General features: G+C 42.4%; 9 protein-coding genes across 9 annotated transcripts; 8 read left to right on the top strand and 1 right to left on the bottom strand.

Annotated features, from left to right (window-relative positions):
- Positions 1–1,596: 1,596 nt before the first annotated feature.
- rspo2 (R-spondin 2) lies at positions 1,597–61,085 on the top strand. The gene is made up of 6 exons (XM_053433459.1): positions 1,597–1,759; positions 2,026–2,353; positions 25,473–25,661; positions 34,019–34,162; positions 34,456–34,644; positions 59,604–61,085. Exons 2-6 carry the CDS (start codon positions 2,254–2,256, stop codon positions 59,717–59,719), a joined length of 738 nt encoding a protein of 245 aa, XP_053289434.1. The 5' UTR covers positions 1,597–1,759; positions 2,026–2,253; the 3' UTR covers positions 59,720–61,085.
- A 13,942-nt stretch (positions 61,086–75,027) lies between these two features.
- On the top strand, positions 75,028–75,864 carry LOC128448945 (hepcidin). Its single transcript, XM_053431831.1, has 3 exons — positions 75,028–75,215; positions 75,303–75,380; positions 75,559–75,864. Exons 1-3 carry the CDS (start codon positions 75,132–75,134, stop codon positions 75,649–75,651), a joined length of 255 nt encoding a protein of 84 aa, XP_053287806.1. The 5' UTR covers positions 75,028–75,131; the 3' UTR covers positions 75,652–75,864.
- A 2,027-nt stretch (positions 75,865–77,891) lies between these two features.
- On the top strand, positions 77,892–78,724 carry LOC128448948 (hepcidin-like). The gene is made up of 3 exons (XM_053431835.1): positions 77,892–78,076; positions 78,164–78,241; positions 78,420–78,724. The coding sequence occupies exons 1-3, from the start codon at positions 77,993–77,995 to the stop codon at positions 78,510–78,512; spliced, it is 255 nt and encodes an 84-aa protein (XP_053287810.1). The 5' UTR covers positions 77,892–77,992; the 3' UTR covers positions 78,513–78,724.
- A 1,998-nt stretch (positions 78,725–80,722) lies between these two features.
- On the top strand, positions 80,723–81,555 carry LOC128448947 (hepcidin-like). The gene is made up of 3 exons (XM_053431834.1): positions 80,723–80,907; positions 80,995–81,072; positions 81,251–81,555. Exons 1-3 carry the CDS (start codon positions 80,824–80,826, stop codon positions 81,341–81,343), a joined length of 255 nt encoding a protein of 84 aa, XP_053287809.1. The 5' UTR covers positions 80,723–80,823; the 3' UTR covers positions 81,344–81,555.
- A 1,998-nt stretch (positions 81,556–83,553) lies between these two features.
- Positions 83,554–84,386, top strand: LOC128448946 (hepcidin). Its single transcript, XM_053431833.1, has 3 exons — positions 83,554–83,738; positions 83,826–83,903; positions 84,082–84,386. Exons 1-3 carry the CDS (start codon positions 83,655–83,657, stop codon positions 84,172–84,174), a joined length of 255 nt encoding a protein of 84 aa, XP_053287808.1. The 5' UTR covers positions 83,554–83,654; the 3' UTR covers positions 84,175–84,386.
- Positions 84,387–86,390: 2,004 nt separating this feature from the next.
- Positions 86,391–87,219, top strand: LOC128448951 (hepcidin). Its single transcript, XM_053431838.1, has 3 exons — positions 86,391–86,571; positions 86,659–86,736; positions 86,915–87,219. Exons 1-3 carry the CDS (start codon positions 86,488–86,490, stop codon positions 87,005–87,007), a joined length of 255 nt encoding a protein of 84 aa, XP_053287813.1. The 5' UTR covers positions 86,391–86,487; the 3' UTR covers positions 87,008–87,219.
- Positions 87,220–103,281: 16,062 nt separating this feature from the next.
- LOC128448950 (hepcidin) lies at positions 103,282–104,115 on the top strand. The gene is made up of 3 exons (XM_053431837.1): positions 103,282–103,467; positions 103,555–103,632; positions 103,810–104,115. The coding sequence occupies exons 1-3, from the start codon at positions 103,384–103,386 to the stop codon at positions 103,900–103,902; spliced, it is 255 nt and encodes an 84-aa protein (XP_053287812.1). The 5' UTR covers positions 103,282–103,383; the 3' UTR covers positions 103,903–104,115.
- A 3,752-nt stretch (positions 104,116–107,867) lies between these two features.
- Positions 107,868–108,618, bottom strand: LOC128448944 (hepcidin). The gene is made up of 3 exons (XM_053431830.1): positions 108,451–108,618; positions 108,282–108,359; positions 107,868–108,111 (listed from the first exon to the last, which is right to left on the bottom strand). The coding sequence occupies exons 1-3, from the start codon at positions 108,535–108,537 to the stop codon at positions 108,004–108,006; spliced, it is 273 nt and encodes a 90-aa protein (XP_053287805.1). The 5' UTR covers positions 108,538–108,618; the 3' UTR covers positions 107,868–108,003.
- A 4,555-nt stretch (positions 108,619–113,173) lies between these two features.
- On the top strand, positions 113,174–114,011 carry LOC128448949 (hepcidin-like). The gene is made up of 3 exons (XM_053431836.1): positions 113,174–113,353; positions 113,441–113,518; positions 113,696–114,011. The coding sequence occupies exons 1-3, from the start codon at positions 113,270–113,272 to the stop codon at positions 113,786–113,788; spliced, it is 255 nt and encodes an 84-aa protein (XP_053287811.1). The 5' UTR covers positions 113,174–113,269; the 3' UTR covers positions 113,789–114,011.
- The last annotated feature ends 7,885 nt before the right edge of the window (positions 114,012–121,896 follow it).

The following is a 121,896-nucleotide window of genomic DNA, read 5'->3' as shown; positions in this document are numbered from 1 at the left end:
TCTGAGTGAACTGAGGGCAGCCAGGCTAAAGGTAAAAATAGTTGGATTTTATTTTACAAAGGAAACAGTTAAACTCTTAGAATAATGCACATTATACATATATTTTTCTTTGCTTTGCTTTTATAAAGGGCTGTATTTGTCCAGACCTCTCACTGCTGTGTAATTTTACTAACATGCACTAAAGAGCTCTCACATGCAAATAATTTGCTGAAATAAATAAAAGATTAAGTGCCACACCTAGTGGCTGAAGGGGGTAGAGCATTCCCAACGTGTCTCGGATCTCGGTGTGGAGCAGCGGCTGAAGGTGATACAATGATGTGACCTCCTGTATTGTGGATTTACCTGCACATGAAATCATAGAACTTATTTGTCTGGAACCAGCTGTCACCAACATCCCTGACACTTCTCATTCCTTCTGATTTTTAAAAGAATTATTATCTGGGTGATCGTTCTCTGCGCTGCTCTGCGGAGTTGATGCGCCGCCAGCGTCTGAATGTCACAGAAGAAGTGGATGGCTGCCAGCCTGGGCCTCATTTGTTTGCCCAGCGAGTTAGTGCCAGTTTGTGACCGAAAGAAGGATCTCCTGCCTGGGCATGACCGCCTCCCACACGTCCCCCGCTGGTGAGGTCGCATGGGTCAGTGTGAAAGACCCGGTGCCAGGAGGAGAAGAACGAAAAAGAAACTGAAATAATTAACGGGTATTATTGATTTCAAAGCGGGGGGGGGGGGGGGTCAAAGAGGCGTGACGGGATGGTTGACTTGCGGGCCCTGCACCTCATCACGCACATTATGCAGGTAATTGCTTTTTTGGCGAACCTCTAATTATTCAATAGGGCTATAGTCAGTGGAATATAACCGAGCCTTAGATAGAGACTAGATGGACTGTGCAGCAATCTGCTCAGTTGGCTTCTGGTTTATAATGGAGGGAGGTCTCTGAACTTTGATTTGAAACTCCTAATACATCACAGCATCCATTAGAAAGACGCAGAGTAGGCTCATTACGCAAAGGAGGGTCCTTTTGGACCTGCATTGTAATATTAAAGGAATCTTCCGGATGTTGTAGTAACACAGAGAAGCTGCAATCACTTAGGAAACATCAACTTTACTTTCCTCGAAGAGTTCCCCCCCCCCCCCCCCCCCCCCAGCTTTTCCCGCTCACTAGGACCCAGAGGCAACCTCGCACCGGTGTGGGTGAGTCCACGGGGGTGGGTGAGAGAGAGAGAGAGGGAGAGACTAATACGCGAAATGTCATCTTCAACATCTTAAATAAGGAGGAAAAACACCAAACCGGAGATGTCCACACGAGACGGCGGCGCGGCGCTATATGAGGAAAAGGGCAGCAAGCATCAGGACCAGTCGGGAGTCGGTCGCCGCGCAACCTCAGCAGCGCGCAGCACGCAGGCTCGCACACTCAGCGCCGGCGCCTTTCCGCTTTAAAAAGAAAAGCAATCACATGTGAGTTTTTGTTTCCGCCGTTTCACGCGCTACACGGGACGAACCCTGAGTGAGGAGACGCAGGTATACACGGAATCTAAAGCGGGTTTTTTTTTTGCAGAGAGGAGGAAAGGAAATCCCCCCCCCCCCCCCCCCTCCGCAACAGCTACCACCTTTTTTTGCCTCCTCCTCGACCTCTTGAGCTCTCGTGGGGGACACAAGTTTCTCACACAAAAAGGGATGCTGCATGTTCCCGAGCCACACTTGCACTCAGAGGGGACCTAAAGTGGACCGGAGCGGGATTACACACTTCAACTGATGCAAGGTAGATAGGCTGCTCCAGCAACACGTTATCTCTTACGGAGCGTTTTTTTTGGCGACAATTACGCACGGCTCTTTTCTTTTGGAGGGGGGCGTTTGAGCAGTGCGCATTCCTTTTGCGTGTGTGATTGTTCCGACACATTAACACACAAGATCCCTTTTCTTCTTCCTCCTCTAACCCCGCCGTCACCTTTACGCATTAGTGTTTCGGAAGGTGTTGATTTCGTTCCGCTGTTATCCCAGTAACCTCCTTTGTCATTCTCCCCGCAGCGCAGCAACACAGACACTTTTGAGTGACTGGAGGAATCAGCCGCGCTCCGTAAAATGGTCCCAATCGGCGACGTGATACCATGTCGCATCTCGTCTGATGTTTGACACACTTGTGGAGAGAACTTAAGAGACTGGGGGAGGACGTTGTCAAAAGTCACAGAGAATCCATCCCGAGCCTCGCGGGCACCTTTTTTTTGCTGGAGTCCGGACAAACCGATCGCCGTCCAGATGCAGTTTCGACTCTTCTCCTTTGCCCTGATCGTATTGAACTGTATGGAGTACAGCAACTGTCAGGCGCCGTCGCAACGCTGGAGGAGAAACAAAAGAGGTAACGCATGTCTCACAGCAGCATCCCGGCAGGGACTTTAACACATGGGTACAGAGTTTGTTTGGGTCACTGGAGGCAACGGCACAGTCCTAAACAATGTTGCCCGTCTCCGTGTGTGTGTATGTATACATCCTCCGTATTCTCACAGCGTAGAGCGCACTTAAAAAGTCAGCGCAAATTGCATCACAAATTGATAATTGTCAATGTTCGGTTTTGGAATCGCACAGGTGAGAGCACGCCGACACCGCCTGCTATTTGGAATAATTCCAGAAAAGTTTACGCTGAAATCAAATTTGTAATCTAAGCTGCAATTTCATCCTCCAACATCTGGTGTAATTTATTAACCTCTGGAAGGAATATTTTCCACAATGTGTAACGAGTTCGAAGCCGGTAGCTAATGCGTAAAATGTGCGTAAAAGGTCGGCCAAGCGCTTCGCTACTTCCAAAATTAATATTCAAAGAGTGGATTGTCTGATCTAATGTAAAACACGCTGTCGGACGCGCTGCTAACGCCACTTTCCGATGCAAGAAAGGCGCGCACACTGTTATTTACACGTGAAACTGCTATAAAAAAACTGTCTATAGAGAGCTGCGGCTTATAGAGGGCAGGGGGTGGTATTGTAGGAGGTTTTTAATGAATAGACACGGAATCCCATGCCCCCTGACTTATATGAATTGCACATCTCCACTTCAGCCCCTTAAGCTGGTTTTAATTGATCTCATAACCACTTTGAACAGTTGGTAGGAAACCCGCATAACAATCGCTCAGCGGAGGCGCAAGGGCTTGGGGAGGAGATCAGCCCCTTTGTAAATACTACCCCATACTCTGAATGAATGAGGAGACAGTGGGATTAGGAAAAGTGGCCCCCGCCGAGCCCTCCTCGGACCTGTGGCATAACACATTCGCTATACGTTCCTCGGGGTGACATGCAGAGGAGAAAGAGCATGGAGCGGACCTTTACGCAGCGCCAACGCTCCGGACAGTGGGAAGTACAGAGTACGAACTCATTTCAAGTCAGGGGAGAGACGAGGGGGGTCTTGTACATTTTAAGGCAATCACAGATTTAATCATATGCGCTGCGTGCCAAGGGGGGGACCTCCACACTCTGCAAGCCCTCCACTGCCCATCTGCAAATAATCAGGCGATCACTGCGGGGCACTGGCACACACACGTTTCTCAGCTCCTCCGTGTGTTTCTCTCCTCGTGCGCCGTCCGATCTGAAGACTGTGTGTGTGTGTGTGTGTGTGTGTGTGTGTGTGTGTGTGTGTGTGTGTGTGTGTGTGTGTGTGTGGGAGATGGAATGCAGTTCTCTGGGTATGATCAATCTTTTATTGGAGGGATATTTTTGGATGGTCAAGCAGCCAATCACTGTCAAGTGAGGGGAGGAGAGGAGGAGGAGGAGGAGGGGGAACCAGTGGGGCTGAGATCAAAAGGTTAACTTACACATTTGACCTCAAGATCAGCTTTAGGCTGAGCACTATAAACTACACATTGTGACCGCCAGAGCTCTCAGAGCGGATGTTACACTTGTCAACCTAATCCAATGCAAATATCTACAAGTTTTTGCTTTACAGTAATGCTGAAAGTGTAAGAGTCTGTGTGAGTGTGTGCGTGTGTGTGTTTTAGTGTGTTTGGGGGGGAACTGCACTTTGGGCCAAAAGTGCCATTCTAGCAAGCAGTGGCAGCCGGCCAAGTTTTCGGTATTTGCTTCCTTCCTTTATTTATCACGGTTATATTGAAAGAAGCATGTGTAAGAGATCATTGTCCAATAGGTCCAGCAATGCTTGGATATTTTTTTAGCCCTCAAGGTTCCTTTGACAGCTTTATATACAGCCTGTCTGGCATGCACGGGGAGCTATCCGAACCGTTCAGGAGTGTTGAGACCCAGACACCTTCGAAACTCAATTTGGCCACACTCTGCTCCCCAGGCGTCACTATTTTATGCTTAACCAAATGTGTTTTTTTACATGCACGAAAAAAAAAGTTTTGCTGTTGATATACTGTGCGTACGCAGCCACATGACAGAGTGAGGTGCGAGGGATGAAGCTGCCATTATAATTAAGTGGATGTCGAGGAGAGAAACAGCCATTGCGTATGACGGGAGCTCACTGAAATGCACGAGCACAGTCGAGATTGGGATCTTTGTGTGGTTTCTGGGCTGATCTTGTCTTGCTCACACACTGCCTGGCATGACCCGGCCTCCTGTTTGGCTGCGGTAATTGTACATACGTATTTTATTCATGTGAAACAGATGAGAAAACATATTAAATTTACACCTCCTTACCCCCTATCCTGCCCACTAGGAACAGGGAAACGATGCCAATGAGCCCTGCTATGATATCATAGCTAGACACAAGGGTATTACATTTCATTTTTATTCTCTGGCTAATGATGCCACCTGCTGACTACATAAAATCAGGCTGGTGTAGCAGCGCTGCCTGAAGGAGCAGAGACACACAGCGGGGCCCTATAAGACGTTTAAACAGCTAATGAATAGGTAGTAGCCGTCGAGACTGGTGAAAAGTTGCCATGTGATACTGTTAACCCTTCCACATCTACCCAGAAATCCCACAATTTGAAACAGCCCGCAGAATGCCTTACATCATATACAACTGTGTAATGTGTTACTCAGCTCTGTTCTCAGGACAAATGTGATTCGTTGAAAGTGGTGCGGGGGGGCCGGATGCAGGGAGTGAGGTCAGAAATGCATGATATTTCGTTCCGCTGGTGACGGTGACGTTTAATGCCATACATAGAAAGTATAGTCATCATTTGTGCCCGAGTGTGCCCGTCTTACAGCAAAGAATCATGCGGCATGTTTGTGAATTGACTCTGTGGTTTCAGTTTGTTGGGAATATGACAGTATGCAGTTTTTGGCTGCATCAATTTGAATAAATGATAGCATCTTTGGACACAGATAGGTGACTTTAAACACAGCGACCTCTCTTCCTAAGTCCTGTAACTCAGGCCTCTGTGCTGAGAGCTCCTACAAAGTCCCAGGTTTGTGGGTGTAAGTGTAAATGTTGGAACCCAGCACTTCAGTGCAATATAATATGTTGATTAAGTGCCTGACGGGGAGGAGAGGGAGCGCTCCGAGAGGCTGCTTTTCAAACCGGCCCTGCCACTCTTGCCTTTGGAAAAATTGAAGAAAGCTCTTAAGATGGCATGACTGCTAACAAGGTTCTCTCATTACTCTAATCCAGGCGATTTTACCCCCTGCACCCCTGACCTTTTCTTATTCCACTAAACTCAAAACAGTTTATTTTATGTAATGCTCCAGAATCTTAACCTTACAGAAATGAAGTCCTCTCCTCCTCTCATGTCCTCTCCTCCTCTCGTGTCCTCTCCTCTTCTCATGTCCTCTCCTCCTCTCTTGTCTTCTCCTCCTCTCATGTCCTCTCCTCCTCTCATGTCCTCTCCTCCTCTCATGTACTCTCCTCCTCTCATGTCTTCTCCTCCTCTTTTGTCCTCTCCTCCTCTCATGATCTCTCCTCCTCTCATGTCCTCTCCTCCTCTCGTGTCCTCTCCTCCCCTCGTGTCCTCTCCTCCTCACTTGTCTCCCTCCTCTCATGTCCTCTCATCCTCTCATGTCCTCTCCTCTCATTTCCTCTCCTCCTCTCTTGTCCTCTTCTCCTCTCATGTCCTCTCCTCCTCTCATGTACTCTCCTCCTCTCATGTCTTCTCCTCCTCTTTTGTCCTCTCCTCCTCTCATGATCTCTCCTCCTCTCATGTCCTCTCCTCCTCTCGTGTCCTCTCCTCCCCTCGTGTCCTCTCCTCCTCACTTGTCTCCCTCCTCTCATGTCCTCTCATCCTCTCATGTCCTCTCCTCTCATTTCCTCTCCTCCTCTCTTGTCCTCTCCTCCTCTCATGTCCTCTCCTCCTCTCATGTCCTCTCCTCCTCTCGTGTCCTCTCCTCCTCTCGTGTCCTCTCTTCCTCTCATGTCCTCTCCTCCTCTCATGTCCTCTCCTCCTCTCCGCAACGTCGGAGGTATGGTGCTAGTTGGTTGAGGAGGGGTGGGGGCTTTTTCCCGGGATGAGGACGGCATATTTAAGCAGATCAGCTGGAAACGGCTGAATGTGAACAGCATCACCTGAGAGGGATTACAGCGAGCCGAGTCTTGACCTGAGCCCATAGCTCTGGCGTCAAGGAACAGAGCTTTGTCTTTTCTCTCCCAGGCCCCATCAGCCAAGCCTCGATAAGCGTAAATCTGTGTGTGCGTGTCTGTGTGTCTGTGTGTGTATGTGTGTGAGTGTGAGAGAGAGAGAGAGAGAGAGAGAGAGAGAGAGAGAGAGAGAGAGAGAGAGAGAGAGAGAGAGAGAGAGAGAGAGAAGAGGAGTAAAGCGAGCTACAACAACACCCTACAGGTGCATGTTTCCGATGCTCTAATCAAGACATCATGTCAAGAACAACGCAAACACCCCCTCCACCGTCACCCATCCCAGCTCCTCAGCCAATCACATCCAGAGTCCGTCCCCGGGATTATCATGGTCATTACGCACAATGATTCACTTATGTGCTGTATTGATAAATCACATTAGTCTGACCCAGCCTTCAAACTCCGTCGAAAGACTAGCTCCTTGTTTGACCTACTAACCCATGCATGTCGCTCCTGGCCCGTAGCGCAGCTCCTGCCCCGAGTCACAGCGGTATCAGATGAAGCCGGTGAAAGGCTCCTCAGTGCGCTCATGCCATGCTACACTGCCGAAACCCCAGCAGAGGAAAAAACATGCAGTGGCATGAACTTTCTAATGTGGAGAAAGACACAGGGAGAGATTCTTTCGAGGAACCACGTGACAGTGGGGGGCGAAGATCCGTTTCACTTTTTCTTTGTTTTCCCTTCACTTATAAAAAGAATCAGTCTTTTAATGATCTTAAAAGTAATAAATTAAACTTTTTAGAATTTCAGTTGATGAATGATCCTTTATCTCACTTTTCTGCAGTCGGTTTGTGAATGGAGAGAGGCAGGGAGGTGGGAGACGGGATTCAGACTCATCTGTCAACTCTTTGGGAGTTTCACATGGATGAGAAAGCTTGGTCTGTAACACTTCTGCACACCTCCATCCATCACATCACGGGGGGAAAAATCCATTCACTGTGCACGGATCCGCTCTCTCCTTTTCCTCTTTCTTTCAAGCACAAATGCACAAGGGGATCTTCTCTTCCACCCTCAATCACTGTCATCAGAGGATCCCAAATGCCGGCGAAGCCAAACGCCAAACACATGTTTCTATTTCGGGCTACATTTTTCACCACCCTATAAATGCTCATTTTTTTTTTCTTTCGGAAATGTGAAATAAAAAAAACGTATTTTTATAAAATCTTGAAACATGCTCCGTATTTGCAAATTCCTTGTGGTGATTGGAAATTCACCAGAAGCAGACAAAAACGACAGTGTCCCTGCGGCCGGGGCTGATTCTGTAACCCTCACCTATGCCTGTTTCCCTCAGTTGCACACTCCCCTGCAGCAATTACACCTTAATACGTTTCCTTATAAAGCTACTAAATATGACCAGCCAATTTGGTCCAATGCTCTCAACTTTATTGGGCCGTAAAAAGTCTAATGAGGGAATCATTTCTAAGTGCCACACATAAAACAACAACACAAAAGGAGCTTTTTTTGAAAAAAATGACTCATGCAAGGGCTTCATAGGTAGGAGAGCTGCCCAGAGCCGGAGATGGAGCCCCTCAGGCGTGTACACGGAAACGCACTTCCAGACGTACCTCTCACATTACTAATACACACCTCTCAAAGAATCCAGTGAAGAGCTGTTCAGAGGAAATGACACAAAAGGCATTCATTGTGTTTTTTTTGTGATCGCGGGGATTGTTAAAAATGACCAATTTCCCTTTTGTTGTTTGAAAATAAAACAGCGAAAATCTACCTTCACCTAATAATAGGCTCAGTTACACAAGGTGAATCTTAAACAACTGTTTGCTACCTTTCATTGGCTTTGCTGCACATAGTTAAATGAGTAGATTGATTCCACTCTCACAACTTCCTGCAGCCGTAAGTTTAGCTTGGCACAAAGACTGGAAACAGCTAAATTGGCTCTGTCTGAAGGTAAAAACAAGTCACATACCTGCACCTCTAAAGCTCACTAATTTACACATTGTATCTACTTTGTTTAATCTGTACAAAACAACCCAGTGTAAACATGAGAATTTATTGTTTTACTGTTCCTTGGCTCGGAGCACTTGACAGGCAACCAGCAGAGGCAAAGCAAAGTTTCTTCTGCCGGCCAAGAAATAACTCATAACCCTCCATAACTCAGCGAATTGTTGTTTTTACTCCTCGGTATTTGTACGGATCATACGAGGAATAATGTGTTAATTCATGAGCTTTAGAGGTGCTGAAAGGCAGATTTTGTTTCCTACACACAGAAAGAGACTAGCTCCCTCTCTTGTTTCCATCCTTTCTGCTAAACTAAGCTGATTGGCTACTGGCTCCAGCTACGCATTTACTGCACAGATGTGAGAGTCTTATCGTCTCAAAGCATTAACAGAATTTCCCAAAATGTCAAACAACTTCATGGCGTGCAACTTGTTAACTTTGGAAAAGCCGATCTGACATGGTGTGAATTTGAATTCCCACCTTCCCCAAATGTGTTTGAGAGCGTGAAGGATTTAGTGGATCCAAGAGCCCTTGGAAGGAAATCTAAATGTCTAATGTTTCTAGAAAAGGCGACGCTCTGTATCTGCTCTTGTTTGCCTTGTCCGTGTGTTTCTCCCTGTGCGTGCCGACCAGTACCTACTTTGCATCGATCTGCAAGGCCTGGAAATCTGAAACCCAAGGAGGCCTCCTGAGAAAATACACCGACGTGTGCAGAAACAAACACACAGACACACACACACATGCTGACGCTAGATTGGTGCTTAAGGTTACTTGCATCAGTGCCTGTTTGATCGGCTGCTGATCGACTAAGGCAGGGAGCAGCGGGGCTCGGACCCGCTCACCCCAGCGCCCACCCTGTAACATTGGAAACATGGACCCCCCTCTCACTGCTTTATGGGACCTCTAACTACGCTTACACGCCACATCAAAATCTAGCTCAGCATGCAACGCCTTCGGTATGGAGAGGAAGTGAGCTGGTCAGATGCAATAAAGCGTCTTGCTGTGGAGCTCTCCTGTAATTTGGCCGCCCGAGGAGGGACCCGGAGATGGAAAGTTTAAGGTGCTGCAGCCCCTATCGTCTCATGATCTGTGTCCATCTGTGGAACTACAGCGGATAGTCCTGAGTAACTGAATACATCCAAAAAACAAGGAGCACCTGAGTCGATAGCTAATTTGATCATGATGTTTTAAGAAAAGTAAACCCGGCACAGATTAAACAACGTGCAAATATGTGGCAGGATGTTTTGGCCCCGCCCTTGATGTATCCGAGCCAGGGACTGTATGCTGCCAGTGTTATGGCTTTGTTATGGTTTTGGCTGAGGTTGGGATTACTCTGGGTAATTGGGCACCCTCAGACTAAACGAAGACCTGCCTGTAGAATTGGGCTTGGACTAGTCAGGACAAGAGCTTTGAATGCTGCAGCGGGTCATGCTTACACGAGATCTCTTTTGTCGTATTGGGCATGGAGCAGTGCTGAGGCCTGGCTTGTGCTTCTATCTCCAGTAGCTCTCAGGCCTTGCGGTGTGCCGAAGGGAAAGGCCTCATGGCTGCCTGCGGAGTGCAGAAGCCCCCGGTGTGTTTTTAATCAGGAGCAAGGCTGGGAGTCATTACTGGGCCTGGATGCTGAGGTCATTGTCTCCCTGACACCCGCTGTGGAGAGAGAGAGGAAGACACACATTGAGGGGTGGGGGTGGTGACATAGCGTGCATGTCAGATGTAAAGAGGTCTCAGAGGGTCATCCCCTGTAGATTTATGTGGACAGAAAAGAAGGAGCAAAGAGGAGGACCGTGATGAGAGGAAGGGATCCACAGGGTAGAGGAGCAACGGGCATCAGATTGTTATCAGATCATGACATGATAAAGTGTTTGATCAGTCCCATGACGGGAGCGACAGTGCGTGACACTTTCGCTCGGGGCAGGATGTTGTACTTATCCCGCCAGAGTTTTTCAAATTCACACCGTAATGATTATCACTCATTTTGATGAGCTTCTAAGACACACCTAGATTTTTTTTAAATTGCCCTGATTCCTACATCCTTTCGTCTTTCTTTACTGTTTCTGCCGTGACTCCCCTATAGATTCATCTTAGCGTAGAAAATGAGTTGACCTCTGGTCGGCTTCAAATTCCCTCTGAGTCTCCCAGGTAACACTGCTTTAGGGTATTCATGTAATAATAAATCTGCATTATTACCTCCACCCAGGAGGTTATGTTTTTGTTCTGTGTGTCTGTCTGTCTGTTAGTGAGCAGGATTGCGCAAAGCTACTTGAAGGATTATTTCAAAACTTGGGGGACGGATGGGATACGGGTCAGAAAGCAACTTCTAGAATTTTGTTGTGGATCCGAATAAAAGGGCGGAATTTTGTTTCACTTTCTCTGCAGTATTTTTCTCATCGAGTTCAGTCAATTAGTGGCGGTAGCGGAGGTTATCATCCACACGAACGCCGCTGTCCAGTGGAATCAAATCCTAGTGACAGTTCTCACGTAAGAGAGAGAACTGCATTGCGTACGTATTGTGAATAGCTGAAACTGAAACTACAAGTGCTGACCGTCTGCATTGACAGCAACAACTTTATGTGTGATAGCACAAGCCAGCACACGGAAAATAGTGCAATTATTGAATTATTATTTGCTATTGAGCAAAAAAACAGGTTAGAGATCTCTTACGGCATTATGTGTAAAAAATGTTGGCAGGACAAATTAGATCCGGCGAGCCGTCACTGCGTTGTCATAGCGACATGGGGCATTTGCCCTCCTAGCTATGGAGATTTTTTTGTCTGTGTGGGGTCACCCTAAAAAGCTGTAAAGACGACATACTGACACTTTGCTAGCAACCAGTTGCTTATTTACGCACCCAGCATGTACAGAGCAACGCTAGCCTTCATGGGGAGTCAACAAACGTAAGTTCATTATTTATTCTCTTTTAAGCTTTAGTGTTGTCTCCATCTACTCCTGAGGGAAACATGTGGCCCTTTAGCTGCTAATGCTCGATGATGTTTACTTTCTTTTCTCTTTCTTTACAATGGCAGTAAAGATCCCGGCCAAAACAGTGAGCCAAAAGACTGTGAGCCAAAAGACTGTGAAATGCTCCGTAGAGCTGAGAGGTGATTCTCTCTTGGCTCATTTAATATGTGTGACAACTCTCATAGCACATGCTGTACTCAATTGATCCATTATAAATACAAAAGTATTGATCTCTGCTGCTCCACGGTGAGGATTGATGCTGTTCGTCGCTGCAAATTCACCCAAAGAAGCTGGGATTCTCTTTCACAGTGCGAGTGTAGCCAGACTGAATGGCGGCCCTGCTGACGCCTCTCACAATCAGCCTTTTGTGGGTGGATCCAACATCTTGTCAATCCAATTACAGCTTACAGTTTGCTTCCATGGCTGTTGTAGTTGGGTTTCATAAGTGAACTACCCTGCAGACATTGTGACAAATTAAAGGAAAGTCCTGAATAAATGAGTCGGGGAAAAACAAACGCAGAAGCAGTGGGGTTCACTGAACAGTGACTCAAGACAATTCATGTTCCTTTAATGCGTCACCCACTCGTGTAGGTTGGCAAAGGGTCTATGTCAAGTTTTATTCCAGCAGTAAAAGTTTAGGTCCTGTGATAGACTCATGCTAACCTGTCCAGAGTGGACACATTGGCTGGGATTGGCTCAAGCCAGCCCCGCGACTCTCAAAGGACACACGGTGCAGCTAATGAACGGATAGATATTTTAAGGCTGCAATTTAAAAGCATTTACAAGAAATACTTTGAAATAATCGCTGGTGTAATTGGTCACCGTGAAACCGTTTTCACTCCTCCCGGGTCACAGTTCACTGAGTTGAACCTTTGCCACCTGTCAGTCCTGCACATTGGCTTATGCTTCTCATCACTTGCCACCGAATGCATATGAGCCGTAATTTGCTCCCCGAAGCCAAGACGTTTCTCCACGGCTGAGTCCGACCTCCACTAAACTGGGCCCAGCCCTGTTCAGTGGAAATATAAAGCATGAGTGACCCAGCTGTCGTGTGGTTGTGGTCTTTTGTTGTTGTTGTTTGCCTCGTTGTTGTCTGTGTTGTCTTAAGCCCACGTATGATTTTTGTGCCTTGCTGTATGCCACACAAGTTCAGGACACAGAAACAAACACACAGACAGAGAGAGAGAGAGAGAGACAGTAATGTCTAATTGCGGCCAAAATTTATAAAGATGTGCTATGATTTTAACGCAGCACATTTTTTTACGCTGAGCTTTGTCAACGAGCACATCAATTGTGGTGACTGCTTTTGACTTTTCTTTGCCCATTAGGGTTTCTCACTCATCTTGTTTTCGGACCCACACAATGAAACACGCCTGTGGTAGAGACAAATGCTAGACAGAAAAGTATAAAGCTTAAAAAGAAAAAAGGAGTCTATTAACATTTCTCGGATTCCTTCGCTCGGTCTTCCCCTCATGTTATGCACTTGTGTTACATCTTGGCTCACTTCTCCTTAAACTGGATATTATTTTATTTGGACTTGGGCCAGAGCTCAGGAGCAGCGGCCTTAGCTGTGTAAACAGCTGTCACCAGCAGGAGTCATAACTAATAGGTATCCCTAGAGAGGGGTCACATGTAGTTTACATGTTTACCAGCTAATGGCTTTAGAGATGGTACTGCCCAGGCGCAGTAATGGACAGTAGTGGAGTGTCATAGACAATGCAGGGCTGGTTATCGTCATCATCAACGACCATGAACACATATGCATATTCATTGCTAAACAGTTTATATACTATATATAGAGCTTATATAGTGTTAAATTATATTTATTGAAAACAAAAGAATAAAGAAGTCCTTTGGCTCATCCTGCTTTTTGGAACATTGTTGTAACAGCAGCCAATACATGACAACCCAATGTGCTGCTCGTTTTTAGCAGTAAACACTGCGGCATGTAGACACAAGACAGGTACAGCTCCATACATCTGCCTCCAGGAAATAATATACTAAGCGGCCTGGGTGCCACCCAGAGATTTTGGATGCATGTCTCTGCTTCTCCATCCAAAAGGTATTTTTTTCACAACATCCAACACCTTTTTGAGACTCGAGCTCACCTACATACCAAAGCTCGTGTTTTTTATTTGTGGCACCAGATTACATTTCAGCGCCCAAGAGCGTCATGTAGCGCTTTAACAGAGAGGAAATTAATTTTACGCCCCGGTTATAGATGTTCGTTTTACCTCATGTGCTCCGTCCTGGCCCGTGGAATACACTCATCCCGCCTGCTTTATGAAAACATTTATTCCAGGTTCCTCTCAAAGGGCACTGTAGAAAAGAGACGTGTACTCCTGAGGGCTGAGCGTGGCCTTTCGGAGCCAACACAAGCTGGTGTCTGTTAAGAGGCTTGGGTGGTGCCAGCCATTCAGGTGCAGTTCAAGCGGTGGTATGAGAACACAAGAACAGACGGGACCCAGACACCTGCTAGAAGTGGAGGTGGACGCTCTCACCTGGAGACACACACCACTCAAAATAAACTGTATATCATAGGGCTGTAATAACTCCTCAGATGAACTTCTCTTTAAAGTTAGTTTTGTGTGTGTGCCGGCACTAGCCTTCACGTTACTGATCAAGTAAGACATGATCACATGTAACAGCTGGGACAACATGTTGGCTGTGTGCAGCTTCAGTAGGAAAATCTCTGTATTTTTCTAACATCTAACCTTCTTATTGCCGCAGTGATCAAATATTAGTGTTTCTGTTTATCTATAATGAAGCAGACTTCAGTTAGGTGAGAAAACAAGTAAGCTTGTGTCCTTTTTCCATGAAAAAATGTGATGTAGATATTGGATCCAGCCTTTTTTTTTGGGGGGGGGGGGGGGGGCTTTGATGTTTAGGAGTGTTTTCTGTGGCACGCACCATGTGTGAAAGTGAGACCAGGTCTTTGCCATCTGTCCCCTGTGGTGCACTCCACTTTTGACCCTGGCGATCACCTCAGATCTCCCTGCAGGCCTCTGCGGGCGAGCAGGAGTGTGACGTTGTATCTTGTTAAAAGGTTAATGAGGCGAAACTTTGTGGCATGTCATGCCTGCTTGAGATCGGTATGAAGATATCCCCAAAATATAGCCCATAATAATATAAAACCTAACGGGTAAAGTCACCTTGCTTTTGATACTTTCAGTTCACTTTTGTACATGTAGTAGGAATAATTTAACAATCTCAACAAAAGCAGCAAAAACAACAATCCATCAAAGCCCTGACTCGAAGGCCAATTAACTTTTTCTCCAACATTTACCATATGTCATGGTCATCAGCAGGAGCACGGTAGCAACGTTTTCAGTTACTTGTAGTAACTGTAGCAAACCCCATCTGCTGATCACCATTAGATATTGTAAATGTTGAGGGAAAGCTAATTAAAAGGACCTAATGATAATATTGTGAATTGTATTATTTCAGATTTGATGGACCATTCATTCTCTATGCCTTCAATACCACTGTGTAACTGTTTTAATGCATATCCTCACTTCCAGTGATTTAATGGTCGATCCATTTTTTTTCTAAATTTAATTAAGGGAATGATTTGGCTATGTCTTCTAGCACTCTCACTGACAGGAAGTAATAAAACACTATTATTTGTGGGAATGTTTCACATTTTTTTCTTTTAGTTTTCAATCTGTTCCTTGACACCTCAGCAAAAGAATGAAGTATCTCCCCATCTGGATTCGTATAGACTGTACGTTGAGCTTCCTGGCAAGTATGAAAAATCCCCGTCCAACTCTTTTGTTTTTCCGACGTGTGAGCTGGAGATCGGGATGAATTTAGTCAGGGTGATGACAAATGGGGGAAGGCAGACGGGAACACAGGTTAGGGTGGGAGAGATGGAGAAATTCAGCTCAGGGTGCAAATAGGCCATGCCTGCCCGCGGACTGCACTGATCCTCGCCTGCCATGTCCTCGTCACATGGCCAAGTCCGTCTCAGCAGCATGTGCTTTTGTGTGTGTGGGTGTGTGTGTGAATGAGGGAATTACTAGACTTCCAGCACATTGAGCTGCAGGTGTGAAAATTAGGTGTGAGGTTTATGTGTGATAAATTACCAACATGTGGGCTAATCTGAGCCACTCCACCTTTTTTCTCCACCCACCCATTTCCCCTCTTTTCCTTCCTCTTCTTTCTATGCTGAGGGGAAAACACATTTCTCCCACAGTTTGAGGGGGGAGTATAAATACTGAAAATTCAAAGTTCCCACCCTTTCCCCATTCTCTCGGGGCTCGTTTCTTATTTTGCACCACTTTAACTTCATCTTTAGGCTGTAATGTGATTGGTTACTGCCATAAGCCTGTCGGATATAACAGGCTGGTACTTTTGAGACATACAAGATGGAAATAACGGTCACAGTAGAGCAGACAGATAAACTTCAGAAAATAAGATATTTATCTGTAAAGTAAAATCTTTCATTTGCATTTCAATGACCACCGTATACATTGCAACCATGGGTTTTTCTACATCTTTTAATTTGTTGGCTTCATGTAAACTGATGTGAGTGATCTCTGTATTTTGATGCCTGGACAGTACAAAAAAGGATGAAATGCTGTCTGCCAGCTCCCCATAAAGACCCACTGCAACCAAATGTTAAACTGCTTGTCGTATATGAAAATAATCTTCTTTCTCTTTCTCGGCAGTTGCATATAATTCCATGAAATTGTTCCATGTTGGAGATTTCTCCCAAGAAAAAATGTAAAAAACTAATTTCCTGAAAAACCCACTGTATTTTGCAAACACCTCCTGGACAGTTGAACTAATAATTTCCAAATGTGGCGTGCATCATGCCCGGACTGTCATGACTTAAAGCCATAAAACGATTTATTACACTCCAAATAGTTTTGCAGCTAAAGGTCAGTGTGTTTTTGGCACAATTTTAGAGAGAGAGCCATAACTCATCCAGTTGGATCTTCAGAAATCGCATGAATGTCATCATTTCGTCGTCTCATTATTGACTAAATCTGCAAAGTGCTTCGTTGGCCCACATTTTCCTGGTTGCTTAGAACCTGCATGTTTCCATTTGCGGCTGTATTTTAATGCTAAAATACACATCCTTAGATCAAAATGAGCTTTGATCATGTGTTCGTGGAAGGTATGGTATGAGTTCCTGAGAAACGTTAAAGATAAGTGGAATTTTACGGGGGACTGTTTCGCAAGAACATTGACATAATTCTTTGATCGATGTGAATAAAGATGGGTGCGGGGAGAAGAAGAAGAAAAGCTGGCAAGAAACATGAAACACATGCTCGTCTTCTGTTGCCGACGCAGAGAGAAGTCCATCCTCACGGGTCGTTGTTTAGCTCCCATCGTGCTTCCATTCCTGAGGGTATTAAATAAAGCGCCTTTTGCACCTGCGCTCACCAACCGTGGCGTTTACAGGAAAGTGAGCATCACTGAGAGAATCAGAGACAGATGCTGAGTGGTGATGACCTGTGCCACTCAGCTGGAGGTGCCAGGTTGAATTCTCTTTAAGAGACGACGGGAAGAGAGAGAACATTTATTGGTTTTAGCCTTGACATGTGTGCGGAGAACCCCGCTCGGTTTGGGATATTCCAGTCATTATATTCTCATGAAGTGCTGCTATTTGCACTATATGTTGGTGTGAGCACTTCACAGCTGGGCCGTAAACACATCAAAACAACACCAAAAATAACAGCCTCCCTCAGCTATTTTTAGCCAGATTTTTTCCCTCCACTGGAACAAACGCTGAACTGATGGCATTGTCTCAGTGCGCCGTTTAATTAATGTTGACACTGACTGCGAACAGATATTCCGTTGTTTTCAATGTCAGGCTGGACTGTAAAATATTTTACGGGGCCACAAAGCTGCAGTGAAGAGGCGATGCTGTTACTTGGCCACCACATCAAGTTCATCCTCTTCGTTCTTTCCCCTCGGGGTGACCGTTGAGCTTTCCGTGGTGGTCAGATGTCTGTTATGGTCAACAGTCAAAGGGTCCGTCCTGGTGGAGAGTGTGAAAAGACGAGCAGAGCAGACCGTGAGATTTGGTTAGGTCACCTTTTTTATTTCTAATTTTCCTCAAACAGGAATTATGAGGTCTCTCTCACATCATGGGATCCAGATGTGGGATATAACCCAGGACATGGGATTTAAGTCATAATCCATCATAAAGATATTAATAAGGGAGCGGACCGATCCAGGCCCTTCATATAGACTTGATATAAAGTGCAGGGGTGAGAGCCACGATGAGCTCAGCTGGACAGATTGGGGTAAAGTTGCAGAGAGTGGTTCCAGGTTGTCAGCATCTCTATCTGACTGACCACATGTTCACAGAACATGAGGACAGAGCGGAGTCGATCAGTTCCCCCTCCACAGGTCACGTTCTGTGGCCGGCGGACACATGACGCACTCTCAATCTTTTAATTTATCTGCCAGAGAGGAAAATGTCCAAAACTATTCCTTTAATTCTCTTTCGCTCTCTTTCATGTGGTCATGCAACGAGTCAGAGTCAGTTTTCTCACCTGCATGCGACTGTGGCTCAACCTGTTGACTCAAAGCAGAGTAAATTACCCTGTGCTTGTATTTTATTGTGCACTAAAAAAGTGCAGCTTTAAATTGGCCGACCAGTTTCCAGTGGCCTGTTTGAACCGAGGCTGCCTGTTTTACCCATTCAGCGCTGCATAAAGCACCACCCTTTCAAGTGAGGGTTCAAATCCTCCTCGCTGCGCCGCCTCGCCCGGTGGATCTGTGTCGCGGGAGAACGCTCCTCTGGCCTCGATCTAATATGTTTGATGGCGAATGTGTTTGCTCAGCCTCATGCTGCAAAATCATTATATGAAGCAGGACTGTCCTGGATTATAAACATGTGCTTACAGTATGATCTGTTAAAGTAAACTGGGTGGGGGGGTGAAAAAATGTAGATCCTAAAACCTGACCATTTCCAGCTGCAAAGGAGTCGGAGGCAAGTCCAACATATTTTCTGCTAAATTGGCCCGATGCACCCACACCCCTACCCCAACGCTTACCCCTTCAGTTGTTTTTTTACTCCCACCACTTTGGAGCTAAGTGCGACTTCCACTTCCATGGCGAATACAGTCACCGACGCGAAAAGCAGCCGGTTTGATGTCATTTTCCACGTACAAGATCTTTAACGAGCTCAAACAATGTTGAGACGTTACAACAGCTGGTGAGCTGCGGGTGTGAGCGTTGACACGGTTGGCTCCGCTGCTTTGTTTTATAGCTACACAGTGTAATCCTTGAAGCCTGGGGTATAGAACAAAGAATCAAAAAGCTGCGGCTGCTGCTGCTACTTCTTATAAGGCTACATCAACTCGACCATGTTTTCATTCAATTTTTCAATTTTCTAAATAATATAATCTATGTCCTTATGATCAATTTTAACCCCGGTCCATGCTAACAGGCCTCAAAACGCATTTCACGTGACCACTCGCGATGGAAGGACTTGGTTGTTAAAATTGCCGAATTTAGGGCAGCAACACTTGTAATTGATTATCTATCTTGTGTTTTACACTGGTAGCTGAGGCTAATGCCCATTGTTTTCTTCTGAAAGAGAGTCATGTGATAGGAGCCCGATCAGTGAAGGCTATGTTCTGACTGAAACGATCCAATCAGCAAGCGGTTGTGAGTGTCTATGTCTCCATTTCTAATTGTTCGGCTTTTGCGCATCCAGTCTAAACTGCGGCTCCAGAATTTAAACTAAAACGGGGCCTGCAGTTTTTACAAAAGTGTTGAGGACTTGTATCTGCAGCCTCAGTCCCCCACCAGTCGGCCACCAGCTCCAACGCCTGTCCCTTATCTGCCCTTTCCCTCTCCCAAGCTTTCTCTTTTTCTATAAAAGTGGAGCAGCAGAAAGCTTATACCATCATTTAGGGAGAACAAGGGAGGTGGACAATAAACAATAATTGTCTCAGTGCCACGAGGAAAGCGTATAATTCTGTTGGTGACTGTGATGCTTTCCACATGAGAGCACAAATCTTCCTGACCTGCTGCTGCCATGTAACCCCAAAACCTGAGGTTTGCCACTGCTGCCTCTCCTCCATATGACTTTTATAGTAGGTATAGATGTAGAGAGTAAAGTGAATTACTTTGTTTTCCTCATGTTACTTGACGATACCAAACTTTGTCATGTGCGCTGTACTGTAACAATGGACAGTGTAGCTGTTGGTTGGTTGCATTCAGTCGTTTTTATTAGATTTACATACCAGGGGTGCTGAGAGACTGTGGAAAAAGAAACACTTGTTTTTTAATGGAAGACCTTGTCTGCCATTTGCTGCGTTTGTAATTCGCAGCAGCTTTATGATTGCTTCCTCACGTCTGCTGCATTTCCAGGTCATCTCAGTAGATTATCGAGACGCATGCTTCGTCCTTTTAGTGTCTTGTGCCATCATTTTCAATTTGAGATCATATACGACTATGACAAACTTGGCTCTGATCCAGACAACCATCTCACAAGCCTCTGTTTTAAATTGTTGCTGCCAATATCATCAACTAATAATGTGAATTAATTTCACTTAACATAAAACATTTACCTCAGGATGACCCGCCGCTTTTTCTTGAGGTTTCTCCTCTGGAGGAAGAATCATTTGACCATGTCATTAGCAGTGGTGTCGGGTTAGAGAGGTAATAGCTGGATTTTTCTTTTAAGAAAACTTTTTCTGTGTTCACTGAATATTCAAGTCTGATGGATGTGAGCTGCTGAGAGGTGAGAAAGAAGAATGCAACGATTAGAAAAGCTACAGACAACAAAAAATTGAGATGAAAATTGAACTAAAATCTCATTTCGTTATTCAAGGTAATGCAAACTTATTGAAAATGTCAAACAAATTGTATTATCAACTTCTGATATGATGACTATGACTGAATCTGTTTATCAGGGGCGGCTGTGGCTGAGGGGTAAACAGTCGTCCTCCAACCTGTAGGTCGTCAGTTCAATCCCCAGTCTTCCCCATCTGCATGCAGAAGTATCCTTGGGCAAGATGCTCAACCATGAATTGCCCCTCATAGAACAACAAAGTGCTGCTAATAGATGCACTGTATGAATGTGTGTGTGAATGGGTTAATGTTAAACTGTACTGTAAAGAGCTTTGAGTGGTCATCAAGACTAGAAAAGCGCTATATAAATACAAAACCATTCATCATGTTTTTTGTACTAGATTCTACTTTTTTTCAGAAGTACATTCGATAGTCAAACTTAAAGACTTGAAAATAGCTGCAAAGTATCTTTCAGCTTTCAGGAGGACTATAAAAATGTTTTTATTGATGTCAGCCTGCAAAGGCTCCACATCATTGAAACCCTTCTCAAGAATGTTCTCTTGTTTTCAATTTTAAGTTCGGGCCTCTAAAAGAAACAAAACAATTATGTCCAATTTGCCTTGTTAGGGTTTCGGGTTGCAGAAGGTTTGAACAGGTCAATGTGAATGATTTCATGGGTAACGGTAGGTGAACAGAGAGCAGGAAGTTATTTGGCCATGGGTGGAACCCTCTGTTTATGTGGAGGCTTTTGGCAGCCCGAGCGCCGTCTGTCACGCTTGCTTTATACTCGTAAAAACCTACCTGAGACAGAGTTTGGGGTTTCTGCTGGATCTCGTGCCGCCCTAATTGGTCCTGAGCTGCGATCAGAGCGTACCCTCCTGCGAGCCCACAGCAGTATTCAGTGAAAAGCGCTGTGCTCCTAACATGTTATTGCTCTTCATGTTGTAGGTCAGACTGTTTTACAAGAAGAAGAAAATTCACGTGAATAGTCCAGATACTTATTGGTAGTGAATATCTGCAAGGCCCCTTTAACATTTAATATTTATATTCTTGGCTTGAATTTTGTAATATAACAAATTACTGGTCTTGGATTGGGTTAAAATGTATTTCACCTTTCAGAACTGGATTCAAAGGAATACTTTGACATACGAGAACACCACTAATTAATTCTCTTGTAAATATGGAGCTGGAGACAGCTGGAGGTTTTAATAACTGACTTGGCTTTTAGCTTTGTATTCATGCAGATACATATCAAAGGTCTGAATCTTCTCGTCTTTAAAAAAAACACACAAGAGTTAAATTTCCCCCTATAGATTCCTTGAAATTGTCTATTTGTTATACAATAATCCTCGGCTTCAGTCTGGGTGTCACAATATATTGTTGATGAGTGAGTGAGGGAGGGGATGAGTGAGGCATCATTCATGTGGTTCCTGCACAAGAGCTGCAGCTTCACACACTAGACAACACACTGAGGAACTAATGAAGCCTCAGTCTGCATGTCGAGGTTTCCTCATTGATGTCCACATGGACTCTGGCGTTTCTAAATGCAACACTTGAGGATCAGAGAGCTGGATGTCACAAGTTGGAACTGCGGATTTGTTTTGTTTCAAGAAATATGTATTCTGTGGTTGAAACCTTGAGCCTCATTGGTCCATCGTGCACTGGGAGGGGCACTGCGAACTGACATGTGCGCTCTCCTCCTGTCCATGTATGTCAACATGTATGGCGAACCGGGCATCCGAAATCCCACAGCGTTCTTTCTGTGTGGCTTTTGCACACATCTAGGTCAGTTTGGGGTTCAGCGTGATTGACAGAGGAGACCCCAGAAGAAGGAGCCGAGGCTTTGTACGATTTTGGGGGGGGGCATTTGACAAAACACAGTTGGCATTTGGACAGGAGAGGGATACACTATGCAAAACAAAAAAGCACATCAAGAACTGAGAACACAGCCCTCAGCACACAAAAATTACAGTGTTCCTGCCAAATTAGGCTAAACTGCAGTGATCTATTGAGAATTCATAATGAGCACTATAGCCAATCCCCTTTGATTCTCCACCCTTTCATGCCACCTAAAAACATGAGTGCTACATGCATTGGTAAACTGCTTTCAATTGTCATGCCAATGAAGCACGCTGAGATCAAAGTTTTCACACAAAAGCCTTTTAAAATTACCTTTAAGTTTCCGTGCTGTAAGGAGCCACGCTTACATTTCTTCATCAGACTAGAGAGTGTTTTCTTTGAGAATGGCTGAAGCCTCCTGGCAGTCGACAGACATCATGTCGGTAGTGTAGGACGTGAGTTGGACAGCGCTGCTCCAGACACTGTGAATTGCGGCCCCCTTCCTGACATACCTGTGGCCTGCGCCTCCAAAGCTTTCCAAGGCACACACACATAGACGCTTATCTCCCAAGATCAGGACCAAAAGGAGTTACTCTCCACCATATACCTTCATGTGCCTTCGAACCAGTTTTAGGCCGATTCCAAGCTGTTGGGATCTGCTGCGTTCAAGTGGTTTGTGCGTTACAAGATTAGCAACCAGCAAAACAAATGTCTAACAACAAAGAGCAACCATAATCTTCAAGCCAGACCCAGGAAGAGGCTTTTTTACTGACTGTAATTTGTCTGCTGATTGACCGGCCAGTGATCTAAGATGACCGCAATCCCCGATTTTATTTTTCTATTATTGTTTGGATAGTATTGTTTGCCCACTCTTAATGGTTATGATGAGCTGGAGCTTCCCAGTCTGACAGCTCCCCATTTTGGCCAAGTGAGCTTTCCCTTTACTTTTCGGTGTTGTGTTCAGGTTTGGCGAGGGCAGGGGGAGCAAATATGACCAAGTTAATGTGGATGTCAGTTTGCTGTAAACACATCCAGACTGTGTATTCGACAGAAACATATGGTTAAGTATTGAGGTTTGGTCTAATGTTGCAGCTGAGTTTTAGTGAATGGAAGGACTGACAGAATGAAACTTGAGATATGTTTGAGAAATCCTGTTTGTGGTGTTACCTGACGGGAAAGAGAAACACTTAGATACAGCTGTAATAACTTTTTTCTTTTAAATGAAAGTGACATTCACTGTGCTTTTAGTATGTTATAATGCAAGTTTGAACACTTGGTATGGTATATTACATATTAAAATGAAAATATATTAAGACGTAGATGCCTGCACAACATTTTTAAAGGCACATTTAAAAAAGAAATCTAGTCAAAAACCCAGCTGTACATTATATTACATATTCTACACTATACTTCACCTGTGTCCACCATGTGGCTCTTAAGATGCTGTAATGGGTTGAGAGATGTACGACCTACATCAGCACCAATGAATTAAGAAATAATACGTTCGACACTAGATTGACAGTTGAACATAGGAGGACACAATTTTCCGTCCGAGAAGTGGACGAGCCATAGCGAGTCATACTTTGTGGTTTTCATTTCTCAAGCTCACGAGTGTCATTCTGAACGAGTGTCGACCAGAGGTGAACAATCGCCAGTGTGTGTGTTTGTGTGATGAATAGGTTTGGAGTGCACATCCCGGCAATGCTGTGATCAATGGGGTGTCGCTGTAAACCTCATCCCTAAAGACCATCAGAGACACGTTCTGATTAGCACTTAATCTTACTTCCATCCACCCCAGCTTTAGGAGCATGAGCGTAGTTTGGCAGAGCCAGTGTACCTCGCCGAACACCGTCCAAGACAGCCCCTGAAATCTGCTGACTGATTTCCACATGATTACAAACTGATGCTTGCACTGGGCCCACTTAGCGCTTTCTTTCGTCTGCGTGAATCTGTTCAGAGAAATCTAATATGAGGATCCACAGCCAGCAAAACCGGCATGCTCTGCTCTGTCTCTCAGGGTTTGTCCAGTTTGCTGCACAGTGTTTTATGTAGCATTGTGGTAGGTCCCTCCGTTTGAACGGTGCTGTTACCCAGTCCCTGCTTGTGATATTTAAGACTTGGCTTAGATTAATCGAAGGGTCTCTCGTTTGGGGAGATTGGATTCGCCCAAGGACATTTTCCTTTAAGCAGGACGCTAAGGAGTTTACATTTGAAGTGACTTATTGTGGAATGGACTGTCTTTTTACTGGCTCCTTTGTCTTCCACAGGCAATCCGAGCCGAGGCCATAGCCACTGAGGTTTTGGGGGCTTTCATCGACTGTCTCAACACAGTGGTTCAGGAGGCCAGCTCCGACCAGAATTAATGCAATATTCACATTTATAGCCAATCAGCGCTCGAATGTCGAGAGGGGAACTAGAGTTTGCGTGAACAACACATTTTGGAGACTGACATATTTACTATGAATAAGAGAATATCCTGCTGATATATCTATTATGGTTGTTTCGGGTTTTATCCTTGTACTCGGGTTGTTTTGTACTGGTCAGCCCTCCCACAGTTAAGACTGTTGTCTCAAGTTCATCCTGTTCTTGTCACTGGGTGAAGCGAGGGTCAAGACAGAAGAGTGATGACACACCACTGTTAAAGAGTTCTGCTCTTCTGTTGCTGCTGCAGAATAAACAGTGCTCTGAACCACCATGCAAGAGGCATTTTTCCATTGCGGCCATTGGGAAAGCTTACAGTAGCAGCGACCCACATTTACGGTCACTGTGGCATAATACTAACCATTACACAACTGGGTTTGCATCACCCCAGTATTATGTATTTAAATTAAATTAACATAAATTTGCTAAGAAAATAATCTTGCCTGAGAAAGTATTTTTTGTGAGAGGGCTTCAGAGAGGGTGGCACGTTGGTTTGGTAGTTAGCACTGTCCCGTCAGCAAGAATGTTCTTAGTTTCAAATCCTAGTTTCGGCAGGGGTCTTTTTTTGTTTGTGTGTTTTCCCCACGTCTGTGTGGATTCCTTGGGTAGTCCGGCTTCCTCCAACTGTACAAAGACGTAGAGATTTGGGTTAGGTTAATTGGAGAAGCCGGATTGATCGTAGGTGTGAATATGACTTAAAAAAGTTGTTATACTGTATATCGGCCCAGCAATAGCTAGCAATAGCTGGCAATAGCACTAGTGACCGGTCCAGGGTGTATCCGACCCTTTCACACAATGTCAGTTGGGATTGTCCCTCTTCCCTAGACCCTCAAAGGTATAAATACTAAATGGATCGATGGATGAGGTTGATTTCAGATTTTTTTTTAAATGCTGGATGTCACCCCAAATTAATGTCAGAAATGTCCGTTGCTGCTTGGTTATTTTGGTTGATTCATAAAGACTAATCATTGTCAGTTTAACTCCATATCATTAATCACTGTTTTCTCCTCTGTTTGTCCTGCAGCTAGCTATGGAGCGTACCCCATCTGTAAGGGCTGCTCGGTGTGCTCCAGGGACAACGGCTGTGTAAACTGCCAGCCCAAACTCTTCCTGTTTCTGCGGAGAGAGAGGATGAGGCAGTACGGGGAGTGTCTTCACGACTGTCCAGCGGGATACTACGGCATGCGCAGCCCCGAACTCAACATGTGCTCCAGTAAGCCCTCTCAAGTCTACTCCACCCAGCCTTTTTTTCTCACTCCTCCTCTACCCCTCAATCTCCCTGACCTCTCTCCCTACCCCTTCTTCCCAAGACACACATACACACTCCCTCAACCTGCTCTTTCCCACGACGCATGATTTATGGTCAATTATCCAGAGGAGACACACATATCTCACAATTTGAACGGCTCATCAGTTCATACAGGTGGATGTAAGTGCTGAAGCTTCGTCTTAGCAGGGCCTCCCTCTGGATTTTCTCTTTCTCTTTAAAACTCATTTAGCATGACCTAACATCCTATAGCCACAAAGATGTTTTAAGTCATGAAATCCAGGTGCAAATGTAACTAAGAGACTTTCAAGATTTGGCCAAACTGACTCCGATGACTAAGGCTCGTACCATCACGTTTAGATCAACATGTACAACAAAACAGGCCTTTTGGCAATGACATTCAATATCACTTCAACTACAGAGATGATTATATATTAGCATTAGGGCATGAAGTTAACTTCTTTTGTTGACGGTCTGCAGGGGCTTTCGAATTGAGACTTTCACCAGACAGTGTAATTTATTGGCAGTCAAAGCATTTTTTTGGCCTGGAACAGACATCCAGTTACAAGTGTGTCCAGATCCTCCAACAACTCTACATTGATTGAAGTAAGATAAGGGAAAACAAAGCATTAATCCTGAAGATTAATAGTTCATTTATGAGGAAGGAAATGTGATGAAATTCTACTGTTATTTATTATTTTAGTGATGGAACTATTTGAATTGTTTTATTAATAGTCATCCTGTTTTGCTCTTTTGTACTGCAGTAAAAGTAGTAGGCTACAAGTTATTTTTTTCACTATGCCGTTTTGTGCAAAACGTTGTTTTGGTTTCATAACTTGAAACAGACCATTTCTTCAGTCTGAATTATGTTTTACCATTAAAAAAACAACTGCTCCAAACAGTAACATTTAGAAGTTGACACGTTCACATGATTCTTGTTAAAGAATAACTCTAAAATCCAATTAATGAAGTGTTTCCCTCGCCTCCCTATGTAGCACACTGTGTTATTCTAACATTGAATATGCTCTGATGCAGAGCTAGAGAGTTATAGGTTTACACAGTCTGGGGTGTTGGCTGAGGGTTTGAAAACAGAAAGGAACCTGAACCTATTTAGTTACTTGAGCCAAACTCCAGACAAATGCACTAGAATCACACAAATGAAGACTGAGAAGAAAAAAAGGTGTAAATGCAAATTAATGATTCCATTTCAATATTAAAAGAGCATGTTGACGCAGCACCAGCCAATACAGATAATTAGCCAAACTGAATTTTCACTTCAGTCTATGGTAGTAATGTATTAATTAAAGGTGCAATATTGTGAAAATAGATTTCAGTAGTTTTCACTGTTTATTAAAATATATATATATATATTAAAAAGTTACTTCGCTTGCCATTCCAAAAGCTCATCCGCAACAGGTTGGCCATTCATCTTTACTAGCCAAGAATTTTCAGTTTTCACGTGGAAGGTAGATTAATAGCAGCGCTGTCCAGGATAGGTCACCATTAAATACGTGCGGTGAAGTGAATAATGTGTGACAAGTGAAGTAATGAGCTCCCCCTCCAAAATAATAATTCCAAAGTCCCAGATATTACGATCCACATTTTGAGTATTACCAATGCCTTCTGCCAATCTGATCCTAGGCCGCCTTATGAGCTCTTTGTTGCTTAGCCATTCACAGTACCTGATGAATAGTGAAGTTACTTCACCAGGTAGCAACATCTGACCATATGTGACTGAATCTAGCAAGGTTTGGATGAACAGGAGGAAAAGGGATTTTATATCTTGTTTGCTACTTGCAACTGAAGGTAGAGATCTCCCAACAGAATCAGTACCGAACATCAGAATTCCATTTCACTCAAGATATCCTGTGAAGGGATTTAGTTCTCTGCTGCAGTATCTCTGTGTCATTCAGGCTAATGAGATCACAGAGGTTTTGCAGAAAATGCTCATCTCCTGCAGTTTAAACCAGTAAAAGTGTCTGTTAGAAAACTGCTGGTATTGATTGGAAACTGCCAAACAAAACACTTAATCACCGCATGCTCATGTACTCCCGCATATGCATCTTCATCAGATATCCCTACATTAGAGGGGAAACTTCTAAAGACTCCACAGTCATTTCACCCTATTTTCATAACTCAGAGAAAATTAGAAGAGAAAGACATCTTGTTCTGTTGTAGAAAGACTTATTTTTTTCTTTTTACTTTAACCCTGCTATCCTTACCGCTTTATCTCCATTCTAAGGGAATTTTGACTTAAACTGATCCTGATGTGTGGCAAGTTAATCTGAATCCTTCTCCTAAACTGCTCGTAGAGCAACATCTTGTATTGTCACGTAGCATCAGATCTCAGGGCGAGAGTTACTTTGATGTGATCGCTCCTTCAGTCATGGCTCTCTAATCCAGTTTTCCTATTTGACCCTCATGTTCAGCTGCGCTCTGCACATAATTTGTACTAAACAGTTTGTGTCCAACCTCCATAGATGCCTGTTTTCTTGGGTTGGAAGCTAATTGTCTGGTCAGTGAATATTTGTAAGTTGACACAGTCCAGCTGGTACGCAAGGGCTCAAAGGCACAGTGGACGGATAACAGTGAGGGGTTCTCAGCCTACGTGGTCAGATGTGCCGTGTGCTCCTGGTTCCCAAAGAGGCCTGGAAAGTGGCATTACACCTCTGTTATCATGAGCTTTTTAAACACAGGCTCTGAAATCACTTAGGCAGCAGCTGCTTATTATTATACCAGGGTTTGACTGTGTGATCTTATCTCATTCAAGACATTTTTTGTGGACTGCCTGGGTAAAGGAAAACATGGGCTAGACAAGCAAAAGGCTTATACCCTCAGCCACTCGCTGGCTGAAACCTCACTTTCAGATTTTTCTGAAGGGAAACTGAGGAGTCAAAGGCATGTAACCAAGCAAGATATAGGGTGTAAAGACAATTACACCTTTTACCCTGTGAGCTGACAATGTGATGAATTTTGACACAAGGAAAGTCACAAATGTACGAGAATGAGACTTTGAATAAATGTATTTAAATAATATATACTTATTCAATATTTTTTTGTGAAATAGGCTTATATATATATATATATTACATTTTCATATTTATATATTTCTTTTCTGCATTGGTGAGCTGTAGCCTGTCCCAGCATGCACTCGGTGAAAACTCATCACTCAATCCTGCAGCCAAAACATCAGCAATGTGATACATTTAGTATAACCATTTCCTTACTTTTTTGCCATCATAGGTCAACCTCCTGATCATAAATCATACACTACTATACTAATTCACCAAAATAATTTTTCGCCATAACTTCTTAATTTCTCAGGAGTACTTAAGGAACTGTGCCTCACATGATGGAGGTTAAATGTGAGGCTCTCTTTTCTGGGGAAGGGGTTCCCTTATGCTGCAGCGGATGTAACACCATCATTAGAGCCAAAAACTATGGGAGCTATACTTTCCCTAACATAACTAGAAACACCTTTACAGCTACACTTCAGCTGGATTTAAATGAGGCCCGGGATACGGCAGCCACCGTGTTAACTACCATAACTGTTATGTTGCTAGTTCGTTCGCGATGCCATTTTTGTTCTGTTCCTCGGGCTGTGCTTTGCAAAGACTCCTTTCAGCAGCCGATGGATGGGTTGATAAGATTCATAAACAATATGCTGCAACTCCATGATATCCACAGACTTTCTTATCAGCCACCCAGAACAGGCCCCTCTCCAGTGTCTGTAGGTGTCAACCCACTGCTCAGCGGGGAAGATTTGTAGCAGCCGTCGTACAGTGTATTGCGTTATGTACAGCCAAATCTGCGTGAATGCGGCGCGGTCATGCTCTTGCCTCAGTCACATTTCATAACACCTCGGTTTTAACATACATTACTGAGCCAAAGCATATTCTGTCATTTTGTATCAGTGGCTGAAAGAATTACATGCTGAAAGGCGACTATCAGAGCTGTCTTTTATAAGAGAGAAAGTGTTGAGAAGGTCAGCGGTGGGGGTGTACTAAGGACCCCCAACTGTTACACATACATCCACATACTTAAGCCACCAACCCAGTTGCCATATCCCACCGCAGTGCATAGAAACCCCAGATACTTGTTGTCAACCAGCGACCAGTCTAATCACGGCCTGAGATTGCCAATATCCTGGATGCGTGGTTTAGATATCTCAGCTCAACCAGTGCCAGCGTAATGTGCCACCAGAGACTCTTCTGTCTGAGGTAATCTTAAGAATAAAAACATTATTGTGACCAAATCCCATTGTTGTGTTTAAAACCGGTTTGTCACATCAAATTAAGTTTGGAAGTGGAAGCTGATTAGATGTGTCTTTTCCAAGATTGTTTTAGTTTTAAAGCACACTATGGAAATATGTTGAGTTGGAGGGGGATAAGAGCCGAGCATCATGGGCCTCAGCCCAATGGGTACCAAGCCCGTGTGAAATAACTCAGGAGTTCTGCAACCTTTAGTTGGCAGCATTGGCAGCTCTCTCTCCCTCTCTGCCCCTCCACGTCTCTCAGTCAAGCTCTCCCTTTCTCGCTTTAATTCTGAGCTTGTGGATATTTCCATTGCACAGTCTAACCAACAAAAAGACCAGTTGCTTTTGGCCTTTGAGTTTTACCAGGGGACTTTTAATCATCACAGCTTTAGTAACCGCACTTTCAGATTTGCCAGACAATACAATGGGCCCACCAAACCAAGCCCTGCTCCCACGACAATAGAGCCAGACACAGTTGAATCGCTTATTTTCCTCCTCAAAACAGTGCATAATTATGCATACTGTAGTGTGACTGGAAGAGCTGTCTGTGCTTGACTGTCTGAAGCTCAATCTATCTGTGTGTATTCGGGAGCTCGCTGGACGGATACAAGAGCAGATTCTGGTGTATCATGGACTGTATTCCTTGGAGTGAAGAAGCTGTGAGGACCGCTGACACATCTGTCATCCCTGATCTCTCTGTGGAAGATGCTGATTGACAGGAACACCAACAAAGCTCCACCTAGCTTTATACCCGTGGGCGGACGAGCACCCATGTGGAAAAAAAACCTGCCTGGAGAGAGTTGGGAAGAACATGGCAGCTCTGGCCTTTGCAACAAGCTCCTGCCATCCGTAGCTCCACACGACATGGCTGGGTGGCAGCGAGCAAGCCAAAGCTTCCATGTCAGCCAAACCCGAGCCTAGAGAGTAGGTCAGAGCTCTTCGATTCAGCTTGGAGGCGAAGAATGGAAAAAGAGGGCTTGTTTTCCCCCTCACACTGCCAGGCCTTTTACAACACGGACACTGCGGCTGTACAACATCAAGTCTGTTTAGTTTGCTCAAGGAGATCCCCTCTGTATATTGATGAGTCGTCTGACACAGATCAGCTCCAGCTAAACTCACGTAAAAAGGCCATGTCTGGAACGTGAGACCTTCATAAAATGTCGAAGTCACTTACACATGGTGATGAGGATGAGATTACACATGGTGCGGTACGGCTATGGAGGAACAGCAGTTGACACGAGCTAAGATAAAATCGGCGACCTCTCTGTCAAGACCACACCTGTGGGATCTGCTTCTGCCAAGCATGAGTCTATAGATCGCAAGTGACACTCCGTGACTCATTGGTTAACTTTTTTTGACAAATTACATACATTTCAAGTGTGAAATCAAACCAAAAGGGTCAGGGCGATGTGGCGAATGGTGGAGTAATGATGAGCTCTCTGATGTTCCCTTTGACAGCTGAAACACAAGGCTTCTCCTGGTGTGTTCATGTTATAACTCACGGCCAGAACCAGGCCGGGAGATAATGACGATAATGCGTTTAAGTCCCAGGAACACCGGGCCTTCAGTGGGATCTGATGACCTCATTATTTCTCATTAGACTCCCTGAGGCACCTAGATGAAGACTTTAAAGGTGGTCCAGAGGTTAATCCTGCAGGGAGAACGAACCCGCTCCCCTGTATCTGTTTCTGTGGCTGTCGGACGAGCTGCCTGACTGTCCATTTGGCTTGCAGACCCTCCAACTTTCTGTGTGGGAGCTTCTCCTGTGTCACAGATAGCCCCCATTGCCCCAGATAGCCTTTTGCCTGATAACCGAACAGAGGGATGAATGTCTGTCATAGTGATCCCTTCCTACCCACCTCGTTCTCTGATGACCTCTGACCCTTAAGCTTTGCCTCCCCGCATTCTAAATCCCATGGTGCCGCATGGATGTGTCATCCACCTCATCCATCTCACATAGTGACGTTATTACTTATCTTCTATTTAGAAAACCGCATATCCGCGCTTTCACACTAAATCTAAAACTGCAACCAAGACTGATGTTTGAAATAAAAAATGCCTGTCATGTGCTACTGCTGCTGCAATGATACAGTATTTCACACATCTGGGTTGCTTGTATTTACTGTCAATAACTGAGGATTGCACAACAACCTCAGTGCTTGAGAGTACTGCCAGATGTTCTTTTCCCCCCCTCTTACCGCTTTTATTTTTTTATGTTTTGGGAGCTGAAAGTCTCTCAGGTGATGACAGGCTTGGGAAATGTGAAGGGTAAAAGACAGCTTTGTGCTTTCCAATTAGCTTTGTGATTTATTAGCCTGCTCCTTGTATTGGGATTGTCTGGTATCAAACCCAAGCCTAACAGATTCAGTTTCACCCAGAATGAAGAGTATGAGAGACATACAACTCTCAGAACACCAAAATGTATTTATACCTCCCTCAGACTCACGCATTCCATAGAAAAATCTCTACAGCACTTCAGAGATCTGAGACATATGTTGAGATGCAATATACAATGGAGCAATGGAGCAAGAGAAATACTGAGATGAGCTAAAAACGACCAGATGATTGAGTCAATAACACAAACATGACACAAGAAAACAGTGAACTACTGCAGTGATTAGTGAGTTATCGTCAGAATTATATTTTCACGATGTGGAACCCAGCTTCATTGCAGATTTGATTTATCTCCAGCCGTATCTGATTGGTATGTGTGTGCTTGTGCATATGTGTGTGTGTGTCCATGGTTTGTTTAGACTGGTCTGGAAAGCGTGAGACCAGAGTGAGTGGGCAGAGGCCATACTTTAGGGTTCAAAGTAAAGCGGGGAGGGACCCCTCGTTTTGGAGGAATGTCGAGGAGGAGGCCTGATGGTTAGCTGGAGATGGTGTAATTAAGGGGTGTGATTGTGAGAACCTTCCCTTCCTCGGGCCTTGCAAGGGTCACAGATAAAAGAGCAACCCTCAGCCTCTGTCGCTCTCACATGTAGAAAATCTCTGTATACAGGTTAATGCGTGTAGAAGCACAAGCACATTAATTCCCAGTTGCGTAAACGCAATCAGAGGAGCAGCTTACACTCTACCTGATAGTGGCTGCGGGTTATAGGTTGTTGCTCCCGAATACTGGGAGCCAATTTGGCCGACAGGGCCACATAGAGCTTCTGAGGAGCGTTATAAATTAGACTGCACTGGGAGGCTCCTTCTAATCATGTGGGCCTGTGCGCGCCCTGTTGGTGTGGCTGTTGTAATTTTGCGCTATTTGACGTGCTATTTGCAGAGTAAGAGTTTGATGACACATTGCCTTTCTTTGCTAACGCGGCACTGTGCGTCATGTGTGTCATCTGCAGCGGCAGGGTGTGGCGTGGGAGGATAAGTGTGCTGTTGTGTTTGCTGACTGAGTGCATCAACATTTGTTTGGCAAGGCGCCGCAAAATGTTGTCGCCCCCCCGACGCCTCCCCCCTTAAACCCACCTTCCCCCTTTTATATCTTAGCCAAAACCGAAAGCATCCACACAGCTGGCCAGCTTTGTGATCATCAGCCATCATTCACACGCAAATGAAATCCTGACTACCAATATCCTCAGTAATGGAAACAGACACAGATTGGACCAAGTGATAAAATAGTGTATTGCCCTATTCAGCTTTAATGAGATGTATTCTTCCTTTTGCAGCCCGCCATTAGTTTAAAACATGTGAGCGAGTGTGTTTGTATCCAGCCTGTTGAAAGTCGCTGCAACCCGTTAAAAGAGGTCAGTGTGATACAATTTCTCGGCGTCTCTTTTGTTGTGTTGTCACACACTAGAGTTGCTCGGTCTGGACAGGAACAGGAAGATGGAAAAAAAGTCTGTCAGGCAAAACAAGTTTTCTGAAATATACTCTAGCCCTGGGGAGAAATGATTCACAGGGCATCGCTGGCTTTTTTTGCAGGAGAGGCAGTATAATCCTTTCAAGAACCCCATTCCCCAAACCCCTTAGCACTTGATCAACTCCAGATGAGAGGTTTGATCAGACCCTGACGAATCTCCTCTTTCTCCTATTCTTCTTCCTCCTCTAGGGTGCAGGATAGAGAACTGCGAGTCCTGCTTCAGTAAAGACTTCTGCACCAAGTGCAAGTTGGGTTTTTACCTACACAAAGGGCGCTGCTTTGACAAGTGCCCGGAGGGCTTTGCTCCACTGGAGGAAACGATGGAGTGTGGAGGTACGTGAAACAACACAGATATGTACAAACATGAAAAGATCCAGTGTCAAGAGAGGACACTCTTAGCACCTTTCCTTACCTGTAAATAGTATTTTATAACTTCTCAGCTGGCCTGCTTATTTCGGACCTGTAAACAAGCAGCTCAGCTGGGACCACACACAAAGATGTTACAGTGGGTCCCAATGAAATGTCTTCAACCCTGTACTTAAGCTTGACCTAGGATCTTTGAGTGGACTACAAATGATGCTCTGCTTTGGTTCACTGTACATCACTGCTCTTGTGTGTCTCTGCAGAGGGCTGTGAGGTGGGCCAGTGGAGTGAATGGGGAGCATGCACCAGGAGAAACAAAACCTGTGGCTATAAGTGGGGTCTGGAGACCCGGACGCGGCACATTGTAAAGAAACCACCGAAGGACACGATACCTTGTCCCACCATCGCCGAGTCCAGGATGTGCAAAATGGCCATGAGGCACTGCAGGAGAGGTGAGAATTTTTTCAGTCAGTTCCAACTCCATTCATGTCCACTTTCAAGTGTTTCACTAGTGTGGTGTATATTAAAGAAAACAGCCCAGTCTTCCCATAGGAGAACTCCTTCCCCTTCGCTCAGTTCCACCTGTCTCATATAACCCCTGTGCCTTGCACTCAGGCTTGTTTTTTCACCGTCTGTGTTTTTGAGGTTCACAGTGACGAGTCCGTGCGTGAAATATCTGTATTTTTCCATGGTGGCTCTGTTCGAGCCAGCTCTTTTCTGAGGTATATTTTTCCCCCCTCTCGCCCATCTCCCTCACTCTCCTCAGTGGAATTCTTAAAAGTAAGAGCTGCAGGTTTCCTCAATGGCCGTCTCTGTTTCCTCCCATCAGCTTGAGAGATATTTGCGGTGCACGCAGCGTGTATGTCGGGCCATTAAGTCAAATGTGGAATTTCTCTGTCTGTGAATACAGCTAAGGGAAATATTTTTTTATTCAAGAAGTAAACCATTTCTCTCAGACGGCCCAAACACAGCATTTGAGGTGATGGCTTCAGTTAGAAAGGCTTTTAAAATAAATGTCTTTTCCCTAAATGTACTTTTACGTCCCTCATAAACTCTGGATTAGGATAGGCCAAGTGTAAATATTTAATTCACCAAATAAGGAAGCAATTACAGTGGCAGATATCATTCAGGCTGTCAAAAAAGAGAAAAACATTGTTTAACAGAAAGAGGAAAATATTCTAACCTCGCAGATTTCTCTCCATTTTTGGCGGAGTGTTGAATTGGAGGATCATCTTGTGAAGTGGTGAAAGAGTAAATAAACTTGAAATAAACCCTGATAGTTTCTCATATTTCAGCACTTCCAATGCAGGCCCTGCACTCTGAGTTGGAAACTGTGATTCCATGGCACATTTAGTTGCTAAATCCCCTGTAGGGGAAATTCTCCCCCAACCCCTGCGCACCCCTTCATGACTTTACCGTGCCTACTTGACCTTTTCCAAGAAACTTTATGACCTGCTTTAATTAAAAATTGGCATTGTTGCGCATGGTTACTGGCTTCAATTATCTGAAGCATGAAGTCACTGATGTGAAGTCGTTGTGAGGCCTTAATTGTTCGCATAGCAGAGCCAAGTTTCTTCAGGCCTTTAGAAACCGACAGTAGGCTCCCCATGTCCATCGTACTTGCAGCTACTGTTCCCTGGTGCTGCGGTCATTGTAAACCACTCAGTACAGTTCCTTATTCAGTAACTGTTACGTCTCTGTGGAAGATCAGGCCTCAGTTGTGTTGTTAAAAGCTGTGTGTAAATGTGTCACCCTGTCTTCATGTCAGGGCTCTCTGGGCTCGTGAAGGGATGTGGTGGCCTGTTTAATAAAGTTACATTTCAGACTAAGGCATGTGTAGTTAATGACCCCAAAAAACACACTCACTCTCTCAAACACCACCTGCTCGACATCTAGTGAAAAATACCTACTTGGCAAAAAGCCAGTGAAATGCAACACTCTTCAGTTCAAATAAATATAATGTAAAAATGTAAGCTGCAGTCGAGGGACTTAAAAAAACACCCAGCAGATCCACTGCCTGACTGACTGACATTGTAAAATAATCAACCGGCAAGACTGATAATAAAGCATGGTCTAATGGGAGGAGAGGCCAGTCTCTCAAATGCAGGTGATCAGGAAGCGGTGAAGAAGATCAGTGGGTTCATGGATGGGCTGCATATATGGCTTAGGTCTTTATGAAATAACTCGCGAGGTGACCTTTGAAATCTCAATGACTGTGAACTATCGGCCCTGAGGGCAATGCAGCATGGTCAATTTCATCTTTAGATAGAATTTAGAAAGCTGTAACCTCAATGCATGGATTTTGCAATCAGATAGAAATGTAAATAGAGTATAATGTAAATAGAGTATAAGAAGTGCTTATTGTGATGACTTGGAACTTAAGATAGTCCAGGAATCCACTTTTTTATCATTTTTATCGGACACCAGACACCAATGTTTAGGACAGGCAGAGGATTATATAACTGCAGACCATAAAGATGCTGTGGATTAAATGGAGTCAGGAAAGAAGAGAAAGCAGCATGTAGGTGGACGCTATTTATGGCAATGCTTATCTAATCTCCCTGTCTTGCATTTCTACATATCTACGAATTTAAATTACATTGGATGTCATTGAAAGATCCCCGTCTTCCGGCTTAGTCGAGGCGCACAAGGACAACATAAATGATATTCTGCTTTTCCCTTCTTTGCCTGCAAAGATCTAATCCCTCTGTAAAACCTGTAGAGAAAGTAAAGCCCAGATGATGTATGTTGAGAGGCGAGGGAGACATGATGAGTCGTGTAAACTGTGTCTGATGTGTTGCTGATCAGTGTAAACACTGTAAGTGATTCGCACCTCTGGGACTCATTTGCTTTTCTCTGCCAGTGTTAGCTAGAACAGCAGAATACTGGTATCATGCCAGCACATGGATAGACTAGAATGGCTCTAAGTAGAGTGCATACCTCCCCCAAGGGCCAACAGTCACCTTAAGTTCAATCGAGCCACACCAAATTGCACATACTTAGAGTTATTAGTACTGGAAATATGATTTTCTTTTAAAATCAAGATACATGCATGATATGGATCCTGGTAAATCTGCAAAGAGTTAAAAAAAAATCATTGTTAAAGCAAATGATAAAAAAAGACTGTATCCGCCTCATTGTTGGGTTCTGTGCCAAAACTTAATGGATTCCTTCTTCCCCAAATTTCATGGAAATTTGTTCGGGTGTTTTTGTGTAATCTTGCTGTAAAACAAGCCAACCAACATGGTCATGGCAAAATCTGAACCCCCTTGGCAGAGGTAATGAAATGTGTGGTAATAGACTGTCAAACCTTGTCCAACTGCCAACTTGCTTTTAAGCAACTTGTTGAAGTTTGGCAAATAATAACGACTTACAATTGGTGCATTCAATATCTATGAGGTGCCATTTAGGGTTCAGCATCTTGCCCAAGGACACTTCAGCATGGACTGGGATTCGAGCTGCTGACCTTGGTAAGAAGACAACTGCTCTACCCCCCTCAACCATAGCCGCCCAAAAAGTGTAATACTCCATTGAAAACTTTCCTACAGACGATCTGGTCTTGTTTTGTGGTGGTTTCGCTAGCATGTGCGTCAGGCATTTTCATTTTACCCGGGAGACGATAAAATACTCCTCTATCATCCTGTTCCCTGGAGTGATGCTCTGAACAGGCCATAAACAATAAAGAGACTTTATTAATAGCTGCTCCGGCCCTATCAGCATCAGCAGACTGGGTTCCCCCTCTCTCTATCTTGTAAGCTGATGGGAGGAGAGGAGAGGAAAGGTGAGAAGAGTGATGACACTGCAGTGCTCAGCAGCTCCATATTGATGCCATTAAGTAATTCCCTACAGAGATTTCCCAGCAACCCCTGTCATCAGATTCACTGGTGTACAAACTGATTTCCCCCCATGCCCTTCATTGCATATCAATCCATCTGCGTACTTTGCCCTTTTTTCCCCTCTTTTGCCCACCCACTCTACTATAATCCTCCATCTACAGCTGCTTCTGTCATGTCAGTGACAGGAGATGTTGTGTAAACAACTTAAAATGTTAAAGCCCGCGAAACTCTTGCTCTCAATGTAATCCCCGATTTGGGATTTAAGAGGGAGTAAAGTCCAACACAAGTGCACCATTGCAACCTTGGCTAATTTCCGACAGTTTTACAAATCGGCTTTCAGATTCACTGACGGCACAAAAGTCTCTGTAGTGGTAGCAGACAGGAGGGACACTCTGTTCAGCCCTGTTTGCTTGATTTGTAGGTAGAAGTAGTCTTTAGAGGGGCGTTTGCTGCTGCAGAGGTGGCCAGGCCCCAAGTTAACCCAACCAAGAACAGAAGTTTTACAATTTGAAGTTATGAGTTATAAAAACTTTATAGCTTAGCAAATTTTGAAACTGATAACAGAAAACATATTTAAAACCCGGTTTTCCAGAATAATGCAGCTCAATTTACAATTAAAATTCTTCAACGAGCCCATGAAGATTTACACTTACCCCGCTGACCACATGGAAAGAAAAAAGTCAGAAAAGAGGCCGAGGGAGGAAGAATGGGAGAGAAGGAACACACAGTGCTTATCTTTGGCCATCATAATATGTATCTGTACTTGGACAGGCATTTGTGGAAGTATTGATCTCTGGTGTGTGAAACCAAAGAAACCATTTCTGCTGTTGGGCTCAGCTGAGGCTAAGCCCCTTCGTCCCATCAGTCATCTCAGTGTTTGACTCCAGCCACCGCTAATACTGACTGTCATAGCTTCTGTGCAATTTTATGTTTATATTGTAACCATGATAACTACCTCTTCTAGTCACCACGCTCAGTCCATTCCCACTGCCATCATTTGAAACCTTGGATAAACACGTTTTGTTACATTCTGTGGCAGGGGCGAGGAAGGGGATAAATCCACTTAATTCTTCCTCCACAGTGTGAAATCTTAAAGGCCAGGAGAGCTCTTTGTGTCTGTTTAAGGCCACTGGAGAAGACAGTGAGGCAGACAGTTGTTTAATTTAGCCCCAAAACACCTACAGTCTGCTGCTGGGGACCAAAGTGAACCCAGATCCACCCCAGACTGACCAGACCTCAGATTTTGTTGACTGATGAGAAGCCAGTCTGGTTCTGCGGTGAATCCACACTGCTGTGGACCTCCTGGTCCTCACCGTCTGCGAACCATCTGCTGCAAAGTATCTGCTCCTGTAAAACGATGCACAGAGCAATAGTGATTGCCTAAAAGCCGCTCTGGAGGAAGCGCAGCCACCTCGTCTGTAACGCATACAACTCTACCCACCAAACAACTCAGATTTCTGGCAGTCTTTATATACGAGTGAGCAGTTAAGGCTCATGCATGCGTATGAGCGTGTGACACACAATTTTGGTGTTTACACTCACTGGGCCAAGAGGTTTGAGCTCTGGCAAAAGATGCCGTTCACTTCTTTTCATTTGAGTTACGCACTCAGCATGATCACATCTGAGTCTGGCCTGTGTTTGGCTTGGAAACCCATCATCCAAACACATTTCTGGATGTGTTTTTGTCAGATGTAGCCTTATAGCATCAGGCCGACTTTTTTCTAGAACAGACACATGCTTTCAACTTGAGGTTAATTGATGGAGCATGCGCTTCTTGTCTCAAAAGAAGGGCTCATGGTGCAGTTTGTCAAAGCCAAACAACAGTCGAGCACCGCTCGAGCCACCATTCTGTACTCTGCCCAAAGCATTTCAAATCAGAGGTTTGCACTTCTGCTCCTTCATGTACTTATCTCACTATTCCAATTAATGTTAGCTGGGTATGCTCTGCGGTAAGTCACTACATTTGAATGGGAGTGTTGGTACACAGATAACAAGTCCCGCTCCAATTTCTGACACAGTGGAATGACGGTGGTGATTAAAGGCGATCTCTGGCCTGGGTAATATCACGGACAATCCGGATCAGGTCTTCCCGCCAGCGGGAGCTGACTGCGGAGCATTTTCCCAGGACAGAAAGAGAGCACTAATTGGCAGCCGCCCTGTCATAGTGATTATGTGTGCCTCACACCGCTGCCTGTTGTGACTGGGGGAGTCATGGCTTAATCTTCATTTAATAAGGCTGCTCCATAGGGGCTGACACAGTAGCTGGTGGGAAGGCCTAAGAGGTTCGCTGAGTGCCACCTTTGAACAGCGTCAATGGCCCGGGCTGAGGTCTGACTTGAGCAACCGATAACCGATCATTTCCCCATGCTGTACAAACGGCTACGAAACTGTGAAGTTGAGATGATGGAGAGTGTTTTGGAAGCCTTGCACTGTGCTGCATTGAAAAATAGTTTGGGTGAAGAGGAAAGACATATCAACCTGTCATTGACTTGGCCAAGTCCTGCTTCCTGATGCCAATGGCAGTTATGGTCACCGCTGCGGTCACAGTCACAAATTAACACAAGTTCTGTTTCAGCTTTACCATATTCGCAAATCTCCATCTCCAGCCATATATTATTATTTTTCCCCTCCATCTGTCTCCACACTTAAGTTTTATATCTCCTCCTAACCAGATGAAAATTGATTATCTAGACTCATGTCTGGACAGGCGATCAACACTTGCTTTATATTGATCGTCCCAAACCAAACTTTAGTGTTTCATTTTCTGCCTCTCGTGCACTGTAGTAGTGTTAAATCTTTGGAAGAGAAAGTCATTACCAGTAGTCTCTGAGAGTTCACTGTGCTGGGTACATTCCTTATTGGGGGTGGGGGGTGACTCTGGAAGCCGGGAGGAGGAGGAGGAGGAGGAGGAGGAGGAGGAGGAAGAAGATGAGAGGGGGGGGGCTCTGATTAACTTCCCACTAAGTGCCCCTGCTCTCTGACCAAAATAAATATGGATGCTGTCATTTTGTCAGCAACTGCCTTCAGAGAGCAATATTTGAAACACCCCATGATCCTGCTGGCTTTTATATGGAGAATCCATCGTCATACCACAGCCATGAGCCATAAACATGTGGAGGCCTTTCAAAGACCAGGGGGTGGAGGGAGGGAGGGAGGGAGGTGGAGGAGGAGGGGTCAGCGGCACTCACTGGGGTTTCATACTCCACATTATTGTCATCTGGTCTTTTCCAAGCAGGAAGAAAGAGTTGGGGTGTGAGTGAAGTTTTTTTTTCTTCACACACTTTGGACCAGTTGAGTTGTGGTTTTGCTGAACTGCCTTGTGTAGATTTGTGTACGCACATTAGATGCAGCCGTGCTCTCATTTGTTTGACTCACTTTGCTGTGAAGTGTGCATTGGTTCAACCTTTGGCTTTTGAAAACCGGAATGTCCTCGAACATATTGCTTAGTTTGACTTTGTCAAAGAGAAGAAGACTGTGTTGGTAGCAAGGCTTCGTCTGTCATTATCTGGCAGAGGAAATGAGGCATATGGGCTGACATCAAGAGACCCCCTTAAAAAACAGACGCACACAAACAAACAAAGTGGCAGCAAACTGGTGTGGGGAGAGGAAGAAGGCAGAGGACGAGGAGGGGGAGATACTGTACTGAAGAGGAATGGTTTCATGTTCTCATGCCCCCATAAACGGGAGCTATTCCCCCCGCTGTGCAGTATATGGGCTGATACTGCCAATGACACGGTCAGGGCCGTTACGCACACTGTCGCTGAATGTTCCCTCGATGGGCCGTTTGTGCTGTTCCACCCTGTTTTCTTTTTACAAGAGTCAAGACACGGTCTGTGTCTTTACAGGGATGGATGCCAACAGCTTGTGATGAGATCTTTGAAGTACGGTTCAACTCGTATATAGGGCTCCTGTAAAATATCTTATGACCACCAGGCAGAGATTTCCACTTGTTATACGACGTAGGTTTTCCCCCGGACCACAGTTGGTGATTATCGCCTTCTTTATATTAGATGGACGAACGGAGAAATCAATATAGTTTGGTGCTAAAGGGTTTTACAGGACAGGTTCAGGAGTGGTCCTCTGTAAAAACTGTAATGAAACCTGGTCCACCTGCATTAAAACATTTCATGAGAATGGATTAGGATCGCGCCATGATGATCTTAACGTAATTTGCGATGCTATTCCACATTCTGTAGATGGGCTAGGGCATTCTAGGAAACCTTTATCTGAGTTTTTTGAAGCAGGATCAAATATCAAATGCAGGTGCAGAGTATCATCTGTTTTCTCCTTCAGTGCTTTTCACAGTCCTCATTTTAGTCTGACCTCTAGTTTGAAGTGTCAGGGTTTCTCACCTCATATTTAGATAACTCGAGCTGTTCAGAGCAGAATCAGTCTGCACCTCCTCTCTCTGTATGCCAGACCTCCAGGCCGCCCCTGCTGCCAGCTCTCCTGTGGGCCGCAAACACTTTCATCAGTGAGCAGACGAGGATGCACACACACACATTTATGCAGCAAGGGTGTCAGAAACCTAACAGACACAGACAAACAGTAAAACAGACCTCACAGGCAGAGCAAGTCAGGTAACATCTACTCTTTTCCTCGTCCCTGTTTCTGTTCTCCTTCTGCCGTCTTGCCCTTGAATGACACTCTGTCGCATATGGATCACATATCACAGTGCGTGGCTGTTTGAGGAACAATGTGCACGCCACAGAGGAGGGATGTGTTGGCGCGTGGCACACATTGTTCGAAGCAGTGCTCCCTGCACCGGAGTCCTCCCACTCCAGTGGTCTGGGTGGAGGAGAAAAGAAGGAAGGCGAAGAGTCGATCAGGGAAGCCTGAAAACATCTGGTGCACAGTTGCACTGGTTCATCTACCAGAAGCTGAGCTGAGCTCCTCTCCTCTCCTCTCCTCTTCTTCCCTGGCGGGCGTCTTTATGGAGACATCACAGCTTTTAATTACAGCTGGTGATTTAGAGAGAGGCTGTGGCTTCTGACCCACTCACGTGTGGACCAAGTGTAGGCTACAGACATGCAGACACAACAAGACAGCAAGTATAGGCCTGCTGGCCCTTGGCTGTGTGTAAATCTGAGAGAGAGAGAGAGAGAGAGAGAGAGAGAGAGAGAGAGAGAGAGAGAGAGAGAGAGAGAGAGAGAGAGAGATTGAGTGTGTATTGTTTGTGTGTGTGAACTTACAGTGACAAACACAGGAGTAGGGTGCAGACAAAGAACAGAGCCATTAGTGCTAAGTAGAGGCCAGGGCCAACTTACCAAGGCTGTGGAGCACTAGGTCTATACTCTCATCAACATGAAATAGCAACAACACCAAGGTGATGTCACAGGTTAGCCTTTTCCCCCCAAAGGAGCAAATGCATCATCACACTTTTGTGTTTTCTCACTGTATCAAAAAGAGAAAACACTGGTCTGGAGCCAGTGAAGCCAATATGAATACATTCAGAATTACACATTTAAACCTGCTTTAATTGATTTAGTTGCCACTTGGGGGCAGTACACCAACCTGGAAACTGCTATAATATCTACTAGAATGTGACTCTGCAGAGTACGCACAAGGTCCAACAGTCCTCTTATGAACCACATTCATTATCACTAGATCTAGATTTTTAATTATGATCTGTACAAAATTGCACGGACTCATAAATATCAGTCCCCTAATGCCTAATTTATTACATCTGTATTAATGGATATGTGTGGATATAACTCTTTGGGTGCCCTGATCCTCTGTACAGCCAGGTGACACATTCACAGAAAAACAATAAGAGATAATAAGAAAATAGAGAAATAAAAGAAGCTAAGTAGCAAAACCCCAGACATCCTGTGGGGAAAAATTCCGTTCTCTTCTTTTCAGATTCCCTCTTGTTGAATTCAAGTGGAATTCTTTCTATGAACATTATAATACTGTAATTATAAGCAGTCGTTGTTAGAACAGGAATGACTACTGAGCCTTGGTATGTAACCAGGTTTGCAGCCAAATAGGCTGAGAATACCTAGTGTGTTGAATTTGTAATGTAGGCAGTGAAATATGTCGTATAATGTTGCTAATTTATACCTGACATCATGCTTTATTAATTTGTAGTAGTTTTAGGTATGTAGGTGTTCATGTAGTGGTATCGGCATTTGACTCCTTTATATACTTTTCAAAATGTGTTTGAAGATTTTGAGTCCTCCGTCATGCCAGACAAACACCTTATTGCCTTTTCAGAGCACATAACATGAATGCTCTAAGGACAATCTTACGATGTGATTGAGTGGTTGGTGTCATGAAACCCAACAGGTACCATATCGATCCCTTCAGTATATGTGCTGCTATCTGCTGGGTGGAGAGGTTCAGGACCGTGATCCTGACAGGCCTTGAGACAGTTCTTTTGGATTAGTGGGAGCTTAACTCTCCCTTTGATTTAATTCCTTTCTCCTTCCCCGACTGCATCTCTGACAGATGCTGCTGCCGTCTGGAGTACACAGACCTCTCCTCTGCGAGGTGAGACCCTGAAATGACTGTTGAAATTGCACTGTAATCATACGCTGCTTAAAACAAGAGGGAAATGTCTGCCATATGCCTTAAAGCCCTCTGTTTGTGTTTGAGCGAGGGGAAGGGGTATTATTGACCAGAGCGGGAGAGTTTTGCCTGCATAGAGGACCTGAGTAGCGGTGACTCTTATTGCCCGTGTCTGTGATCAGATCTGTCAGAGCCACTCAGCTGTCTGTCTGCCTGGTGTTTGACAAGTGTTTGATGCAGCACAGGCCTTAGAGAGGATCAAGCCCTTCCTGAATTGGCTTTACCTCTCTCCCTGTGCAACAGGATCTCTGCAAACACTTCAAACACTCCCTCTCCCCCAGCCACCACCACCCCTTTCTTCCTATGAACTATTTTTATCAAAAAATATGTTCAGTCTGTTGGCTCATCAGAGGAGTCGGAACAACAGTGTCCTCTGAGAGTTAGTCCAACAATCAAAGAAAACAAAAAGTGCCGGCCAGACTTGATTCCCTCATCACTGGCCATTGCACGGGGATTGCAGCATGATCCTGATGGCCCCTGTCTCTGTTTTGGTGTCTAAGCCCGTCTGATTTAGCTTGGCTCCCCGCTCGTTAGGGTCTGGTCCTGTTTTGGGACAGTTGTGCTCCGTGTCCAAACATGTGAGGGATTTCCTCCTGGAGTCTCCCACTAGAGAGAAGGGGGGATGAAAGGACTTGGGCAGAAATGAGATATAAAGAGGGACTCATGCTGGACAATTTCCTCCTATATCCTCCCCCCTGTTCCCTGAGAGACCCACAGAGACCAGGAGGATGCAGACCACATGGAATTACAGAATGAAGCGGATGTGTATACGTGTATGAGCAGATCTTGCTGTACACATGCACAGTGGAGATTTGCTCACAGTATGGATCACACATTGTCAAGCGTGTTGACTAATTTGTAGGTACATATTTTGTGGTCTTGGAAAACCGCATTCTTGATTCAATTTTTACAGAGAACAGTCAATTGGATCAGTTTTTATCAGGGAAGCTGGCTAACAGAGCTAAGGTGACATCAGGAATTATAAATCAGAATGATCCCCAATTTGTACAGAAGACCTGAAATGAAGAAATGGTTGTTCTTGTTTGGTTTCTTTTAATTATAAGGACGAAAGGAGAACTATAACATTGTACTTGTATTTCAATCTAACGTCACCATTCACCTGCCTCGCCTGTGGCTTCTACTGCTATTTAGCATCCGAGGCTGGTTCTTCACAGGCCACATCAGCACTAGGCCACAACGTTTGACTTTTTAAAGGCATTGCCACTGTCTCGTTTACAGCGCATAAGAGAGAAGTTTCAGTTTTAGTTTGAAAGCTGCGGGACTGCGTTGTAGTATGGACGGGCAGAAACATTGACGTTGGGAAACAATGACACAGTTACCCGTGTTCGCTTCCTGATTGATTGTGATCAGCCACGACTCAACCACCAGTGGTGAACTAAAAATGTTGTAGCACTTACTCACTTTGTCGTCGGTCCAAGAAAAAGAAACAACTTATCTTATATTTCTCAGTTGTTGTCTCTCTCTAACAACCTACTGCTGAGAAGACAATCTGTGTCCTTTTTTACACTGGCACGCAATTTCACAGTGTACGTGAATGGTTACTTGTTATGAGTTTTCAGGCATGTAAGAATGAACGTTTTAAAATTAAAACATATTAGTATGGATGTAGCCACAGTTGAGATATACTGTACTATACAGTTGACGTAGATGAAGTGATGAGTGCTTTTGGTCTTGGAAGCAAATAACCTTGTTCCCTGTAAGTAAGCTATTGAGTGTATCTTATTTTAGTTATGAACTGCCTGGCTGACAGTGTTCTAGTAGTTAACTGTCAGTTGACAAAGTTGATTGAAACCCTCCTCCACCTCATAACCCCACAGGGATGCAGAAAGCCTCTTACTGGTAGTGTACCTTATTGCGTCGCCCCTCATGTTTTTATATTGTTGTTTGTAAAGTGCACCAACCACACCAAGGCAATTTCCTGTATGTGAAAATATACAAGGCAATAAAAAGAATTCTGATTCTGATTCTGATTCTGATGGCTGTGTTAACAACCATTTTATTCCTCTCCATAAAGTGGAGCTATAGGCTATAATGCAGAGGGATCGTTCATGAAGATTTAAAAGGCTCATGGGTTGGGGCTCAGCCAGGGCCAGGGCCTTTTGTTCGGGGTTGACCCCTTTTTTTTACCGGAGTGCTCAGACTCAACAGATCCTGGAAATTTAGATCCCCTTTCTGGGATAAAAAATAAGTGTTCTGAATATTTGTTTAATCGTGCAAAGAGATCAGGTCTATGGCAGGATGTGTGTTTCCTGCCTGGATCCACCGTCAGTATGAGGGTGATTTTAGAAGATTCACACTTTAATCCTGGTGGGGTGAGCGAGAAAGCCTTGTGACGTCCTCTGGAGTGAGTGTTTATCAGTCGACGGTGGACAAGCCTGATTTGCCGGGAAATAGAAAAGGTAGAGTGTCTTAACACTAAACTGAACTGTCAAGCTTTTATTAGCCTGTATGTCTTAATGGTATTGCTAAGATAATGAACTGTATTGAGCTGTGGCGGCAAGTAATACTGCAGGTAATCAGTGTAAAGACATGAAAATGTAGATGACTGTTGGGACAGAAGAGAGCGGGAGCAGCTTGTTATCGACTATTTAATAGAACAAATAAATCCCCGATTGATCCTGTGTCAGTTGAAAATGATTAATTTCATCAGCCCAAAGCAATACACTTATCGGAAACTAAGATGGATGACTATCATAACTCTGCGAGACACTTCCTGCTGGAATTATAAGATGGATCAAAGCCTTTATAGAGATCTCATCTTGATAAAGAAGCTATGGAAATCAAAAGCGGAGTGCGAGGAGCTTTTTCTATCCTTGAGTAACGACAAACAGAGTTCACATCTGTAATAACTTCCCAGCCAGAATGATGAATCTGCTACTGTGTATCCCAGCAGGATTGCTGATCTGCGGATCTGCGGATACATTTGAAACCACTCCCTCATATGCTGCAGTTATCCCCAGCTTGCTCTGCGTCGGCCCCGGGCATGCAACACATATAAAAACTCAGACCCACACCAGTAGTTAGCCTTCGGTAACATCAGTTCGGGGCCTCCCTTTGATAAGTGCTGAGCTTTATATTTTTCTCATCAGAAATGAAACACAACATTAAGCCATTCATTAAGGTCAACTAAAGCTAATTATCCCTCATTTACCCAAGTGCCCGTGGGGCAGGAGAGCCCCATATACTTAGGCCCAGATGTGTCGATGAGCCAGTCAGGGGAGATAGCAGACCACAGAGGGGGGCTGCTCACTTCTCTCAGAGTCCTGCGGTTTCAAGGCGCATCAGCCGGTCGTGATGCCTGTTCCCTGCCTGGCTGCTGACGTTACCGTCATGACACCATGCAAAGCCACTGCCATATAGCGAGCGTCCATTTAGTGGTGAAAAATGTTGATAATTATCAGTTATACGCCTTGATTCAGAACTGAAAAATGAAGAGTGACTATCATACCCCATGAGCTGGCACATTGAGTGACTCTTGCAGAGGCTGAGTCACATGAACAGCAGGCTGCCACGCCAGTGACCTCTCATTGCTCCAGGGGGCGACAGTGTGCTTACTAAACTTCAAGCCTCCATGTTTTGGCAGCTTCCACTGGAAGTGGGGAAACCGTAACAGTTGGCAGGATGTCACAGCCCAGAAACCATATCACGTCATGTGATTTAACTTCTCAGACCTAATTTCTTCTTCCCAGTGTCTGGTACCTCCACCAGACGTTTAGAAATAATGGCTGAACCACTTCACCGCGAGGATGATGAAATCTAGCCCTTGTTGCTGAGACCAGTTGTCTGGGGATGAGGCATATGCTCACTGCAGCTTGGGAGAGGCATTCATAGTTTGAGGTGACGTTTGTGTGAAGCTCTTTCAGTAGGTGGTGAATATGGTCTGATGAGAGAATATGGGGTGATGAGATGCTTTTAAAAAAGCTTTTGTTCAACTGGAGAAATGAAAAATGTCGGCACATGAAATACATGAAACAAACACATTCTGTATTATTTTGAAGTTCTACATATTTGGTTGTATTGTGTTTTCTATTATATATTATTAATAATACAATTTATGGTTAAACTGTCAAATATCAAGCCTTAATTGAATTTCTTTGTCATAAGGCTCAATAACCACATCTTAATAATCATTGCCATTCTGTTAAATATAAGTATCAGCAATATATTGGTAAAGGTCATTCTTTACTCCCTCATGTCAGCATCCGCCCCAAAAATCTATCGAGCTCTATAGATCAATATTCTTAATTTTCTTCCTGGATTTCCTGACTGGACTGGAGCCGCTAATAACTGAAAAACTGAAGGCTGGTGGTTAGTTAAGCCACAATTTTCCTGTTTACTGTTTTGAAGGTTATTAAATAGCAGAGATGTGATGTCGTTCTGGAATCTGTTTCATAGTTGATAGAAATGAACTTTTGACTTCATTCATTTAAATCTTTACATTTGTTGCTTAGCAATTTAACTTCCCTGTCTTGTATATCGTAAGTAACGAGAAACCGATTCAATTTCTTGATGAATTTGCTCAACATCACACAAATGATTATAGAGTTTTAATGAATAGCTTCAGAGCAACACTGAAAATCAGAGCAACACTGAAAATCTCGCAATTCAGGGGATTACAATGCAGTGCTGACATGCGATGCAGCATCAATGTGGATGTTGGAAAGCAGGGAAATCATACCAGCAGTTTCCATACTGCAACACTTGGGATGAGAAACTGTGTTAGTGTTTAAGTTCATGTACAGTAGAGGAAACGGCTCTGGAAAGCCAGAATTTATTTTTGAGTTTTTTGGAAGTTGGCACTAATTTCACATCTGTCATGAAAGGTTTCCACTTGATAACCTACCTTGGAGCGCTCAAGCCATAGGTGGGAACCCAAATGGCACAAGGGAACAGTTATCATATTGTGTAATGCAGCAGAGCATGACTTTGGGCTCTGAGCTCAAACATTAATGGAGAGCAACTTTAATGTGCTTGGTCATCATCTGTTCTGTTACCTTCCAGGACAGGCTGCAGCTGCTTCTAGCTGGTGTGATCGACCTTCTCCAGAGGGGAAAAAGCGTGCTGTCTGCACTGACCATCCAGCGTATTAATCACCGTGCCAGTCATGCATGTTCGGCTGGGACTTCTGTGCTTAGAGACCCTAATCTCCGAGTCGGATTTTCGCTTTAACTTATTGTCAGTGAAACGAAGCTTCAGAGAGCGGAGCGGTGAGCTAACCTGCTTTTTTAATCTTCCGCGCGCGGATCCTCCGCTGGGTCATAGATGAGAAAATAACGACCGACCTAATCCCAACATTAGCTTTTTAAATCGGAATGTGTATGTTTCAAATCATTCTCGCCTAGCAGTGCAGTGATAGTAAGCAGAGCAAGGGGGAAAGGGAATGACAGGATGAACGAGTGAATGAAAGAGTGTGATCTAGAGTAACCTTGTTAGGGCTAAGTGATGCTGTGCAGAGAGCCTCTTGTCAGTTGGTTGGCAAGATGAGCTTTGTGTAAATGATTGTCCTCTCTGTCAAAAGGCTGAATTCTTTTTTCCTACATCTGACGTCTGCGTCTCTGCCGCAGTAATATTATAGCTTATTCACTCCGTCCAGATCTGTTTCTGCCTTTTTTTACACTTAAGCATTATTTTCATCTGTATCATGTTCTCCTCCTCCTCGAATGTCGAATCAGCCTTCTGCAGCGTTTCCCCGCAGCCGGACAACAGCACAAAGCACCATGAAACATTTTTGGGCCTACCCACGCCCCCAAGCCTTCATGAGCTTTGGGTCAGCCGAGGTCGTGCAACTGTGTCCCACCTATAAATTAAGTGAAAACTAAGTTCAGGCAGCGGCATAGATCAGTGTCAGAGTCCGTAACCTTTTCCCAGACAGAGGAGTTGTCGGTGTGTGTGAGCAACGAGAGCGCTGGCTGGCTACAGATCCTTTCCCCTTCACAGCATTATAAATGTATGTGTGAGGAGGCCCTTAATGGCTGCTAATCCAATTTCTGCCACTGAAATCAAATCTCACTGGCGCCAGTAGTTCTCTCCTTCCCTCACAAATAATGGCCTCCGCTTTGGCTTGTTTATGAAAAAGACAAGCCGGCAAAAAATTCCCCCCGGCTTTACCTTCCCTAAATCCACCCAAATCTTCTTCAAAATTGTTTGGATTATTATTTTTTTGCCTGCCCTCCACCAAACTCTCTGTGTCCGACGAGGAGTTATTAATTGACTGTCTGCGTGGAGCCGAGGGACAGGGTAACAGGAGAGCGGGTACAGTTTTCAGCAGTATAGGATCCCATTTACCGTATGTCTTAATGCCTCCTTGAGGTCACCGATTGATTTTTCACAAACCGCAAGCGATGGAGATAAGATTAGGCCTTCAGTTCCTGCAATGGCGAAGGGGCCGTTAGTGGATGAAATCACTTGGCCTGTGCTGACCATCGCTGCACTGCTCGTTTCCAGCAGGTCATGGCCTCTTTGATTATAGGGTAACGTATAGATAACCCAGCCTCAGGGCAAGCAAAGTACTAATGTCTCTTTACTTTATAGGAGAAATCTCTGACTAAAAGGCTTGATTTCAGAGGAATACGAAACTGTTTCATGTTGCAGACCTTCCCTGGTGTAAATGTATACATATTCTTGAGTTTGGTCGCCCATTCCAAAACAAAGATATTAGCTCTGACACCGATGATGGGAGCTTTGGCTTTGGCCTCCTTCTCCCTGGATATGGATTTGAGTGATTATCTTTCAGTGCATCAGTTGGACAAGTGGTCATATTGCCGTTCCGCAAGGAGATATTATTCTGGAGTGCAAGCCTAATAATATGATACGTATAATAGCGCTTAACTCTGAGTTGGATCTGCACCATGCAGTCGGCTCTATTATTGCTGAGAGCCTCAAATAGCATCGCAGGGACATGGAGGGTAAAGGGAGAGCGGGGATGATGGGGAAGAAAAAGAAAAAGCGCTAGATCCTGACTGGCTTTGCGAGGTTATTGAGGAACGTCCACCACAGTGCGTGCGTAGGAGTTTTAAATTATTTATTTTTTTCTCACTGGTTTGGCAGTTAAAACAATGGGAAACGACACTTAGTATTTCTCAAGCTCCCATAGGTGACATAGAGGATGAAAATTACTGACGCACAGGCATAAAAGCCTTGTATATCATTCACACATGCATGTGCACACACACACACACACACACACAAATACGTGCTGGCATAGATAAAAGAATTTCGCAAAGGTCATTTTTGACAGCGGTAAACAACTACCCCACCGCAGCCTCTGCTTCTGATTCACAAAAACAAAACATTTTGATTTGCTCTTGAGATTTCTGTTTGTTTGTTAGATTTACTTTTAATTTCCAACTCAAACACAAATGTCAAGCTGGCAGAGAGAAGGATCGTATCTATGAAGGGAAACTAAACATTGGTGAAATTATGGTTTGCTGCTGTGATAGTAAATGCCGCCAGAACGGAAAGAGAAGTATAAAGAAGGTTGATAATTTCCTGATTAAAGCCATATTCTTTTTGGATTCGATCCATACTGTGCCAGTTACGAGGCTAAACAAAGACAGAGAATGATTTGAAACCTCCTGTGCCTTCCAAGACAAAATTATCTTTACATGCTCTAAGATTTATGAATTTGTACTTGGTTTTGTAACCAATTGAGATGACTTAATCATTTCTTTCCAGGCAAATTAAACTGTTTCCTCTGTGAACTCTGGTAATCAGTTTAAGTGATTACATTGGTTGTAAATATGAGATGATGAAAGCTCAGTGTTCAAAGTGAACAGGGGCCTGAGGAAAGGCAAAATGGGAGTTCTTGGGTAGATATGATGGACCATCTCACCAGGACTGGATCAGATACTGGGGGAAGGGGCTTATGTGGGGATTGGTTGCCCTCTAGCTGTCAGCTCTGAGATTGGGTTATGAAATATGGTCTGAAAACGCTGAGGAGGTGAGTTTATGACGTGTCATTAGTTTCTTTGGGGAGTTTCAGACACATAATTCTGTTCGAGTATTGAAAAGTCTGATAAGTGTCGAGTTTTTACAGGGAAACTGGTGGCTCATACAAATCTGATCTTAGCAGACAAAATAAATCTTCCAGGGCGTGTCGGAGCCTATGATGGGTTTGGGTTAGGGGGTTTTCTGCCGAGCAGAGCTGCAGTATGGAGAGAAGCTGTCAGTAACCCCAGTTATTGTACAATATCCAGAATCTGGTCAGGATATAATTTCAAAGGGATGAATGGAAAACATCAGGGTTCAACTTCTGGGACGTTTGGTTCCTGCAGACTTCCATAACGCTGTTTTGTGTATTCCATGTGTGACATGATAATTTGATTTTTATACTCTCGACAGCTGTCATCGGCTTACAGAATAAGACACAGCAAGCAACACAACAAAAAAAAGGCTTGGAAACACAGTTTTCAGGCTGGATGGCAAACTGCTTAACAGACACAGAGATTATGCTGCTATAAAATCCTCATTTGTTTGTCTTTTTAGGTATAATATAGATAAATACAAATTTAAGATTCTGCCCTCAGCTTTTGATCTTTATTAAAATTGTTTGCACTGTGCTATAGGTGCCTCTCTATCTGTGACTATTAATGTATGTATTGTAATTCATATAATTTGAAATAAAGATAGTATTACCACTAAAACACATAAATCCCACTAAATTCAAAAGCTGAGACAGCAACAATTCAAATTTACCTTTGGCTTGAGTTTAACCGCTTAGTAGCCTTCCAGGTTAGTTATAAATAATGTTTTATAATGTTAATAATGTTAATTAATTAACATTTATATTTTTCATATATTGATGGCAGCCATGGGAAAAATTTATAATTAAGCTCAGTATTTTATTTCAAAGAAAATGTATGATTTAGGTGTTATATAGTTAAAACATAGTTAACACGAGTAAGATTCACATCTTGACTTAATTTTAAGCAAAAGTTTTAATAGCAGTAGTTACTACAGTTTGCTTTTCTAGAGCAGACATGACCAGCAAGGCCTTTTCCTGCTACTGCTTTTACTCCCTCCCTTCACACAATGTGATAGTTTGTTACTGTTTGTGTGTGTCTGTGTTTGTGTGACTGTGTGGCTGTGTTAGTTAGTTAGTTAGTGCCTGTAGCACCCCTGCTGGGGTATAGGCCGTCGACAAGGGACCTCCAGAGTTCACGGTCGCTGGCGTTCTTTTTTATCTGCGACCAGGTGCCTCCCAGTCTCTTTGTGTCTGCCTGAAGGTCCCGGCGCCAGGTGTTTTTAGGACGTCCTCTGCTTCTCTTTCCTTGAGGGTTCCAGGTCAGAGCCTGTCTGGTGGTGTTTGACTCTGGTTTGCGTAATGTGTGCCCGATCCATCTCCATCTTCTTCGTCCAATTTCGTCTGCTGCTGGGGGTTGTTTTGTTCTTGTCCACAGATCGTTGTTGCTGACCTTGTTTGGCCAGTAGATTTTCAGGATTCTTCTGAGACATTTGTTTATGAAGGTTTGCACTTTATTTATTGTGATCTTATTGATTCTCCATGTCTCTGCCCCATAGAGCAGGACGGATTTTACGTTGGAGTTAAAGATTCTGATTTTAGTCGTTTCCCGTATCTCTCTAGAGTTCCAGATGTTCTTGAGAAGTAGAAATGATGTCCTTGCCTTACCTATCCTAGCTTTTACATCTGCATCTGTACCACCCTGACTGCTGATGATACTCCCCAAGTAGGTGAAGGACTCTACCTCTTCTAACATGGTGTCACCAAGGGTGATCGGTTCCGTACTAGTTGTATTTATCCTTATGTTTTTAGTTTTTCCCTCATGGATGTTAAGTCCTACTTGTGAGGAAGTCTCTACGAGTGTATTGATCTTGTCTTGCATCTGGTGGTAGCTATGTGACAGTAGTGCCAGGTCATCTGCGAAATCTAAGTCATCCAGTTGGGTCCATAATGTCCATCGGATTCCGTTCTTCCTTTGTTCTGTTGTTGTTCTCATGATCCAGTCAATGGCTAGTAAAAACAGGAATGGGGATAGAAGACAACCCTGTCTGACCCCAGTCTTGATCTGGAACTGTTCCGTGAGCTGTCCATCATGTATCACTCTACAGGTCATTCCAGAATAGCTGTTTTCAATGATGTTCACTAGCTTAGTGGGCACTCCATGGTGTCTCAATAACTTCCATGCGGTCTCTCTATGTACACTGTCGAATGCCTTCTCGTAGTCGACAAAGTTGACATAGAGTGGGGAGTTCCACTCTAGTGACTGCTCTATGATAATGCGAAGAGTGGCAATCTGGTCGACACAGGACCTATTCTTTCTAAATCCTGCTTGCTCGTCTCTCAGTTGGTGGTCAACTGCATCCTTCATTCTGTCCAGGATGACTCTATTTAGCACTTTGCCTGGCACAGAGAGTAGGGTGATCCCTCTATAGTTGTTGCAGTTTCCCAGGTCTCCTTTCTTTGGGAGCTTGTTAATAAGGCCCTCTTTCCAGTCAGATGGTATCTCTTCTTCTTCCCAGATCCTTTTGAAGAGTGGATGCAGCAGGCTCACCGTGATACCAACGTCTGCCTTTAGGGCTTCTGCCGGGATGTTATCTGGCCCAGTTGCTTTCCCACTCTTCAGCTGCTGTATCGCTTTCCTGATCTCCTCTCTGCTGGGTATGTCACAGCTGATGGGGAGGTCGGTCTGTGCTGGTGGGATATCTGGTGGGTTTACTGGTGGGGGTCTATTTAGCAGTTCCTCAAAGTGTTCTGCCCATCTGTGTAGTTGTCCGTCCTTTGTTTTAATGCTGTTTCCCTCTTTATCCCTGACCGGTCTTTGTGGCCTGCTGTATTTGCCCGACAGCTTTCTGGTGGTGTCATACAACTGTTTCATGTTTCCATTTCTTGCTGCTTCCTCTGCTTCTTCGGCTAGGTTGTCGATGTATTTCCGCTTGTCCGCCTTAATGCTCCTCTTAACCATTCTATTGATATTAGTATACTCTTCTTGTGCCTTTGCCTTGGATGCTCTTGTACGACTGTTTGTCACTAGTGCTTTCTTCTCTTTTCTTGTTTGGATTCTTTTTTGGGTTTCTGTAGATATCCACTCCTTTTGCTGGAATTTCCTGTAGCCAACCACTTCTTGGCATGTGGATATTAGTGCGTCTTTAATATGTTGCCACTGACTGTCGATGCTGTTTTCGTCTTCAAGTAGGTCCTGGAGAACGTCAAATTTGTTTGATAGTTTCAGTCTGAATTCCCCTTGTTTTTCTGCGTCCCTCAATAGGCTCACGTTGTATTTCTGTCTGTTAGCTGTTGTCTCCGTCTTGTTCTTCTTGAGCTTGAGTTTCAGTCTAGCAGTTAACAAATGATGGTCAGATGCTACATCTGCCCCCCTTTTAACTCTCACATCCTGTAGTGATCTTCTGAACTTCTTGCTTATGCAGATGTGATCTATTTGGTTCTCTGTTGTGTGGTCTGGTGATACCCATGTTGCTTTGTGTATCCTCTTATGTGGGAAGATGCTGCCTCCGATAACAAGCTTGTTCAGTGCGCAGATATCCATGAACTTCTCTCCGTTTTCGCTTGCTTCTCCAAGTCCATGTGTTCCCATCACCTCCTCATATCCGATGTTTACTTTTCCTACCTTTGCATTAAAGTCACCCATGAGGACGGTGGTATCTTTCTCTGGATATTTGTCCAGGATGTTCTGAAGCCTGTCGTAGAACTCCTCTTTTTCTTCTTCTTCACTGGGGTTCGTTGGTGCGTAGCATTGGATGACATTCATCTTTATCTTCTCCTTTGTTGTTCTGAACGATGCTGTGATGATCCTTGGTCCATGGGCCTCCCATTCTATCAGTGCTCTCTGTGCGGCTCTTGATAGCATGAGGGCTACCCCTTCTGTGTGTGGGGCATGGTCATCTTCATGGCCCGAGTAAATCAGCAGCTCTCCACTCATTAATCTTTTCTGGCCTGATTGTATCCATCTTGCCTCACTGATGCCCATTAGTACAAGATTATAGTTTTTCATCTCTTGTGCTATTTGAAAGGTTTTCCCTGTTTGGTACATTGTTCTTACATTCCATGTTCCAATGGTAATGTTTTTCCTGGTTGAGAGAAGGATGGTCGGTCCTGTGGCTTCCAGGGGCTCCTGGCTTTCACCACACAACGTCATTTGTCTTCTAGCTGAAGAGCTACTCTCTCCCAGGGCCGTGTCCTCTCGTAGTTCTCTTGTCGACGTTTCTGTAACTGCAAGTGTTTTGTGGCTGTGTGGCTGGATTAAAGATCTCCTGTCCAGTCCTGCACAAGCCAGGAAAACCACTTTTTAACTTTACTCTCAGATATTTATTTGTGTTTTAAGCAATTGCTGTAAATGCAGGCTTTTTCAGTTTAAATGCAGCCTTGCGTCCAAGGAATGGCCCACGAGGGCTTTGCCGTTACAGAGGGAGTTTAATGCTGCACAATGTACTTTATTGCCGTCAAATGTAATTCGTCTTGAGTTGATTGCACTGAAAGACGTATTTATCAGGCACCTAGCAACACTGTTTTGAATGAAAATGACCTCTTTAAAGAGCAATTAGGAAAATGGACCTATAGGCCAAAAGCCTTTCAGCTCCAGATTTACTTTAGCAAACATTATCATACCATAAATCACGCACAAAATCTAAAGTGGCATCAGCAAAGCAAGTGCACAAAGTCCTCTGGTAATATTCTTCAATTGAAGGGCATAAGATTTTGATGGAAGAGATGTGGAAGTTGTCTTCAAAGGGCACATTTGAACCCGGAGCTGTGTGCGAGAAACTTTATTACCATGGCTCAGATTGGCAATGTGACTCAAGAATAACAAGATTAAATTAATTGCAGGAAATAGCTCTGCAATGGTTTGATGTTTGCATGCATCTGGATTATTCATTGGGAGACCCTATTAGCAGAGCAATATCTTGCTTTCTCATGCGTGTCGGCTTAAACGAGTGAATATTTTCAAATCTACCTCACAGTGCAGCCCTGCGAGTGGGAAATGGGTATTTTCTATGGGGTGCTTAAAAGGCCACCGGGATGCCAGCACATATGAGAAGGCAATTAGAGATAATGTCACATTTCACACACTGTTACCCTGTTTTTTCGTGAGAGAAAAAGCTTGAACAAGTGTTGTAATAAGACCCAGAATGTGGCAGCGATAGCCCGCGCTCGAGATTTGTTTTTCTGTAGTGTTTCCTGTGCTTCCCCCCTCAGCGAACCATAGCGCGGTTTGTTTCTTTGTGTTCTAGATCAGGATCCAGATAGCGTCTCATCATCCAAGCCTTACTCCACTTTTCCCCCCATTAGATTTTCTTTTCCCTTAAATTCCCTCACACTCACTCCCCCTTCGCGCACACACATCTCGCACACACACCTCGTTATCTTATTTGTGGCATTGGCAGCCAGATTGTTGCTCTGCGGTTCGGTAGCCAGAGTTTTCTCTGTCACAAAGAGCCGTGGGTGCAGAGCCTCCACCGCACAAGCTTCCATGAGAGCAGGAAGTCAGTTCCCAGCATTCCTTGCCCATCCCAGTGAAACCTGGGATGGATTAACCTTGGGCTGGGGGACCTTTCCAACTTGGAAAGAGAGTTATGCAACTTCCCATACTTATCTCCCGTCTCTATTGCAGTGACGGTGAAAAGTGTTGGTCTGAGCAGACATTTGTTTAAAGCTGAGGTTCAGTCCTGAGTGCTGGAGCAAACCTGATATGTAATGCTCTCTCATAGTATATATAATGTGCACTTCTTTATGAAATGCAGCCCTTTTTAATAGTAAATGTTGCATAAGACATAACTATAACGCCTTTTAAGGAACCCTTATGAGCCATCACTTCAGACTCAGATAATTATTTAGAGAAACCATTGTTTTTCAATGGGAACCTTTTTATTTCAAGATTTAACTCTCGGATTTTGTGAAGACATACTCAAGTCTCAAATCCAGCACAAAATGAGCAGGTTGAGCTTGCTAAAGCCCATCCCACAGTGGGTTGCATGTCTATACTTTGACTGTGCATACGTCTGTTCTACAGTAAAAACCATCAAGCGAAACTCACAGGTCATTAATCTGAGGCTTTAAAACCAATCCTCGTTCTGCTCACATCAATATGTTGCATCATCTCAGTGGTTGTTTTTCAAGTCCTATTCAGAGCTGACGATCAAGTATGAAATCTAAAACTGTCCCGATTAATACGGCCGCACTTTGCCTGCTGCAGCCAAAGATTATTTGCCAATAGTCTCTTTACGGTGCGGCTGGCTCAGTGAGGTTATGAGATGACACAGTTTTTTCTGTGGAAGACAGACCTGCATGGGTCTAACCACAAACAAAATACCTGATGAATTCTGTCATACTGAAGGAGTTTTTCTCATCTGTATAGTATCAACATATTGAACACTTTTTTGAGGAAGACGATTTACTGGTATACAAGCTTGGTGCATTGAAAGCAGGGCTGAATTTACCTATTATGGGTTTTGGCAGCAAAGTCACCAACCCCACCAACCACCACACACGTTTTTCCCCTAGCCCATTTTACCCCAGACTCTGGAATTTGAGCCCCAGACTCTGGAATAATCTGGAACAATACCTTGCCGGATGTTTGCTGTCAACTGGTTGGTTCGCAATAATTAGATCAAACAGGAATTGGAGTAAGAAAGTGCATCATTATTATATAATATAAGAATAAGGTCATTAAAACAAGATCCATGAATTGGTTCTATGTCGTTATAAAACTGTGAAAATGTCGTGCAATGTTAAAGCTTGTGAAAAAAGACCGACCCATGATCTGTATCGTCGTCCTTCCATACGCATATCGTCCTTAGAGAAGGGGATTCATTATGTTACCACAAAGACACACTGACCACCTTCAGCACCAGAACCATCCAGGAATCTACCCTTGGCCATTTAATTTACTATGAGGTCATTGAAAAAGGCGTAATGCTTGTTGACTTGGAGAACAATGTATATGATATGAGTGTGGATGGTACTGAACAAAAAGATAACCATTTCTATCTTTTTCTCTCTTCTTTCCCAGGGGGCTCAGGGAAGCACCGACCAAAAGAACCAAAGAAGAAGAACAAGCAGAGGCTGCGGTTTCGGGCCCAGAACCAGCACAGTGACCACTTGGCCTCTGTGCGGCCCAGCCAGTGAGGGACTGAAAACTGCCCATTGAACAAAGAACCAACGCGAAGCTGCTAGCCGCTGCTGCACCCATATTCTAAACCGACGACTATCACGACTCCCGCCACCTCTACACCTGCCTCACATCCCCTCCCCAACGCCCCTGATGACCCCCACCCCACCAGGACATAGCCATGACTCACAACTACTATTTGTAACGTACGATGTCAGTATCAACATATCCAAATACTTGCTTCATGTCTCTGCCTCCTGCTGCTTCTCCCCCTCCTGCAGTGACCAGCCCGGTGACTCTGTTGCCCCCCAGCCCCGCCCTCTTGTCTTGCCTTGTGGACCTATTGCAGTTGACATTAACTAATTTCCCCATCAATAACACGTCATGTCATTGACCATCCGGCGTGATGGAAGACCGGCAACCAGAGACCGTGGAGACGGGAGCGCTAGAGGGAGGTGGATAGGAGCGGTAGTGAGGGAGTTTTGCTGAGCTGAACTACTCCTGGGATGAAATGGTGGGGGGGAGTTATTGAACCAAGGAGGATGAAAGAAAAGATGGAGAATTGAGAGGCAGAAGAGATTTGGCTGAAGCAGTTGACGCTGATGAACTGAAAGAGACTTTTTTTGTTTCTATATTTATGTCAAAGCTACCCTCACCTTCCCTCTAAATGGAGACAGAGTGTTCCCATGTGCGGCCTTTATGTTATGTACATTTTTGAGAGTAATATTAAAGAAATTACCATGCATAGTTGCAAAGTATTTTATTCTCAGCACAAACTGTTTACGTTCAGACCGCTTTATGCTCTAACTGTATAGTGTGGATAATAAAAGAAATTTAGTTGTTCGACTAGCATGGCGACAGACTCGTGTACATAATTTATCTAATTATGAAAGCTTATTACTGTATTTTCAGTATTGACTCGTTCACCGTTCTCAATGTTTTAGAGATAAAAGGGTTGTAATACCAAGCTACAGATTAAAATGATTAAAAACGAATAATAAACATAGCCGCAAACATAGCTATTTCATTTATATGGTATATATTTGATTTATTTATTAATTCTATTTTGTACTTTTTTTGTTCAGTGAGATTTCTTTTGCCTCATACTGTTACTCTTATATGCGGAAATATTCTTTGAGTTCCTTATAGCAGTGCATATCTTTAACAAGTGGAAAAGGTTTCTGTCTGATGTCACGCAAAGTGTTGTATAACATTCATTTGACCTCATCTACTGATTTCAGTGTTTTAAAGAAGAAAAAACGACAAATGAAACTATGCTTTGACATATTCTAGGTTTTAATAATTAGGATCCAGCAAATGTATGGTCATAGGACTGCATATGTGTACGTTGTGTTTTATTAAAATACACTTAATGTGACTGTACGATGAAGCTTTCATTCTTGTCTCTGGTTATAATATATGTGGCTAAACTCCAATAATGCGCGTTTTTGTCTCACTTCAGTGTACAATTATACAAGTTTGAAAATAACATTTGTAAAATCCATCATGACGCACTGCCTGATACAAGCTCTGCCTCCAGCCAAAGGATTGGATACGGTCGATTGGCCACTAACAGCATGACGGCACTGTTAAGGGGTTTGTAATTCACTATGACACAGCCTTACGGATGCGGAAAAAAAAACATGCGTGTCGTCGGTGACTTCATTCATTTCCACCATCAGCGTGTAATCCCTCAACAATGTGTATTTAGTGGTGACACTTGTCTTTCATCAGGCACACTCATTCAATCTACTCTTTATGTGATGCATGTCGCACTTTTATGAACCTCAAAAAACATTAAAAAAATACATGTTTTAATGCAAGTCACAGCTAATTTAGCCCAAGATCCATACTGTATAATCATTGTCCCAAAGGAGAAAAAAAGCCAAATCTGCCAGACAGCTTACGGATGGGCAGCAACAGATGAATCACATTGTGTCATATATATCATCCGGGGAGACGCAGGCCATAGTCTTCCTGCTATGGTTAACTCCCTTGAAATCTGTCATGGGAATTTACTCGGTTCGCTTGATCACTTCAGTGAGAGGGCTCTCCTTCTCTTCAGCATCCAGTCCCCACTTCTCCAAACTTTTTAGGGAGGTTGAGGTAAGAGTCTTTTAGACTCTTTTGTGCACTATTACCTTCAGCTTTGAGATCCAGAATGTCCTCTCACATCAGTGACCCTGCCAACAACGCCAAATTGTCATGGGAATTTCTCAATAATCAAGCACAAGTCATTACAATGTTTTTCTTGAAGTTTATTCTACATCTGCAGATGGGCATCAATGTACAAGACCATGGAATGGATCTCATACAATGAGCAATGACATACAGGAAAAAGCAACACTTTATACATCTCCAAGCCCCTCCTAGAGAGGAGATAAATGTTATCGATCAACCTCTTTCATGTTAAGCAACAGGTGACCATTATCCTGTCACCTGATCTTTCCCAGACCTTTGGAATGTAGCATCTGTTTCTCAAAATCCCTTGAGTAGTTTACAAACACAAATCCTCTGTTCTGTTAAGTCTTTGTTTGGTGACCTCGTCAGTGAGGATGTCACATAAGTCATGAGTGCAACCCTGACTTCTCAGGCAACATTTGTTATCTTTCGAAAACATCAATATCAATCATTGCCCTAATGAGTAAAATTTCTATCACAAAATCACACATGATATTTCCACAGGGAGGCTTTCCATGTTAAAGTATCCTACTCTTCGTGCGCTCCATTTCTACCTTGAGGCCAGATTTAAAGGCCTGAACATCTTTTACAGGTGCTCAATGTGGTTAAACATATTTTACACTGGAGGCCATTCATTTTCACAATTTAGCACTTCCGCTGAGTTTTTTTTTTACGGACAACTCAAAAAATACCTAACTGGGTAGATAATTAATGAGAAAACAGCTACACAGCTAATGTTAACATTCATTATTGAAGTACACTATCCTTTACAATTGTTAATTGTACGTCTCTATGCATTCTTGTAATAGTGGCTACAATTATTGACCAAAATTTGTTAGCTTAAGCGTGGCTTATTCTGCTTCATATAAACGTATTCTGCAACGTATACACTTATTCTACTATATATAAAATTATTCTGCTACATATAAACATATTCTGTTATATAAACTTATCCTGATACATGTTAACTTTTTCTGTTACATTTAAACTTATTCTGCGACATATTAAATTGTTCTGCTACTTATTAATTTATTCTACTCCACATTAACTTATTCTGCGACATATAAGCAGTTTGTGCTACATATAAACACATTTTGCTACTTTTAAACTTATTGTGCTACATATGAAATATTCTGGGATATGTAATCACATTCTGGTGGAAGTGAATACATTTTGTGATATGGAAACATATTTTGGTGGAAAAAACATTCATCTGTGATGAATAAATATATTCTGCTAAAGAACGACATATCCTCCTACAAAACATCTTATCAACTTAACAACATTTTCTGGGATATATAAACATACTAGACAATATTTATATTGTTTTATTCATAATTTTATTCATAAACATAATGTGATACATACAAACACATTTTAAATATGTAAAACATATTATGATAATGTTAATAAATCCTGCTTGATCAAAATATTATACTTGTTGCTACTATTTTAATCTGATTTATTTACTACCTTTAAAGTTAGGATAGAATATTAAAAACCAAAGGTTTATCTTACTAAATAATATCAAATACGACTTTAAAAACATCATCTTGGTTACTCTTGTCTGTTTCATATGTCATCATTTTGGGTCATGATAGATTTTTGTCGCCTAACATTTTTTTTTTGTCCTTACCTGTAACGAAGTCATGAACCCTGAGATGTGACTTATTTAGAGAGAACCAACCCCTTAGTTCGTAATTGGTAAACTAAACTTCTAACTATATACACTGCATACAACAGTACATACAAGGCTAACTCTATAGAACACTATATGACATGTGTGAACCATGCAGTTACAACAGCATTATACCGTTGTAATGCAGTTACCAATTAATGATATGGGCCAAGAACTTTTACTTCTGACATTTCAAGGACATTTTACTAATAATACTTTTGTGCATTTTACTCTTACACTATACTTAAATGCGTATTTGAAAGCTGGACTTTTACATGTAATTGAGTTCTACCACTGTAGAATTGCACGTTATTTTCAAATAATCCCATAGCAGATCCACGTAGCCAGTCAGGTCCGCCAGTGAATGAAGCAGAGCCAAAGTGAATGTTGCAGGCAATGAAACAAGGCATAGATGTAGCAAGTTGTTTTTAAAAACATCTGCTGCTGGTTACAATTTAATGAACGATTCACAGATGTCATCCCCTGGGCCAGACTATCACTGCTCCAGACTGGGGGATTAAACCTTAAGGCTTAGGGAGAGGAACTGCACTGAAGTGGATTCATTAAGCACAAAGACCACCACTAAAGCGCCACATTGCAGCGTCTACCATGGAAAAAGAAGGGGACACAAAAAGGACTGCAGTGCAACATTTTGGATGGATAGGTTTGTTTATTTGCCCTCACCTTTCCCCTTTGACATCAATCCACTCGTTTCTTTTTCTACTGTTGTGAGAAACAGGACACTGGTGGTACTCTTAGTGTTGTTAAGAGGGTTAGATGTCATCTACACATCAGAAGGAACGGCCTCCCTGTGTAAACCACTATTGTGTGTGTGTGTGTGTTTGTGTGTGTGTGTGTTTGTGTAAGCATTTATGCGTGCGTGCGTTCGGGAGTGTGTGCGTGCGTGCGTGTGTTTGTGCTGAATGTGGTTTGGTGGCTAAGACTGAAGCTCCCTTTTAATCTGACAGAGAGCATTTTCATTAGTTCTGTTGGGTCCTATTATTAAAGCCTGCCTCAAAGGCACAACAAGTGAAACCACTAACAGGAAACGACCCAGTGGGCTCCGAACTGGATGGATCAGTGATAGCAATCTGTGCCTCTAAAGCAGCATGTGTAAGTGCATCTATTGTACACACTTTATGTGCCTCACATGACAGTAAGAGGATAAGAGGAGGGGCTTAGGGACCTCTGCTCCACATTCTCCTACTGTGGCCTATACAGTGAATGTGCAGTCGTGGCACATGTGACACATTCGTTCCAACGCGGAGGGCAGCAATGGAAGTAATGACATTGGTGGGGCAAATAAGATTGCCTGGGTATAATAAATGTTGTAATAATTTGCTGTTTTCTAATAACTGTATAATGAGCCGTCGCTTGCCCTTTGAGTTGAGGGAATTCTGGAATCGTTAATCTTCAGATGGGTTAGCCATGGTGTTTGGCATGGGCCGAACCTGCAATGAGCAGGAACACGGTGGTGTCAAAAGGACAAGCAGATCTTAATGTTTTGAACACGTTTACCATATGTTAGCCATCATGATGTGTACGAGCCCGCTAAATGGTGGCATTAACGGGTGACTTTTATTGCCCAACTCGCTCCTAATTGCGACAATGCAATCCAAAGTCAACTCTCCACGCCGATTTTGGTGTCATTTGGAGTTGCTGGGAAACAACTTAATCCCCAAAATAAATATGTTCTTCAATAAAAGCTAACTGCCTGTGACAGTTATTTGCTTTGCTGCAGAAACATTTGCGCTGCAGTGCTGGGAGTGCAGGAAGCTGCGCTGTGGATGCTGATCACAGCCGTGGAAGCCGCTCCACATCTGCCTCACCTCTCCGGCAGGAAGGGGGAAAAGATTCATGGTCTTAATGTTCACTTTGTGCATTAATATCACCATGCTGTGTTTGACTTTATTTCACGCTAGGACGACAAATGGGAAAATATTTATGAGTCATTCACTGTGGTAGTGTTTCTGCGGTTAGGCCTTATAACAGCAGGTGCAGTAGGGGACATTTTTTTTATCACCATTTATAACATGGAACAGACAGGCGTTTCTATACAGACACAGTGTGGTGTTTCCTATGGGTGCTGTAAGTATTTTTTTTCTGCTTATTTAACCCCCATGCTTTTTATTCTACGCTGACATCCAAACACAACACAAAGCTATTGTCCCTGTTCTCTTGAGGGTGATATACGCTGAGCGGCCCTGTCCCTCCACTCAGGATGTGACATGCACAAACTTTATGACCTGAACTGAATCATACTGCGCACCTTAAACACATTACAGACTGGGCAAATGTTTTCTCTCACTGGCGCTCTGAGAGCCATGGGCACAACCATTATATTGGGCTCAAGAGCCAGCTGGTGAGGACAAATCCACAAGGATTCATTTTTTCCCCCCTCTGGACTCTGGCAGCCTGACTCCATTCATTCAGTTTTTATATGTGCCTAGTAGCCGTGTTACTACCGGTTTCAAGGGAGAATTAATCAAAAACAGGTCTTATTAAAGTATATTAAGACCAGTTGAATTGGACATAATATGCTCAGTAAGGGCCCACAAGGGCTGTATCTGAGCCATGGCTGACACTTGTGGCTTTTAGGAGAGGGGATATGTTATTCTGTAGTGGCAGAGTGCGGCATCCGGCGGGAAAGAGAGGGGGCGTGGGTGGAGCGGAGTGGGGGATTATTCACTTGAGCCAAGAGTTGCATTGTGGGTAAGAAGATTTTAAGTAGGTATGAGTACAGCAGGGGGTAAAGGAGGGTCTCATTGTCCTGGAATGTTTATCTTCCCCCCCGGCCTTCATTCAGGAGCGGATTATGCAGTGCCATGCTTCCGAAGCAACCTTTGCCTCCAAGTGGAGGGTCCGGGGAGGAAATATTCATTCATACAACATACACGTGTACAAACAGGCATTATCCTACTAACAAGAAGCCGTGCTGATTGCTCCCCAAAGGCGTGTCGAGTAAGTGGAAGTGGAGCCGTGCAGCAGTAGCGTGTCTCGCTTGCTGGGCTGGAGCCAGTGATGCTCCCAGTGAGTGTGAGGCAGTCATCATCCCTCAGCAGAGCAGATTTTATTGGGCAGTGTGTGGGTTGTAGAAACGTGTTTAATCAACTCAGCTGTAGTGGAGGTCTTGACCTCATGACAGTGGTTCCCAGTCTTGATTATGTGTGTGTGTGTGTGTGTGTGTGTGTGTGTGTGTGTGTGTGTGTGTGTGTGTGTGTGTGTGAATGGCTCCCAGCCTTTGCTGTGGAGTGTGACCTGCGGTGGAGCCTCTGGTTCACACTCCGTGCGCTGCAGCTGCTGGTTTAAGTGATTAACTGTAGAAAGTGATGACTAATCTGTCGGTTACGCGTCTGAAACAATTGTAGTCAAATGAGATATTACAGCCAATATAGTTTGTAATGTGGCCCTCTGGATCTAATCAAAAGGAACATTAAAAGAGAGTCGATGCAAAGTACTACTCCATAGTGCTGGATGTCCATTTAAAACAAGTATTAATGGCGCGAAACATGAAAATGCATATTTGCCAGTGAAAAATTCACAACAAATGGCTATACAGGCAGTGATGCACACCATAAATAGAGTGTTTGAAAGGAAATCTCTGCAGCCCCTGCATTCTACATTACCCCTTACCTCTATGCTGAAAAAAACACTCCTATACAACAATGTATTTGGTCGATCGACCTATGTCATATTTTCTCTCCTTTGTTCTATACAGATGGTGAATCTGTATAGACGTACTCGTTGTAAAAACAACAGTTTGATGAATTGAACAAATTGATAAAATAAAGTTGATGTGAATAAATCACACAATTTGTCACCCCTACTGGCTAAAGGCCTCTAATCACATATCTCATTACTATGGCTTTGATAAGCAGCACCATAAGAGGATCATGATGACTTTGTTTATTGACTTGCATTGTTTTGTTTTGTTTTAAGTAGAAAATTAAAGAACAAATCCATCATAGCAGCGTTGCTCTGGGTTTCAAAATGTCAGTCTGCTAGTGTGTTACTCAGCCATCGCTTCAGTCCCAACTGATCTGTGGATCATTTTTCGTTAAATTCTGTGCAGACATTCTGGTGTCCAGAGGATGAAGAGTGGAGACAGCATACTGTGTTTGAGACCTTACCTAAATTCTCCTAACACCCCATGACGCTGATGTTTTTAGTTCAAAGTCTCAACAACTATCAACTGGTTTTCCATAATATCTGGCAGATGCATTCGTTTCCCCCTGAAGAAGAATTGAAATAACCTCAGTCTCCTTACTTTTCCTTTAATGCCATCATCAAGCTTTATTTTAACTTTAAGACTGGCGCTTGACTGAACAACTAATGACTTTTCCTCTCTGCTTCAGCTTTACTATGTTTTTAGTTCTAATAGCCTCTATCTAAGTGTTATCCAGTCAAAAATGTCTACTTTTACATTGGGAAAAACCCCCCAGTAACATCCCATTGATTTCTCAGATTACCACCCGAACCCTCAAGATTGTGCAACAATAATGGTAGCTTGAAGATTTATAGAGCTTGAGCACAAGAGTTCACCAATGAACAGGCCCCTAATGGCTGCCGGCCTGGCTGCCTGCATTGTGTTTTGTGTGTGGGTATGAGTCAGATAAAATAAACCACATGGCACGTGTGTGTGTGTGAGGAAGCTGAACAGAGCCCTCTGCTCTCATTTACTATCTCCTTGTGTGGTTTGGCAGCAGCTCTGTTGGTATGGGGGAGTAGAGCGGGCATCCGTCTGGGCGCGAGGCAGGCCTGGCACCATGCTCAGCCCCCTGCAAGGCTGCATGAGGGTGGGATCAGCGCCGAAGTCCGCCAGGCTCCAGACTGGCAGTCTGTGCATGTGTGAGTGCGAGAAAATGTGCGTTTTTTCGGGGTGTACGCACACTTCTGCGTGTGTGTGGGTAATTAAATCCTAATCACACAGGCTTAATACACACGTTGGCCATTGTTCTGCTTGTCACTTGCGTGTGTTGACCTCTCATGTTGTTTCATAACTCTATCACAGATACCATCTGAGACTGAGTGTCCCCTAATCATTTCTTCACTGAATTAACACCAGCCCGCTTATTTGACCTTTGTGCTCATTATACTTGTGCAGTGCGATCCAGCCATGCTGAAAGTAACACAATAGGCTGCCATGGCCGGATGCCATACCTCCCTGTACAGCACCGGAACGAACGAGAGAAGCACAGCAGAGCTGAGTTGGGCGTGGTTAGCATGAAGACCACCCTTGGAAAATAACATTTCAAGTGTTGTTTGATAGAGGCCAGTGGAGGATGTAACTTCCTCAACGCTCAGTATGTGGGCCTGCGTATTATTATGTGTTATTGGCTGTATATCAGTAATAACTTGAATGGCCTGAGCGCATACACACAGGTCTATTTTTGCAAACTAGACAAGTCAATTCTGGACCTGTTAACATATGCCCCACGACCTGACCTGTTACTTGTAATTAAACATACTCAGTCACTCACATCAAATGGGTTATAAGCTCCTTGTCCTCACGTTCTGGTGGTTGAGTTGTGTCCTTGGGAAAGTTTCTGTCCATTTTTGCAGCGTCTGTGCTCCTGCAGCGTCCGATGTGTTTCCTCAGTGAGGACAGGAAGAGCTGGAAGCTAGTGAAAGCTATTGTAGCACTTTTTACAAGCAGCAAAGCCACTGAGAAAAAATTCAAGACTGGCTATTTTTGTCCTTATATTTTATTTGAGTGGGAAATGAATTGATCAAAGATAGTCTCATAGGCTCTCACAGTAAAATAAATTGTTGCAGCTGACTGGGTAAGCTGATTGAGAATGAGATGTAATACTAATTTCTAATTTTGCACCATGTTGGGTTCATTTTTATGTGTGATTACCCATTAATTTATAAAAGTATTTCTTACCTATGACACAACTTTTTCTTAAATGTTGATACTCGACCTGGTGCAGGAATCTACCCAACAGTCTTCTTAATTCACTTTCACCAAATTTCACACACTTATAGATCAGTTCCCTGAACATTTTTTTTTTCTGAAATACTGACTGGAAAATCAGTGACAAAAAATAAATAAATCAACATAAAAATTTAATGTGACAATACAGTTCAGCATCAAATATGTTTCATTTAATGTGTTGATGATCCATTCACATAATAACAATGACAATCCAGTGACAGCTTAATTTGATTTTAGGACAACTTGCACAACAGATTACATCTCAGTTCTTGGTGTAGGATTTATCACTTGCAGCACATAGCTGCCGTAGCAATACTCATATCTGATTGCATCGCACACAAATTTGTGTAATGCTTTTGCACAACGTCACATGGCATCTGCATGAAAGACAAGAGATATGATGAAGGTCAATCGCTCTGTTTGTCTTTTCTATCATTCAGAACACGCTCACATATGAGTTCCTGTTAAATCATCCAGGTTTCTGCCGATGCCTCCTCCTATGCTGCACATGGATCGTAATGGATTGTAGGCTCCTCCAGCTTTTCCATGTGTTAATTATTTGTGCAAATCTATGCACAACACCTCTGAATCTTATGTATATCTATATATATCTACATGGCTTTGAGGGAAATGCAATTATTTAAAGTAAGGCTCTTACTCCAGTTGATGGGAAGACAAAAATTGCTTGGATGCAAATAAAGGAGAGCACGCCCACTGCAACTTTAACACTGAATATCTTGATTTTTAGACCTGACCGTTGCAGTCTTTGTGTATCCTGTCAGATCCCTCTCCTGTCTGAGGGATGAATATCATAAACTGATATTTATGCTCACTGCTGTTGCCTCATCACGGGCAGCAGGAACAGACTTGCATGGCTTCCTGGCTGCTGCTATGAGGTGATTGTAGGGAATTCCTGAGGACTGGAAATGCACTGTTCTACATTTTGGATTATTGGACACAGGGATTTATTTAATGATTTTCTACAGATAAAAAGTTGCCTGTATGCGACACCATTTTCAGTTGTAAAGTTTTCACAATGCAGTTTCAAAGGGAAATGTACACTGCATTCAGCAATCCTCTTGAAATGATTTTGGGATATCAAATGTGCAATTTGAATGACTTTAGTCCAATTGGGTTTATAGTGGCTGACCGGTAGTTTTACCTCAATATAAATGTGTTTAACTTTGTTAAAATGTGTTTAGCCTTAATAAAGTGTGTTTGACTCCATTATAAATAATAATTGGTCTATAAAGCACTTTTTCTAGTGTAAAAAGTTAGAAAAACTGTACTGTAAAAAACACTTTACAGTACAGTTTTGCGATTCATTCGTTCACAAACATTCATACTGTGTATGTGAAGCACTTTATCAGACATCATTCCCAAACTGCAATCAGGGGTTGGGATTCAGTATCTTGCCCAAGGACACTTTAACATGCCGAATGGGCAAACCCAGTATATCTCCTACAGCCTAGCCACCCTATAACAGTGTTTAACTCCTTACTGAAGTGATTAGTTCATATAATAATTGCCTTTAATGTGGCATTTTAAAGAGTAGTAGAAGTTTACATCTATCATACAACATATACAGTACTGTATTTAGACTTAATGTGTATGCATTTAATGAAGCACCTGAGTAACTGAACAATCACAACATACAAAATGAAAACACAGCTAAGTATGTAAAATCTATATTTTAATATAACACTAAACACATTGTTTGGCCTTTAAAACTTGATTTCTGAAGATTTCTTTGAGAGAATGTTTTTTAATTTTGGCTGTGAATAAAACATCATGAAAGTGTTTCATTAGAAAAGCCTGAAGTTAACTCCATTACACCTGCCACTAAAAAATAAGGTCAAAGTTCAAGTTCACTGTGATCTGACAAAACATGTGCTTCAAATCATGAACGTGATATCTTAGAAAACGCGTTGAGGAAATGTGTTCAAATTTGGAGCAAACCATTACTTTGCCTCAAAGTTGATGTGCTATGATTTTTGTGGTCAAAGGTCAAAGTCAATATGAGAGCAGACAACACATTGTTGACTACACCGCAAGAATTTACAAGCTATTGATGACAATCATCACTGATCACTATAGAAGCTTTGTTTCCACTTTCTTTAACATTGTGAGTCTTTCCTCGCCCACACATTTACTCCATTAAGTTATTTAAATAAATGCCTATGCTCCTATGAAGTATACTTGAACATCAACAGGTTTTTGTGTTCCTGCTCTACTCTTTACCTTTCGTCTCTCCAACATTTTTCTTCCTGTCAACAAAGCTAGGGAAATGCATGATGGTATATGTTGCTCTGTTGGTGACCATTGGTTGTCCATATAGTGGACTATATTGAGATTGTGCTGCAAATGCCCAGTGGTTTTGGTCTTGTCATCTTCTATTGGAAACACCCCTTGGCCCGGTGTTCCCAGTATATAACGCTGCGTTGCATTGCAAGTCGGAAGTCGATAATTCTGGTCTTCAAGCTTGAGCAACAGAGTTTAAACCACTGCCATCGTGTTGGAGGTCAAGATGCTGATTTTCCTATTCGGTATATGGGCAACAAAAACTCCTTTCTCGAATAACTGTGAGAAATGGGCATATGCTGCAGCGTTTGCAGGGGTCTATGCAGTGCTGCTGCTAGCCATTTTGGTGCCCTAAGCATAACTCCTTTATGATGCCCCCCCCCCCGAGAAAAAAACGTTTGTTTCTGCCAGTTTAACATTTCATTAAAACGAAAAAGGAAAATCTATTTCGTAAACACAGTACACAGAACAGCCAAAACATACATACACACAAGTATTGGGATGTGCAAAATCTTCGTAGAAATTAAATAGTCATCCATAAATACAAACTTAAAAGCAGTAGTATACAAGTTAGCAAACTTCTTCAATAAAGCAAAGATTTAGAAGCAGGCAATTCACACCATCGTTACTTTTTTTGAGCAATTAAATATATTTCTTGTTCTGCCTGTTTTGTGATATACATTCCTAAAAGGTGACTAGTATTTATATACTGAAATAATATCGGCATTATAATTGTAAGCTATTTTATTTAATGACGTTATTGTTGAGGGTTGATTTGTATTTCCTGTTCTAGGCAGGTTGTTGGTAGTGACTCTTATTTTGAAAGTGGGTTTTAAAGAAAGTGGGTTCTGTGATGAGTGAAGTTGTAAAATGAACGGAGAATAAACGGGTGTGCTGTCCCGAGCGCATGACCTGCTCTCGTGTCCTTTGTCGGCTGAGCCCGGACCTATGATACAACCAAACGCTCGGCTACATAATTATTATAACCATGATGATTTTTCAGTTGCCTATTTCTTGATGCCCCCTCAGGACTTGGTGCCCTACGCACAGCGCGTAGTGCGCGTTATGGGAGCGGCGGCACTGGGTCTATGGAGTTAACGATGTTGTTACATTTTATATTCAAAAGTTGAAAAGTTAACTTCCTTGTGATGTCATAATACTCTGCAACACTGATTATATTTTGGTCATTATTCACACATAAACACTGCAGCAGGTTATTCTCTGCTCAGACTTGCTCACAATAACACAGATGTGGGGCAGGAGGCCTCAACAGCATCATCCCCTATCACCAAAAGCTGCACTCATATATACACTGGGGCTTAGAAATTAATATCATGAGAGTTGTAAAACATATCCAAAACACAGTAAATCAAAGGAGCATTGGCATTTATTGACAATACACCTTAACAGAGAAAATCTGTGGGCGATACAGTCACATCTCTGAACACTCTTAACTGCACCATGAACAAATGAGTAACACCATAAAACTATCACATGCTCTACCAGAAATATGTTTATAGTTCAATGAACTTTAAGACAAAAGGTAAAACATTGAATATTTGATGGTTGTTGGAGCAGGAATCCTCAGAATCTGCAGCACAGTCCACAGACACCAGGTCTGCAGCAGCCGCAGCAGAACTCGCACTGAGAGCTGCGCTTCTGTCTGTTGTATGGCATCTGTGTGAGAGACATGAGACATGAGGAGACGTAAATCAAAGATTATAAAAAAAAAAAAATTGTCTAATTTAACCAAACATTTCGCGACCCCCCTGCAGTACCTCCGCGGACCCCCTAGGGCTCGCGGACCCCCTGTTGAAGACCTCTGCACCAGGCTATATTTAAGTAGCAATGTCTTTATTGTTGATATACCTTAGGAAAGAAACTATTTAGAATATACATTCACATCTCAGAGAACTACAGTGTGACCAAATCAGTAATACCTATTGAAGGTGGATGGTTAATTTCCTTGTGACATCATACCTTATATAATATAAATATATACTTGTAGTTACTATAAACTGATACTCAGCTTTAAAATCACTATTACATTCACTTAAATTTAAAATCATATATATGTCCATACTGCTTGTGTGGTGTCAGCCACGTGTCTGCATGCCCCGACATTCATATTCGACTTGAAACAAGGTCATTTACACCATGTTTTTAGCCAAAGAGCAGATGTTAGCACATTCGGCCATTCCATGGATGCACCTCGTAGGAAGATATCAGCGGATATTTAGGCTTAGAACTTGAAACATTTATGTTGGGGGTTGCGGACACTTGGAAGACACCACAGGAGCAGTATGGAGGCATTGCTTTATTACGTCTGAAGAAGAACTCTCCGTAGACTTCAATTGTATCGGATTCTGCTGCAACAAAGAATACCACTGAGACTCCAGAAGTGTTTTATGGATTCAAACACTTTAACCACCACCCAACTACATTTTCACAATTTGTTATGGAATAATTCTTGGATCTTGATTGAAAAAAACACGTATTTATGGTACTGATATCTTTGAGTGGGCAGTTTGGTGCAGTTCCGACTAAAGACCTAGATCTAGTGGATTTAAATGGGGTTTCAGACGGGTTTTTTTTCATTCATTCATCTTTTACAAAACCTGTAACAACCAGTATACAGCTGACATAATTTGAGTACAGTAGAGAATCTATAGTTTACATGAATCTTCAACAGTTTTAGAACTATGTCCAAACTAACATGATGAGGTGCAGCATCTGAGGGGAGTCTGATGTTTGTGCTCTACTCTGTTCCATTTGTCTGGAGTTTCCCAGCTGCAGGATTTCACAATGTGGATGCAGGGAATTGTGTCTGTTGCAGTACGTTGAGCTCTCAGGCAGACCTGGCTTTATGAAATATTTGTCAGAATTATCAAATATAAATTCTTTAGGTTTGGCAAAAACTATGTTTAGTAAAGAATTAACATTTAATATGTATCTTCAATAGTTTTAAGAATATGTCCAAACAAACACGACGGATTTGGTGAACAATGGAAGGGGTCTGTTAAACCCAGGGAAAGAGAAAAAAGTCCATGTTTTATTTAGCAACTCTACATAAATAGGGCAAAAAGAGACTTTTGCATTAGTCCGGAGTTTCCCAAATGCAGGATTTCACAGTGTGGATGCAGGGAATTGTGTCTGTTCCTCAAAGCAGGCAGAGTAATTACTGTCAGTGATGAAGAAACAGTGTCCTAAGTCAGTATAAATACCAGCACAGTGCACATTCAACCATCAGACCAGTGAACTGACAGGAGCTGACAGGAGTCACCAGCAGAGTCAAAGAACTAAACAACTTTACTCAGTCAAACTCTCAAAGATGAAGACATTCAGTGTTGCAGTCACAGTGGCCGTCGTGCTCGTCTTTATTTGTATCCAGCAGAGCTCTGCCACCTTTCCTGAGGTAAGCAACTGACTTCAGATCGTTTCATTTGCTTGTTATCCATGAATCTCTCATCAACATACTGAGACTTGATTCCTTCTTTATCAGGTACAAGAGCTGGAGGAGCCAGTGAGCAATGACAATGCAGCTGCTGAGCATCAGGAGACATCAGTGGACTCATGGATGGTAGGTTCAGTTCACTCATTGGATCAAACCAATTGATATCAGATCTTTCAGATGGAAGTGAATGTGTTTTAGTCACAAAAGTGCTCTGAAGCTCAGTTTACACAATCAGAGAAAACAAACACAGTAAGTTATGATGATGCTGATGAACGTCTCCTCATGTCTCATGTCTCTCACACAGATGCCATACAACAGACAGAAGCGCAGCTTTAAGTGTAAGTTCTGCTGCGGCTGCTGCAGACCTGGTGTCTGTGGACTGTGCTGCAAGTTCTGAGGATTCCTGCTCCAACAACCATCAACTATTCATTGTTTTACCTTTTGTCTTAGAGTTCATTGAACTATAAACATATTTCTGATAGAGCATGTGATAGTTTAATGGTGTTACTCATTCGTTCATGGTGTTGTTAAGTTTTCAGAGACGTGATTGTATCAACCACGTATTTTCTCTGTTAAGGTGTATTTTCAATAAATGCCAATGCTCTTTTGATTTACTTTGTTTTGAATATGTTTTTACATGTTGCAACTCTCAAAATATAATTTTCCACGTCCAACTGTAGGTATGAATCGATCCATAGGTAGTTCATCAAAGCATTAAACTGGCATGATTTTCAGTCCAGGAAATTGTTCATTTTTTTACCACTTCTAATATAGTTGTATAGTAGTAGTATATATATTTATATATATATACACCGTATATAGCATTGCTTTATATATTTATATACTGTATATATATACCAGGTGGAGGTGATCTCTTAGCCACCTCCATGACCACAGAAATCATCCAGCCACCTTTAAAAGTTATTACTGATTTGGTCACACTGCAGTTCTCTTAGATTTGACTGTATATTCTACATATTTTCTCTCCGAAGGTATATTATCAATAAAGACATTGCTGCTTGAATATAGCCTAATGTGTTTTTATGATGTATCATGTTAATACGGTGGCCCTGAGGGCTCAACGGAATGCAACTCACGAAAACACATGCAAGTAGACAAAACACAAGCAAATAAGGAGACATCTTCATCAATTTTACAACCCAACACAACACATTACGCACAACACAACAAATTAGAGAAACACGCTGAAATGAAAGAAAAAGCCAATTGAAGTGTTTGCGGGTGGACAGCTAAAAGTGTGTGTATTTCGTTGTATTTCATATTTTTTAATTAGCAGTCTATTAGTAAGCAAAACATCAACGCTTGGTTAACATTAGACATCTGCAGTAATATCTGAATCATGCGATCACAATGTTAAAATAAACCATTGACCAACTCCAAACTGCGGCAACAACAACAAGACGTGTCCAACACTTCCGTTGTCGTTTTCTGTAATTGCAGCGTGTTTCTATAACGTGTTGGCGTAAAGTGTTGTGTTGTGTTGTCAAATTGATGAAGATGCTTTCTTACTTTGCTGGTGTTTTGTCTACATGCATGTGTTTTCTTAAGTTGCAGTAGGTTGAGCTCTCAGGCCGGCTGTATGTTAGGCTTTGTGAAATCTTTGACATAATTTTCAAATATAAATCCTTTAGATGTGGCCAAAACTATGTTTATTAAAGAATCAACAGTTAATACGTATCTTCAATAGTTTTAGAAATATGACCAAACAAACATGACGGATCTGGTGAACAATGTAAGGGGTCTATGAAACCCAGGGAAAGAGAAAAAAGTCCATGTGTTATTTGTAATTGTACATAAACGGAGCAAAAATATGTGGCTGACAAAAATATTATTTTGCTCCTTTGTATATATATATATATATACTGTGTTATGAATATGTTTTTACACGTTGCAACTCTCAAAATATAATTTTCCATGCCCCAGTGTAGATATGAGTGGATCTACAGGTAGTTCATGAAAACATTGGACTGGCATGATTTTATGTCCAGGGAATGATTTATTTATTATCACTTCTAATATATAAATATATAAAGCAGTGCCATACGGTCCAGGTGGAGGTGATCTCTTAGCCACCTTCATGACCACATAATGAACCATCCACCTTTAAAATGTATTACTGATTTGGTCACACTGTAGTTCTCTGAGATGTGACTGTATATTTGACATATTTTCTCTCCTAAGGTATATTATCAATAAAAACATTGCTGCTTGAATATAGACTTGTGTGTTTTTATGATGTATCCTGTTATACTGTTTGAATTCTTTGACATCATTTTCAAATATAATTTCTTTAGGTGTGGCCAAAACTATGTTTAGTAAAGAATCAACATTTATTATGTTTTTAATAGTTTTAGAGCTATTTCCAAACAAACACGATGGATCTGGTGAACAATGTAAGGGGTCTATTAAACCCAGGGAAAGAGACAAAAGTCCATGTTTTATTTAGCAACTCTACATAAATGGGGCAAAAAGAGACTTTTGCATTAGTCCGGAGTTTCCCAAATGCAGGATTTCTCAGGGTGGATGCAGGGAATTGTGTCTGTTCCTGAAAGCAGGCAGAGTAATTAATGTCAGTGATGAAGAAACAGTGTCCTAAGTCAGTATAAATACCAGCACAGTGCACATTCAACCATCAGACCAGTGAATTGACAGGAGCTGACAGGAGTCACCAGCAGAGTCAAAGAACTAAACAACTTTACTCAGTCAAACTCTCAAAGATGAAGACATTCAGTGTTGCAGTCACAGTGGCCGTCGTGCTCGTCTTTATTTGTATCCAGCAGAGCTCTGCCACCTTTCCTGAGGTAAGCACCTGACTTCAGATCGTTTCATTTGCTTGTTATCCATGAATCTCTCATCAACATACTGAGACTTGATTCCTTCTTTATCAGGTACAAGAGCTGGAGGAGCCAGTGAGCAATGACAATGCAGCTGCTGAGCATCAGGAGACATCAGTGGACTCATGGATGGTAGGTTCAGTTCACTCAATGGATCAACCCAATTCACATCAGATCTTCCAGATGGAAGTGAATGTGTTTTAGTCACAAAAGTGCCCTGAAGCTCAGTTTACAAAAGCAGAGAAAACAAACACAGTAACTTATGATGATGCGGATGAACGTCTCCTCATGTCTCATGTCTCTCACACAGATGCCATACAACAGACAGAAGCGCAGCTTTAAGTGTAAGTTCTGCTGCGGCTGCTGCAGACCTGGTGTCTGTGGATTCTGCTGCAAGTTCTGAGGATTCCTGCTCCAACAACCATCAAATATTCATTGTTTTCCCCAAATCTTAAAGTTCATTGAACTATATACATATTTCTGGTAGAGCATTTGATACTTAAATGGTGTTACTCATTCGTTCATGGTGCAGTTAAGTGTTCAGAGACGTGATTGTATCGCCCACATATTTTCTCTGTTAAGGTGTATTGTCAATAAATATCAATGCTCCTTTGATTTACTGTGTTTGAATATGTTTTTACATGTTGCAACTCTCAAAATCATTCTCTATGCCCCAGTGTAGATATGAGTGGATCTTTAGGTAGTTCATGAAAGCATTAGACTGGCATGATACTTGGTCAAGGAAATTATTCCTTTATTACCACTACTAATATAGTAGTATAGTAGTAGTGTATATATATATATATATATATATATAAATATATAAAGCAAGGCCATATGGTCCAGGTGAAGGTTCTCTTAGCCACCTCCATGACCACAGAAATCAACCATCCACCTTTAAAATGTATTACTGATTTGGTCACACTGCAGTTCTCTGAGATGTGACTGTATATTCTACATATTTTCTCTCCGAAGGTATATTATCAATAAAGACATTGCTGCTTGAATATAGCCTAATGTGTTTTTATGATGTATCATGTTAATACGGTGGTCCTGAGGGCTCAACGGAATGCAACTCACGAAAACACATGCAAGTAGACAAAACACAAGCAAATAAGGAGACATCTTCATCAATTTTACAACCCAACACAACACATTACGCACAACACAACAAATTAGAGAAACACGCTGAAATGAAAGAAAAAGCCAATTGAAGTGTTTGCGGGTGGACAGCTAAAAGTGTGTGTATTTCGTTGTATTTCATATTTTTTAATTAGCAGTCTATTAGTAAGCAAAACATCAACGCTTGGTTAACATTAGACATCTGCAGTAATATCTGAATCATGCGATCACAATGTTAAAATAAACCATTGACCAACTCCAAACTGCGGCAACAACAACAAGACGTGTCCAACACTTCCGTTGTCGTTTTCTGTAATTGCAGCGTGTTTCTATAACGTGTTGGCGTAAAGTGTTGTGTTGTCAAATTGATGAAGATGCTTTCTTACTTTGCTGGTGTTTTGTCTACATGCATGTGTTTTCTTAAGTTGCAGTAGGTTGAGCTCTCAGGCCGGCCGTATGTTAGGCTTTGTGAAATCTTTGACATAATTTTCAAATATAAATCCTTTAGGTGTGGCCAAAACTATGTTTAGTAAAGAATCAACAGTTAATACGTATCTTCAATAGTTTTAGAAATATGACCAAACAAACATGACGGATCTGGTGAACAATGTAAGGGGTCTATGAAACCCAGGGAAAGAGAAAAAAGTCCATGTGTTATTTGTAATTGTACATAAACGGAGCAAAAATATGTGGCTGACAAAAATATTATTTTGCTCCTTTGTATATATATATATATACTGTGTTATGAATATGTTTTTACACGTTGCAACTCTCAAAATATAATTTTCCATGCCCCAGTGTAGATATGAGTGGATCTACAGGTAGTTCATGAAAACATTGGACTGGCATGATTTTATGTCCAGGGAATGATTTATTTATTATCACTTCTAATGTATAAATATATAAAGCAGTGCCATACGGTCCAGGTGGAGGTGATCTCTTAGCCACCTTCATGACCACATAATGAACCATCCACCTTTAAAATGTATTACTGATTTGGTCACACTGTAGTTCTCTGAGATGTGACTGTATATTTGACATATTTTCTCTCCTAAGGTATATTATCAATAAAAACATTGCTGCTTGAATATAGACTTGTGTGTTTTTATGATGTATCCTGTTATACTGTTTGAATTCTTTGACATCATTTTCAAATATAATTTCTTTAGGTGTGGCCAAAACTATGTTTAGTAAAGAATCAACATTTATTATGTTTTTAATAGTTTTAGAGCTATTTCCAAACAAACACGATGGATCTGGTGAACAATGTAAGGGGTCTATTAAACCCAGGGAAAGAGACAAAAGTCCATGTTTTATTTAGCAACTCTACATAAATGGGGCAAAAAGAGACTTTTGCATTAGTCCGGAGTTTCCCAAATGCAGGATTTCTCAGGGTGGATGCAGGGAATTGTGTCTGTTCCTGAAAGCAGGCAGAGTAATTAATGTCAGTGATGAAGAAACAGTGTCCTAAGTCAGTATAAATACCAGCACAGTGCACATTCAACCATCAGACCAGTGAATTGACAGGAGCTGACAGGAGTCACCAGCAGAGTCAAAGAACTAAACAACTTTACTCAGTCAAACTCTCAAAGATGAAGACATTCAGTGTTGCAGTCACAGTGGCCGTCGTGCTCGTCTTTATTTGTATCCAGCAGAGCTCTGCCACCTTTCCTGAGGTAAGCACCTGACTTCAGATCGTTTCATTTGCTTGTTATCCATGAATCTCTCATCAACATACTGAGACTTGATTCCTTCTTTATCAGGTACAAGAGCTGGAGGAGCCAGTGAGCAATGACAATGCAGCTGCTGAGCATCAGGAGACATCAGTGGACTCATGGATGGTAGGTTCAGTTCACTCAATGGATCAACCCAATTCACATCAGATCTTCCAGATGGAAGTGAATGTGTTTTAGTCACAAAAGTGCCCTGAAGCTCAGTTTACAAAAGCAGAGAAAACAAACACAGTAACTTATGATGATGCGGATGAACGTCTCCTCATGTCTCATGTCTCTCACACAGATGCCATACAACAGACAGAAGCGCAGCTTTAAGTGTAAGTTCTGCTGCGGCTGCTGCAGACCTGGTGTCTGTGGATTGTGCTGCAAGTTCTGAGGATTCCTGCTCCAACAACCATCAAATATTCATTGTTTTCCCCAAATCTTAAAGTTCATTGAACTATATACATATTTCTGGTAGAGCATTTGATACTTAAATGGTGTTACTCATTCGTTCATGGTGCAGTTAAGTGTTCAGAGACGTGATTGTATCGCCCACATATTTTCTCTGTTAAGGTGTATTGTCAATAAATATCAATGCTCCTTTGATTTACTGTGTTTGAATATGTTTTTACATGTTGCAACTCTCAAAATCATTCTCTATGCCCCAGTGTAGATATGAGTGGATCTTTAGGTAGTTCATGAAAGCATTAGACTGGCATGATACTTGGTCAAGGAAATTATTCCTTTATTACCACTACTAATATAGTAGTATAGTAGTAGTGTATATATATATATATATATATATATAAATATATAAAGCAAGGCCATATGGTCCAGGTGAAGGTTCTCTTAGCCACCTCCATGACCACAGAAATCAACCATCCACCTTTAAAATGTATTACTGATTTGGTCACACTGCAGTTCTCTGAGATGTGACTGTATATTCTACATATTTTCTCTCCGAAGGTATATTATCAATAAAGACATTGCTGCTTGAATATAGCCTAATGTGTTTTTATGATGTATCATGTTAATACGGTGGTCCTGAGGGCTCAACGGAATGCAACTCACGAAAACACATGCAAGTAGACAAAACACAAGCAAATAAGGAGACATCTTCATCAATTTTACAACCCAACACAACACATTACGCACAACACAACAAATTAGAGAAACACGCTGAAATGAAAGAAAAAGCCAATTGAAGTGTTTGCGGGTGGACAGCTAAAAGTGTGTGTATTTCGTTGTATTTCATATTTTTTAATTAGCAGTCTATTAGTAAGCAAAACATCAACGCTTGGTTAACATTAGACATCTGCAGTAATATCTGAATCATGCGATCACAATGTTAAAATAAACCATTGACCAACTCCAAACTGCGGCAACAACAACAAGACGTGTCCAACACTTCCGTTGTCGTTTTCTGTAATTGCAGCGTGTTTCTATAACGTGTTGGCGTAAAGTGTTGTGTTGTCAAATTGATGAAGATGCTTTCTTACTTTGCTGGTGTTTTGTCTACATGCATGTGTTTTCTTAAGTTGCAGTAGGTTGAGCTCTCAGGCCGGCCGTATGTTAGGCTTTGTGAAATCTTTGACATAATTTTCAAATATAAATCCTTTAGGTGTGGCCAAAACTATGTTTAGTAAAGAATCAACAGTTAATACGTATCTTCAATAGTTTTAGAAATATGACCAAACAAACATGACGGATCTGGTGAACAATGTAAGGGGTCTATGAAACCCAGGGAAAGAGAAAAAAGTCCATGTGTTATTTGTAATTGTACATAAACGGAGCAAAAATATGTGGCTGACAAAAATATTATTTTGCTCCTTTGTATATATATATATATACTGTGTTATGAATATGTTTTTACACGTTGCAACTCTCAAAATATAATTTTCCATGCCCCAGTGTAGATATGAGTGGATCTACAGGTAGTTCATGAAAACATTGGACTGGCATGATTTTATGTCCAGGGAATGATTTATTTATTATCACTTCTAATGTATAAATATATAAAGCAGTGCCATACGGTCCAGGTGGAGGTGATCTCTTAGCCACCTTCATGACCACATAATGAACCATCCACCTTTAAAATGTATTACTGATTTGGTCACACTGTAGTTCTCTGAGATGTGACTGTATATTTGACATATTTTCTCTCCTAAGGTATATTATCAATAAAAACATTGCTGCTTGAATATAGACTTGTGTGTTTTTATGATGTATCCTGTTATACTGTTTGAATTCTTTGACATCATTTTCAAATATAATTTCTTTAGGTGTGGCCAAAACTATGTTTAGTAAAGAATCAACATTTATTATGTTTTTAATAGTTTTAGAGCTATTTCCAAACAAACACGATGGATCTGGTGAACAATGTAAGGGGTCTATTAAACCCAGGGAAAGAGACAAAAGTCCATGTTTTATTTAGCAACTCTACATAAATGGGGCAAAAAGAGACTTTTGCATTAGTCCGGAGTTTCCCAAATGCAGGATTTCACAGTGTGGATGCAGGGAATTGTGTCTGTTCCTGAAAGCAGGCAGAGTAATTACTGTCAGTGATGAAGAAACAGTGTCCTAAGTCAGTATAAATACCAGCACAGTGCACATTCAACCATCAGACCAGTGAATTGACAGGAGCTGACAGGAGTCACCAGCAGAGTCAAAGAACTAAACAACTTTACTCAGTCAAACTCTCAAAGATGAAGACATTCAGTGTTGCAGTCACAGTGGCCGTCGTGCTCGTCTTTATTTGTATCCAGCAGAGCTCTGCCACCTTTCCTGAGGTAAGCACCTGACTTCAGATCGTTTCATTTGCTTGTTATCCATGAATCTCTCATCAACATACTGAGACTTGATTCCTTCTTTATCAGGTACAAGAGCTGGAGGAGCCAGTGAGCAATGACAATGCAGCTGCTGAGCATCAGGAGACATCAGTGGACTCATGGATGGTAGGTTCAGTTCACTCAATGGATCAACCCAATTCACATCAGATCTTCCAGATGGAAGTGAATGTGTTTTAGTCACAAAAGTGCCCTGAAGCTCAGTTTACAAAAGCAGAGAAAACAAACACAGTAAGTTATGATGATGCGGATGAACGTCTCCTCATGTCTCATGTCTCTCACACAGATGCCATACAACAGACAGAAGCGCAGCTTTAAGTGTAAGTTCTGCTGCGGCTGCTGCAGACCTGGTGTCTGTGGATTGTGCTGCAAGTTCTGAGGATTCCTGCTCCAACAACCATCAAATATTCATTGTTTTCCCCAAATCTTAAAGTTCATTGAACTATATACATATTTCTGGTAGAGCATTTGATACTTAAATGGTGTTACTCATTCGTTCATGGTGCAGTTAAGTGTTCAGAGACGTGATTGTATCGCCCACATATTTTCTCTGTTAAGGTGTATTGTCAATAAATATCAATGCTCCTTTGATTTACTGTGTTTGAATATGTTTTTACATGTTGCAACTCTCAAAATCATTCTCTATGCCCCAGTGTAGATATGAGTGGATCTTTAGGTAGTTCATGAAAGCATTAGACTGGCATGATACTTGGTCAAGGAAATTATTCCTTTATTACCACTACTAATATAGTAGTATAGTAGTAGTGTATATATATATATATATATATATATATAAATATATAAAGCAAGGCCATATGGTCCAGGTGAAGGTTCTCTTAGCCACCTCCATGACCACAGAAATCAACCATCCACCTTTAAAATGTATTACTGATTTGGTCACACTGCAGTTCTCTGAGATGTGACTGTATATTCTACATATTTTCTCTCCGAAGGTATATTATCAATAAAGACATTGCTGCTTGAATATAGCCTAATGTGTTTTTATGATGTATCATGTTAATACGGTGGTCCTGAGGGCTCAACGGAATGCAACTCACGAAAACACATGCAAGTAGACAAAACACAAGCAAATAAGGAGACATCTTCATCAATTTTACAACCCAACACAACACATTACGCACAACACAACAAATTAGAGAAACACGCTGAAATGAAAGAAAAAGCCAATTGAAGTGTTTGCGGGTGGACAGCTAAAAGTGTGTGTATTTCGTTGTATTTCATATTTTTTAATTAGCAGTCTATTAGTAAGCAAAACATCAACGCTTGGTTAACATTAGACATCTGCAGTAATATCTGAATCATGCGATCACAATGTTAAAATAAACCATTGACCAACTCCAAACTGCGGCAACAACAACAAGACGTGTCCAACACTTCCGTTGTCGTTTTCTGTAATTGCAGCGTGTTTCTATAACGTGTTGGCGTAAAGTGTTGTGTTGTCAAATTGATGAAGATGCTTTCTTACTTTGCTGGTGTTTTGTCTACATGCATGTGTTTTCTTAAGTTGCAGTAGGTTGAGCTCTCAGGCCGGCCGTATGTTAGGCTTTGTGAAATCTTTGACATAATTTTCAAATATAAATCCTTTAGGTGTGGCCAAAACTATGTTTAGTAAAGAATCAACAGTTAATACGTATCTTCAATAGTTTTAGAAATATGACCAAACAAACATGACGGATCTGGTGAACAATGTAAGGGGTCTATGAAACCCAGGGAAAGAGAAAAAAGTCCATGTGTTATTTGTAATTGTACATAAACGGAGCAAAAATATGTGGCTGACAAAAATATTATTTTGCTCCTTTGTATATATATATATATACTGTGTTATGAATATGTTTTTACACGTTGCAACTCTCAAAATATAATTTTCCATGCCCCAGTGTAGATATGAGTGGATCTACAGGTAGTTCATGAAAACATTGGACTGGCATGATTTTATGTCCAGGGAATGATTTATTTATTATCACTTCTAATGTATAAATATATAAAGCAGTGCCATACGGTCCAGGTGGAGGTGATCTCTTAGCCACCTTCATGACCACATAATGAACCATCCACCTTTAAAATGTATTACTGATTTGGTCACACTGTAGTTCTCTGAGATGTGACTGTATATTTGACATATTTTCTCTCCTAAGGTATATTATCAATAAAAACATTGCTGCTTGAATATAGACTTGTGTGTTTTTATGATGTATCCTGTTATACTGTTTGAATTCTTTGACATCATTTTCAAATATAATTTCTTTAGGTGTGGCCAAAACTATGTTTAGTAAAGAATCAACATTTATTATGTTTTTAATAGTTTTAGAGCTATTTCCAAACAAACACGATGGATCTGGTGAACAATGTAAGGGGTCTATTAAACCCAGGGAAAGAGAAAAAAGTCCATGTTTTATTTAGCAACTCTACATAAATGGGGCAAAAAGAGACTTTTGCATTAGTCCGGAGTTTCCCAAATGCAGGATTTCACAGTGTGGATGCAGGGAATTGTGTCTGTTCCTGAAAGCAGGCAGAGTAATTACTGTCAGTGATGAAGAAACAGTGTCCTAAGTCAGTATAAATACCAGCACAGTGCACATTCAACCATCAGACCAGTGAACTGACAGGAGCTGACAGGAGTCACCATCAGAGTCAAAGAACTAAACAACTTTACTCAGTCAAACTCTCAAAGATGAAGACATTCAGTGTTGCAGTCACAGTGGCCGTCGTGCTCGTCTTTATTTGTATCCAGCAGAGCTCTGCCACCTTTCCTGAGGTAAGCACCTGACTTCAGATCGTTTCATTTGCTTGTTATCCATGAATCTCTCATCAATATACTGAGACTTGATTCCTTCTTCATCAGGTACAAGAGCTGGAGGAGCCAGTGAGCAATGACAATGCAGCTGCTGAGCATCAGGAGACATCAGTGGACTCATGGATGGTAGGTTCAGTTCACTCAATGGATCAAACCAATTCACATCAGATCTTCCAGATGGAAGTGAATGTGTTTTAGTCACAAAGGTGCCCTGAAGCTCAGTTTACAAAAGCAGAGAAAACAAAGACAGTAAGTTATGATGATGCGGATGAACGTCTCCTCATGTCTCATGTCTCTCACACAGATGCCATACAACAGACAGAAGCGCAGCTTTAAGTGTAAGTTCTGCTGCGGCTGCTGCAGAGCTGGTGTCTGTGGATTGTGCTGCAAGTTCTGAGGATTCCTGCTCCAACAACCATCAACTATTCATTGTTTTCCCCAAATCTTAAAGTTCATTGAACTATATACATATTTCTGGTAGAGCATTTGATACTTAAATGGTGTTACTCATTCGTTCATGGTGCAGTTAAGTGTTCAGAGACGTGATTGTATCGCCCACATATTTTCTCTGTTAAGGTGTATTGTCAATAAATATCAATGCTCCTTTGATTTACTGTGTTTGAATATGTTTTTACATGTTGCAACTCTCAAAATCATTCTCTATGCCCCAGTGTAGATATGAGTGGATCTTTAGGTAGTTCATGAAAGCATTAGACTGGCATGATACTTGGTCAAGGAAATTATTCCTTTATTACCACTACTAATATAGTAGTATAGTAGTAGTGTATATATATATATATATATATATATATATATATATATAAATATATAAAGCAAAGCCATATGGTCCAGGTGAAGGTTCTCTTAGCCACCTCCATGACCACAGAAATCAACCATCCACCTTTAAAATGTATTACTGATTTGGTCACACTGCAGTTCTCTGAGATGTGACTGTATATTCTACATATTTTCTCTCCGAAGGTATATTATCAATAAAGACATTGCTGCTTGAATATAGCCTAATGTGTTTTTATGATGTATCATGTTAATACGGTGGCCCTGAGGGCTCAACGGAATGCAACTCACGAAAACACATGCAAGTAGACAAAACACAAGCAAATAAGGAGACATCTTCATCAATTTTACAACCCAACACAACACATTACGCACAACACAACAAATTAGAGAAACACGCTGAAATGAAAGAAAAAGCCAATTGAAGTGTTTGCGGGTGGACAGCTAAAAGTGTGTGTATTTCGTTGTATTTCATATTTTTTAATTAGCAGTGTTGTGCAATAGTAGGGGGACTCGACGTTGGCTAATTATCAATAATCATGGAATATGATTATTGAAACAATAAAGATTATTTATTAAACAAAATAATTAGATTATTAATTGAAGATTATCAGTAATCAAATAACAATAAAACCATTAATGAGTAAATAAGGAAGTTCAACAATTAAGAATTATTAAATCACTAATTTGAGAATGATAAAGTTTATTGATTAAGAATAATTAAATAATTAATGTAAACTTTAAGAATAATCAATCAATGAATAACAACTACAAATGAAAAACAAGTAATTATCAATTTAGAAAGTACAAGCTATCAATTAATAATGATAAGGTTATCAACCAAGAATAATGAAATAATTAGTCACAACAATAAAATCGTCAATTTAAGAATGCTACTATCTATATTAATACTCGAGAAGGGGCACCACCCTGGTTACAGGGGCCAACGAGTCAGTCTATAAGTATCAGTCTCATCTGATAAAGTTAAATTAATAATCTCAATAGTTAATATTAGGGATTATATAATAAACGATGAAGGGTTTGAGTTCAAGCACTGGCTATCGTTATCCAACTGTGTTCACATAAACATGTACCAATAATCACAAGATTCAAATACTTTAAGTATAAAAGGGGTTTATTAAAAAGATATAAAAGTCAAAGTTGTTCCAAATGATTCTTCATTTAACACAATCCGCTATCTCCAATACAGTCGCAGCACATTTAGCACAATTGATCACACTGCAATCCTTCTGATAGGGCTGTGTGTGTGTTCGTGTGTGTGTGTGTGTGTGAGTGGGGGGAAGTGTGTGTGTGTGTGAGAGAGAGAGAGGGAAAGGGGGGTCGATGACTCACGAAGTTTAAGAGGGCCGGCTTAACCCTGGGGGTTTGACTACAAAATTGGTGATGTAATATACACCAGGACTACAACTCAAAATGGCGGAGTCGCCTAAGGAATTTAGAGTCCGAATGGAGGGCGGGCCTCGATGTGTATTGCAATCAATGGTCGAAGGACCACGTAACTTAGAGTCAAGATGGTCAAAGATGGCCGACTTAAACACACGTGGGACAAAGGTCGAGGGAGGACAAAGGGGTTCTTTGTCTTAGCTTAGCTTAGCTTTAGCGCCGAATGGCGTCGAGGTGCGTTCAGGCCCTCCTTGATATCAGAATGACTATATGTAATGCGACTATGTGTGTGTGCGTGGGCGAGGATGTGTATGTCGGCGGATGTGAGAGAATACAATAGAGAGAAAGAGAGAAACATATAGTAACACAGATCGGAGATGATCTTAAAAACGCCGTCAGAGGCGATCACACAGTGAGGCCGGCAATCCAGCTACGTAAGAGGTGTCTTTTAACAGATGCACGTCTTCTGTGAGATCGGCCTGACGGAAACACGAATCAAACAGGAAGCGCCGGATCGTCACCGCGCGCTTTTCACAATAAGATCGACACGGCGGTCTTTCTATAAAAGTACAATCATATACAAAACACGCTAATTATTAAACTAGACTCTGCCCAGACATATGTCTCTTACTTCGTGTTGCTTCGCGGGGTTTCGTGCACGACCGGAGTAGCGCGAATCCCGGAAGGAGGAAGTGGATGATGTCCTGGCCTCGGGCCGCTTATCGCGGAGCCGCTGGGGGCGACGGCGAGATTGCGCTGGGCCGAATCGGAGAGGATTCTTCTCGTTCTCCTTGGCAAGGTCTTTGCCCGTCTCGGAGAGAATGCTTCTCGTTCTCCTTGGCAAGGTCTTTGCCCGTCTGCAGGAAGGAACAACCGTCGCCGGATTGTCCGTGGATGGCGGGGAAAGTGTCTCTGTTCTCGGCCAGCGAGTGAGGGAGAGCTTCTGCCGCGCGCTATTCAGATTAAAAGCTTTAAGTAAAAATAGGATAAAATAAGCTTACGATGTACTAAAAAAGGATAAGTTAAGCTTAAACTGGATTAGAAAAAGTAGCTTTAAACTAAAAGTGAAACTACGAAAAGATAAGTTTAAAATAAACTTATGAAAAATCAAACAGCTGTTAAGTTTGTTTCCTTTGTGTCCTGTGAATCACTGAGAACTAAACTGGAGATGCTAGCTCTAATGTGAGTGGAACTGGAAAGAAATATTTTCGGTGTGTTTGCCCTTAAATAGCACCTTAGAGGTAACTCCCGCCTTCTAGCAGGGTTAAGGGTCTTAGGCCAATAGGAGGGTCAGAGTTCAAAATCTGAGGCGCGGCTAGAGACACAGCAGGGGTCATTGACAGTTTCAACTGTAGCCTGCTCCCCCCCGTACTTTAGGCTGGGGTGGAATGTTCCACCAGTCCTCATTTTATGGTTCTCTGTGGCTGTAGGTCCCAACATCCCCCCTTTGGTCTGGAGAGTGGGACGTTAGTCGCGGTTTTCAGAGCAAACAAGGGTCAACAGTCCAATTATAATCCATGGGATAATCCTTGAGTGAAGTGGGAAAAGTGAAAGTCAGTTCATTTTACATGAGGTGTGTGTCCTCGGCAGAGAGAGAGCATATATGTCTGGGCAGACGGAGGCATGATCTTGACAGAGTGAGACATTTATGTCTGGGCAGACAGAGGCAAAATCTAGGCAGAGAGACTATCTACTATTCCTAAAACACAGCACACGATTTCAGTTTCACACCCTCTTCTCGGCAGTAATTGTAACATACCTATGAATTGATACGAAAGGTGAAATGAAAAGAAAGGAAAGGAAAAGGCGCAAGAGAGACAGACAGAAATTTCTTAAATTAGTGGGATGTCTTGGGTAGCCCGGGGAGCTATCTTAGCCTTTCTTTTGGGAATGAAAAGGAGTGAGTCCAATTTCGCTTGGAGTTTCTGAATGTATCTGTGCAGAAAGAAATTTGAAACAAATAAACCCTAGTTAATACTGAAAATGGAATGAAGATTTATATTAATGCATGCTGGTGGGTTGAATTTTACGCATGCGACTATTGATGCTGTGAGTGGTTCAGTGGTTTTCATCTAGGAGTTGGGCTGCCTCCCCCCTTTCTGACGTGGGGTAGGCCTCTGCTTCTGAGATTGGGGAAGGATGGTATGGCTTAATCTGGTTTGAATGGACCCATTTGTACGTGGGGGGTCTTCTCTGTTTCGGGATCCTGATTCGGTATGCTACCGGTGAGAGTTTCCCCACGATCTCAAAGGGACCTATCCAGCTGGGGAGGAATTTCTTGGAGACCCCCACTGGTCTTATGAACTTGAAATAGAAAACCTTGTCACCCACTTCGTATTCATGGTGGGAGGTTTTCTTGTCATAGTAGGCTTTTGAAGCTTTCACACTGGCCTCCAGAGTTTCTTGTGCCAGTGCAAAGGTCGTCTTCAGATGGTCACGTAGCTCTGCCACGTACTGATGTGCAGTGTATGCGGTCACAACGCTGAGGTCTTCCGCATGGTACAACAGATGCAGGGGGAGAGTCATTTGTCTTCCTGTCATCATCTCAAAGGGGGTGACACCTGTGGAGCGGTGCGGGGTGGACCTGATTGCCATCAGCACCAGGGGAAGTTTTACGTCCCAGTCCTTTCCATTGCTTCCTACGTACTTCTTCAGCATGTGGATAATGGTCCGGTTGGCACGTTCTACTTGGCCTGACGATTGGGGGTGATGGGAGATGTGGAATCTGACTTCAACTCCAAGTATGTCGCAGAGGGAGGTCATGACGTGAGATGTGAAATGGGTTCCCCGGTCCGAATCAATTGAAAGTGGTAGGCCCCAGCGACTGAACACATGATTTAGCAGTAGGACTGCTGTGATGACGGCTGTGTCATTGGACGCTGGGAGGCATTCCACCCATTTGGTGAAGGCACAAGTAACGGTGAGCAGGTACTTGTTGCCTCGTGATGACTTTGGGACCGGTCCAATCCAATCGATCTGAAGGTGGGACCATGGAAATGAGACCCCCCTTCCTTGAAGTGGGGCGCGACTCAGTGGTGATGACGGTTGGAACTGGCAACAGGTAAGGCACCCTCGGACGTATGATTGGGTGTCATGGGCCATTGATGGCCAGTACCCGACTTGCTGCAGGGTGCTTAGAGTAGCCTTGTAACCTCTATGGCCACCGACAAGGGAATCGTGAGCGTGGGACAACATTACCCCCCGGTGGTTGGTCGGAACGACCCACCGGTTTGGTCCTTGGCCATTACGGGTGTAGATGAGCAGATCCTTTTCCATCTTCAGGTGGGGTAGTGCCGTTTGATATGCCCGTACCTCCTTGGGTTGGTCAGTGAATGGTTGGGAGTCTTGCGGGGGAGGTGTCGCGACTATCTGGCGGATGGCACTGATGACGGGATCCTGTTCCTGCATTGCAACCAAGTCTGTATCTTCAGGTTTACGACCCAGATGCAGGATCTGGTCGCAGGCTTGGGGGTTCTCTTGTCGCTCCCTTGCCTGTCGTCGGGTGATCGCGTTCACTACGCAGTTTTGGGGACTTTGAAGTCCATCGCCCTGTAGTTCCCAGTGCACGCCTTCGTCTGCTCCTAGCTTGGCTAGTCGGTCTGCTTTGTCGTTGCCGTCTTTGTCTGGTCCAGCTAGTTGGGAGTGACCTTTGACTTTCTTCCAGTAAACTATCAGTCCTTGGTCTGTTACCAACTGATCACAGGTCAGGAAGAGTTCTGAGTGCTTGACTTCCTTGTTCCTGGCATTTTTCATTCCTTTTTCCTTCCATAAGGGAAAATGGGAGATGAAACTGTGACGGGCATAGTTTGAATCTGAACAGATCACCAACTGCGTTATAGCCAGCTTGACTGCTTGTTGAAGGACGATGAGTATAGCAGCGATCTCTGCGTACTGGCTGGTCTTGGGCCCTAGCTTGTAGTGAGTTGGTTCGCTGCTGCTGTAGTTGGCCCAGGCAATGCCAGCTCCTGCCCGGAGCTGGCTCTCGTGGTGGAACGAGCAGCCATCAACATAGACCTTGGGAAGATCTTCGCAGACGTTTTCTTCATAATAACGGTGGTTGTAAGGCAGTGATGGAGTGGTTGTTGGGAGAGAGATGGGGTCTGATTGTTCATTTTCATCACAATGGTGGCACTCCGCCAAGCCTTTACCCAGGGCCATCTTGTTGTTTTGGGCGTATTTCACTTCGATGTCGTAGCCTTGCAGTGCCATCATCCATGTGGCTATGCGGCTGTTTGTGACCCGTCCTTCTCTCAGTCTTTGGCTGTTCAGGAAGGCTACGGGTTGGTGGCACGTCTCTATGATGACCTTCTGTCCTCCGATGTAGCTGCGGAAGTGTTCTACAGCCCAGACTGTGGACAGGAGTGCTTTCTCACAGTCTGAAAATTTGATTTCCACACCGCTAAGGGGTCGACTGGCGTAGGCCACAACACGCTTGTCGGTGTCGTACTTCTGTGCCAGGGCCGCACTGAGACAGTGGGAGGAGAAGCTCGCCTCGAGGTGGAACTCTTTGTCTTTGTCTGGGTAGGCCAGACAGGGTGCCGAACAGAGTTTTTCTTTCATCTGACGGAAAGATTGTTCTTGGGATTCTTCCCACTCGAAGGGCTTGTCTTTGCGCAGGAGTTCGGTGAGAGGTCTGGCTATCTCTGCGCAGTCTTCAATGTACTGGCGGGAGTAGTTACAGACCCCGAGGAAACTTCTGAGTTCTGTTAGGCGACTGGGGGCCTTGATGTCTTTGATGGCTTGTATCCGCCCTGCTTGGGGTTCGATGCCATCAGCGCCGACTATCAGGCCAACATATTTCACCTGGGTGCGACACCACTGGCCTTTGGTGAGAGCCAGCTTGGCTCCTGCATTGGACAGTTGCTTGAGGACATGTCGGATCTCAGTTATGTGTTCCTCAAAGGTTTGGCTCCTCATGAGGATGTCATCCACATAAATGAGATTTCCACGTGTTGCGGCGTCACTCATGGCTTTGTGGAGAAAGATGTTGAACTCGGATGGAGAGTTTGAATATCCGAAAGGACACCGGTTCCAGGTGTACTGGCTACCTCCGAAAGAGAAAGCTAGTTTATACTGGTCGGCTTGGTCTACCTTCATAGTCCAGAATCCATTTGCCACGTCTACGGTGGAGAAGAACGTGGCTCCTTTTACTTTGGCTAGCTCTTGATCAAGGTGAATCATGGGCCAGCGGGACAGGGGGACTTGTTTGTTCAGAGGACGGTAATCGATGGTGAGACGCCATTTTCCGGTTGGTTTTAGCACTGGCCAAATGGGTGAATTGTAAGTTGAATTACATTCCCTGATTATACGTTTCTCTAACAGGGTGTCGAGGATGTCTTGAATGGACTCGTAGGCTGCCAATGGGATTTTGTACTGACGTACGAAGGTCGGAGGTGCGTTTGGATCCGTGGGGATACGCACCATGTGGAGGTCAGTGACTCCACAATCGGTAGAGTCTTTGGAGAAAATTGACTGGAAGTCAAGGAACAGATCCCGGAGCACTTTCCTCTGTGCGTCTGTTGTCAGGGCATCTGCTTTCTCTAGTTGTTGTCTGATCTCAGCCTCGAACCCGGGATATAGTTCTGCAGCCTGTGCATCCCCTGGGCTGTCCTGCCCTGGTTGAGTTGCTAGAGCATACACCATCATGTCCCCTTCTGTCGTCAGGGAGGCTCCACAAATGGCTTCATCTTGCAGTGACTCATGACGCATAACCGTGATCATGTTGGTTGGGAATGTGTGAAGGACTTGATCCACGGCGTCGTCTTTGGCTAGAGAAGGGGGAAGTTCCCCAATGACCGGTATCGTCAGCTCGAAATCGTGGAATGAGCTGTCAATCAACATTCCTATCACTTGGTGTGCTTTTAATTGAACGGGGCAGTGCGTGAGGTTTTTCACAAGCACATACGTCGTTCGGTGGTTCACTTCCAGCAGTGGCGTGCCACAGACTGCCAGGTTGAGTTCCTGGAAGGAGGGCAGCGGTTGGAAGAAGGCCTGCGGACCCGGTAACCTTTGTCCCTTGAGGATTTCAAGTCGGATCGGGGCCCCGGCGGTTCGTGGAGGAATGACCATGTCAACCTCACTGGCGACCTGGCAGGCTTGGGGAATCGTTTGTCCAGAGAGCATCTGGACTGGGTCGTTGGACAGGCAGTAGCTCTCGGCGTTGACTTGTGACCACAAAACTTGGTTTATGGTGTCCACTTGTGTTCCAAGTCTGATGAGGAGATCTGCTCCTACCAAGAATGAGAAGGGAAGTTGGGCTACTACGCTCACGAAGTGCCAGATCTGTCGTTTTCCGATTCGCACGGAGATAGCGCACACTCCAGTCGCTTTGATAGGGGTCTGTGGTATCTCTGCTGAGAGAAGTCGGTGGCAGCGTCGCACAAAAAGAGGTGGGGGTTCCAGTCTGCACAGATCAGTGTACGTTTCCATACTGATTGCGGATTTCTCGGACCAGAGTGCTACTAGGGTTTTGGAGGTCAGGATGCCGTTTAGGAAAACGTCTTCTTTGATGCGGGGAACGTATAATGACGGGTTCTCATTGTTTAAGGAACATAGGAATGAATCATGGGTTCTGAAAGTGTTTCCTGAATCATGTGGTGGCCCGGGCCCACTTGCCGTGGTCCTGATGTGATTCGGGCTGGAGTCCGTTTCTGGAAGGGGCAGGTACATCGGGAAGATTCTGCTGGGTGTCTGGATGGCAGTGATTTGAATGGGAGGACTGGCGTTAGGCTCGAGAGGTTTTGGGTTATCGACTTGAGCCCAAATGCGTCCCTGATGACAGTCGATGAGCGGGGCCAATCGATCCAGCAGGTCCTGACCGATGAGCAGTGGTTCTGTGTCGATGGAACAGATGTAGATGGGATGTGCCAGACTCATCTCTTGGAAGGTGATATCGATCCAGGCATGTTTTGTGATGGGTGACTGGTCCTGAGTGTAGCTGGTGATATTAATGTTGCAGGTTTCAATTTGCAGGGGTTTTCCAAGGGATAACATGGTTGTTTCGACTTGGGAGAAAGTGTTAGCACACATCAGGCTGATTTCCGAGCCTGAATCAAGTAGGGCCAGGGAGCTGAAGCAGCCTCCTATTACCACTGAGGTATATATGCGCTGTGCGTTGCCTTTCCGGACAAGGTCGCCCAAGAAAGTTAAGAAGGGAGCAGTGTCTGTAGTGAAAATTTCAGGGTGTGGTCTAGTGGTGCTTGAGTTTCCCCAACCGACAAAGTACACTCTGGAGGTGGGGATGGCGGACACCTGTTCTAGTCACATTGATGGGGGACCACAGTCTGGATTCTTTGGGGGGCCAGGCGGTGCAGTGGGGATCTTAGAGGCATCTTGTTTCCCTACTGCCTCTGACACCCATCGGCGTATCAGATCTTCCATTTGTGGATGCATCTGTTGATGCCTTTGTGGAGGGAGCTCCTGTTGATTCCAGCGTTCCTGTTGATTCATGGGTCCCTGTTGATTCATGGGTCCCTGTCTCCTCCCATGTTCTTGTTTCTTCCAATTATCCTGCGGATTCCATGGGTCCTGTTTCTTCCAATTATCCTGCGGATTCCATGGGTCCTGTTTCTTCCCATGTTCTTGTGACCTCCCTTGTTTGGGATATTTGTTGTCATACTTCTCGTGGCGTCCTCGCTCAGCCCAATCCCTGCCTCTCTGTTGAGAGGTTGTTAGGTGCTGTGACCTCTGGTTGCGGAGCTGGGTTGACCCCTCCCTTTCTTGGTTCCTTCTAGGATCCTGTTGGACGGGTCGACGTTCACGATCCTCTCTCCTGTGGTGTGTTTTGGCCAGAGGTATCTCGTTACCCTCCAGCGCCAGATCCATGTGGGGTTGAGCTTGGATCCCCAGAACCCTGACGTCCTGTTCTTGTCCTTTGTTTTGGCTTGTGCGCGTCTCCCAGGCTAGTTGAGAGTACCTTCTCATCTCTTGCATCGAGTGGTCACCAGCTCTGCAGTGCATGGTAACATCATATCGCACACTATCGTGGAGATTGTGCAGGAACAAGGATTTGAAAGCTGTGTCGTTTTCCAGCCCGGGGGCGTTACGCCCTTGGAAGTACGCCGTTCTCAGACGTCTGTAATATTCCCTCGGAGATTCATTCTTCCTCTGCAGGACAGCAAAGGCACCGAGGGTTGCGGAGGCCTGGTCGGTGAAGAGTGAGTACTCTTCGCGCAGGGCCTGACATAGGTCGAAATAATTGTCTCTGACCTTATGTGACAGAGTTTCCATGAAGGCGTGGACGTTTCTGGCTGTCGTCTTCCAGACTAGCTTCAGCTTTTCTCTGGATGAGGGGTTGGTTATGTCCAAGAGGCAGCGTTCTACCTCACGAAGATAATCGTCCACGTTGGACCCTCGGACGTCGGGATCGAACCGATCGATGTCTTTAGACAGGGACTCGATCTGTCGGGTGCGAATTCCCTGTACCACTGGTGCTTCATGGTGCTCAGAGTCATCTGAATCCGGTTCTTCCTGGTGCTGGTCATAGAAACCATCTTCTTGGCGTGCCTTCGGATTGGTGGACCAGTTCGGATGTGACCCAGAACCAGATCGTTCAGCCGCCTGCATGGTAGGTGGAGGATGGTTGTTGGCCGGGTTCCTCCCTGATTGTGAATATCCTTCAGCCATCCAGGGCGGCGTTCTTCCGTCGTCCTGATATGGAGCAGGTAAGTTTCGTACAGGGGGAGCCCTTTCTAAGGTGAGTTGATTTCCAACGTCAGCTGGACGGGCGTTCGGTGTTGCCTGATGGTCAAGAGTCACTGTGCTCCTAGGGGTTTCTGCTGGCTCCGTCCTCGCGTTGGCCGGGGTGGATCTCTGATCAACGTTATTGATAAGCCAGGGTGAATCAGTTTCGGCCACCTGACGTTGGCGTGGCCGTGCTTGCAGTTGCTCTTCTGGTGTCTCTACTTCACTGGCTTCTCCGGATAAGGTGTCAATTCTTGACCTTGTTTCCATTCCAGAGGGCCACAGACCGTTTCCTATATATCTTGCCTCTCTTTCACTCTGACGTTTGACCTGCTCGCGCAGGTTTTCGCACTCCTGCAGTGTCTGGTCCCATTCTTCACGGGACCTATCAACTTCCTGTTGTAAAGAGGAATTCCTCCCTTGCAAATGGGACTTTTCATTAAGCTCTGCCTGATGTACTGCTTCCATGGCACTGATCTCGTCAGAGTGTTGTTTGGCTTTCATCTGGGATCGGCGGTCGTACAGGATGGCCAGTTGGCCCAGAAGTTTGGTTACTGAGCGTTGGGGGCCAAAAGGGTCTTCCATGTACGTGACTATTTCCTTTATCTTGTCATCGCAGGCACTGACATCGTAACCACTGAACTCACTCACCTCATCAGCCGACAGCTTCACCAGATCTGCGACCAAATGTGGCATGTCGTCTGGCCTTGGAGAGGCCTGCGCCCCACTTTGGTCAGAGTTACTCATTGTCTAAGTATTATAAGACAATCAGTGGATTACTTAAACTCGCTGGGATACCAGCGGGTAACAATCTTAAATTGCACTATACGATCAGAAACACGGGTGAGCTCTACCCTGTGTCTATCACGTAACTTTAGGCAGGATAGCTCGGCGGCTCAATCCTCTAGACCTAGTAAGCAACAATTAATCTCAAAATCAAAACTAACATGCAGAAAATCTCCAATCAAAGTTACTAACAACTGAAAATGCGGTCAGCAACCAACCACGGTTACGCAAAGCCCTAATATACCTGCTTGGCAAAGGTTTAAGGGAATCAAAAATAAAATTTTGAAAAGAAAAATAAATCTCTCGACTATTTTTTCTTAACAATCAATTATGATCAATTTTGAAATTTCGGAAAAAGAAGAAAAATAAAAATTATTAATTTTGGAAGAAGAAAAAAATTAATAAAATTTAAATTTAATAAAAAAAAATTAAGTTTATCGAAAAATAAATCTATCGAAAATTAAATTTATTGAAAAATTTAACTATTGAAAAATTAATTTATTGAAAAATTAATTTATTGAAAAATTAACTTATTGAAAAAAAAATCAGTTTATCGAAAAATTAAATTTATTGAAAAAAAATTATTTATTGAAAAATCAATTTATCGAAAAAAATTAAATTCATTGAAAAGTTAATTTATTGGAAAATCAATTTATCGAAAAATTAAACTTATTGAAAAGTTAATTTATTGAAAAATCTATTTATTGAAACAAATTAATCTCTTGAAAATCAACTTATTGAAAAATCAATTTATTGAAAACTAAGTTGGATTATTGTACATAGATATTATGACACAGTTGGAATAAGATAGCCTCACGCAGGGGCACCATTTATGTTGTGCAATAGTAGGGGGACTCGACGTTGGCTAATTATCAATAATCATGGAATATGATTATTGAAACAATAAAGATTATTTATTAAACAAAATAATTAGATTATTAATTGAAGATGATCAGTAATCAAATAACAATAAAACCATTAATGAGTAAATAAGGAAGTTCAACAATTAAGAATTATTAAATCACTAATTTGAGAATGATAAAGTTTATTGATTAAGAATAATTAAATAATTAATGTAAACTTTAAGAATAATCAATCAATGAATAACAACTACTAATGAAAAACAAGTAATTATCAATTTAGAAAGTACAAGCTATCAATTAATAATGATAAGGTTATCAACCAAGAATAATGAAATAATTAGTCACAACAATAAAATCGTCAATTTAAGAATGCTACTATCTATATTAATACTCGAGAAGGGGCACCACCCTGGTTACAGGGGCCAACGAGTCAGTCTATAAGTATCAGTCTCATCTGATAAAGTTAAATTAATAATCTCAATAGTTAATATTAGGGATTATATAATAAACGATGAAGGGTTTGAGTTCAAGCACTGGCTATCGTTATCCAACTGTGTTCACATAAACATGTACCAATAATCACAAGATTCAAATACTTTAAGTATAAAAGGGGTTTATTAAAAAGATATAAAAGTCAAAGTTGTTCCAAATGATTCTTCATTTAACACAATCCGCTATCTCCAATACAGTCGCAGCACATTTAGCACAATTGATCACACTGCAATCCTTCTGATAGGGCTGTGTGTGTGTTCGTGTGTGTGTGTGTGTGTGAGTGGGGGGAAGTGTGTGTGTGTGTGAGAGAGAGAGAGGGAAAGGGGGGTCGATGACTCACGAAGTTTAAGAGGGCCGGCTTAACCCTGGGGGTTTGACTACAAAATTGGTGATGTAATATACACCAGGACTACAACTCAAAATGGCGGAGTCGCCTAAGGAATTTAGAGTCCGAATGGAGGGCGGGCCTCGATGTGTATTGCAATCAATGGTCGAAGGACCACGTAACTTAGAGTCAAGATGGTCAAAGATGGCCGACTTAAACACACGTGGGACAAAGGTCGAGGGAGGACAAAGGGGTTCTTTGTCTTAGCTTAGCTTAGCTTTAGCGCCGAATGGCGTCGAGGTGCGTTCAGGCCCTCCTTGATATCAGAATGACTATATGTAATGCGACTATGTGTGTGTGCGTGGGCGAGGATGTGTATGTCGGCGGATGTGAGAGAATACAATAGAGAGAAAGAGAGAAACATATAGTAACACAGATCGGAGATGATCTTAAAAACGCCGTCAGAGGCGATCACACAGTGAGGCCGGCAATCCAGCTACGTAAGAGGTGTCTTTTAACAGATGCACGTCTTCTGTGAGATCGGCCTGACGGAAACACGAATCAAACAGGAAGCGCCGGATCGTCACCGCGCGCTTTTCACAATAAGATCGACACGGCGGTCTTTCTATAAAAGTACAATCATATACAAAACACGCTAATTATTAAACTAGACTCTGCCCAGACATATGTCTCTTACTTCGTGTTGCTTCGCGGGGTTTCGTGCACGACCGGAGTAGCGCGAATCCCGGAAGGAGGAAGTGGATGATGTCCTGGCCTCGGGCCGCTGATCGCGGAGCCGCTGGGGGCGACGGCGAGATTGCGCTGGGCCGAATCGGAGAGGATTCTTCTCGTTCTCCTTGGCAAGGTCTTTGCCCGTCTCGGAGAGAATGCTTCTCGTTCTCCTTGGCAAGGTCTTTGCCCGTCTGCAGGAAGGAACAACCGTCGCCGGATTGTCCGTGGATGGCGGGGAAAGTGTCTCTGTTCTCGGCCAGCGAGTGAGGGAGAGCTTCTGCCGCGCGCTATTCAGATTAAAAGCTTTAAGTAAAAATAGGATAAAATAAGCTTACGATGTACTAAAAAAGGATAAGTTAAGCTTAAACTGGATTAGAAAAAGTAGCTTTAAACTAAAAGTGAAACTACGAAAAGATAAGTTTAAAATAAACTTATGAAAAATCAAACAGCTGTTAAGTTTGTTTCCTTTGTGTCCTGTGAATCACTGAGAACTAAACTGGAGATGCTAGCTCTAATGTGAGTGGAACTGGAAAGAAATATTTTCGGTGTGTTTGCCCTTAAATAGCACCTTAGAGGTAACTCCCGCCTTCTAGCAGGGTTAAGGGTCTTAGGCCAATAGGAGGGTCAGAGTTCAAAATCTGAGGCGCGGCTAGAGACACAGCAGGGGTCATTGACAGTTTCAACTGTAGCCTGCTCCCCCCCGTACTTTAGGCTGGGGTGGAATGTTCCACCAGTCCTCATTTTATGGTTCTCTGTGGCTGTAGGTCCCAACAGCAGTCTATTAGTAAGCAAAACATCAACGCTTGGTTAACATTAGACATCTGCAGTAATATCTGAATCATGCGATCACAATGTTAAAATAAACCATTGACCAACTCCAAACTGCGGCAACAACAACAAGACGTGTCCAACACTTCCGTTGTCGTTTTCTGTAATTGCAGCGTGTTTCTATAACGTGTTGGCGTAAAGTGTTGTGTTGTCAAATTGATGAAGATGCTTTTGTTGCGGGTGGAAATCAAAGGAGAGGAGTCGTCGTTCTCAAGTTGAAGTTAAGCAAGTTTATTCAGAGGTCACAGGTCAGGAAAACGCGGTGTCCAGCAATTGAACATGCATGGGTCTCTAGTTCTACGCAGGAGGCTGCACAGGAAGAAAGACGCTTAAACAGAGTGCGCACATAGATTATATCCTCTTGGAATATCGCATGATGACGATGTCGTACGTGCACACCAGAGGTGATAATGTTGCTGTATCAGTGCAGCTGCGTTAGTGTGCTGTCTGGGGGAGAGATTGTGGCCCAAGGTCTACTCACTGTCTCTGTGCGAACTGAATCAGGGAGCTGGGATGTGTGATATAAAGTGTTGACTATGAGTATGGTTTAAGGAATATATGTGGTATATCAATATGAGTATGTATTATGTGTTTGGTGTATGTCAATATGTGTATGTGTTATGTGTTTGGTGTTTGGTGTATGTCAATACTTTCTTACTTTGCTGGTGTTTTGTCTACATGCATGTGTTTTCTTAAGTTGCAGTAGGTTGAGCTCTCAGGCCGGCCGTATGTTAGGCTTTGTGAAATCTTTGACATAATTTTCAAATATAAATCCTTTAGGTGTGGCCAAAACTATGTTTAGTAAAGAATCAACAGTTAATACGTATCTTCAATAGTTTTAGAAATATGACCAAACAAACATAACGGATCTGGTGAACAATGTAAGGGGTCTATGAAACCCAGGGAAAGAGAAAAAAGTCCATGTGTTATTTGTAATTGTACATAAACGGAGCAAAAATATGTGGCTGACAAAAATATTATTTTGCTCCTTTGTATATATATATATATATACTGTGTTATGAATATGTTTTTACACGTTGCAACTCTCAAAATATAATTTTCCATGCCCCAGTGTAGATATGAGTGGATCTACAGGTAGTTCATGAAAACATTGGACTGGCATGATTTTATGTCCAGGGAATGATTTATTTATTATCACTTCTAATATATAAATATATAAAGCAGTGCCATACGGTCCAGGTGGAGGTGATCTCTTAGCCACCTTCATGACCACATAATGAACCATCCACCTTTAAAATGTATTACTGATTTGGTCACACTGTAGTTCTCTGAGATGTGACTGTATATTTGACATATTTTCTCTCCTAAGGTATATTATCAATAAAAACATTGCTGCTTGAATATAGACTTGTGTGTTTTTATGATGTATCCTGTTATACTGTTTGAATTCTTTGATATCATTTTCAAATATAATTTCTTTAGGTGTGGCCAAAACTATGTTTAGTAAAGAATCAACATTTATTATGTTTTTAATAGTTTTAGAGCTATTTCCAAACAAACACGATGGATCTGGTGAACAATGTAAGGGGTCTATTAAACCCAGGGAAAGAGACAAAAGTCCATGTTTTATTTAGCAACTCTACATAAATGGGGCAAAAAGAGACTTTTGCATTAGTCTGGAGTTTCCCAAATCCAGGATTTCACAGTGTGGATGCAGGGAATTGTGTCTGTTCCTGAAAGCAGGCAGAGTAATTACTGTCAGTGATGAAGAAACAGTGTCCTAAGTCAGTATAAATACCAGCACAGTGCACATTCAACCATCAGACCAGTGAACTGACAGGAGCTGACAGGAGTCACCAGCAGAGTCAAAGAACTAAACAACTTTACTCAGTCAAACTCTCAAAGATGAAGACATTCAGTGTTGCAGTCACAGTGGCCGTCGTGCTCGTCTTTATTTGTATCCAGCAGAGCTCTGCCACCTTTCCTGAGGTAAGCACCTGACTTCAGATCGTTTCATTTGCTTGTTATCCATGAATCTCTCATCAATATACTGAGACTTGATTCCTTCTTTATCAGGTACAAGAGCTGGAGGAGCCAGTGAGCACTGACAATGCAGCTGCTGAGCATCAGGAGACATCAGTGGACTCATGGATGGTAGGTTCAGTTCACTCAATGGATCAAACCAATCACATCAGATCTTCTAGATGGAAGTGAATGTGTTTTAGTCACAAAAGTGCTCTGAAGCTCAGTTTACAAAAGCAGAGAAAACAAAGACAGTAAGTTATGATGATGCGGATGATAGTCTCCTCATGTCTCATGTCTCTCACACAGATGCCATACAACAGACAGAAGCGCAGCTTTAAGTGTAAGTTCTGCTGCGGCTGCTGCAGACCTCGTGTCTGTGGACTGTGCTGCAGATTCTGAGGATTCCTGCTCCAACAACCATCAACTATTCAATGTTTTACCTTTTGTCTTAAAGTTCATTGAACTATAAACATATTTCTGGTAGTGCATGTGATAGTTTAATGGTGTTACTCATTAGTTCATGGTGTTATTGAGTTTTCAGAGACGTGATTGTATGAGCCACATATTTTCTCTGTTAAGGTGTATTTTCAATAAATGCCAATGCTCCTTTGATTTACTGTGTTTTGAATATTTCTGGATTCACTCCAGAAATGTAAAATTGCTTGACCTGTTAGTATTAGACTACACATCAGTAATGGTGGACATGAACCAATAAAATGTAAACATTAAAAGGTTAACTGAAGGCTAAAGATGTTATTATTATTATTATTATTATTATTATTAACTGCTCAATCACACATTACTTCTTAAGTCTTAAAAAGGTAGGCTCATTCGCCGTATGATAGCTCAATAGTTCATGATAATCAGCAAACCGTCATGGTCATGGCTGTAACTCATAGCTGTGTCATCCTTCTACTCGTCAGCCCTGCAGTAGATTTACCTTGCTTCTTGCATTATTTGCCAGATTGCTGCTTCAGCCACTGCTACAACTTTTTTCCACTCAATCAGTATTGTCGTGTGACTCATAAGAAATTAAAATTGGAAATGTCTAAATGTGGCCTTTATATCTTGGTAATTTGGATTTTTGAAAATGTAAAGACAGATGTAGTCCATACAAATGGTTAGTTAAAGCCAGCTCCTACTGCACCAGCTTCTTCCCCTCTCTGACATTTGTGTTCAATAGATTTGGGTATTTCTAATCTTGCCACATAACTGATTGTGTGGACCTAGATGAAATTCACAAAAGGCAATTGATGTTTTCTGAATGTTCAATTGGGTCGTTCCAAGTATCAAATCAATCATTAACTACACCTTTAAGCCTGAAACATGCTTCTGCGTTTTCATGGGCCCGTAAGCGCAAGAGCCCTTCCGGGTCCCTTACGTGCTTATGTATCCCTTCTTACGTGCTGACGGGCGTCGCCCCACTTTTCAAAAATTTACTGCAAAGCTCCGCAAGCTCACTCAGCCCGCAAGGCTGTGATTGGTCTGCTCTACATCCCTTCTGGAGCATGCCCCATAATACAGGCAGAAACAACGGGAGATTTAGAAGAATGAATATGGACCAAATAGAAGAGCGTTTGGCAGAAGAGATCCGAAAGTATGTCCACTTGTATAACCCGTCACTGACTGGCGTATTTGTCCGCCTGAAAAAGGCTACAAGGAGCCGCAGTAGCTATGTAAATAAACAATCGATGAAGAAGAAAGAAGGCGTCTCTCAGGTCGTCTTCGACAAAAAGCATTACTCCGCCTAGTGTTCTGGCGCGGAATTGCTTTGTAAGACGCGCAACGGTTGGGGAAGCATGAATGACAACGAGTCTTGCGCCACAGCGGCGTGAAAAGACGCAGACGCAGTCGCAGAAGCATGTTTCAGGCTTTAGTCCTGGTTTACAAGAAAATGTCAAAATACAGCTATATACTTCTTATACTGGTCTTATTCTCCTACTTGAAATCACCTCTATGCCTCATATATCGAGCAACTGAACTTGTCCTTCAACAGCAGCTGATTCTACACAAGCTTGCTACATATGAATAAATGTATAACACACCAAACCTTTTTAACAGTGAGACATGCATGTTACAAATACATTGTAATAAACCAAACTTTAGACTAAGCACATTATAAAAATCAAATACTGAGTTTGTAAATCAAAACTAATATGAAAGAAAGGTTGGGAGACTTTACACATGCATGATGCTGCAATATGTCGTGCCAGTGCCAACACAACTTGGGGCCAAAGTAAAGGTTGATGCAGGAAAAGTTCACAGTGTCCCTAGTGTCCAATGAGAGCTCTTTGATCAGCAGACTCCCATCTGCATTCTGTTGCTTTCATGTTTTGCTGTTGTGCATGAAAATTCCAGGAGATCAACAGTTTGTTTCTTCGTGTTTTTGAACATGGATGGATCCATTTTCTTTTATGGACACCAACATAAGGGAAAGCGAAAGAATAAAAACTCGAACTCGAGTAAATCTTACGCAGGGAATAAGTTCATTGTCCAGGCAGGCATCATGTTTTGTGTGGTTTATATTTAGAAGATTTTCAGACAAACAAACCATAAAAGACAATGGTGTCTGCTGTCTCTCTTGCACTAGAATAAAAAAACATGAACCCTTCCCGGTGCCTGGCTGTCTATGCTGCCTAACGATTTATAAAATATCACCTGGTGCCAAGTACCTTCAAAACAAAAGCATCAATTACCAAAACTAAAAATGAAAAACAATACTGTTAATTGTTATTATTATTAGTCTGAAGGCATAATCTAACTAGCATCATTAAACGAAACAAAAATCTAAATAAACAAACGCTTCACTATTAAACACTAATGAAACAATAATGAGCTCAAACAGATGTTAACTTAATGTTATTATTCTGAAACCTTATTAAACTCATTAATGTGTTTATATAAATTCTTTTCTCTATCAAAGATAATGTGTTGAAATTTCTTGGGTCTTAAATAACACTTGTATAGCCGAAGCACTAAAAAAGTGATCATGAAAAATGCTGATATAAAGTGATCAACTTTCTGATGATAATAAAAACAAGGGTCGGCCGAAAAGTTGAGCAATTATAGAAATCCCCATTTGCACTTTTACCTTGTTGTGTTTAATGTTATCACTGCTGGCCTGTGTGATTGCTTCACATGACCATGTAAGTCAACAAACAACACAAATAAGTCCACATCTGTTGGAATCTACCTAAAAATGTTTCTAACTGGAAGCATTTCATGATTTATATAGGATTTTCAAGCTACTATTCCAACTACCATTATCTCCATGGTGCTTATTACATTTCAGCAATAATTCTCAGTGAAAGAATCAACAAATACTTTGTGACTGTTCCCTGTCTGTGGAAGGCAGACCTAACATTTATTATAATAGCACCTAATGACTAGATAACTGAAGGTTCCCCTATTTCTGGTTACCTGCACAATTCACCGCCAGAACACTTGGTGGAGTAACGTTTTTTGGTGAAGACGACCTTAGAGACGCCTTCTTTGTGTGTGGCAGTTGTCGTTGACTTACTTTATTATTTTTCTAGAGGACAAATTTGTCACTGAACTTTCTCCACAGTTTTGTACACTCGTCGACCTGCAAACCGACGTTAGCCGAGATGTCCTTCCACGAATTGCAGGCCATCTGCGTGTCCTTGTATTCCGTCAGTGACGGGTTATACAAGTGGTCATACTTTCGCACCTCTTCTGCCAAACGCTCTTCTATTTGGTCAATATTTGTTCTTCTAAATCTTCCGTGGTTTCTGCCGTTATTATGAGCCATGAAACCGGAAATATGTCTCCGGAAAGGACATAGTTAGCGGGCCAATCACAGCCTTGCGGTCTGCGTGAGGCTTGTGCAGCTTTGTCGTATAGATAAAAAAATTGGGGAATACACCCAAGGGGCTCTTGCGTGCTTGCGCACCCCTTCTTGCATGTCTCTGAAAATGCAGAAGCATGCGCCGGCCTTAAGTGCATCAACCCCGAGAGTAAAAACCCAGAACAACAAGAATCAAGAAAGTAACATTTCTTCAAAAATAAAGCAAAACAAGCTGTTTAAGTAAGTGCCATTTAAGTGCTACTAAATTGTTAGTCTAAGCGGGCCAATTAAAAATGGATGGCGGGACGCAGTTGGCCCGCGGGCCGTAGTTTGGACACCCCTGATGTAGAGGAATAAAAATGAAAAGTACCTTGAAATGAATCTACTTAAAGTGAAAAGTGAAATGAAAAATGTACTTCAGTACATTAACTAAGCAAATGTACTTTGGTTACCTGTGTACCATATTTTTTTTAAACAGAAACATATTTAATGTTAATGTTCTCGTGAAATATCAATTGTGCATTTTTCACCATTAAAGCAACACTTTCACACATGATATGAGTTAACTTTAAGTTTATTGCCAGGTTACATCCTCAGTTGTTTACAATCACAGTGAAATTGAGATTACAAGAGACAAATGGGTTAGTAACCGTGTGGGAATCCAAATGTGGGGACAGAAAATCCTCAGAACATCACTTTTTAACATGGTACAGGTCAAAGGCGGGCGGTTCGGGGCAGCATTCGCAACATCTGCACGGCATGGGGCCGCTGTGACGCCTCTGCCTCAGGTGAAACGGCATCTGTGTGATACACAAGAGATATGAGAAGGTGTACATCATCACCATCATTGTCAGTCACTGGACTTATTTTCTCTCCTCATGAGGACAGAGCATCAGGGCCCTACGTTCTACTAATACACTGAAATTGCCTGATGGTATTTGGTTTAATTCATTCAAGTGACTAATCATACCATCCACTGACGTCCACTGGACTCCGCTGGCACCTCTTGCGGTTCGCCATTACCCATTGAATCCTGAAGCACTTGGTCCTGTTAATGATATCTGAGTAACTACATCTTCAAATTCTGACAAACTCTCATTCTGAATAAGCAAAATAAATGATTCAGATCATGCTCTTACTTCAGTGACTGAGACAGCACAGCCCTCCTGATTGCAAATAAAGGTGAGCAAGACGACCACTGCAACTGCAAAACCGCAAGTCTTCATCTTCGGAGATGGTGGATTGGTTGGTTCTTTGGGTGAATTGTTTTTTGAGCTGTTCCCCAGTGTGATGGTTGGATGTGAAAGATGTGCTGGTATTTATACTCACTTGGCTGAATGAATGGACTTTGACCAACTCCATGGGAGTTGATCCAAATGGGACTTTATTGATTGTGGGCCATATTATCTGTTTCACAACCTCAAATCATCCCCAAACCTACACTAGTGAGAAAACACTTTTTAAAACCTCAGTTTTTCCAGCTGTTACTTTACCTTTACATCACTCAACGTCTCAGTGTTTCTGAAACAAAACATCTAAACTGAAGATTTGAACTCATATCGTTGTTTCTACTAATAAAGTACATCACTACTACTCTTTCTAACTTTAACTCACAAGACATCACTTGAGGATATTCATCAGACTCGTATCAGTGATGTAGCTGCGGTGATGCCAATAGTATTCCCACACACCTGTTTCGACATGCAAAAGAGATAATAATCAGATTGTGTAAAATATTTATCGATGTTACATCGGTAAAACAACAGAAAATGGTCAAGCTTGGCAGCAAGAGCTTAGTGTTAATTACATAAAAAACATTCAGTAATCCTACCCTACTTTTGATTTTACAGATACAAGTGCATACATTCTGCAAACAGGATGTGTGTGATTTTTGAACTCAGAGATAAAAGTATTTTAACATCCAAGACCTTTAACAGCGATAGTTCACCCAAAAGTGAATATGAATGTCGGGGACACTTGGATGACACCACACGAGCAGTAAGGAAGGCATCTTATGTCTTTTGTATTGTTTTATAACGTCTGAATAAGGACTCGCCAGTAACTTCAATTGGATTGGATTTTGCTGTGACTCTGTTTACCCCTGACACTCCAGAAGTGTTTTGTGGACTTTGTGGACCCTTTTTGCAGTGTATACTATGGGGCGGTGTGGCCTAGTGGTTAGAGTGGTGGTTCTCCAACAAGAAGGTTGCCGGTTCAAACCCCACTCTCTCCCATCTGCATGCCGAAGTGTCCTTGGCAAGATACTGAACCCCTAAATGGCCCCTCATGAATGTTGATTGTACTAATTGTAAGTCGCTTTGGACAAAAGCGTCAGCCAAATGACATGTAATGTACTATGACCTGATTTATTTTGCTCTTGTGATTTAAAAATCCCAGATGTGCCAGAAGATTAATGTTGATTGAGAGTGACATTGGTGTGGTGTGATGTTTCAGAATCAAGTCTCTTCCCACTGCAACATATGAAAAACAACCTGTATGTTGCTCCCTCCTACAACTTCAAAATCATCACACAAACAGGCAAAGAGAGTTTCAGGGAGAGGTCAATGTTGTTGGAGAGCTGCTTGTATACAGCCGTGGCCAAACGTTTTGAGAATGACAAAAGTATTGGTTTTCACAAAGTGTGTTGCTTCAGTGTTTTTAGATCTTTTTTTCAGATGTTACTATGGTATACTGAGGTTTAATTACAAGCATTTCATAAGTGTCAAAGGATTTTATTGACCATTACATTAAGTTGATGCAAAGAGTCAATATTTGCAGTGTTGACCCTTCTTTTTCAAGACCTCTGCAATTCGCCCTGGCATGCTGTCAATTAACTTCTGGGCCACATCCTGACTGATGGCAGCTCATTCTTGCATTATCAATGCTTGGAGTTTGTCAGAATTTGTGGGTTTTTGTTTGTCCACCCGCCTCTTGAGGATTGAACACAAGTTCTGAATGGGATTAAGGTCTGGGGAATTCCCTAGCCATGGACCCAACATTTCGATGTTTTGTTCCCCGAGTCACTTAGTTATCACTTTTGCCTTATGGCAAGGTGCACCATAAGGCTGGAAAAGTCATTGTTCGTCACCAAACTGTTCTTGGATGGTTGGGAGAAGTTGCTCTCAGAGGATGTTTTGGTACCATTCTTTATTCATTGCTTTGTTCTTAGGCAAAATTGTTGGTGAGCCCACTCTCTTGGCTGATAAGCAACCCCACAGATGAATGGTCTCAGGATGCTTTACTGTGCACGACACAGGAATGATGGTAACGCTCACCTTTTGTTCTCCGGATAAGCTTTTTTCCAGATGCCCCAAACAATCGGTAAGGGGATTTATCATCAAAAATGACTTTACCCCAGTCCTCATCAGTCCAATCCCTGTACCTTTGGCAGAATATCAGTCTGTCCCCGATGTTTTTCCTGGCGAGAAGTGGCTTCTTTGCTGCCCTTCTTGACACCAGGCCATCCTCTAAAAGTCTTCGCCTCAGTGTGCGTTCAGATGCACTCACACCTGCCTGCTGCCATTCCTGACAAAGCTCTGCACTGGTGGTGCCCCGATCCTGCAGCTGAATCAACTTTAGGAGATGGTCCTGTCACTTGCTGGACTTTCTTGGGCACCCTGAAGCTGTCTTCACAACAATTTAACCTCTCTCCTTGAAGTTCTTGATTATCAGATAAATGGTCGATTTAGGTGCAATTTTATTAGCAGCCATATCCTGGCCTCTGAAGCCCTTTTTGTGCAAAACAATGATGACCGCACGTGTTTCCTTGCAGGTAACCATGGTTAACAGAGGAAGAACAATGATTTCAAGCACAACCCTGCTTTTAAAGCTTCCAGTCTGCTATTTTGTCTCAATCAGCATGACAGAGTGATCTCCAGACTTGTCCTCGTCGACACCCTCACCTGTGTTAACAAGAGAATCACTGACATGATGTCAGATGGTCCTTCTTTGGCAGGGCTGAAATGCAGTGGAAATGGTTTTTGGGGGATTAAGTTCATTTTCGTGGCAAAGTGGGACTTTGCAATTAATTGCAATTCATCTGATCACTCTTCATAACATTCTGGAGTATATGCAAATTGCCATCATAAAAACTGAGGCAGCAGACCTTGTGAAAATGAACATTTGTGCCATTCTCAAAACTTTTGGCCACGGCTGTATATACTAAATGTATTGAATTTATTTAGATGTAATATCGCTATTCAGACTTGAGATCTTGAGAATAACTCCAGACTCATTTTACATATGAACAACATAGAAGGAGATTCTCTGGTCAGACATTCAATTTAATTCAAAAAACGTTATTTGTTCTGAGAGGGCAATTCTAACAACAACACAGAAATCTCTTTCTAAGTTGGCAGTTTCGTCAGTGTCTTCTACGTGTATGGCTCCCTATTTTCATCGTGTGATATTTGTATTTCTTTAGTATAAGTGGGGTTTTTTTTGTCTTAGAAATGTCATCAACTCACCCACGGTGACTCTTTTGCATAAACTCTTTTTAAATTCTCACATGGGCTCATTCACAGTTGAGTTTTTTCACTGGGGGGTTTGCTGGAGGAGTTGAGTGCATGTGTGAGAGCAGCATATGATGACCTTCAAGTTCAAGTCAGCGTTTTTCAAATTGAAATGTTGTTAATGCTGTAAGCTGTTTGTCTCTGGTCAAGTTTTAAATGTTCCTGTTTTGCTATTGGCAGCAAAGAAAAGAGAGTATCAGCAGAAAACACCATCAGAGAAAATGTGTTGGCTATTGCCACTGACCAACCAGGCCTTTATTTTCCTTCATTTTTCTTCTCCCGCCTTCCCTACGTCTTCACTCATAGCAGTTGGTACCACAGTCAGGAGCAGTGAGACACTGTGGCACAATACTGGGAACTCATTCTTTAGGTGTGGCCAAATCTATATTAAGTAAAATATCAACATTCAATATGTATCTTCATTAGTTTTACAAATATGTCCAAACAAACATGACGGATCTGGGGTATGAAACCCAGGGAAAGAAAAAAAAAGGGTTCCATGTTTTATTTTGTAATTGTACATAAATGGGGTAAAAATATGTGGGTGACTCAATATTATTTAGCTCCTTTGTATATATATACACACTGTGTTTTGTATATGTTTTTACATGTTGCAACTCTCAAAATATTATTTTCCATGCCCCAGTGTAGATATGAGTGGATTTATAGGTAGTTCATGAAAACATTATACTGGCATGATTTTTTGTCCAGGAAATAATTTCTTTATTACCACTACTAATATTTATATAAAAATACATAAAGCAATGCTATACGCTCCAGGTGGAGGTGATCTCTTAGCCATGTCCATGACCACAGAAATGAACCATCCACCTTTAAAGGGTATTACTGATTTGGTCACACTGTAGTTCACTGAGATGTGACTGTAAATTCTACATATTTTATCTCCTATGGTATATTATCAATAAAGATATTGCTGCTTGTATATAGCCTTGTGTTTTTATGATGTATCCTGTTAGACTGTGTGAAAGCTTTGAAATAATTTTCAAATGTAATTTCTTTAGGTGTGGCGAAAATTATGTTTAGTAAAGAATCAACATTTAATATGTATCTTCAATAGTTTTATAATTATGTCAAAACAAACATGACGGATTTGGTGAACAATGGAAGGGGTCTATTAAACCCAGGGAAAGAGAAAAAAGTACATGTTTTATTTTGCAATTCTACATAAATGGGGCAAAAAGAGACTTTTGCATTAGTCTGGAGTTTCCCAAATGCAGGATTTCTCAGGGTGGATGCAGGGAATTGTGTCTGTTCCTGAAAGCAGGCAGAGTAATTAATGTCAGTGATGAAGAAACAGTGTCCTAAGTCAGTATAAATACCAGCACAGTGCACATTCAACCATCAGACCAGTGAATTGACAGGAGCTGACAGGAGTCACCAGCAGAGTCAAAGAGCTAAACAACTTTACTCAGTCAAACTCTCAAAGATGAAGACATTCAGTGTTGCAGTCACAGTGGCCGTCGTGCTCGTCTTTATTTGTATCCAGCAGAGCTCTGCCACCTTTCCTGAGGTAAGCACCTGACTTCAGATCGTTTCATTTGCTTGTTATCCATGAATCTCTCATCAACATACTGAGACTTGATTCCTTCTTTATCAGGTACAAGAGCTGGAGGAGCCAGTGAGCAATGACAATGCAGCTGCTGAGCATCAGGAGACATCAGTGGACTCATGGATGGTAGGTTCAGTTCACTCAATGGATCAAACCAATCACATCAGATCTTCTAGATGGAAGTGAATGTGTTTTAGTCACAAAAGTGCCCTGAAGCTCAGTTTACAAAAGCAGAGAAAACAAACACAGTAAGTTATGATGATGCTGATGAACGTCTCCTCATGTCTCATGTCTCTCAAACAGATGCCATACAACAGACAGAAGCGCAGCTTTAAGTGTAAGTTCTGCTGCGACTGCTGTAGAGCTGGTGTCTGTGGACTGTGCTGCAAGTTCTGAGGATTCCTGCTCCAACAACCATCAAATATTCATTTGTTTTTCCTTTTGTCTTAAAGTTCATTGAACTATAAACATATTTCTGGTCGAGTATGTGATAGTTTAATGGTGTTACTCATTGGTTCATGGTGTAGTTAAGTGTTGTGAGATCATTGAGATGTGATTGTATCACCCACATATTTTCTCTGTTAAGGTGTATTGTCAATAAATGCCAATGCTCCTTTGATTTACTGTGTTTGAATATGTTTTTGCATGTTGCAACTCTCAAATAGTTATTTTCAATGCCCCAGTGTAGATATGAGTGGATCTATATTTAATTCATGACAGCATTAGACATGATTTCTGGTCCATCTTACTTCTTACGTTTGAAGAGGTAAACTGAATAAGGGTTGCCTGGCTTTATACAGTTTTGAATATTTACCACAATAATAGTGTTTTTGACGTCACAAAGAAGTTCAGTCTGACCTTTTGGATATAAAATGTCTCCACTTTATCGTTTTTCATCCTTTCAGACATTTGTGCGGATTTCTTTGTCATTATGTGTTGTGTGCTCTCATCGTGACTTTTTACCTTTTTTGACCACCTTCTCATTTATTTCTTTATATATAATGTTCATGGGGTTTTATGCCAAATTTGAAGGGAGTCCTTCAAGATGCTCCTGAGATATTGTGTTCACTAGAGGGTAAGAGATCAGTCTTGTGCAGTTTATTCCCACAGATGTGGAAGCATTTACGTTTCTCTTTTGTTGGCACAAAGTTATTTGTTACGTCCCCATCTCTTTTTGCTGCTGCTGTTTTTTTGTTTTTGTTGGGCTGTGTCTAAAATCACCTACTTATTCATTACTGCCTTCTCACTTCTATGTAGAGGACGATTTGGTGAACTCATTGACGAAAGATAAAAAAGGCATTCAGACACTATTTGGTGCATTTCCCTGCATCACAATCATTATGTCATTGGTGCAGGACTACAATGTTCAACAACATCTTCCATTGTGAACCCACCAGTACCCCAGAACCCGGTGTTCCCAGTATATACTTTAAAGTGCCCTCTCCACTGACCTTGGGAGAGAGAAAGGGGAAATGCTGCTATACACCCTATATTTACTTTTTCCCTCCAACACTCCACACCACATCTTTTCATTCATGAAACACTACACAACATAACTGATTTAATGACAGATAGATTTCACGCATCTTTGGTTTCTTCTTGTTATTTATTTTTATTAAATTAAATGTTTAGGTTTTAGTTTAATTCTGTGTTTCACCTAAAGGTTTCTAAATCAGTCATGATAACTTTTTGAAATGAGTGTCAGGTCATAAAGGTAATCAATAAATGAGATAAGTGACATAAGAGAGAGGGATTTAGCTTATTGCGCCAAATATTTGGAAATTCTGAAATAACAGGAAATTCATAAATCCCTGATTTTAGTGTGGTCAGTTTGTTTAATAATTTCTACCCTTCACAACCTGGATTTTTGAATTCAATAAGACAGTTATACAATCATTATCAGATTCACTCAAACTGTTAAAACTGTTTCATTCTTTTTTTCCCCTGGGTTTCATAGGCCTACAGCTTCATCATTCAATATGCTTATACTGTATGTGTTCAATTTATCTTTGTGACATAATATGACAGGCACAGTTACATCTTGACATGGGGATGATCCAGTCACAACAAGAGCATACATTTTTTACTACAGCATGGTCAGTGAACTGAACATACCATCCATGAGGCCCGCATGTTTGTATACAAAAAAAATACAGTTAAAATGTTGTGATAATAATAATAATATGGTGTAACCCAGGATGTTTTCTATTATTCACCCCTTTACAGGTGTCCCTCAATGCATCACCTTCAAACTATTGACAGGTACTGCTAAGTGGCTACACACTACCTCTTTTCCAAGGGAACGAAGTGCTAGTGCTTGTTCGGAGCCAGCTCTCTCTGATGCTGACACATAAACACAAACATACACTGGGTCATTGGACACATCTGTAAAGTCAGACTTGGTAAAAACAACATATTTTGGTCTTCCCTAACACAAAGTCACAGTAAAGATTTATTTATTATGTATGATGAAGGCATGAAGGCATGACTTGTATATATAGCATTAGAGCATTCTGCCAAAAAAAGTGAAACAACATAATTTAAGACCTGGACGGAATGAATATGCGTCTGAACTTCACACAACGGCCAAAGAACCTTTGAGAAACTGGGTTTTATCAGGCAAAGCTAGACATGGCCCAGAGTTTAAGCACAAGAGACATGAACATGCAAGTTGAAATATGCAATATGTTTTATAGGGGTAAACTCTATGGCCAAAAAGCTTCAGCAAAATAATGTCCTTCAATTAGGAATTTAAGAATATCAATAACAGCAAAATGCCCTTCCCTTCTAACATTGATGGGGTTATTGGGTCTGAATTATATACAAACCATTACAGTGATATTTTTAATTGTATGAAGAGTGAATCATTTAATGCAGGTGATGTTTCTAACTGTGTAGGTAGGGTTATTAGACCTGATGAAGTGTATTTTGCCATTGCGAAATTGGCAGTAAACAAAGCATGTGGCCTTGACCATGTAACAACAGAACATCTGACAAAGGCTAGCCAAAGGATCTCAGTGTTACTCGCTAGTTTCACTGGTCTGCTGTTGCATGGCATATTGCCTGCATCCATGTTGTCTGTCATATTAGTGCCAGCTGTTAAGAACAAAACTGGAAAAATATTCAGCATGGAAAATTACAGACCAATTGCTCTGGCTAGTATACTTTCCAAAGTACTCAAACAACTTTTCTCGGAAAGACTTTAAGAATATGTAATGACCACTGACAATCAATTTGGATTTAAAAACATACATGGCCCAAATTTATGTAAATATACACTGAAGGAAATTGTTAATAGGTATAAAATATATAACACCACAACATTTGTATTTCTGAATACATTTAAAGCATCGGACTGACTTCCTATGACCAGTGGGATCCTACAGGGTGTTTTTTTCAATCTGCATATAGATGGTCTCTCCAATCCTCTTGTTTCTGGAAACACTGGAACAAATGCCTGTATGGGTCTTAACAATAATCTAATTATCCTGGGTTTGTGGTCTGTTAGGATTGTATTTATCTGCTATTTGTTTGTATTTTATTTTATATAGATATGGACCTTTTTTTTGTCTGCAAGACAGTTGAATTGACTAAATGGATTCACTCCAAAAATTTTAAAAATTGCTTGACCTGTTAGTTTTAGACTATACATCAGCAATGGTGGACATGAACCGATAAAATGTAAACATAACACAAAGATTAACTGAAGGCTATAGATATTATTATTATTTATTATTATTATTGATGACCCCAGGTACAACAAATACAAGATTTTGTGCAATTTCTGTATATAACTAATATAACTATTTCATGGTGTGGAACTAAAGGAAATTCACAAAAGGCAATGGATGTTTTCTGAATGTTCAGTTGGGTCGTTCCAAGTATCAAATCAATCACTACACCTTTAGTCCTGGTTTACAAGAGAATGTCAAAATACAGCTATATACTTCTTATACTGGTCTTATTCTCCTACTTGAAATCACCTCTATCCCTCATATATCGAGCAACTGAACTTGTCCTTCAACAGCAGCTTTTTCTATACAAGCTTGCTACATATAAATAAATGTATAACACACCAAACCTTTTTAACAGTGAGACATGAATGTTACAAATACATTGTAATAAACCAAACTTTAGACTAAGCACATAAATACAAAACAAATACTGAGTTTGTAAATCAAAACTAATATGAAAGAAAGGTTGGGAGACTTTACACATGCATGATGCTGCAATATGTCGTGCCAGGGTCCGACACAATTTGCGGCCAAAGTAAAGGTTGATGCAGGGAAAGTTCATAGTGTTCCTACTGTCCAATGAGAGCTCTTTGATCAGCAGACTCCTATCTGCATACTGTTGCTTTCTTGATGATTTTCATGTTTTGCTGTTGTGCATGAAAATTCCAGGAGATCAACAGTTTGTTTCTTCGTGTTTTTGAACATCGATGGATCCACTTTCTTTTATGGACACCAACATAAGGGAAAGCGAAAGAATAAAAACTCGAACTCGAGTAAATCTTACGCAGGGAATAAGTTCATTGACCAGGCAGGCATCATGTTTTGTGTGGTTTATATTTAGAACATTTTCAGACAAACAAACCATAAAAGACAATGGTGTCTGCTGTCTCTCTTGCACTAGAATAAAAAAACATGAACCCTTCCCGGTGCCTGGCTGTCTATGCTGCCTAACCATTTATAAAATATCACCTGGTGCCAAGTACCTTCAAAACAAAAGCATTACCAAAACTAAAAATGAAAAACAATACTGTTAATTGTTATTATTATTAGTCTGAAGGCATAATCTAACTAGCAACATTAAACGAAACAAAAAAACTAAATAAACAAATGCTTAACTATTAAACACTAATGAAACAATGATGAGCTCAAACAGATGTTAACTTAATGTTATTATTCTGAAACCTTATTAAGCTCATTAATGGGTTTATATAAATTATTGTCTTTATCAAAGATAATGTGTTGAAATTTCTTCGGTCTTAAATAACACTTGTTGAGCTCTTAAAAAGCATAACATTTATTTAAAAAATGGTCTAACAACCCTGTATAGCCGAAGCACTAAAAAAGTGATCATGAAAAATACCGATATAAAGTGATCAACTGTCTGATGATAATAAAAACAAGGGTCACCCGAAAAGTTGAGCAATTATAGAAATCCCCATTTGTACTTTTACCTTGTTGTGTTTAATGTTATCACTGCTGGCCTGTGTGCTTGCTTCACATGACCATGTAAGTCAACAAACAACACAAATAAGTCCACATCTGTTGAAATCTACCTAAAAAGGTTTCTAACTGGAAGCATTTCATGATTTATATAGGTTTTTTTAAGCTACTATTCCAACTACCATTATCTCCATGGTGCTTATTACATTTCAGCAATAATTCTCAGTGAAAGAATCAACAAATACTTTGTGACTGTTCCCTGTCTGTGGAAGGCAGACCTAACATTTATTATAATAGCACCTAATGACTAGATAACTGAAGGTTCCCCTATTTCTGGTTACCTGCGCAATTCACCGCCAGAACACTTGGTGGAGTAACGTTTTTTGGTGAAGATGACCTTAGAGACGCCTTCTTTGTGTGTGGCAGTTGTCGTTGACTTACTTTATTATTTTTCTAGAGGACAAATTTGTCACTTAACTTTCTCCACAGTTTTGTACACTCGTCGACCTGCAAACCGACGTTAGCCGAGATGTCCTTCCACGAATTGCAGGCCATCTGCGTGTCCTTGTATTCCGTCAGTGACGGGTTATACAAGTGGTCATACTTTCGCACCTCTTCTGCCAAACGCTCTTCTATTTGGTCAATATTTGTTCTTCTAAATCTTCCGTGGTTTCTGCCGTTATTATGAAGCCAAGAAATATGTCTCCGGAAAGGATGTAGTTAGCGGGCCAATCACAGCCTTGCGGTCTGCGTGAGGCTTGTGCAGCTTTGTCGTATAGATAAAAAAATTGGGGAATACACCCAAGGGGCTCTTGCGTGCTTGCGCACCCCTTCTTGCATGTCTCTGAAAATGCAGAAGCATGCGCCGGCCTTAAGTGCATCAACCCCGAGAGTAAAAATCCAGAACAACAAGAATCAAGAAAGTAACATTTCTTCAAAAATAAAGCAAAACAAGCTGTTTAAGTAAGTGCCATTTAAGTGCTACTAAATTGTTAGTCTAAGCGGGCCAATTAAAAATGGATGGCGGGACGCAGTTGGCCCGCGGGCCGTAGTTTGGACACCCCTGATGTAGAGGAATAAAAATGAAAAGTACCTTGAAATGAATCTACTTAAAGTGAAAAGTGAAATGAAAAATGTACTTCAGTACATTAACTAAGCAAATGTACTTTGGTTACCTGTGTACCATATTTTTTTTAAACAGAAACATATTTAATGTTAATGTTCTCGTGAAATATCAATTGTGCATTTTTCACCATTAAAGCAACACTTTCACACATGATATGAGTTAACTTTAAGTTTATTGCCAGGTTACATCCTCAGTTGTTTACAATCACAGTGAAATTGAGATTACAAGAGACAAATGGGTTAGTAACCGTGTGGGAATCCAAATGTGGGGACAGAAAATCCTCAGAACATCACTTTTTAACATGGTACCGGTCAAAGGCGGGCGGTTCGGGGCAGTATTTGCAACATCTGCACGACATGGGGCCGCTGTGACGTCTCTGCCTGAAGTGAAACATCAGGCAGAATGAAAGAACATATTTGTATTCCTTTAGTATTAGTGTTTTTTTTTGTCTTGGAAATGTCATCAACTCACTCACAGTGAAGCATTTGCATAAACTCTTGTTATATTCTCATGTGGGCTCATTCGCAGTGAGTTTTTTTACTGGGGGGGTTTCTGGAGAAGTTCAGTGCATGAGTGGGAGCAGCATATGATGACCTTGTGGAGTTCAGGTTATAAAATTGAAATGTTGTTAATGCTGTAAGCTGTTGGTCTCTGGTCAAGTTTGAAATGTTTCTGTTTTTGTTATTGGCAGCAAACAAAAGAGAGTATCAGCAGAAAACACCATCAGAGAAAATGTGTTGGCTATTGCCTCTGACCAACCAGGCCTTTATTTTCCTTCATTGTTCTTCTCCCGCCTTCCCTACGTCTTCACTCATAGCAGTTGGTACCACAGTCAGGAGCAGTGAGACGCTGTGGCACAATACTGGGAACTCAGCCAAGGCATGTGTAACACAGGAAGAAAATCCAAGGGGAGACCATTGTAACGAGTCCAATAAATGTTTTCACTTGGATGTATTAGAAACAAAGCAGGGCTTATTACAGCGAGCATGGGATTTATTGTGAGAGCGTGTAAGCGGATGATGCCTTCTGCACCGAGTCAAAGGCCACTGCTTTTCCGTGGCAATGAAACAATTTAACAGGAGCTGTTGCACCAAGGAAACCTGGCTTCTGTTGCATTGGATGTAAGACAAATGTTAAACTGCCTCCCTGTCTCCTCATGTGAGGATGTAATAAATGCATGAGTGGATTTTGCTTTAATTTAACTTGCTTTTATCTTTTTCTAACAACTGTGATAAAAGATATTTATATATACGACAGATGCCACTGCAAAGACAAGCTGGTTTTGTGTGTTTCAATTATCTGATAAGTAAAAGGGATGCTTATAACTTCCATGAAGCCCACAACATAACACTGATGCTTGCGAGAAACGGAAGCTTTTTAAAATAAAGAGAATTACAGAGCTGTGTTTAATACAGAGCGCCGTGTGCTGCCATGCTCATTACTGAACAGCCAGTGGACTATAGGTAGGTTGGTCAGGTCACATGTAACATCTTTTTTCAACCTCAACCTTCATAGACACCGACCTACGCAGACTCACAGTTCTGACGGCGCAGCTTTGATGGGCCGGGGCCAGCCCTCAGGGGCCTTCAGGCTGGTGCGATAGATGTGGCTTTGGAGCGGGTGTCAGGGGGAGGCTAGAGGGGGCAGCGAGGGGGTCGGGCACATCCACCACTGGGTGTCGGCCGGCCCAAATTGCTGCCACATGAATGACTTGTGTTTAGGGAAATAGAGGGATAGAGATGTAAAGGTTTGTTTCCTAGTAATCCGGATAGGCAGCAGCACTGCCGGTAAACAGAGAGTAAAAACAAGTATGTGAAGTAAAGCGACTGGGTGTGCAGTAAAGCATCGATGAGTGATGTGAGAGGCCACGTGCACTGTGGTCACCATGCGGTAAAGCCTACAAAGAATCCAGTCCATTGGCTTCTAATTTGCTGTGTCCTGTATTTGCTAATTAAGCCACAAGATATCCAGTGAGACTCAGTTATTTCTTTCATTCGTTTTCTTTTTCTTGCTGCGCTTCCTGGGAGGTGATACATTTAGCTGTCTCGTGTGGCTCCGCATGGTGGTTGTTATTATGAGGTGATGGAGCTGTCTGTTGCGGCCTGCTCGGTCACAGCCTGTCCCGCCTGTAAAAATGTTTGTGAAGTGAAAAACCCAGAAAACTGTGGTCCCGTGCCAAAAAAAGGGGTCTTTGCTCGCTCTCT

Source organism: Pleuronectes platessa, chromosome 10 (genome assembly GCF_947347685.1).
Source record: "Pleuronectes platessa chromosome 10, fPlePla1.1, whole genome shotgun sequence".
NCBI lineage: Eukaryota > Metazoa > Chordata > Actinopteri > Pleuronectiformes > Pleuronectidae > Pleuronectes > Pleuronectes platessa.
This window is presented reverse-complemented; position numbering and strand designations above follow the sequence as displayed.

What these genes read in the sequence shown, in the direction of transcription:
- rspo2 (XM_053433459.1), top strand. Translation starts at nt 2,254, where the DNA reads ATGCAGTTTCGACTCTTCTCCTTTGCCCTGATCGTATTGAACTGTATG. An exon ending in GGAAACGATGGAGTGTGGAG is followed by an intron (nt 34,163 to 34,455) that starts GTACGTGAAACA and finishes GTGTCTCTGCAG; the next exon opens with AGGGCTGTGAGGTGGGCCAG. An exon ending in CATGAGGCACTGCAGGAGAG is followed by an intron (nt 34,645 to 59,603) that starts GTGAGAATTTTT and finishes CTTCTTTCCCAG; the next exon opens with GGGGCTCAGGGAAGCACCGA.
- LOC128448945 (XM_053431831.1), top strand. Translation starts at nt 75,132, where the DNA reads ATGAAGACATTCAGTGTTGCAGTCACAGTGGCCGTCGTGCTCGTCTTT. An exon ending in GCTCTGCCACCTTTCCTGAG is followed by an intron (nt 75,216 to 75,302) that starts GTAAGCAACTGA and finishes CTTCTTTATCAG; the next exon opens with GTACAAGAGCTGGAGGAGCC. An exon ending in CATCAGTGGACTCATGGATG is followed by an intron (nt 75,381 to 75,558) that starts GTAGGTTCAGTT and finishes TCTCTCACACAG; the next exon opens with ATGCCATACAACAGACAGAA.
- LOC128448951 (XM_053431838.1), top strand. Translation starts at nt 86,488, where the DNA reads ATGAAGACATTCAGTGTTGCAGTCACAGTGGCCGTCGTGCTCGTCTTT. An exon ending in GCTCTGCCACCTTTCCTGAG is followed by an intron (nt 86,572 to 86,658) that starts GTAAGCACCTGA and finishes CTTCTTCATCAG; the next exon opens with GTACAAGAGCTGGAGGAGCC. An exon ending in CATCAGTGGACTCATGGATG is followed by an intron (nt 86,737 to 86,914) that starts GTAGGTTCAGTT and finishes TCTCTCACACAG; the next exon opens with ATGCCATACAACAGACAGAA.
- LOC128448948 (XM_053431835.1), top strand. Translation starts at nt 77,993, where the DNA reads ATGAAGACATTCAGTGTTGCAGTCACAGTGGCCGTCGTGCTCGTCTTT. An exon ending in GCTCTGCCACCTTTCCTGAG is followed by an intron (nt 78,077 to 78,163) that starts GTAAGCACCTGA and finishes CTTCTTTATCAG; the next exon opens with GTACAAGAGCTGGAGGAGCC. An exon ending in CATCAGTGGACTCATGGATG is followed by an intron (nt 78,242 to 78,419) that starts GTAGGTTCAGTT and finishes TCTCTCACACAG; the next exon opens with ATGCCATACAACAGACAGAA.
- LOC128448947 (XM_053431834.1), top strand. Translation starts at nt 80,824, where the DNA reads ATGAAGACATTCAGTGTTGCAGTCACAGTGGCCGTCGTGCTCGTCTTT. An exon ending in GCTCTGCCACCTTTCCTGAG is followed by an intron (nt 80,908 to 80,994) that starts GTAAGCACCTGA and finishes CTTCTTTATCAG; the next exon opens with GTACAAGAGCTGGAGGAGCC. An exon ending in CATCAGTGGACTCATGGATG is followed by an intron (nt 81,073 to 81,250) that starts GTAGGTTCAGTT and finishes TCTCTCACACAG; the next exon opens with ATGCCATACAACAGACAGAA.
- LOC128448949 (XM_053431836.1), top strand. Translation starts at nt 113,270, where the DNA reads ATGAAGACATTCAGTGTTGCAGTCACAGTGGCCGTCGTGCTCGTCTTT. An exon ending in GCTCTGCCACCTTTCCTGAG is followed by an intron (nt 113,354 to 113,440) that starts GTAAGCACCTGA and finishes CTTCTTTATCAG; the next exon opens with GTACAAGAGCTGGAGGAGCC. An exon ending in CATCAGTGGACTCATGGATG is followed by an intron (nt 113,519 to 113,695) that starts GTAGGTTCAGTT and finishes TCTCTCAAACAG; the next exon opens with ATGCCATACAACAGACAGAA.
- LOC128448950 (XM_053431837.1), top strand. Translation starts at nt 103,384, where the DNA reads ATGAAGACATTCAGTGTTGCAGTCACAGTGGCCGTCGTGCTCGTCTTT. An exon ending in GCTCTGCCACCTTTCCTGAG is followed by an intron (nt 103,468 to 103,554) that starts GTAAGCACCTGA and finishes CTTCTTTATCAG; the next exon opens with GTACAAGAGCTGGAGGAGCC. An exon ending in CATCAGTGGACTCATGGATG is followed by an intron (nt 103,633 to 103,809) that starts GTAGGTTCAGTT and finishes TCTCTCACACAG; the next exon opens with ATGCCATACAACAGACAGAA.
- LOC128448944 (XM_053431830.1), bottom strand. Translation starts at nt 108,537, where the DNA reads ATGAAGACTTGCGGTTTTGCAGTTGCAGTGGTCGTCTTGCTCACCTTT. An exon ending in GTGCTGTCTCAGTCACTGAA is followed by an intron (nt 108,360 to 108,450) that starts GTAAGAGCATGA and finishes TATCATTAACAG; the next exon opens with GACCAAGTGCTTCAGGATTC. An exon ending in CCAGTGGACGTCAGTGGATG is followed by an intron (nt 108,112 to 108,281) that starts GTATGATTAGTC and finishes TGTATCACACAG; the next exon opens with ATGCCGTTTCACCTGAGGCA.
- LOC128448946 (XM_053431833.1), top strand. Translation starts at nt 83,655, where the DNA reads ATGAAGACATTCAGTGTTGCAGTCACAGTGGCCGTCGTGCTCGTCTTT. An exon ending in GCTCTGCCACCTTTCCTGAG is followed by an intron (nt 83,739 to 83,825) that starts GTAAGCACCTGA and finishes CTTCTTTATCAG; the next exon opens with GTACAAGAGCTGGAGGAGCC. An exon ending in CATCAGTGGACTCATGGATG is followed by an intron (nt 83,904 to 84,081) that starts GTAGGTTCAGTT and finishes TCTCTCACACAG; the next exon opens with ATGCCATACAACAGACAGAA.